Below are 144,179 nucleotides of genomic sequence, written 5' to 3'. Positions count from 1 at the left end.
GAGTGTGAGGGTGAATGTGAGAGAGAGTGTGTGAGAGTGTGAGGGTGAGTGTGAGGGTGAGTGTGTGAGAGTGTGAGGGTGAATGTGAGTGTGAGAGTGTGAGCGTGAGAGTGTGAGGGTGAGTGTGAGAGTGTGAGCGTGAGAGAGCGAGTGAGAGAGTGAGAGAGTGTGAGGGTGAATGTGAGAGAGAGTGTGTGAGAGTGTGAGTGTGAGAGAGAGTGTGAGAGAGTGTGAGGGTGAATGTGAGAGAGAGTGTGTGAGAGTGTGAGGGTGAGTGTGAGAGAGAGTGTGTGAGAGTGTGAGGGTGAATGTGAGTGTGAGAGTGTGAGCGTGAGAGTGTGAGGGTGAGTGTGAGAGAGAGTGTGTGAGAGTGTGAGGGTGAATGTGAGAGTGTGAGCGTGAGAGTGTGAGGGTGAGTGTGAGAGAGAGTGTGTGAGAGAGCGAGTGAGAGAATGTGAGAGAGTGTGAGGGTGAATGTGAGAGAGAGTGTGTGAGAGTGTGAGGGTGAGTGTGAGGGTGAGTGTGTGAGAGTGTGAGGGTGAATGTGAGTGTGAGAGTGTGAGCGTGAGAGTGTGAGGGTGAGTGTGAGAGTGTGTGAGAGAGTGTGAGAGTATGAGAGAGAGTGTGAGGGTGAATGTGAGTGTGAGAGTGTGAGCGTGAGAGTGTGAGGGTGAGTGTGAGAGTGTGAGCGTGAGAGAGCGAGTGATAGAGAGAGAGTGTGAGGGTGAGTGTGAGAGGGAGAGTGAGAGAGTAAGAGTGAGAGAGAGTGAGTGTGTACATTGCGTGGGCTCGGAATCTCCCTGCAAATGAACATCGCGGCTTTGGTCATCGCCCCCCCACCCCCATTCCCCCTCTTCGCCACGCGCCAACATGCAGCCGTTCCCCGATGACGTCACAAGGGAATCCACCCCCCAGCCCCAACCTCCATCCTCTCCCCATACTTCACCACCACCACCACCTGTGTGTTGGCACCACCACCACCACCACCGCCACCACCACCACCATCACCACCACCACCACCACCGCCACCACCGCCACCACCACCACCACCGCCACCACCATCACCACCACCACCACCGCCACCACCATCACCACCACCACCACCGCCACCACCATCACCACCACCACCTGTGTGTTGGCACCACCACCACCACCACCGCCACCACCATCACCACCACCACCACTACCTGTGTGTTGGCACCACCACCACCACCACCGCCACCACCACCACCTGTGTGTTGGCACCACCACCACCACCTGTGTGTTGGCACCACCACCACCACCTGTGTGTTGGCACCACCACCACCACCTGTGTGTTGGCACCACCGCCACCACCTGTGTGTTGGCACCACCACCACCACCACCGCCACCACCACCACCACCACCACCTGTGTGTTGGCGCACGGTCGGGGTGAGGAGTGGTTCAGGTGACAGGTGGGGTGAGGAGTGGTCCATGGTCAATGTTACCCCGTAAGATGTTAACTACCTCGCCTGGTGTACAGGAGGGTTTAATCCTGACCCTGATGCCTGCTGTATATTTGGACTTTGCGTGTTTCTCTCTCACCGCGGTTGCGTAGATTTTTCTCCGGGGTCGCCGGCTTTGCCCACCACATTTAGAATGGACTTCACGCGTTTTCGAGTATCTGACGACTGCAGTCAATGTCCACGTGATAAGCCACTTTGGTGAGCCATCATTTGCGTCCAGGTCGCTTTTGCAAAAGAGCTGCAAAGCTCAGAGGGCCTTAGCTTGGTAAAATTAAAAAATAAATACTCTTTGGTTCTTTCGGTAAAGTCACGTAGACAAATAATAATAGATCACGACGTTTCGATCGCCACACAAGCGATCGTCTTCAGGTGGGACAAAACACATTCCTCCTGCGGAGGGAGCTGGTAGGAACGTTGGGTTGCTCGGTCAATGGCCAGGGTCAACGGCCAGGGCGTGGTGTATTCCGCAAATATGCCCGACTGTGAGGGCGGTCACAAGCCGGCGTGAGTAGGTTAAACGTTGAGTTTTATAAGGGCACCACGGGGTGACCAGCCCCACCCCTCCCAGCCCCACCCGTCCCACCCCCGACCCAGCCCCACCCTCCCAGACCCTCCCCACCCTCCCCTCCCCACGCAGCCCCTCTTTCCCCACCCAGCCCCTCCCTGCACGACGGACGGACGGGACGGACACAATAATCCCCTGTGGGCTGGTGTAACCAGGAGGTTCCTACCAGTATAACGAAAAAGTAATGGATTCCTGCAGTCACGAAAGCTTGAAATGAAGATTTAAAAAAATAGTTGATAGTTTATCAGGAGCAGCATTTGTTTGAAGCAAAGCAACCTCTATGCCCGTTTCAACATTTCAGGATCTCATCAGAGATGAAGAATTTCGAAGCACGCTCCCGTACTGTGAAACGGAGGCCCCATCGCCGTGTTGTTAAACGAGCCCCACGGCCGGTGACAGCTGATGAAACCCGAGGGTTTTGATTTATTAAACAAACGTTGCTCGACAAATGGCTACAATTCTAGATTTGAAGCTTTCGTGACTGCAAGGATTCATATTCTTAGGTTTTTTCGGTAAAGTCACGTAGGTAAAAAATTAAAATTAATAAAAGTAAAATAAAACTAAATAAATAAATCACGACGTTTCGGAGGCAACACAAGCTTCCGTCTTCAGGTGGAACCGTCACAGCACGATAGCTGTATCTTACTTGATATCTTACTTGATACAGCTATCGTGCTGTGACGGTTCCACCTGAAGACGGAAGCTTGTGTTGCCTCCGAAACGTCGTGATTTTTTATTTTATTTTTATTTTATTTTGTATTTTACTTTTATTAATTTTAATTTAAAATTTTTACCTACGTGACTTTACCGAAAAAAACCTAAGAAAATGGCTACAACGTGGGCCGCGCGTCTGATAGGGAAAAGTTCGCGTGCCCGGAGCACGATTTCAGAAGAGCGACCTGGGGGGAATGACGTCATCCAGTCGGGGGGGCGATGACCACGGCTGCTAAAAAGTGTCCCGAAGTTCCCACCGAGAGGAATGTTGCGGTGTCGTTTCTGAATTTGGCACAACAAAAAAATTGGGACGCTGGCCCACACGACGGCCCACACGCTGATAAGGATAAGGATCCCCCGTATAGCCTTGACAGACTGTAGGGACAAGTGCTGTTAGCGAGCACCTATGAAGGCCAGAACGGTACACGAGGGGGTGGGTGGGCAAGCACCACGCCCGACCGCCTTTGTCTCCCCAGTGGCGATGTTTACACATCGCACTAAGTACTCATTTCAGGCTGAGTCGACCTAGGGGAGGCCCAGGACCGGTTCAGAAAATCGTCACTGGTGTTGGCCGTGAGCGGGAATCGAACCCGGGTCTCCAGGTTCATAGCGCAGCGTAGCGCGCTAACCGCTGCACTACCGCTCCCCACCACACTGATACACACGCTGGCACACACGACGGCCTCCTCTTGCGAATGACGTCGTGGGATCTTTACCGCCCACTACGAAGCGCGTAGCGTCACTGCGCTGTATACACACCCGCAGTATTAACCAGGGCGGCTGCTGGAATTCGAACCGCGAAACTCTGCAACGAGCGCGTAACGCGCGTTACTGCTGGGCCAGGTCGCCGCCCATGCATAGCACGCGGGGGGGGGGGGGGAGTCGTGGCGCAGTGGTGAGGGCTGTAGGTGGGGGTCGGCGGGGGAGGTTCAGGACCGCTTCGGAAATCACTCGCCACTGATGTTAACCGCAGCAGGGAATCAAACTGAGGTCGCCGGGCTCATAACGCAGTGAACTCGCCGCTGCGCCATCGCTCCCCTCTATACAGTCTATACATGCACACAAAGACAAAGACCCCCGTATATCCGTAACAGGCTTTTGGGGCAAGTGCTGTTAGCGAGCACCTATGAAGGGTAACGCGGGGCACGAGGTGGTGGGGTGGCCGACACTTTCGCTCGGCCGTCTTTGTCTCTCCGATGATGACGTTTACGCCCCGGCACCAGGTACTCGTTTGAGGCTGAGTCTACCTAGGGGAGGCCAAGGACCGGTTCAGAGGATCGTCACCGGCGTTGGCAGTGAGCGGCAATCGAGCACGGATCGCCGAGTTCGTACCGCCGCGCGCTAACCGCCACCCCGAACGCTCATCCACGTCAATGGAGAATTAAAGATACAAGACGCAGCAGCTGTATATGTGGGCCACGCAACCCAAGCTATGGACCAGTGCCGGAACACATTCCTGCGGAGGGAGCTGGTAGGAACGTTGGGTTGCTCGGTCAATGGCCAGGGTCAACGGTGGCGTGGTGTATTCCGCAAATATGGCCGACTGTGAGGGCGGGCACAAGCTGGCGTGAGTAGGTTAAACGTTGAGTTTTATGAGGGCACCACGGGGTGACCAGCCCCTCCCCACCCAGCCCCTTCCCACTCTCCCCACCCAGCCCCTCCCTGCACGACGGACGGACACAATAATCCCCTGTGGGCTGGTGTAACCAGGAGGTTCCTACCAGTATTATCCTAGTAGTAAAAGTAGCTACATATGTAGTAGCTACAAATTTAGTTGCTACGGGCCCCGCACTTTCAAGGACCCCGCGCTAAATGCTTTCAAGCGATCAATTCCGCTTCAGTGATTCTGCACTTGCTCTATCACTATAGTACTATACCGCCTTCGACTTTTATGAACGACTGAGTGTTTAAGGTTAGCGATTTGTCGTATTATCTGGCCGTATAGCGAGTGAAAAAATACAATTACTTGACTGTGCGAGTCAAAAATTGGTGCTTTAATATTCACGTGTTTTTATTTTATTTAAGGACCCTTTATAACAACAACAACATCATCTGCTACAGGCCCCGCACTCGCTTCGTCCGGCACTGCGATAGAGCGCGTAGAGAGCTCCACTGTGGTCTGCGCTCCTTCGAGGGTAGGAGAAGTAGCAGCAACAACCACACGAACTGTCTCTCTGCCTGCCTGCCTGCCGAAGCCCCTTGTCGTGACCGGCAGCAGGACCTCCACGTTGACCTCTAGCTCCTGGAACACGGTGATGATGATGATGCTGCCGCCGCTGCTATAGCACGGGACAGGTAAAGAGCGCCTCTGATATCAGGCGGAGCTGTTGAGAGGAGTGGTGGGGCGGGTGACGAGGACATCAACTCGCCACACAACCCACTATGTGAGTCCATGGGTCTCTTATGTGAGTCTATTGGCTTCTATGTGAGTCCATGGGTCTCTTATGTGAGTCTATCAGCTTCTACGTGAGTCTATGGGTCTCTAATGTGAGTCTATTGGCCTCCATGTGAGTCCATGGGTCTCGATATGAGTATATTGGCCTTTGTCTATGGGTCTCTATGCCAGTCTGTGGGTCTTTATATCAGTATATTGGCCTTTATGTGAGACTATGGGTCTCTATGCCAGTCTATGGGTCTCTATGTGAGTCTTTTGGTCTCTATGTGAGTCTATGGGTCTCGACTTGAATCTTTGGGTCTCTATGTGAGGCTATGGGTCTCTATGTGAGTCTATGGGTCTCTATGTGAGTCTATGGGTCTCTAGGTGGGGCTATGGGTCTCTATGTGAGTCTATGTGTCTCTATGTGAGTCTATGGGTCTCTATGTGAGTCTATGGGTCTCTATGTGAGTCTATGGGTCTCTGCTTGAGCCTTTGGGTCTCTATGTGAGTCTATGTGTCTCTATGTGAGTCTATGGGTCTCTATGTGAGTCTATGGGTCTCTATGTGAGTCTATGGGTCTCTGCTTGAGCCTTTGGGTCTCTATGTGAGTCTATGGGTCTCTATGTGAGTCTATGTGTCTCTATGTGAGTCTATGGGTCTCTATGTGAGTCTATGGGTCTCTACTTGAGTCTTTGGGTCTCTAGGTGGGGCTATGGGTCTCCGATGCGCGTCACATTCTCGGCATCTCGCGCAATGGAGCGAACCCAGCCGGCGAATGATTTCAGAGCGCTGTTGGATCTGCGGGAGCCCCTCGACCCTCGTTCACACGCGACTCCGACAGGCGAAGCGTGAGCCGAGACCAGGAGAGCCACAGACACCAGAGCAGGATCCGGGATCGAGTCGAGATTCCGGATACAATTAATGCGAGGGGGTCGGGGGGGTGGGGGGGGGTGGGGTTACCCGGCGAATTAAGCCGATAATTACGGAGCCCTCAAGAATCACCACTCCCGATCCCCCACTCACCCTGCCACCCCACTCACCCCACTCACCCCACTCACTCCACTCACCCCTCTAACCCTACCACCCCACTCACCTTGCCACCCCACTCCCCCACCACCCCACTCACCCAACTCCCCCACCACCCCTATCACCCCTCTCACCCTACCACCCCACTCACCCCGCTCACCCCACTCACTCAACCACCCAACTCACCCAACTCACCCCACTCACACCACTCACCCCACCACCCCACTCACCTCACTCACCCCACTCACCCTACCACCTCACTCACCCCACTCACCCTGCCACCCCACTCACCCCACTCACCCCACTCACCCCACTCACCCTACCACCTCACTCACCCCACTCACCCTACCACCCCACTCACCTTACCACCCCACTCACCCCACTCACACCACCACCTCACTCACCCCACTCACCCAACTCCCCCACCACCCCACTCACCCCTCTCACCCTACCACCCCACTCACCCCACTCACCTTACTACCCCACTCACCCCACTCACCCTACCACCCCACTCACCCCACTGACACCACCACCTCACTCACCCCACTCACCCAACTCCCCCACAACCCCACTCGCCCCACTCACCCTACCACCCCACTCACCCCACTCACCTTACCACCCCACTCACCCCACTCACCCTACCACCCCACTCACCCCACTCACCCCACTCACCCTAATCCACGTCCCCCACCAGGAGCTCACCCTACCCACCCACTACTTCTCCACTCACAAAGACAAAGACGCCCCCCTCCTATAGCCGCACAGGCCGATGGGAGCAAGTGGCCGTTCGCGAGCACCTACGAAGGCCGGGCACTACGCACTCGAGTCTGATGTGGCCGGTACCCCACGCTCGACCGCATTTGTCTTCCCCGGTCTGATCTCCACACATTGCACCGGGCACTCGGCTAAGTTGACCGTGGACCGGTTCAAGTATCGATGGCCCACCGATGTTGCCATTGGCCAAGACTCGGCTCGCCGCTCCAAAAGCAAAGACGAAAATGTCCCGTATAGCCTCGACAGGCTGTTGGGGGCAAGTGCTGCTCGCTACCACGGTCCACACGAACCAACCCGGTAGCGTAACTCGTTCAAAAGGGGGGCACGGAGAGGGCGGGAGGGTGTGTGTGACGTCAATGTTAAGCAATCTTCAAAATAATGTTAACGTTACAAATTTAGAAGTGGAGGTGGGGGGGATGGGTTAGGGGGGGGGTTCAGCCCCCCTCTACACCCCCAACATTGCACCAGGGCCTCAGCGTGCGTGTGGGGTGCGGTGCAGTCTCCAACCACGACTCTCCAGCCTCTACATCGCTCTGTCCTGCACAAGGGACCGTTGTCCGAAACGTCGCTTGATATGTATCGTGTTCCCTTGAGGCCACAGTGGTGGTGGTGGTGTTGCTGGTGGTGCTGGTGGTATTGAGGAACGAGTTGAGTTGCTGCTGTTGTTGGCTGTGCTTGTGCACCGCTGTCAACGCAGCAGCAGCAGCATCCAAACATGAGTTCAACTCCCATTGCGCTGACCACGTGGTCACGTCTGGCGCCACGCGCCTTCAATCACACAGCGCCAGGGAGTCCATCACATTGACAGTGGCCTCAAAGGGACGTGTGTTATGATTGATTACATATTGCTTCGGAACTCATCTACAAACTCTGTCGCACGATAATACAGCATTCAAGACTTTTATACATTTACACAACAGGCGACGTTTCGGGCACATAGGCCTTCTTTTTATAGCAGTAGGAACAGGGCCCTTTGCCCGAAACGTCCCCTGTTACATAAATATTTGATCGTGGCATAATAAATACATTTATACATCGTCTCCCCCCAGCACTCCAACCCACCCAATTGCTCTCCCATCAACTAACCGGGCCCCCACCCCCCTAACCCCCCAGCTGCCCCCGCCCCCCGTCCATGAATAATGAGCGTGGCCAATGCCCCACGACTCTCTCCGCTCCCTTTGCCCGATGCCGCTGCTGCTGCTGCTGCCGCGTGCCACGTGACGCGCTTCGGGACGGTAGCGGCGGCGTCGTCGGCAGAGGAGGCGCCTGAGAAACCACCACCACCTCCAGCACCACCACCACCTCGTGCGTGCGTGCGTGCGTCCGTCCCAAAAGGAGTCGCTTGTTCTTCGCGCCGCGCTCTCGACGCTGCTCGGCCAAGCTCTCGTTTCCCTTTATACGCCTCCTAAATTTAGCTGGCTTGCTGAGAGAGAGCGCGAAGTTTCCTGTTCTCCCCCGCCGCGCGCCAATTGGTCCTGGCCGAGACGGCCCCCGCGATTGCGAGCAACCCGCCGAGCCAATGGAGGGGGCGCGGGGCGCTTGTTATAAAGGAGGCAGCGGCGAGCGGGACACGGCTCACAACTCGCTCGGTCCGTCTCCCCCCCACCACCACCACCAGCCACCCACCCACCCACTCCCGCTCGGCTTGCAGCTCCACCGGCTGAGCGCGAGAGAGTCGGAGAGAGACGCACGCGCGCGCGCGCGCACGGTGGGGGTGCTGAGCTGAAGCTCAATTCGCTTTGTCAAAAGTCTTGAGTGGGGCTCGCTTACTTGGCTTGCCGGGCCGGAGTCGCCGGTCACTCAGCGGCTGAGTGGCTCACTCGCTCACTCGCTCGCCGTCTTAGCGGTGGAGTGGCTCACTCGCTGTTCTCGGCTCGGTGGATCTCTCGCTGGCTGGCTGGCTGACTGACTCACCGGCTGCGCGGAGAAGCTGGCAGCGGGAAAGGGGCGAGCGCCGAAGGAGGCAGACTGCGGGTCATGGCTCTAGTGGCCTCTGGACTGCCTTCCATCTCGAGTTTCGCGCTCTCGTGCGGACTACTGGACAGCAACTGCGCGGACATTATGAACGTGAGTGCTGCGCGCGGCTCGTGTGAGAGAGACGGAGAGTTTTCAGTTTCATTGATTGGGTATAACCCTGTGAGCCATGCGGCTCTTGACTCGGGTGAGAGGCGGACGATTAACACGTGTGGCCGCGTACGGTGCGAAAGAAGTTCAATATACCTGCGGGTTGAGAGGAGCGTGGATGGACGGAGAGGTGGAGAGACGGATGAGTGGATGAACGAATGGGTGAGTTGATGGGTGGGTAGACGCGCCGACTGATAGATGCACGGATGGGTTGATGGGTGGGTTGGGTAGTTCGGTCTAATAAGTAATCAATGGGTGGATGGAATAATGGAGCGCTATACGGATGTGTGTATGAATGCACGTTGGGATGTATGTGTGGGTGGATGAATGAATTAGTTGGGTGGATAAATGGAAGGAGAGACACGTGAATTAGTAAATGAATGAATAGATGGAAGGACACTTGTGTTGCGCCCGAAACGTCGTGATTTTATTTAGCTGTTTTCATTTATTTGATTTGATATTTTACCTACGTGACTTTACCGAAAAAAAAGAGTATGAATCCTTGCAGTCGCGAAAGCTTCAAATCTAGAATTGTAGATGGGTCGGTGGATCGATGAGTGGCTGAATGGAGAGATGTATGGATGGGTGGATTTGTGAGTGGACGGACGAATGGTGGATGCGAGGGTGGATGCGAGGGTGGATGGGTACGTGCAACTGTGCAGTCGCGCTCCCTTTCCTCTAAAATCATCTCCCCCCTCCTCCCCTTCTCTCTTTCTCTCTTCCCTCTCCCATCTAGACGACTTTCCTCTGTCTCTCGTTCTCTCTCTCTAAAACCCGTACAGGTGTACACACACACACACAGAGGTGCACACATGTACAAAGATCACCCGTATAGCCTTAACAAATGCGGTTAGCGAGCACCTATGAAGGCCGGCACGGCACACGAGGGGTTGGGTGGCCAGCACCACGCCCGGCCGCCTTTGTCTCCCTAGTGGCGATGTTTACACACCTCACCAGGTACTAATTTGAGGCTGAGTCGACCTAGAGGAGGCCCAGGACCGGTTAAGATAATCGTCGCTGATGTTGGTAGCGCAGCGCGTTAACCGCTACACTACCGCTCCCCACAGGTAGACACACACACAGGTAAACACCCACAGGTAGACACACACAGGGAGACACACACAGGTAGACACACACACAGGTACACACACAGGTAAACACACAGCTAGACATACACACAGGTAGACACACACAGGTAGACACACACAGGTAGACACACACACAGGTACACACACAGGTAAACACACAGCTAGACACACACACAGGTAGACACACACAGGTAGACACACACAGGCACACACACACACAGGTAGACACACACAGGTAGACACACACAGGCAGACACACACAGGTAGACACACACACAGGTAGACACACACAGGTAGACACACACAGGTAGACACACACACAGGTACACACACACAGGTAGACACACACAGGTAGACACACACAGGTAGACACACACACAGGTACACACACACAGGTAGACACACACACAGGTACACACACACAGGTAAACACACACAAGTGATCAGAGTTCAATCTCAGGCGCTAACTCGTGCGCGTGGAGTAATTGAGGAATTGGAATGGGCAATGACATCATCATCGGCAGCGCGTTCGCCGCCACACGAACGCAGACACACAGACACACAGACACACACAAGATAAAGATCCCTCGTATAGCCTTCAATAGGCTGTTGGGGCAAGTGCTGTTAGTAAGCGCCGAACTACATAGAGACAGAGTCTATGAGCCGGTGCGCAAACACGTGTCATACTTGGGTCACTTTAGTATGCATTTATCCGCCAGACAAAGATGATGATTCCATTGGAATACTCGTCACAGCGTATCATCGATTTTCAATCCAGCAGTAGAGGACGAGGGTGTAACGCGGATTTTCTCTGGTGCTCAACTCCTGCTCGCAGCACTAAACCAGAAGTGCAAATTCCACATTCCTATGGCGAGGGCCAGTTTATCCCGTAGAATTTTTGTTTACCGCCGTTGCCTTGCACGACAAAGTGGTGCACTGATTTGTATCGATGAACCCGGCTGCTCGAATTCGATTCGCGCTCACGTAAAGTCGAACCGGTCCTGGGCTAACCTTTCACGAGCAGCTGATTGCGGCGTTGTGAAGCATCAGCACTGGAGAGATAAAGGCGGCCGGGCGTGGTACCGTTCCACCCTTCATACACGGGGGAGGAGGGGGGGCACTTACACACCCCAACAGTCTGTTCGCGGCTGTGTAAGGGGGATCTTTGTTTCGATGTAAAACTTTCGTGACTGCAGGGATTCATCTTCTTGGTTCATTCGGTAAAGTCACGTAGAAGGGAAATAATAAAATAATAAAAATTAATCATAAAATAAAAGTATTATATTTTATTATTTTATTATATTGTTACATTATATTAATACATTTTATTATTTTATTATGTTTTTTTTTTTAATTTCCCTTCTACGTGACTTTACCGAAAGAACCAAGAAGGGGGGATCTTTGTCTTAAGTTTGTGTGCGCGCGCGGGGAGCGGTACCGTAGGGGTTAACTCGCTGCGCTTAGAAACCCGGCGACTCTGGTTCAGAATCCCCGCTCACGCGACGACATCGCTGACGATCATCTGAACCGACGTGGATCTCCCCCCCCCCCGGACCAACTCGGCCTCATCGAATGAGTGGGAGAATCGTGCGTGTAAACATCCGCCACTAGGGCAGACAAAGGTGGCCAAACTCTGGTCACCACACCCGCTCGTGCCGACCTTCAAAGGTGCTCGGCTAACAGCACTTGCCCTAAAAGTGTGTTCAGGCTTCAGGGGTGGGTGGTGGGGGGGGGGTGGGGGGGTCTTTGTTTTGCGTGTGTCCGCGCAAGTCTCGGCGCGTGTGTACAATTATCGCATTACGCGCCGCGCTTGTATGGTGTATGTGCTACATTGATAAGCAACAAAGACGCTTCATAGTCGCCAACAACTGTTTCCCATTTGGGTCTCGGGCAGAAATGCAAGCAGCACTTTGTGCTGGCCCTCATGAATTGACACGCAACACCGGTGAACGTGTTCTGTGCAGCCCGCCAGGACCGGCCTCCCCGACCAACAGACTGCCCATTGTGGGTTGACTCAGGGGCACGGGTCGCGCGTGCGTGTGTGTGTGTGTGTGCGCGTGCGTGCGTGTGTGCGCGTGCGTGTGTGTGTGTGTGCGCGTGCGTGCGTGTGTGCGCGTGCGTGTGTGTGTGTGTGTGTGCGCGTGTGTGTGTGCGCGTGTGTGTGTGCGCGTGCGTGTGTGCGCGTGCGTGCGTGTGTGTGCGTGTGTGCGCGTGTGTGTGTGTGTGCGCGTGTGTGTGTGCGTGCGCGCGTGCGTGTGCGTGTGTGTGTGCGCGTGCGTGCATGTGTGCGCGCGCGTGTGTGTGCGTGTGTGCGCGTGTGTGTGTGTGCGCGCGTGCGTGTGTGTGCGCGTGTGTGCGCGTGTGTGTGTGCGTGTGTGTGTGCGCGCATGTGTGCGCGCGCGTGTGTGCGCGCGCGTGTGTGTGCGTGTGTGTGTGTGTGCGCGTGTGTGTGTTTGTGTTCACAATATTCACGCAATCATCATCATCAGCAGGAGCCAGCAGCCGTGGTACAGTACACACAAAAGTAGCAAAGACAAAGATATACCGTATAGCTTTAACAGACTGTTGGGGCAAGTGCTGTTAGCGAGCACCTATTAAGGCCGGAACGGCACACGAGGGGTGGGTGGCCAACACCACCTCCGGCCGCCTTTGTCTCCCCAGTGAGAATGTTTTTAGGAACCGCACCAGGTACTCATTTGAGGCTGAGTCGACTTAGGGGAGGCATGGAAACGGTTCATATAATCGTCACTGGTGTCGGCCGTGAGCGGGAATCGAACCCGGTCGGCCAGGTTCGTAGCGAAGCGCTCTAACCGCTACACTACCGCTCCCCAATAGTAGCACACAAACACACACATTCACACACAATGCACACACACATTCACACACATACACACACAAACACACACATTCACACACAAACACACACATTCACACTCGCACACATTCACACACAATACACACACACATTCACACACAAACACACATTCACACACAATGCACACACACATTCACACACAAACACACATTCACACACAATGCACACATACATTCACACACAAACACACATTCACACACAAACACGCACACACATTCACACACAATACACACATTCACACACATACACACACAAACACACACACATTCACACACAAACACACACATTCACACACAAACACACTCTCACACACAATACACACACACTCTCACACATAAACACACATTCACACACAATACACACACACATCCACACACAAACACACACACATTCACACATAAACACACATTCACACTCTCACACACACTCTCACACACACATATACGCACACACGCGCAACGCAAAAACAAGCATGTTTTTTTGAACACTGAGCTTAACATCTTTAATTGTAATTAGTGTGCTTTGTTTAATTGATTGATCAATCCGTGTTGAACATACATTGTTATTCTTTTTGGGTTTACAACATCACCTGCACCGCCTTTTTTAACCTTTTTTTTTATTGCCACTGTTTGTCTTTCTCTGGGTTTTTTTTTGCGCGTGCGAATAACCCATACAGCCGACAAAGACACACACACATACACAAAACACAAAGACCACAACAAAGACAAAGGTCTCCCGTATAGCGGTGACAGGCGTTTGGGGCAAGTGCAGTTTGCGAGCGCCTATGAAAGGCGGCACATGCACAAACACATTGTCATACACCGCACACAAAGACAAATTTCCCCCGTATATTGTTAACAGACTGTTAGGGCAAGTGCTGTTAGCGAGCACCTATGAAGGCCGGCACGGCACACGATTGCGTGGGCCGCCTTTGTCTCCCCAGTGGCGATGCCTACACATCGTACCAGGTACTCGTTTGAGGCCGAGTAGACCTAGGAGAGGCCCAGAACCGGTACAGATAATCGTCACCTGGTGATGGCCGTGAGCGGGAATCGAACTCGGGTGGCCGGGTTCGTAGCGGATCGCGCTAACCGCTACACCACCGCTCCAAAGACAAAGATCCCCCGAATAGCCTGTGACAGACTGTTGGGGCAAGTGCTGTTAGCAAGCACCCATGAAGGCCGGCACGGCGCACGAGAGGGTGGGTGGCCAGCACCACGCTCGGTCGCTTTTGCCCCACCGCTCCCCACACACAGACAGACACAGTAATGCCCAAAACCACAGACACACACAGACGAACGGAGGCTCTCATCACGTACTCAATCATACGCGCGCGCGCACACACACACATCATATACTCTTACACAAACAAAGCAAACGTATAGCGTTGACATACATATACAAAGACAAAGATCCTCCGTATAGCCTTCAACAGACTTGGGGCAAGTGCTGCTAGCGAGCACCTTTTGGAGGCCGAGGGGGCAAACACCACGCCTCTCCACCTTTGTATCCCCTATGTTTACACACCGCACCAGCTACTCGATTGAGGTTCGAGTCGACCTAAGGGAGGCCCAGGACCTGTTAAGATATTCGCCACTGGCGTTGGTCACGTGTTGTAGCGCGATGCGCCAACCACTTGCGCCACCGCTCCTCATATATGATCATACACACATCACATCGTATACTCACCGGCACATTTTATACGCACACACTCGTAGCATACGCCTTGCACACACATGCGTACACCCATACACACAGAGACACACCCACATAAACAAAAGACAAAGATCCCCCGTGTAGCCTGGGCAGATTGTAGGAGCAAGTGCTGTTAACGAGTACATGAGAAGACCGGCAATGGCATACGAGGGGGTGAAGTTGTCAAAACCACACCCGGCCGCTTTTGTCTCCCCAGTGCTGAAGTTTTACATACCGCTGCAGGTATACATTTAAGGCTGAGTCGACCTCGGAGAGGTCCAGGACCTACTCAAATATTCGCCACTATCACGAGACATCGAACTCGTATCGCCAGGATTCGTAGCGCCGTGCGCTAACCACTACATTACCGCTCCCCACACACAAAGATCCCCGTATAGCCTTAACAGACTGTGGGGGCAAGTGCTGTTAGCGAGTAGCACCTATGAAGGCCGGAACGGTACACGAGGGAGTGGGTGACCAGCACCACACCGACCGCCTTTGTCTCCCTAGTGACGATGTTTACACACCACACCGGGTACTTATTTGAGGCTGAGTCGACCTATGGGGAGGCCCAGCACCGGTTCAGATAATCGTCACTACTGCTGTTGGCCGTGAGCGGGAATCGAACCCGGGTCGCCAGGTTCATAGCGCGGCGCGCTAACCGCTACGCTACCGCACGCAGACACACTGACACACACACTGACACACGAACCAACACACACGAACTGACACACACACACACAGACAACGCCCCAAAACCTCCCACGCCGACACCAAACTCAGCGTTCGTGCGCCGATGTCAACCCCCACCCACCCCACCCCACTCCTCCGCCCACAGACTTGGAGGGTGACTCCTCAACCCCGGAGGGACGACGAGGACCTGGGCAAGCTTCTGGACATCGACTTCATCCTCTCCAACAGCATGCAGCACGCCGACTGCTCGAGCCCCACGCCCGCCGCCTTCACCGCGGGGTCACCGCCCCGTGCCGCCGGCTTCTGCGCTGCCGCCGCTACCTCCTCGAGCGACGCGCCGCTCGGGTGCGCACCGATCCACAGCGCCGCCGCCGGCGCCTTGGGTGCCTCGATCACCTCCTCCGCCTCCTCCACGTCCGCCGCCGCCGCCGCTGCGTCCGCGTCCTCCTCCTCCTCCGCCAATTACACGCTGCCGGAGACGCCTGAGAGTTGTACCAACGGCGGTGCCGCTGGTGGTGGTGGTGGTGCTGGTGGGGTCACAGGATTTGAGAGTCGGGACTCTGTGTACGTGGCTGCGTGCGGGGTGGACGCGTTCCAGGCCAAGCCTTGCCCCAGCCTCGTGGAAGAGTTGCTCACCCCCGACCTCGACTTCTCTGGCAGTGGCTTTCTGGGCCACGGGGACGGCGCTCACTTCTCTCCCGACAAGACGCACGACTTGCAGCAGCAGCAGCAAGGGCAGCAGTTGCATCAGCAGCAGCAGCAGCATCATCATCAGCAGCAGCCGCCCGCTGCGAAGGGAGGACACATTTACGCGGGACCACACGTTGACCCGCATCTCTCACATCATCATCATCATCAGCTCCAGCATCAGCAGCATCAGCAACATCATCATCAGCATCATCATCAGCAGCAGCAGCAGCAGAGCCAAAGGCTCATCCCTCTCACTCACATTCAGCAGCTGGGGCAGAACATTAAGCGGGAGCACAATCCAGCTGGGCCTGGAGGTGCCGACTCGCACGCGTGCTTCATGGCCGACGAGTCGGCCGAGCCTAGTAAGGTTCAACATCGGCTGCATCAGCAGCAGCAGCATCATCAGCAGCAGCAGCAGCAACATCAGCAGCCCTCTAAGGGCGGACACATTTACCCATTGTCTCTTTCGGAGGAGCACCACTCTCACCTACAGCACCACGGACAGCAACAACAACAGCAGCAGCAACATCAGCAGCAGCAGCAGCACTTCCCGATGCACCACCGCTTCCCAGGGGCATTTGGACGCTTATACAGTCACCAGCAGCAAGCGCAGCATCATCATCATCAGCAGCAGCAGCAACTTCAGCAGCAGCAGCAGCATCCGCAGCAACAACAAGGGATGCACTTCCAAGGGCAATTCAACATCTTGTACCATCACGGACATCATCATCAGCAGCAGCATCATCATCAGCATCATCATCATCAGCAGCACCACCAGACGCTGGTCACGCCGCCCTCCTCCCCGTCCGTGCTGGACGCCGTGGCGATGTTCGTCCCCCCGGGGGGGGGGGCTCCGTGTTGCCCCCCCGCGCAGGCGGCCCCCCTGCCCCCCCAGACGGAGGGTAAAGCAGGGCCCGGCAAGAGGGGGCGCAGGTCGTGGGGCGCCCGGAAGCGCACGGCGACTCACACGTGCGAGTACCCCGGATGCGGGAAGACCTACACCAAGAGCTCGCACCTCAAGGCCCACCTGAGGACGCACACAGGTGAGGGGCCGGGTGGGTGGGTGTGGGTGTGTGGGTGGCTGGGTGGTTGTGTGTGTGGGTGTGTGGCTGGGTGGTTGTGTGTGTGTGGCTGGTTGGGTGGGTGGTTGTGTGTGTGTGGCTGGTTGGGTGGGTGGGTGTGTGTGTGGGTGGCTGGGTGGGTGGTTGTGTGTGTGTGGGTGGTTGTGTGTGTGACTGGTTGGGTGGGTGGATGTGGGTGTGTGTGTGGCTGGGTAGGTGGGTAGATGTGTGTGTGTGTGGCTGGGTGGATGTGTGTGTGTGTGTGTGGCTGGGTGGGTGGTTGTGTGTGTGGGTGGTTGTGTGTGTGGCTGGGTAGGTGGGTAGATGTGTGTGTGGGTGGCTTGGTGGTTGTGTGTGTGTGTGTGTGGCTGGGTGGATGTGTGTGTAACTGGGTGGTTGTGTGTGTGGCTGGGTGGGTGGATGTGTGGCTAGGTGGGTGGTTGTGTGTGTGTGTGGCTGGGTGGGTGGGTGGTTGTGTGTGTGGCTCGGTGGGTGATTGTGTGGATGTGTGACTGGGATGGTGGTTGTGTGTGTATGTGGATGTATGTGTGTGTGTGGCTGAGTGGTTGTGTGTGTGTGTAGCTGGGTGGGTGGTTGTGTGGCTGGGTGGTTGTGTGTGTGTGGGTGTGTGTGTAGCTGGGTGGGTGGGTGGTTATGTGAATGTGTGACTGGAATGGTGGTTGTGTGTGTGTGTGTGGGTGTTTGTATGTGTGTGGCTGAGTGGGTGGTTGTATGCGTGGCTGGGTGGGTGGTTGTGTGTGTGTGTGGCTGGGTGTGTGTGTGTGTATGTATGTGGCTGGGTGGGTGGTTGTGTGTGTGTAGCTGGGTGGGGGGTTGTGTGGTTGGGTGGGTCGTTGTGTGCGTGTGTGGCCGGGTGGGTGTTTGTGTGTGTGTGGCTGGGTGGTGGTTGTGTGTGTGTGTGTGGCTGGGTGTGTGTGTGTATGTATGTGGCTGGGTGGTTGTATGTGTGTGTGGCCGGGTGGGTGTTTGTGTGTGTGTGGCTGGGTGGTGGTTGTGTGTGTGTGTGTGGCTGGGTGTGTGTGTGTATGTATGTGGCTGGGTGGTTGTATGTGTGTGTGGCTGGGTGTGTGTGTGTATGTATGTGGCTGGGTGGTTGTATGTGTGTGTGGCTGGGTGGGGGGTTGTGTGTGTAGGTGTGGGGAGCGGTAGTGTATTCGTTAGCGCTACGCTGCGCTACGCAACTGGCGACCCGAGTTCGATTCCCGCTCGCGGCCAACACCAACAGTGACGATTATCTGAACCGGTCCTGGGCCTCAAATGAGTACCTGGTGCGATGTGTAAACATCGTCACTGGGGAGACAAAGGCGGTCGGGCGTGGTGCTGGCCTCGCTCAACAGCACTTGCCCCTACAGCCTATGAAGGCTATACGGGTGATCTTTGTCTTTGTTGTCTGTTCAGTTATCCGTTGTGTTGTCGCAGTTCTACTGCGTGTTGTCCGACGTTTCGCCTCGACGTGCTGGAAACCTCTTCAGGAAATGAAGTGTGCGCGTGTGTGTGGTGTATATATATATTCGCATGTGTAATATACGTGTTGTTATTATGCCTTTTGCTGTGTATGTGTGAGTGTATACGCGTCTGTGCCTATGCGTCGCGTCCGTGTTTGTCGGGGACCGGTAGTGTAGTGGTTAGCGTGCTGTGGTGCTACAGAACCCGGCGAGCCGAGTCCGATTCGCCCCACGACAACACCATTGACGATTGTCTGAACCCAGGACCGGTTCAGATAATCGAGTACCCGGTGCGCTGTGTAAAACATCGCTAACAGGGAGATAGAGGCGGCTGGGCGTGGTTCTAGCCACCAATCCCCTGCACGTGCCGTACCGGCCTTCACCTGTGCTCCTCGCGAACAGCACTTGCCCCCACATCATGTATGAAGGCTACCCGGGCGATCTTTGACTTGTGTATAGGCCGTGACATGAAAGTGTTTGCTGTGTGTCAATTGACACCCCCGGACGCCGATTTGTAAATCCATCCCTCTCGGGATCGCCCAAGCGAAAGAGTTTCACACTTACTAAACACAAACAAAGATCCCCCGTGTAGCCTTAACAGACTGTAGGGGCAAGTGCGGTTAGCGAGCACCTATGAAGGCCGGAACGGTACACGAGGGGGTGGGTGGCCAGCACCACGCACGACCGCCTTTGTCTCCCTAGCGGCGATGTTTACACACCGCACCAGGTACTCATTTGAGGCTGAGTCGACCTAGGGGAGGCCCAGGACCGGTTCAGATAATCGTCACTGGGTGTTTGCCGTGAGCGGGAATCGAAACCGGGTCGCCAGGTTCGTAGTGCAGCGCGCTGACCGCTACACCACCGCTCCCCATAAACACACGCACACACACGCACACGCACACACACACACGCACACACGCACACACGTGCACGCACACACGCACAAGCACACACGCACAGGCGCACACACACGCGCACGTGCGCGCACGCTCTCCGTGTCGATGTCTGCTCCGGGTGTCGTAGCCTCTGCGGGTGCCCTCTAACCCCCCTCCCCTCTCTCCCGCCGTGGCTGTCCGCAGGAGAGAAGCCCTACCAGTGCAACTGGGAGGGGTGCGGCTGGAAGTTCGCGCGCTCCGATGAACTGACACGGCACTTCCGCAAGCACACGGGCCACCGGCCCTTCCAGTGCCACCTATGCGAGAGGGCCTTCTCGCGCTCCGACCACCTGGCCCTCCACATGAAGAGGCACATGTGAGGCCCGGGCCTTCTCGTCGTCGTCGTCAGCATCGTCAGCATCTTTCCCTGTCACCCCCCCCCCCCCCTTCACTTCACTTCGTCCGACCCATTCTCATCCTGCTCCTCCTCGACTCTTGCAAGGCGTCCACCTCCACCGCCCGTCTCACTCCCTCTCCCGTCTCTCGCCCTCCTCCTCCTCCTCCCCCACCACCCACCTCTTCCCTTCAACCTCGAGCACGCTACCTTCAGAAAGTCTTACCTGGTCACCCATCCCTCGCCTCCTGTCCACACCTCTCCCCGCTTCGCCTCTCCACCCCGACGCCGTCCGAACCACTCCTCTATACCGCCTGGGTCTGCGACCTCTGGTCCATCCTCTGGTCGCAGGAGGAGGGAGGAGGTGGAGGATTTGAGGAAGGAGGAGGTGGTGATGGAGCCAGGAGGAGGGTGAAAGTGTGCAAGGAGTAACACTCAGCCCTTCTGTTCACCTCTTTCCAAACGCTCTCTCAATTGACTCTGCCAAGAAGGGTGGACACGAATCCAGTATAAGACACGCACTCACACACACATCATTACACAGCGTTACACCGAAGATGTTTGGACAGTGGAAGAGTAGGCCAAACACAGTACCCTTTACACCCCGTGGCTGCCTAGAGCTCCCGCTCGTGGCGTGAGCCAGCACTTGCAGGGGGCTGCTGTAGCTGTTTTTTTGTTTGTACACGCATCAATATATGAAGATTTATCGGCTGTATCTATACAAAGATTTATAGACTATCTATACGAAGACCGCAGGCTGTACGGGACTGCCCGTGATGGGAGCGGACCCGATGAAGAAGGGGTTTACATTTTCTCTCGTCGCCTTCCGATGGAGAGAAACCCCCCCAAAGTCGCACTACAAAAACTCACCAGGCTCAAAGCCAACGGCGCAAGTTTACAGAACAAAAGCTCCGAGAGTGCTGTTATAACACAAATGTACATATAACATGTTAAGAGTCGTGATGATGACGCATCGTCTGTAGATATTTATATATAAACAGCATTATATAGAGTATTATCACTCGTATTTTGTATTCTCGCTGTGTGCCTATTGTAAGAGCGAGGAGGAGGGGTGGGGTGTAGAGGCTCTGGCAGTCGCGAGTGTTGACCAGTTCACTTGACGATATTGCGGCCAGGAGATGCGCGCTTATCCGGGGCTGTGCTCCGGAAAAGTGCCAAGCCCCAACCGCCCCCCCCTCCTCTCTCCCTGCTGTCGTTGTTGTGAGGGGGGGGGGTGCTCTATAAGCTGTTCCATGAGACGTGAAGCCCTTGGATGAGAGAGGCGTCATCTCAAGCACAAGAAGGCAGCGAGCGAGCGAGCGATGGCGAGATATGGGCGGTGGTTGTTGGTGACGGTGGCGGTGGGGGGGGGCATCGATTCGTGACCTCTTGATCAGAATTAAAATCTTTTGTTTACGTGACCCGTAACGTAACCGCGTAAAAACCGGTTAATACCGGTTTGCCACACGTACAGAAACGTCTGCCAGTCATAGACATCACCCGTCTACCTCTTCACCTGAGCATTGGACTGTTGATCTGGATGTTTGCACGGGCAGCTGAATCCGCGGTGCCTCTGCCCGGCCCAGCAGGCTGTGGGGCGACCACGTGGTGTGTGGTGGGGGAGAGAGAGAAACGAATATCCGATTGTCAAACCGGTTACCCGTAACCGTTCGGCCAACCCCATAACGATTACATTGTCACGATTCGATCAATGTTATCATTACACTGGTCAACACATAATTTTTCAGGCATAAGGTGCTGATTCCAAATCTGGCATCAGTTTTTGCCTATCACATCAGGTTTTTGAGATATCAAACATTGCATTTTCAATAAAAACTGCAGAAGAAAAATATTAAATAAATGTGGATATCTACATAAAATGATATTATAAACACACTATCCTAAAAATACAGCACCATATTTTAACACTAAAGCAGTCACTGACTCGCAACAACTTGCAATCATAAGTGACAGAGTTAATTTCGGGTATAATCAATGAGAATGGGGTATGCCGATAGCATAAAAATGAGATGTGATAGAGCAAATCTGAGATCAGATTTGGAATCAGCACCCTGAAATTAGTCTAAAACAGCTGCAAAAGTCCAGGTCAGAAAAAAACGTTTTTTTTTGTTGACCAGTGGTATTATCGGTGTTTTGTGTCATCTGCGTGGGTGGCTGGCAGCGGTCTCTCTCGCGGCCGCAGAGTGGTGGCCTTCAATCCCATTCCACGAATGTGGAAGTCCGTGTCGCGTTTGTCTTTTGGAACTCGGCTTTCGATTCCTCGACCCCCCCGAGTGTCGCGTGGCCTCCAGCGAACCCGCACCGACCGGCGTGGTGATGTATGGTCAAGCCCCCCCCCCCCCCCAAACACCTCGCAACGGATGAGAGGGAGAGAACAAATATTTTTGGTATTTCAATAATCGGAGAAGTCTTCGCCAGGAGTGTCTCAAAAGATCGACTACCGTGCCATTATTACTGCTGCCGATGATGATGATGATGACAATGATGCTGCTGCTGATGATGATGATTATCATGATGATGATCATCAGCATCATCAGCTCCGCGCGATGCTGTATTCAAGCCGGGAGTCGTTATGACTTCGGCAATGACAATCGAGAGCCAGCTGCTGCCTTGGTCGTGCGTGAACGTGCACGGCGATCCATTTATAGATACCCCAAACCTCACGCGCGCCTCCCAGAGGCCTTCATCCAGCAGTGGATTGACCACGGCTGATGACAACGACTTGTTTTGACCGCCAGTAATCTCAACACGCCCCTCTGCTCGGCGGGAGACATCCGCCGTCAAGGGTGTCCACGCGGCCATTGAGAAGGAGGTCTTTCGAAATTCGGTGGGGTGTCTGTAAGTGGATCGCCCGTTGCCAGCAGCAAATGGATAACGTGCAAAACAATACACGGCGGTCCATTTACAGATACCCCACCGTGGATGAATACATTCCGAATCGAAGCGTTCCGTTACCAGTCTCTTCCCCCCCCCCCATCTCAATCAGTTCACGCATCTCATAAATGTTTAATAGACATCGGTAGGGTATCTATAAACGGATCGCCCTATATATGTTTTTTTGTAAAGGATCCAATTATGATCGTGATGATGGTGGTGGTGATTGCTATGATTGTGATGTTGTTGTTATTGTTGTTGCATGCCCTGGGCCGGTCCCAGCAAACACTGTGTATGGACACTGATAGTTTACACTTAACACGTTACGACATGTGGCCTTGCTATTATCATTATTATTATTATATCTTTGCTATACCTGGATATGAACAATAAACATCCTTGCTTAACGCCTGCGGTGTGAACGTGTCGTAGACACTCTGTGTGTGTTCGTATTTTGTGGGGAGCGGTGGCGCTGTGGTTAGCGCGCAGCACTACGAACTCGGCCACCCGAGATCGATTCTCGCTCACGGCCAACACCGGCGACGATTAGCTGAACCGGTTCCTGGGCCTCCCCCTAGGTCGACTCGGCCTTAAATGGGTACCTGACGCGGTGTGTAGTAAACATCGCCACTGGGGAGACAAAGGAGGTCGGGTGTGGTGCTGGCCACCCACCCCCACGTGTGACGTGTCGGCCTTCATAGGTGCTCGCTAACAGCACTTGCGCTAAAAGTATGTTAAGGCTACACGGGAGATCTTTGTCTTTGGTGTGTGTCTATGTATGTCTGTGTGTCTGTGTGTCTATGTGTGTCTATGTATGTATGTTTATGTATGTCTGTATGTCTATTTGTGTCCATGCGTGTCCATGTATGTCTATGCGTGTCTATGCGTGTCTATGTATGTCTGTGTATGTCTATGTGTGTCTATGTATGTCTGTGTATGTCTATGTGTGTCTATGTGTGTCTCTGTGTGTCTATGTGTGTCTATGTGTCTGAATAGTGAGAGGCGGTGGCGCAGAAGTTACCGTCCTATTCGAACGATTCCTGCAAACGGAGTTCAAACCCCGACCAAAATATGTTGCTCGCTAGCAACACTTTCTCCAACAGTCCACGCGTGTGCGTGTGTGTGTGTGCGTGTTAACAGCACGTGCCACAACGGGCTGTCAGGCGAAGCAAGCAGTGGGTCTTTGTTTGATACGTGTGTCGGTGTGCCTGCGTGTGCCATTGTGCTTCGATGTATAGGTGTGTTCGGGTAGGTGTGGTTAGGCGGGACTGGCCAATGTGTGTGGTGTGTGGCTGTGTATATGTGGTCGACTCAGCCTCAAATGAGTACCTGGTGCGGTGTGTAAACATCGCCACTGGGGAGACAAAGGCGGCCGGGCGTGGTCCTGGCCACTCACCCCCTCGTGTGCCGTTCCGGCCTTCATCGGTGCTCGCTAACAGCACTTGCCCCAACAGTCTGCTACAGGCTACACGGGTGATCTTTGTATTTGTCCTGACCAGACCCAGCCTCAAGCAGATCACGTGCCCGGTTCGCACTCGGATGGGCTGCGGCGAGATGTGATGGCAATACAGCAGCAGCAGCAGGGCGGGTGCTGGGGTTGTATTCTGTCTCTCTCCAGGTGTCCTTCCCAACCAAACAAAGCCAACAGCTCCCTTGGGTCGTGGACACTCGTGGCCTCGCCAGCGCACGTCTCTCTCTCTCTAAGGCGCGGCTCCGGCTGGAGCACGCCATGTACCACACACATGTCGGTGATGTGCACGTCTTCTTCGAACGCGAGGGAGCCGGAAAGGCCCTCTCTGCACCAGCGTGGACGGCACCCTCGTGTTCACCTTCTGAAGCGCTCGCTCGTCACCGTGGCGTGCGCGATGACACCACCACCACGTGACTTTTCTTTCGTGTTGTGCGCGGTGCTTTTAGCGCCACAGCGCGTGGATTTGTAACGTTTGTTTTCTTTTGTTTGCTGGTGACTTTGTGTATTTCATATTGAAATCGCCTCCAGTGCTTTTGCTGCTGGCGGCAATAAAAGTTGTTTAAAAGTCAAGTCTCTCTCTGGCCCTCTCAGCGGCGGAGTGTTGGAGGACCCCCTCGCCGGACCGGCTCGCCTGCGTGTCGCGATTATCGTGCACCACGCGGACCCCCCCCCACTCCGGTTAGAGCAGTCGAGCTCGGTTGTTCAACGGCTGTGGAACTCCCGAAGCCCCCGAGGGAGAGGCGCGGTCGTTTATTCCAAAACAAAAAAAAGTTAATAAAAAAAATCTATAAAAGAAAATATTCAATCTCTCATCTGAGTCTATAAAAAGGCGACTCGTGACAGCGGTACGGGTGTGTGAGTCGAGGCGCAGCCCTGCAATTTCCCGCCCCATGCCGCTGCTGGCAGAAGGGCCACCCCCCCATAGGTGTTTGGCCTACTCTTCTACGCTGGAGTACTAACGCTATAACCGCACGGACACGTGACTGTGGGCTGCCCAAGTAGGTATATATTCTGCTGGGTGGACAGAGGCGACGTGCGGGGGAGAAGGAGGTTTAAAAAAACGGGCAAAAGTGTGGACTCGATGCGTCTGTCCCTCTTCATCGGCGCGGCGTGATCGAGCGTTGCACCCTCTCTCGGGCACGCGTGGCTTTTTCTCTCGCGGTGCTCCCCCGTTTGACTCCCACGCGTGCGTTCTCAACACACAGCTCACACCGCCTCATTGTGTCGCGGATTGTGCGATACCACTGCATGCCATGGACAATGCAGCTTCGCGTACTATTCAGTCCCCCCCCTTAAGGACTGCACACAAAGACAAAGATCCCCTGTATAGCCTTAACAGACTGTAGGGGCAAGTGCTGTTAGCGAGCACCTATAAAGGCCAGCACGGCACACGAGGGAGTTGGGTGGTCAACACCACGCCCGGCCGCTTTTGTCTCCCTAGTAGCGATGTTTACACATCGCACCAGGTGCTCATTTGAGGCTGAGTCGACCGGTTCAGATGATTGTCACGGGTGTTTGCCGTGAGCGGGAATCGAACTTGGGTCGCCAGGTTCGTAGCGCAGCGCGCTAACCGCTACACTACCGCTCTCCCTTAAAGACTGCACACACGACCACCACCACCAACCACCAACCACCACCACCAACCACCAACCACCACCACCAACCACCACACATCTCGCCACGGCAGCATCTCTAACGCATCAGCCGCGCGTCTCTTTTCGTTGTATTTAATCTCCGACGAACGGAGGGAGGAATGATTCACACTAAACAAACAACGCCGCATTCCCTTGCAAGTCGGGCGATTACGAAACGATTCCACCTGTAATTGCGGTGAGTGTAGCGTTAATTACAGGGGACTAAGGGAATTACAGAGACACGAATTGGCGTGGGATGGGGGGGTGGGGGTGGGGGGAAGCGAGGGGGGGGGCAATGACCTCGCCCAAAGATTTCAGTCCCCCCCCCCCCACGAATGGCGGTTGTTTATTTATTTATTTATTATCCGAGAAATCCGAACCGGAACTTTGTCGGACACTCTTTCGAGAGGGGTCTCGTCCGCTTTAGGTTTATTAACTTATTTCGATATGTTTTTAACCGATCTGTGAGTTGTCCATTGTACGTAATCGGCTTGTGTATTCGTACTGGAGGAATCCGATGAGCTGTAAAGCTCTTTTTTTTCACGTATACAAGTGGCCGGCCACCGAAACACGCGGAGAAAAATCCACGCAAATTGCTCGCGAGGGGGAAACGCTCGAATATCCCCCGTACAGATGGAAACAGATGGCGATGAGTGCTCTCCTGCGAAACGAAGGCAGCTGTAATGGTCAGCACACTGGACTTGCAATGCAGGGGCTTTCCCCGGTTCGATTCCATCTCCCGGAGCGGCAAGTCTGCACAATCGTGCAACCTTCACTAAGTGCACTGATTTACCCACGAAACATAAATCCCACTGGAGCCTGTAACCGGAAATCATCACCGGGATTTTTTTTTCGATTTAAAGCTGCTTTCGTGACTGCAGGGATTCATCTTCTTGGTTCTTTCGGTAAAGTCACGTAGAAGGGAAATAATAAAATAATTAAAATAAAACATTATAAAATTATTCTCACGACTTTTCGGCCACAACGCAAAGACGCTTTCCGACAGAAATACTCTTCACCTGAGGACGGCTGCTTGCGTTGTGGCCGAAACGTCGTGAGAATTATTTTATAATGTTTTATTTTAATTATTTTATTATTTCCCTTTTACGTGACTTTACCGAAAGAACCAAGAAGAGGGATCTTTTTTTTTTACCTGTTCCTGGCTTTCCATTAATCGGTCAAATCGATTCTGAAAAGGGTTCCTGTTTACAACTCCACCAAGTGTCTCGTCGCGGCAACCCACGTGGGCGATTGGCGAGGACTTGCCGAGGCTCTAGTCCAGCAGTGGATTGATCATGGACTGGTGATGGTGATGATGATGATGACGGCGTGCGTGGCGATGATTTGTTGGCAGGCGATGCGCGCTCATACCGCCTTTCCCGCATTCGCGTCACCCTTCTTTATTTCACCAGGTGTCAGGCTCGTTTGCATAATTGATTCCACGATTTGCATAATCGCGTAATAACGTCCACGGGATTATTCCCGTCTCTTCTAATTACAAATCGGGGCCAGGTGGCTCAACGGTGGAGTTTAAATCGTGGTTGGCGGGCTGACTCAGCCCATCATCCTCCCAGTGTCGATTAAAATAAACGCATGAGTCCTGTACCACTTTGTGTGGAAGTCAACAGTGGCTTTGGTACTCGACAGCAATGTGGAATATCCACAGCTCGGCTGTGAGCAGGAGATTAGCATCGACGCATCGATGCTCGTTTGAGCAGCAGGAGATCACGTGGCGATAGTTTCCGGTGGGTTTTCTGGGAGGCCTTTCGTCCAGCAGTGGATAGAGCAGTGCTTTATGATGACGCAAAGCTCGCACGGGACCGCGGTGCGTGAGTCGCCGCGGGAGGATACGAGAACACGTGGGGCTATCACGCCACCTGCAGACGGAAACTAAAAACGCTGCCCCAAAGTTGAGTGTGTTTTGTTTACAATTAGAACCCATCGACTCACGTATAACCCATAGACTCACATAGGACCCACAGACTCATACAGAACCCATAGACTCACATAGAACCCATAGACTCACGTATAACCCATAGACGCACATAGGACCCATAGACTCACATAGGACCCATAGACTCACATAGAACCCATAGACTCACATATAACCCATAGACTCACATATAACCCATAAACTCACGTATAACCCATAGACTCACATAAAACCCATAGACTCACATAGAACCCATAGACTCACATAGAACCCATAGACTCACATAGGACCCGCAGACTCACATAGAATCCATAGACTCACATAGAACCCATAGACTCACATATAACCCATAACCTCACGTATAACCCATAGACTCACATAAAACCCATAGACTCACATAGAACCCATAGACTCACATAAAACCCATAGACTCACATAGGACCCACAGACTCACATTGAACCCATAGACTCACATAGAACCCATAGACTCACATTGAACCCATAGACTCACATAGAACCCATAGACTCACATAGAACCCATAGACTCACATAGGACCCACAGACTCACATAGAACCCATAGACTCACGTATAACCCATAGACTCACATAGGACCCATATAATAGTATACGACCCATAGACTCACATAAAACCCATAGACTTACATAGGACCCATAGACTCACATAGGACCCACAGACTCACATAGAACCCATAGACTCACGTATAACCCATAGACTCACATAGGACCCATATAATAGTATACGACCCATAGACTCACATAGGACCCACAGACTCACATAGAACCCATAGACTCACGTATAACCCATAGACTCACATATTACCCATATAATAGTATACGACCCATAGACTCACATAGAACCCATAGACTCACATAGGACCCACAGACTCACATATAATCCATAGACTCACATAGCATCCGTAGACTCACGGAGGAAACCATAGCCTCACATTGGACCTATATAATTATATAGGACCCATATAACATAGGATCCCATAGACTCACATATGACCTATAGCATTACAGAGGAGGCTATTGTTGTTTAAAAAAACCCACTACCGTGAACCACATTAAACCGGTTACCGGTTTGCAGCATACTGTTGATAAAAAATCTCGAGATCAATGACCACGAAAAACGGTGACCTTCTGAACTGAGAAACGAAGAAGCGGTCAGGGTAAGGGTCAAGCCCGCTGCAGCGTCTCACTCCGGCCTCTGTCCACCACAGCAGTGCGAACCACCCCACACTCGGCCGGGCAGGCAGCGTCCGCGTGGTGGGGTAAATTGTGGAGCTCTCCCGTCTCTTCCCACACGAACAATCCGCTGGAGTCGGTGAGCGGCAGAGGTCGCAACCGGGTACCCGATACCCGTACCCTACCCGATACCCGGCTACCCGTACCCGGCCGGGTACGGGTACCTGTTTGCGACCCTGGTGCGGCCGGGTACGGGTACGGGTACGGGTAGGCCGTGAGTCACTGGTGAGTCACCGTTTGTCACTCATTTCCCAACGTCTTGTCTCTTCTCACAATTCAAGTTCCTAGAATCAACCCACCCGCGCCTGCAACGTGGCTTCATCCCAGAGGTACGGGTAACCGGGTATCGGGTAGGGTACGGGTACCCGATTGCGACCCTGGTGCAGCCGGGTACGGGTACGGGTAAGGAATCAAAACCCTAGATTTGAAGCTTTCGTGACTGCAAGGATTCATATTCTTAGTTTTTTTCGGTAAAGTCACGTAGGTAAAAAAAATTACAATTAATAAAAGTAAAATAGAAATAAAATAAAAATCACGACGTTTCGGAAGCAACACAAGCCTCCGTCTTCAGGTGGAACAGTCACAGCACGATAGCTACCTACGTGACTTTACCGGAAAAACTAAGAATATGAATCAAAACTTCGTTTGCGACCTCTGGTGAGCGGTTCCTGACGTTGGCAATGGTCGAGGCCAGTGGCTTCTTATTCTTGTTGTTCTTGACGCTGGAGTGCACGCCACTCGCTGGGGGCACGAGATGCCCCTTTCTGGGGGGTGCGAGACGTGGGCAGATATTTTTTTTTATTTTAGCCGGTAAATCATCGAAGCGCAAATTAAACACGGCCACGTTCAGTACAAATTGCTTTGTTTCATCAAACCCCGTGTGTTTATTAACATTACACTTTTGTTTGTTACGATGGAGAGTCGAAGGGGTGGTAAGGCTTACAGCAAAGGTTTCAGAATCACAGGGCTCGGCGATTATGAAAACGGCCAAGCGGGATTTGTGCTTTAACAAACCCCAGAGGTTTCGATTTAAAGCTTTCGTGACTGCAGGGATTAATCTTCTTGCTTCTTTCGGTAAAGCCACGTAGAAGTGAAGTAATACAATAATAAAAATAAAACATAATAAAATAATTCTCACGACGTTTCGGCCACAACGCAAGCAGCCGTCCTCAGGTGAAGACAGCGTCAGACGCTGTCTCACCGACAGACCTGGTCTTCACCTGAGGACGGCTGCTTGCGTTGTGGCCGAAACGTCGTGAGAATTATTTTATTATGTTTTATTTTTATTATTTTATTACTTCCCTTCTACGTGACTTTACCGAAAGAACCAAGAAGATAAACCCCATGGAGTGTGGGACGTGTACGGCAGAGGCTCAGCCACCAGAGGACGCCACTCACCCAGCCACGCGCCCCCCGTTGCAACCTCTTGGCCCAACGCCAAACACAAGGAGCGGTGGCGCTGCGGTGAGCGCCCTGTCGCGATGACAACGCCTGAGCAGGCCACAGGACACTCCGCCAAGTCAACTCCGTCTTACATTAGCGCCCTGGTCCGGTGTGTAGAAAAATATCATTAAGGGGGGAGAGACAAAGGCGGCCGGGCGGGGCTCCGGTTCAAACGTCGTGCGGCGTGGTGCTGGCTCCGATTGCGTCATCGGTTGCGCAACCAGATCGCTGTCCACACGGTCGTCGCTGCTTTGTCCACGTCTGAGCGAGCCGTTGCGCGACACGGCCATCGAACTGTGACGTCATTCATGATTGTGACGAGCGCCAATCACAGCTCGCAAATGTGCACCCCTCCCCCCCGTCCCTCCCCCCGTCCCCTCTCGTGCGTGTTGGTCTCTCTCCGGGGTTTGGCCATGTTTGTTTGTTGTAGTACAGAGTTAGACTGATGGCCTTAATCTAAGTTGTCTTGTGGTTGTTGTTGTTGTTGTTTGACTTGCATCCCACTGGGATTTTTGCACACAGCGTTGGTGTACGGCGCTTTTTCTGGAAGATTTTGCTGTTTTTTTACTGGATGTTTTCTTGTTCATGTTTTTGTTTTTTGTTTGTTGCGGTTGCACCCGATTCAAGAGCCGAATGGCTCACAGGGCTATACCTAATAAATGAACTTGAACTTGAACCCCCTCATCGGTCTCTTGTCAAAACGGAAGCAAAAGTCTCGTTTATGGAATTGGGCACATCAATCAACGTGCAGGACCCTCCCTGAAAGCGGGCCCTGAGACTCACTGATGCCTCCCAAAGAAAAACGAGCAGTGCAAAAGTGTCTACATATGTAGTGATAGCTACTAGTAGCTACTAATACATATGTGCATATGTAGCTACTACACTTTCAAGGGCCCCGCGCTAAATGCTTTTAAGCTATCAATTCCGCTTCAGTGGTTCTGCACTTGCTCCATTACTATAGTACTATACCGCCTTCAACTTTTATGAACGACTGGGTGTTTAAGTTTGCGCGATTCATCCTATTATCTGGCTATCTAGAAAATGAAAAAAATACAATAACTTTACTGTGCGAGTAAGAAATTGTGTTTTAATATTTACGTTTTTTTAAATTTAGAGCCGATTTATAACATGTGCTACAAGTCAGTTTAACACGTGGCAGGCTTTCGCGACCAATATTATTCATAATCAACGTTTTTGGGTTAGATCGCGTTATTTATAAATGTGTCGTAACCCTCCACCACCCGACACGGCCAATCAGCAAAAAAAAGTGTCACGTTGACAAAAGACAAATTAGTTCACTGCTTTAGCCCACCGGTGTGTTGAAGCGTGAAACCACAACATTTACAATTTTTGAGTAGCACGACGTTTCGCTGGTAGTTGCATCCAGCCTCATCGTGCAATTCGCCAGAATGGTGAGGCTCTGCTCTGGCTCCCGGTCTTAAATAGAGCAGCAGCAGGGTGACGTCATCATTTAACCCATCGCTTAATCCGGCACTGGAAACATGTTATATTATATTATTTTGTTATTATTTTATATTATTATATTATAATATTATTATATTATTTTATTATATTATTTTATTATGTTTTATTTTTATTATTTTATTACTTCCCTTCTACGTGACTTTACCGAAAGAACCAAGAAGATGAATCCCTGCAGTCACGAAAGCTTTAAATCGAAATTTTAAAAAATTTTGTTGTTATTATTCTGCGAGCGCCTAACGCATCGATGCCAATATGCTGCACGTGTTACACATGGCAATGTATTTTTGGACTCAGGTATTTTCGCATCATCATCATGACTGCCACGTTGAGGCTCGTCAGCTTTCCCAATGTAGACCACACCCGCACACTTTTCTGAGTCAACACTCTGGGTCTTCACAGAGGTCGATCATTCAAGCCGCGCAGTAAAACGGCTAAGTGAAGTTGTTGAGAGTGTACAGTAACAAAAATAACCTGTTGCAACACAGGAACGTCGGTATCCAGATCTCGGTTACGAATCAATTCTTCCCACGCGAACAGAGGTGCCAGGTAAACCCGAGACATCCCCTGTACCTTCGTCTCCTTTGAGCAGGGCGTGAGACTTTGGAAGCGGGCAGCAGCAGCAACAGCAGGAGACACGTGGCATCAAGCGCCACGTGGAACGCCGCGAGTGACTCATCAGCAGGCGCGGCTGCGATGCAGTCAAAGACAAAGGTCCCCCACCCGTATAGCCTCAACAGACTGTTGGGGCAAGCGCTGTTAGCGAGACACCTAGGTATCGGCAAGGTAAGGTAAAAGGTAAAAAGCAACGAGCCTACCTTTACCCTACCTTTTACCTTACCACAATACAATCACTCTACCCTACCTTTTACCCTTTAGCAGGTAAGGTAAAAAGCAACGAGCCTACCTTTACCCTACCTTTTACCTTACCACAATACAATCACTCTACCCTACCTTTTACCCTTTAGCAGGTAAGGTAAAAGGTAAAAAGCAACGAGCCTACCTTTACCCTACCTTTTACCCTTACCCCATACAAATTACCCCATTACAGGGTAATTACTGGGAAACTACTACACATGAACAAGGTTTATAACTTTCGATTTAAAGCTTTCGTGACTGCAGGGATTCATCTTCTTGGTTCTTTCGGTAAAGTCACGTAGAAGGGAAGTAATAAAATAATAAAACAGGTGAGGACAGCTGCTTGCGTTGTGGCCGATACGTAGTGGGAATAATTTTATTATGTTTTATTTTTATTATTTTATTACTTCCCTTCTACGTGACTTTACCGAAAGAACCAAGAAGGTTTATAACGGTAAATGCTAGGTAGATCGCTTTATTCATATAGAATACTCTCGATGATTCCAATTTTACACGCTTTCTTTGAACTCACTCTGTCTGTTGTTGTTGTCGTTATTGTTGTTGTTGTTGTCATTGTTGCATCCTTAAATCTTGAAACTCAATTTTAACCCACTAACCAATGTGGTATCCACTGCAAACTTGATATACTTATGTCATACTGATAACAATACTATATTCTATCATTTAACAAAAAACACATATTTTTAAATATAATTTTTTATATGTTATGTTTTGGCTTGGGTCTAATTGTCCACGCTCAACTGACGTTGGCTGTAATTGCACACGGTCCTTTACGTTATGGCAAGCTTCGGGGCCACTTCCTGGAGTCGTGGAGTTCTGCCATTACTAGTACATTTCATAAAAGCGTGTTTTAATTTTTGTAAAATATTACTTATTAAATGGAGGCCATGGACTGCGCCACGGAGCTTTGAGCGGTAAACAAGGCACCGTATTTAACGGGTAATACTTCGCGCTACCTTTACCCTACCGGGTAATTCTTCCGAGCTACCTTTACCCTACCCTTTACCTTACCCCTTGGCATGTCGACACCTTTACCCTTTACCTTTACCCTTTTATCCGGTAAAAAGGGTCAATTACCTTACCTTGCCGAGGCCTAGAGACACCTATGAAGGCCGGAACGGTACACGAGGAGGTGGGTGGCCAGCACCACGCCCGACCGCCTTTGTCTCCACAATAGAGATGCTTACACACAAGGCCATGCCCGAGTGAGTGTGGCACAGTTTGTCGCCAGAGAGAACAATACAAACGAGACAGACAACACAAACGAGACAATGCAAACGAGACAGACAACACAAACGAGACAATACAAACGACCGAGAACAATACAAACGAGAGAGACAACACAAACGAGACAATACAAACGACCGAGAACAATACAAACGAGAGAGACAACACAAACGAGACAGACAATGCAAACGAGACGAGGCCGTCCGGAGATCGAGGAGCGGCCCCAACTCCCTGCGCCGCCTCTGTCGCCACCACCACCACCACCTGGGCAAACAATCTAAAAAAACAATCTAAAAAAACAATCTAGAGTGACCCATGGCGTTCAACAATCGAATTGACCCATGGCGTTAAACAATCGACGCGACCCATCGCGGCCACAGTGCAAACACACCGACACACAAAGACAGACCTACACACAGGGCGTCACCTTCCACGGCAAACACGATCGCACACTACCCTGAGCTTTCCATTGTTTGATCAACTTTACAATCGGCCGCGAACCGCATCGCCACTGCTCACCAAACGGTAGCAATCGCGATTCGCGCTTGTATCGAACTCGCTTATCCAGGAGGGCAATCTCGCTTGCGCGCGATGCTGGCTTTCCCGACCAACAATTACACTGGTCAACACACTTTTTCTGGCACAAGGTATTCCAACGATTTTTTGGGGTGCTGATTCCAAATCTGGCATCAGTTTCTGTCTGTCACATCAGGTTTTTGAGATATCAAATATTGCATTTTCAATAAAAACTGCAGAAGAAAAATATGAAATAAATGTGGATATCTACATAAAATTATATTATAAAACACACTATCCTAAAAATACAGCACCATATTTTAACACTAAAGCAGTCACTGACTCGCAACAACTTGCAATCATAAGTGACAGAGTTAATTTCGGGGTAAAATCAATGAAAATGGGGTATGCCGATAGCATAAAAATGAGATGTGATAGAGCAAATCTGAGATGAGATTTGGAATCAGCACCCTGAAATTAGTCTAAAACAGCTGCAAAAGTCCAGGCCAGAAAAAAATGTTTTTGTTTTGTTGACCAGTGTTATTGAGCAACAGCAGCTTCTTCTTGGTTCTTTCGGTAAAGTCACGTAGAAGGGAAATAATAAAATAATAAACATAAAACATAATAAAATAATTCTCACGACGTTTCGGCCACAACGCAAGCAGCCGTCCTCAGGTCTTCACATGTTTTATTATTTTATTATTTCCCTTCTACGTGACTTTACCGAAAGAACCAAGAAGATGAATCCCTGCAGTCACGAAAGCTTTAAATCGAAATTTAGCAGCAGCGTTCGTTCGAAAGAGGTGGAACGACGCTGATGAGATCCTGACGGCCCAAACCGGCCCCGACTCGCCTTAAACCAGTGGTGGTTTCTGAACCTTTACTGCAGCCTTGCACCCAGTGCCGAATTATCCCAGTAGCAAAAGTAGCTACACATGCTACGGGCCCCGCATTTGAAGGGCCCCGCGCTAAACGCTTTCGAGCTATCAATTCCGCTTCAGTGATTCTGCACTTGCTCTATTACTATAGTACTATACCGCCTTCAACTTTTATGAACGACTGGGTGTTCAAGGTTAGCGATTTGTCGTATTATCTGGCTGTATAGCAAATGAAAAAATACAATTACTTGACTATGCAAGTTAAAAATGTGTGTTTTAATATGTACGTGTTTTTATTTATTTAGGGCCCCTTTATAACATGCTGCAGGCCCCGCACTATCTTAATCCGGCACTGCTTCCACCCCCGTGGTTGTCAATTGTAAATCGTTTTTTTTAATGCTAATAAATACACAGGGTTTGATGAAACAAAGTAAGTTGTATGATAATTGGTTTTTTACCCTTTTATCTGGCAACAAAACTGACACCTTTTTTTACAAGGAGTCATGTTTGCATAGACCACAATACCTGCAGTCGTAATGCAAACAAAAACACAACTCTGATAATGTATGCACTGTCCTTGAAGTTGATTGGTCCACACCCGAGACAGCTTTCCTTAGAAGCCTAGTCTCACATGGTGTTGGACCAGATGACGCCAAAAGGCGCACAACTCAAAGGCAATGCACCATCAGAGTATGAGAGCTTGGGGTAAGCATTTACACCATTGGAACCTCATTTACCAGTAAAAAATATGATAATTGGTGTTTTACCCTTTTATCTGGCAACAAAACTGACACCTTTTTTACAAGGAGTCATGTTTGCATAGACCACAATACCTGCGGTCATAATGCAAACAAAAAACATAACTCTGATCATGTATGCACTGTCCTTGAAGTTGATTGATTAGAACCAAGAAGAATTTATGCATTGTCCTTTATACATCAATTATCAGAGTATTTCGATTTAAAGCTTTCGTGACTGCAGGGATTCATCTTCTTGGTTCTTTCGGTAAAGTCACGTAGAAGGGAAGTAATAAAATAATAAAAATAAAACATAATAAAATAATTCTCACGACGTTTCGGCCACAACGCAAGCAGCCGTCCTCAGCTAAATTGAGCTAAATTCCTCTTGATATGCAAATTATGTTGTCAAGGCGCTCTTCTTCCCACCTCCCCCCTCCAATCCAGCTTAAATATACGCTCCAAGCTTGGTGGTGTTTCATTATTCACCTGAGGACGGCTACTTGCGTTGTGGCCGAAACGTCGTGAGAATTATTTTATTATGTTTTATTTTTATTATTGTATTACTTCCCTTCTACGTGACTTTACCGAAATAACCAAGAAGATATCAGAGTATTGTTTTTTGTTTGCATTTGACTGCAAGTATTGTGGTTAATGTAAACATGTTTCCTTGCAAAAGGTGTCAGTGTTGTTGGCAGAAAAAAGTGGGAAAAACCCTATTAGTATATTTTGATACTGGCAAAGGAGGTCCCATGAAAAAAACTATCCTTATTTTCCAAGTCTCCACCGTCTCCGTGGGTTGTACCACTGCGTTCATCGGCTGTGCCGCTTGCGCGTTGTAATGCGTGTCGTTCAGGCACACTGTCCGACGATTCTCTCGACGCACGCTGGCGGCAGCTTGATCGGAACGCAGGAAGCTGCCGGACATGCCAAGAGCGTGCGGCGGGAACATCGTGCCGAGCGACGCGTGGCGGCACCGACCCCCGAAAACAACATCGGAGAGGGAAACGCGCGCGCGGCACGACCCCGTAACTCTCCGCGTGAGACGCGAGGTCCCACGTGGCCAGGGATGCGACTCGACCATGCTTGGCTGTTAATTCCGAGATGTGAAGTTTTCGTGAGCGCAAGGGTCCATACTCTTTGTTTTTTTTCGGTAAAGTCACGTAGGTGAAAAAGAAAATGAAAGTAAATTACATTTCGATGTAAAGCTTTCGTGACTGCAGGGATTCATCTTCTTGGTTCTTTCGGTAAAGTCACGTGACTTTACCGAAAGAACCAAGAAGAAGAAAAAGTAAATTAAATCACGACGTTTCGGAGGCAACACAAGCTTCCGTCTTCAGGTGGTACCGTCACAGCACGATAGCTGTATCAAGTGGAGAGAACTCTAAGAGACACGAGACTATATACTGTATCTCCACGTGATAGTCATTTTGCTGTGACGGTACCACCTGAAGACGGAAGCTTGTGTTGCCTCCGAAACGTCGTGATCTAATTTATTTTTATTTTATTTTTCGCCAACGTGACTTTACCCAAAAAACCAAAGAGCATGTTGGCCGTGCTTGCTGTAGGACCGCCTGCGGCTGACACGAACTTGGGAGACAATTCACGCAGAGTTAAAGTCTTCTTCGAGGAGGAGGCTCACGGAGCTGATTGATTTTTTAGGGCCTCGCTAATTAATTGTTTGGACGACGGCAAAAGAAAGCTGGATATGCGCTCACAGTCCCGCACTCGTCAGCACCGCCCTAAAGAGGAACACACGCAATGAGCCGACGCTTCAGGCGATGGTCTTTCTTGCAGATGCCTTCTCTGTTGTGGAGCGCCACTGCCCAAGATGTCGCCAATCACCGTACCGCAAGACGCTCCGAAAGAAAGATGCACCCCAGACTTGTGCCAAGTATCGCTAAAGCTACACTGACCTAGTCACTCACACTCACACACACTCACACACACTCACACACACACTCACACACACACTCACACACACACTCACACACACTCACACACACACACATGTACTCGTTGAAGACTGTTTCCCCGTTTAGCCTCAACAGATTTTTGGGGCAAGTGCTGTTAGCGAGCACCGACAAAGGCCGGCAAGGGACACGATGGGGGGTGTGGGTTGCCAGCACCACGCCCGAGCAGCTTTGGCATCCTAGTGGCGATGCTTACACACAGCTTCGTGTACTCATTCGAGGCTGAGTCGACGTAGAGGAGACCCAGGACCGGTTCAGACAATCATCACTGGTGTTGGTGGCCGTGAGCGGGAATGGAACTCGGAACGCTGGGTTCATAGTGCCCCTCCCACACAAACACACACAGATCCCCCCGTGAACACGTAACAGACTTGTTGGGCAAGTGCTGTTAGCGAGCACCTATAGAGGCCGGAACGTCACGCACCGCACACATGCGCCTACATGATTCCGAAGCAACACACCACAACTTTTGCTCTTTAACACAGATGGCAAAAGGTACACCCTTGTACCCAAGCACAGTAATACATGTAGTTATACTCTAGCATCCAGCAGCAATGTCCAGGTGCTGAAGGCTAATGTCGAGGTCTGACGGCACGAAACTGTTCCTCGAGGGTTTTGGCGTTCACGCTTGTGCACCAATGGCAACGCGGCAGCAGCAGCAGCGACGTCACAACGTTGGTGACGCGGCCGCCACGTGCTCACGCTGCACGCTGCGGCGGCAAAGGGGCCGTCCATAAATGACGTCACGAGATTTTGGACGATTTTTGACCCCCCCCTCGTCACACGGCGTCACAAAAAGTCAGACCCCCCCCCCTCAAATATGACGTCACAAAGCTCTGCCCCCCCCCCCCCAAAACCATATTTCCATTTTGAAAATAAAACATGCTTCAAGTCGCTTTAAACTATTGTCATTGACGTGCGTATTTAATGTGGCGCTGCACTCTGATTTTGTAGGAGTGTTCTTATAACAATTCTATATCGATTTAAAGTTGCGCATTTTGATGTGACGTCACATTTCTCAAACCCCCCCCCCCCCCGTCACAAATGTCTGAACCCCCCCCCGGTGCGTGACGTCATTTATGGACGACCCCAAAGGCACCAAGCTTGGCCTCTGCTCCCACAGCACCGTGGGCTCGCTCACATTCAACTTGTACCGCGTGAGCACGGGGCAAAGACTTGGCAAAGGGACTTGGTAAGAACCGACGAATTTAATGTCGCCTCCGACGATCGCTGGCATTTTGAAATCGGTGCGTTGTTTAAAAACCGAGACTTGTGCAAATACATATGCCCCGCCGTTCACATTGAGTACAGCAGGGCGTGAGTTTTCACGAGGCCCACCACCACCACCACCACGAAGAGGTCACAAACAAACCCTTGTTCCATCACTGTAGCAAGCAAGCACCCGCACAGCACTAATCGGACACTTGGAGGTGAATATATTTTCCTTGGCATCAACACTGTTTTCACTTGAGAGCGCACTTCCGTTAGTGCCACGGACTCCCTGAGCGGACCTACGGTTCGCTCTGTAAAACCGCGACACGTCCGTGACCGTGCGATTCAGTGGGTCTCTGGAAAGTCGTCGGGTTTCTGCGCGAGTCTATGGGCCGATGCGTACATCAATGCTTCTCTGCGCAAGTCGACAACTCCGTGATTTAACGGTTTTCTTAAAGTCTACGGGTCACTGTGTCATTTGCAAGCATCTGCATGTAAGTCTATGGGTCACCGTGTGAGTCGATGGGTCACACCGTGTAAAGCCCACGTGTCTCTGCACGTTGATGGCGCTCTTATATTGCCTGTGTGGAAGCAAGCGCATCCCCTTACCCCGCTGCACACAATGCGGAGATGCTTGCCGACTGGAACGCGATGATAGAAATCCGCATCGTCATTACAATCACCCTGTGCAACACCTCAAGATACGCATCCGCGGGGCAAGCGATAGTGACCGAAACCGACTTCTCTTCAGCTCAACAGCCGTAACGTGAAAAAAAAAAACACAACTCGGTACTCGCAACATCGCGCGCCTTCCCATACCCGACAACACCACCGATATTCCCTCCACCACTAAACATAAAAAATGCTATTTATTTACAAACACAGTAACCGTTATAAAATAACGTCATAGAAAGCCAACGCGCCATTTGCAAAAGGTGCAGATGGCACAAAGTAGTCGTGAAATGACGCCGCCGTACGCGCGAGTACAAGGGAGTGTAAGTGTTTGAGTCCGATGCCAAACTAAGCGAGTCCTGTAGCCGTCTCCACTGGCACATCCGATCCGAGCCATCGGTGCGCCTTGCTCCACGCGCCGACCTAACGAGACATCCGAATCTGACTCGGGCCCCAAGCAGGGGCAGGGATAATGGAGTGTCGTCGGTTGCGCGTGATCTCAGTCCGTAACACTGCGTGGACACAGCTTCACCGCGTCATCAGACTAGTTCGTTGTGCATTCCGTCAGCGGCACGGCTCGGCTCCTGCAGTGGAAAAACACGGGCGGACTGCCAAATCGCTGCGCGCCGGCCCCGGTACGGCCCGGATGTGGCAGTGGGGAGGGTAGAAAAAAGGTACTTGTGGGTACTTGTGATTCTGATGCGCGTCTCAACCTCCTCGCGAACCTCGTCACAAAGACGTCGACCTTCATCGACGGATCACCGTCATCTCCGCCGGGGGTCGGCGAAACCGCCCCCCGCTCCTTTTCCGCCGCGCCGTCTTGGGCGAGGACGCGGTCGCACTCGGAGGCTTCATAAAAAGGCATCGTTGTGGTCATAAATAAGAGAGTTAACGCCGCTTCGCGGGAGGCCGACGGCGGCGGTCGATACGCAGGAATGCGGAAGTTCCACCGGCAGCTTTGGGTTCGCTATCCGAGCAGCGGCCCCACGGAATCCACTGGCAGGTTTGAGACGGCTCGATCCGCACGAGAGCGCGTCCCCCGCGCGACGCGCCAGAGCGCCGCCGGGCTGCGCGTGCCGGAAATACGGAGGCGGTGAAATTGTTTCAAAGTTCTCCAACCGACACGTTTGCTGATGCAGGCCGGAGCGTCCATTTAGAGCTGGGATGACTATTCGACAAAGACGACTAAATCGGCTACTTTTCAATCGCCTGGAGCCGCCTTTAAAAACGGCGACCGCCGCCGAATTCTGCCCCGTGAAGGCAGGAAACCCCCCACAAAGCCACGCCCCCAGCGTGACGCGATTGACGGTATTGATGGCAACGCCGATGATGTCACCAAGTCCCCGTGCATCACCTCGCGACCAGCGGCACACACGGAGAGCAGAGGCGAGGACTTTCATTTCTTCCAACTACTTTTACGCTATCCGAGTGAGAGAGCCGACGATCGGTAGAGCAATCGATTACTCAAACGGACAGTCCAACACCGAGCGAGGTTGCCACCTGTAGCGGGTTTCCCAGTATGGTCATCAATTCGGTGGGAAACCCGTGAGTCTTCCCGTTATATTACAAGTCCCGTCCCGGTCTTTTGTCAGTTGCGTAATAACAACGTCGCGAAACAAACAGTCGCATTCGTGATACAACGCGGTTACGAGCACCTCTCTCCTCTTCCGACACCGAGATTTTCCCCTTCCCTCGCTATGTCCTCAAGTGCCGACCCACGGCTTTACGTCCGCCCGTCCGTCGCTCGTCCTCCGTGCGTTTGTCTCGTTGAACGCGGCTCGTCGCGCGAGCACCGCACGCGCTAGAAATCGGAAGAAACGTTTTTGTTGTTGTTGTTGTTGTTGTTGTCGAAGTTCGCTGCGTCCTGTTTGTCCGTCGGTTGCTGGAGGGGGGGGTTGTTGGGGGGGGTGGGGCGCGAGTCCTGGGGGGCGCTAGTTGGGGAGCCCGATGTCCACGTAGATCTCGGTGTAGAGCTTGTACATGGTGACGGAGATGAGCCGGTACTTGAGGCTATTGAGTCCGTCGCGGTCCATGTCCACACGCGTCCGGGCGTAGAGGTCGTAGCTGCGCAGAGACGTGGGGGGACGAGGAAGAGGAGGATGGGAAAGAAAGGGAGGCGACATCGGTAAAACATCTAAGGGGTTAAGCTGCGTTGAACGCACCAAACCGGGTGGTCGCAAGCGACACGTCGGGTATCCGACCGCGAAATGCGGCTGCGAGAGAGTTGTTCTTCAACTCCCCGCCACACGAGCCAAAACAATCGATCATCGCGTCCCAACGCCTGTGTGCGCGCGGACAATCTACTTATTTGGCTAAATCGTGTGGTGACCCAACGCAAACAAATCTACTATGAATGAAAAAAAGATCTTGTTTTTTTGGGATTATAACAAAGTAAAGAAACGAGCGATCACGTCGGAAAACTGAGCTTGAGAAAACATTTACATTTACACAAAGAGAAAGCATTGTGTGCACTGGGGGGAACAGGTGAGGTTGGGTAACGCGAGATGATACATCAGCTGCCACGCAGAGTTATCGTTCGAATATTGCTCAATGCATTTCAGGAGTGGAGTACAGCAAGCCTATGATTTAATTGGGGTTGCGGTGTGCTTGCACAAAACAAACAAGAAATTGAGGATGTACTTTACGGTATTATGGCGCGGGTCCAATGGACACACAGCGCACAGGCCAGCCACGGAAACGGAAGGCGCTGGTCCCTCGTGCGTCGAGGGACCAGCGAACTCGTGCCCACGTGAACACGAGCAATACAAACCAGATGACACATTCTCCACACGCCACCAGCCGCATTCTGATGCAGCTCACCGATCACTGCGCCGTCGTCTCCACGGCCGCAGGGACTCGCCCCTTATCCAGTTAGCACTGGGTTTTATCAGCGAGTCTTGGAAACAATTTGATCAGTGTGGCCACTTTGTCTCAGGCGAGTCGCAAATAGCAACTTTACTTAAAAGTTTTGTTCACATTGGATTATCGTGATCCCACACGACGCACACACACACACAGAGACAACCCTCTGAGCAACGTGGCCAGTTGTCAACATTGTGTGTCCTTCAAGGCACCACAACTGTGGACTCAAGTTTCGTTCGTATTGCTACAAGAGTTAACGTGACCTCACAATACATAGAGAGAGAGAGACACACGGACAGAGCTGATGCAATCGCGCTTTCAACGTCAGCCAGAAAGCTCCAACGACATTTGGCAAAACGGCCGGTGCAATTACCGTTGTGCCTATTATGTTATACGACGTATCGTAGCATCATCGTATCTCGTGGCAATCCCGGGGATTAAATTTCATTGAAAGTCCTCCGGCTGTCTCGGGGAGACCGGGGGAATGGGGGGACTGGGGGGATAGAGGTTGGGAGGATAGGGGGGCGAGGGGAGGCGGGATGGGGGGGACGAGAAACGTACTTTTTGGCGTTAACTTCGTTGCCCTTGTCTCGATCGTGCCGGATCATCTTGGTGCGCGCAATTTGCGGTGGCGGCCTCTCCACATTCAGGCCCTTGAATATCACCCTGCAGGATACGCACGGCCGCGGCACAAACGTTGGCATTCTCGCGTGCCTCGTCCTTCTCAAACGAACATCACCACGCCGCGTTTCATCCCGGTCGCGCGGTCGGCCTCGTGCCGCGAGAGGGCAGGCGGCGACCAATTAAATCTCCCACAGGCGCGATTTACCGCCAAGCGGGCCGACACCGCCGACTCGCCAAGTGTCGGAGAACGACCCGCTGAAGTGAATATCACAGAACTGCCTCCAGAAACCCTTCGAGTGGCCTCTGCTCTGCTCAGCAGGGGGCAGCACTCTCCGACCCGCGCTACCACATGAGAGCACGCCGGTCCCCTCTCGACAGTCGAACAACGATTTTTGACTTTGATAATCGAGATGAAATTTTAGCCAAATTAAGTGCAGAACCAAAGCTGAGTGCGATGGGTTATCCTTCGCGCAGCCGCTGGTGCCTGCGTCGACTGAAGCCCGAGCAATCCGGCCAGCTCTCCCAGGGCTCCCCACGTATAGATGTGGAGACAGAGGGAGCAGATCGGTATCTCGCTCGGCAATGCGGGTGCGGGTCCCATACATTGGTTCAGGGCTGTGTGATCATCGCGGGCGAGGGGGGACTGCCCCATTCCAGTTTGGACAGGACAAAATGTTTTCCCGACATCGTAAAATCTCAAGGGCGTTCAAAGAGATGTACGACTCCACGAGGCTTCGACGGATAAAAGAAGCGCGTGTATGGAAGGCGGTTTTGTCAAGCCACTGTTGAATGAGGGCCTCCCCGCGCGGGTCGTTGGTTCTATTTGACCATGCTTCACTACGCTGATGACAACGACGACGACGCGTTAGACGCGTAGACTTTAGTCCGAGTTGTCATATGGGCGGTAATGACAGGCAACGATTAGCTGCATTTTAAATCGTAAATGAAACATGAATCGCATAAGACGTTTACGTGTCTATCCTTCCCCGTGATGCGCAACTGCCCACGTGTGCAGACAGCACGGGCCTCCCTCTTGTGCGTGTGTCATGGGTCTCCCCCTTGTGCGTGCGCCGTGGGTCTCCCCGCCGTGCGTAGTGGGCCCTCGCTCACCGCTTGTAGAGGTCGTCGTCCTCCGTGCCCCAGCCCCAGTAGTTGTTGGAAAAGCCGTTGATGGCCTCAAAGTGCTTGATGCGCATGGAGACCACGCCGCCAAAGTACGTTTCGTACGGCAAGCTGCGGCACAACAGCAACATCGGCAGCGAAAGTTTTTTTTGTTCCTTTCATGGTTGCAGAGCACAGGCCTGATTGCCCAATACGCCGTGCGGCCAGCAACAAATGGCACTCGTGAAGGTTGCAGTGAAGTAGATAAGCATTTATGTAAACGGAGTAAGGTTATTGTAAGAACTTTAGAAGAGAGACGATAGCGAGACTTGCAATGTGGCGAATGAGTGAATAGGCAAGCGAGAGAGTGAGTGGGTGGTTGGTTGAGCGAGCGAGCGAGTCAGTGTGTTGTTGTGGCCCGTGGTTGATCAGAGTGTGGGGGTAGTGTGTGTGGGGGGGGGGGCGGCCCCTCACTGGAAGTTGAACTTGTCCATGGCGCTGGCGATGTGGCGCGGCTGCTCGCCGCAAGCGTAGGTGTTGCGGTCGTCCATGGGGACGATGTCGATGTCGCTGAACACGATGCAGTCCCACGGGTAGATGGCGAGCGCCTCCCGCGTGCCCACGTTGAGCAGCTTGGCGCGGTTGAAGGTGGCGTCTCCTGCCTGGCGGCAACGACGGGCAACGGTGGGCGGCAAGCGGACAGCGTCAACGACGGCCAAGTGGAGGGTCAATATAACGAATGTAATCGATTCCAGCCGTTGCTAACCCATCGACGGATCGAGGCCTCGCCACGCCGTGTCGCTCACGGGGATTCGAGCGCGGGTTGGCGAGGCGTGGGAAGGGGCCTGGTTTGATGTCAAGCGCCACGTTGGCCGTGACCGAGAGAAAAAACTCGAGCTTCTAGGTTCGTAGCGCAGCGCGCGAACCGCTACGCTACCGCTCAAGTACCAACAAAAACAAATATCCCTCGTACAGCCTTAACAGACTGTTGGGGCAAGTGCTGTTATAGCGAGCACCTATGAAGGCCTACCAGCACACACACACACACACGAGTGCGTCGAATGTGAGAAGACGCCACCCTCCACCACCACCACCGTCGCCGCCGCTGACCTGGTGCACGATGAACACCCCGTAGTCCATCTGCTGGCGCCGCAGGATGGGGTGCATGTAGTAGAGCCAGTAGAGCAGGTGCTCCGTGCGCTTGCGGTACGGAATGATGATGGCGACGCGCTGGCGGGGGGTGCAATCCTTGGGGTGGTAGCGGCCCCCCAGCGTCACCTCTTCGTTCTGCTCCGCCACCAACTCCATCGACACCGTGTCGGTGAACTCGATGCGCAGAGGCCCCACTGCTCGCGCGCAACGGACGACGGGGGGCGGCGGGAAATCATCGTCACGCGTCGGCGCCGCCGTCGTTGAAGCACCGCGAATTTATAAGACGGATTCAGCGTTCATGTTTGAGGCTAGGCAACGTAACGATCTGGGCAAAATGTTTGTGTCGTGTAACCCTCCACCACCCGACAGCCCGATAAAAATCAAACCGGCACGCGCGCGAGCGTCGAACGCGGCAATTTGTTATCGGTTCAACTGTGAATGCGACGCCGAAAGGCGATCTATTGGAAATAATTAAATTCTATCTTCATCCATGATAAACAAATCGGTTTAGCCATTTGAATTGGTCGCTGTAAGGTGCTCATTGACCGATCGTCGATCCCCCCCCGTTCGACCGGCGAGCACGGGAGTGGCTGGCGAATTCAACTGGGGTTTTTGAAGGGTCAACGGCCGAGAGAAGCTTCATCAAGAGAGGAGTCTTGGAGAGAATACAAGGGACGACGGGCGAGGAGAGCCCGAGGTCCGGCGAAGACCTCGCTCTAGGTGAAGGCTGGCGCCTGCGTGCCGTGAACAAACCGGACCTTCAGCAAGCACAGACAAACGTGCGTGCGTGCGTGCGCTGGACCGCTCGCCTTGCACGCGCACAGCATGCCGCCAGCGGACACGGTCAACGTAACGAGCACCACGGCAGCGTTCGTGCGGGCGGCACCTACCCAGGTCCCTTGACATCTCCGGGCACTCCTGGGGTCCTTCCGGAGCTTTGGTCACGACGACCTTCGTGACGTTCTTCTCTGCGTGCCGATCCTCTGCCTTGTGCAACGTGGTGTCGTTGTCCCAAAATTTCTTCAAATCCTCCTTTGCCTGCTCCGAGTTGTCTGCTCAGACAGGCAAAGACAAAGATTACCACCCCCCCTACTTAACACCGCTGGGGACGGTGTTGCTAGCGAGCACCTATGGTGAAGTCCAGCATGGCCTACACATGTGGGGGTGGTGTGGCGAGCCGGACTGATGTTCTGATGTTAGCCGCGGTCAAGGAAAAGAGCTCTGGTCGCCGGGTTTGTAGTGCAGCACACCGACCACGACGCCACAGCTCCCCCATATAATTATGCGCGCACACAGGCAAATTCATCCGTTAACATGACTCCCTGCACAAATCGGCAATCATGAGCACGCTTTAAGCCTCCAGCGTGTGAATTTTAAGCAAATTTCTGATCCATTTAATTGATTAATACAGCCGATAAAGGGTACACTAATCGAATACTTAACGTATAAAGAAATGCATTCTCAGGCAATAAAACGCCATTAGCCAACTCAAGCGTTGCAAAAGCACTCCATCCACGCATTTGCTCATGTCTCCGTTTATTCAATGTAGTCACATTAACCCCGGGCCACCTCCGCCAATGGCCTAGCCCACGTTAACACATTCCATCGTGCGTTTTACAAATGTGTATAATCCGTCGGCAATCCATTCGGGTTCAAGTGCGATTCGCGGCCTTTGAAAGTTTGCAGGCCCCGCACGTCGCGTGCTGTTTTGCCCCGGAGACTCGCCGTTGCGCTTGTGAACGCGTTGGCAGACGAGCGTTTGCGCAGAGTTAATGCCGTCCTCTCGGCGTGTGCGACGACTTCATGCAGCGTCAGTGCCGACCGACTTATTCACCAGCGCACGCGTTGAGTCTTTGTTGAAATATTCATCAACATTTATTTTTCATTCATATCGATGTATTTCTGCCTGCCCCGGCCAGGTGGCGGTTCAGCCGCAGGGCGAGTGGCTCCCAACGGGGAGGTTGCGAGTTCAGATCCTGGTCGTGTAGGGTGGTTGACTCGGCCCATCATCCCTGCTGGGTTGATAAAATAAACACCACTTTGGGGGCAAGTCAACAGTGGTTCTCCTATGGCTAGGCTCACCCACCGCCCCCACACCAGAAGAATGTGGCATGTCCACCAACGTGTGCTCTAGCCAAGAGCCGGTGCACACCAGTCTATCGACATCGCCGCGGCGTTAACGCAGAAAGGAAGTCAGGGCTCACGATACACGCCGGGGTTTTCCAGGAGCGGAGCGGCGGCACAGCGGTTGTGCGCATTGCGCAATTATCGCCGAGACCGCCAACTCACCACACGGCACCCGACAGCCGGCCGGAGGAGTCTCAGCGGCGCCCGCTCAAAGTCTCAGACCTCTGAGACACACGGACCACGTCCGGGTGATCTTTGGGCATCAAATCACCACTACCAGATTCCAACTCATCCCACCCCTCCTCCTCCCCCGAACCCCCCTCCACCTCATCGTACCCACACAGGAAGAAAAAGAGACCGGCAGAGTACTTTACCTGACTCCAGGCTGCGGTTTTCTCTCTCCCCAAGAAGGGCCCTCACTGAGACACACAAGGAAAACGCAATGAGTTAACGCAAGGCAAAGGCTCCCGCTTAGCATTATAATGCCCACGGCACGCACGAGCTGTTTGGGCCAAGTGCTTGTCAGCGAGCGCCAACGAAAGTGGGCACGGCGCACGAGGAGGTGGAGTGACCACGGCACCCTGCCCAGCTGCCTCGGTCTCACCAATGCTGATGTTTTATGGGTTTATTTGTCACTCTGTGGGCCTGTGCGTGAAACTAAGGTATCTTTGTAACCATGTAAGACTTGGGATCGCTGTGCGAGTCACTGTGATAGGCCAACCCGGTTGTACAAAGCCAGATATTTACACATATACTAGGAATACAATGACAACAATTTCAACTAAGGTGCCATCGTAGAGTATACTCTCGCTCTCGGAGAGAGAGAGAGCTACTCAGAGGCGTGATGTAGCAGCCAGGCGGTGCGCTGGCACCAACGCTTTCCCAAGCTCTGCAGTCCTCTACATGTTAAGAAGTTTTCCGGCCAATTATTGAGTTGTTTAAACTTGTGGGAGGAAACTAGAGCATGTGGAGAACACCCGCGTGTACGAGAGGAACAATGTTCTATTATGAAGGGACAGAAATTTGCCGTCATATTAAAACACTCTGTAGGAAACGGATTAACGAGCGAGTCACAGGACACATTTTTGTGACTTTTCAGGCGAGCAAAGGCACCGTCAAGATCCAGAGAGAGCGGATCCAGCACAAAGAGGAGAATGTGTGTGGATGTTTCACTCCGAACGTATTGCAAACGCTTTCAAACAAACGTCATATCTTCAAAAGCACACAAATCGGCTAGTTTACCATGCAGGGTTCTGATAAGCACCCACCATTCGTCTATGATTCTACGAAGGCCTCTTCACACACCGTGTTGCCCGCAAGCATACTTTTGACCGTACATCACCGCACTGGTCAACACGGCTTGGTGAAGATTAGTCGATTACTCGAGACGGAAACTCGTCGCTACGCAGGCACTTAACTTTCGATTTAAAGCTTTCGTGACTGCAGGGATTCATCTTCTTGGTTCTTTCGGTATAGTCACGTCGAAGAGAAAAAAAAAACATAATAAAATACGTCGTGAGAATTATTTTATTATGTTTGATTTTTATTCTTTTTTTATTTCCCTTTTACGTGACTTTACCGAAAGAACCAAGAAGAGGCACTTAACTGTTACTCCACTGCTGAACAAGGACCTCCCCTAGCCGTATCGCTTTATGGGGGTTGTTTGGCCATACTTCCCCATGCCAGTCAATGCGGGATGTTGACGTTAGCGAGGCGTGGAGGGGTTCCAAGAACTGGCTCTGATGTCACTCGACACGGATGTCAAGCGTTGGCATGACGACAATCTCTACTTTTGTACGGTTGATGTCGGGGCAGCGCAACAACTACAATTTTATTTCGATTTAAAGCTTCTTTCGTGACTGCAGGGATTCATCTACTTTGTTCTTTCGGTAAAGTCACGTAGAAGGAAAATAATAAAATAATAAAAATAAAACATAATAAAATTTCGATTTAAAGTTTTCGTGACTGCAGGGATTCATCTTCTTGGTTCTTTCGGTAAAGTCACGTAGAATGGAAATAATAACATAATTAAATAAAACATAATTAAAGAATTCTCACGACGTTTCGGTCGGGGAGACAGCGTCATTCAGACAGCGTCATTCAGACGCTGTCTCCCCGACAGACCTGGTCTTCACCTGAGGACGGCAGCTTGCGTTGTGGCCGAAACGTCGTGAGAATTATTTTATTATGTTGTATTTTATTATTTTATTATTTCCATTCTACGTGACTTTACCGAAAGAACCAAGAAAACTACAATTTTCACATTCAGTCCTCTTTTGAACTCCAGTCAGCTCTCCAAGCCTCACCCGAGATTAATTCGCAATGTTGAAGATCTAGCGCATGGGTCCAAAGGGCTTGGCGAGACTTTGAGCAATGACGAGGGACGTTAATGAGGTCCTGGCAAATGGGAAGGCGACCGTCTTCCTCGAATCGCAGGATGGGTGGGGGAGAGATGGGCAACAACCAGGGTGTAGTGGTCGACTTGAGGGCAGAGGTCGCAACCGGGTACCCGATACCCGTACCCGATACCCGGCTACCCGTACCCGGCCGGGTACGGGTACGGGTACCCGTTTGCGACCCTGATGCGGCCGGGTACGGGTAAGGAATCAAAACCCGTTTGCGACCTCTGCTTGAGGGCTCCAGTGATACGCCGCACTGCAGCGTTCAGTTGTACATCAACAGGTCGTGTGGTGACCACGTGTGGTCCATGCTGGTGCACAATGCTCGGCTACAAAGTACACAAAGCGCCATCGATGATGTCCGTAGCCCCGAAGGTGCTGATGATCCCCCAGCTTGTGCTCGCCAATTTCTGGTCCAAGTTGACCCCTTGTTTTGGCCTTGGCGGCTTTACCTTCTTCAGGCGGTCATACAATTTGGAGATATAAATAAGTAGATACTAAAAATGTATATTGTGGGGTTAAGGAGGCAGCTACTGGAGATACAAAGCTAGGAGGATCAATGGGGGGGATGACACTGGGCGGTGCGACACAGCAACTGACACGCCACTGGGCCCGCCGCACCTTAGGGGCTCATTATGAGCCGTCCAACCGTCGACCTGCATGACCAGAGACTGAAAGGACACAAAGCCTCACTGTGACTGCAGTCAAGTGTGACCCGTCACTCACACCGCATTCCATTGTGCACAATGGGTCATGCAGGTATGTGCGAGCGCGTGGGTGTCTGCGGGTGTCTGCGGGAGGCAAGGTACTGTTCCTGTAAAGGTCACCCCCCCCCACCCCGTTGATTCTTACACCAGTGTTTAGCGTTTGGTTAACCAAATTATGTTTTCGTCTCTCATTCACACCGTGTTCAACCGCCACACAGCAGGGCATGGCAACACACCCACGAACTCACCCACTCAGTCAGTCACCCACTCAGTCAGTCACCCACCGAATAACCCACTCAGTCACCCACTCAGTCAGTCACCCACTCAGTCAGTCACCCACTCAGTCAGTCACCCACTCAGTCAGTCACCCACTCAGTCAGTCACCCACTCAGTAACCCACCGAGTAACCCACTCAGTCACTCACTCAGTCACCCACTCAGTCACTCACTCAGTCACTCACTCAGTGAGTCACCCATTCAGTCAGTCACCCACTCACTCAGTCACCCACTGAGTAACCCACTCAGTCACTCACTCAGTCACTCACTCAGTCACCCACTCACTCAGTCACCCACTCACTCAGTCACCCACTGAGTAACCCACCACACTACAGGTCACAACTCTTCATTTGCTGCTTCTTCCCTCGCACTGCTCAACTTTGGAGTTCCCTACCATCGTCCGTCTCTTTTCCCCAGCTCGTACGAGAATAACCTAGCACCCACATGTAACAGAGAGGGGTCCCCTTTGCCAAGACGAGTCTGGCCAACATTGGTTGAAGCTAGCCTGACTCTACTGATAACACAATGGAAGCCGAAACTGTTTCAGAGATTTCCTTATGTTGAACCAATGCCGCTGAAAATACGCACTCCAAGAAATCCCATGTGACTGATGGGATGTTGTAAAACGTATTAAAAATGTTGTTACATTGATTGGCAGATGTGAGATGGAAGCTTATCGTCTGATTATTCATTGTGTCGATGATGATATTTGTAATTACTGGTGAAATGTCGTACGATGTTGTGGGCATTCTGTTTACGTGACAAACCTTACTAATTGGCCGTGTCGGGTGGTGGCGGGTTTAACGACACATTTATATTGACAAGATTTAACCCAAAAAACTTTGATTATGGATGCTCTAATAATAATATATGCATTGTCTCTGGTGTAGGCCAATCAGTTTCAAAGACAATTGATATACGATCAGAGCATGTTTGTTTTGCATGTTTTGCCACAAGCACAGTACGTGTGGAAATTTTATAGTTGATCTACTTGGTGTTTGAACATTTTAGCGCCTGTTTTACTGCTAGAAATTTAAAAGCCTATTCTTATTTTTCATCATTTTGGATACTGGCAAAAGTCCCCATAGATAGAAAGGCTCAGTGTTAAAACTAAATTATTCACATGTAATTCCGAGTCGAAGAGATGCAGACGACAGCAGTTTCGGAGTACTTTTGCCAAGCTGAGTTTGACAATGAAAGAGCAGCATTGCACTGTGCCCAAAGGGGGAAGCTTTAAACCTTGTATATTACCATGGGGGGGTGGGCAGCAATCAAACTCAGGTGACCGGGTTCAAAGGCCACTCCCTGTACAAGACGTATAAAGGAGCCTCACTCGAAAACAAGTGTGTGAGACTGCATGTTCCTTTAAAGGATAACTAGTGTTGTAATGATTAGGATCACAAGAGAAGTAACAATGGCAAAAGTCAGTGGCTTAGAACTGGAATTAATATGGTGAGACCGCTTATACCTTAACGTATTTGAGCCAGTGGTGGAAATTCCGCATTCATCTGGGCCGGAACTTTGAGCTATTATAAGCACAATGTTACGTTACGCAACACGCGAAAGCACTGTTGAATGAGGGCTTCCTCGCGCGAGGTGGAACGTGTTGAGCACCATATTTCAGAGGCGCTGTCACGGGGTCACTAAGGCGGTGCGCGCTCAAGAGTGCAAATGAGATGGCTAGCGACCTTCGGTCTAAGTTTCAAAGGCTGCGCGAAACACAAAAGTGTTGACAACAGTGGTTTTTTAAAATGTTTTTTCGAAACCTTCCGTTGAGACGGGATGGATTAAAAAAAAGTAATCGGGGCAGTGAGTGCTTTCCGATGGGGCTCTCTCTTTAAATGCTCAGTGCGATAATCACCCCAATTCCATCTTTTGACGTTTTACTGTCATTTCTTTCTACCGCGGGCGTTTTTTCTTGAAGAGCTTCGTCCGAGACAAAGTTTGTTCCTGGAAACCTTTTTTTTCTAACGTTTACGCTCGTGCGCTGTTTTCCCCGATTATCTAATCCACGCAGTTGCTTTGGCCACGACTTCTAATCGCTCCTCGTCTCTTTGTTACCTGCACGCACACTGCTTTTGTGACTGCGGAAATGGAGGTCACTCTTGACTCATGACACTCTCTCCACCCCTTCACCTTCGGGACTTCTCACCTGGCTAAACAATCGAGACGTGAAACGAAGTGAACGTTGCCTCTTGAGCTCTGTGGATGAGGTTGAGAGCGTCCGAGGAGATTCCATGGTAAAGCCCAGGGTTTTCACAATGATCAAATCACCCCGACCCTCCCACCATACGCATCATCCTGGCAGATCTCAGACGCTGATAGGGCCGTGAGTGCACTGTACGTGCGTGGTTAATGCACAACTATCCTTATCTCCACGGCCCTATAATCGCTTTGAACCCAAATCTGCCCGCCCACTCCACCACCTCACCCCAATGTCATCGCACGCATGGACAAGGTTCGAGCCAAAACCACAACTCTTGCCGCCACTAAAATCGGTCGTCATCGTCGGTCATTCTCACTCCGCAGCCGGATGAAAGCCCTCTCACGATCCTGCGATATAATAATAATCCATCCAGCACAAGCACGTGAATGTTGCTTAATTGCTCCATCTCCTGCCGTGGACGTGCTGTCGGGCACGTCCCGTTCCCTTGGCTGCCGACTGTGCTTGTTATTCTGGATCTCATCAGCCATCATTGTCCCTTCTGGCCTTGACGCATCATGCGCAAGCCCCACTCACTTTTCCTCCACAGGACTAACAGCTGTTGTGGTATAGTATATGGATGATATGATGATGATGGTGATGATGACGACGACGACGTAGTGATGGCAAGAACAATGCTGATGATCACCATTGGCGTCATCTGGTCCAACACCATGTGAGACTAGGCTCTAAGGAAAGCTGTCTCGGGTGTGGACCAATCAACTTCAAGGACAGTGCATATATTATCAGAGTTATGTTTTTTGTTTGCATTATGGCTGCAGGTATTGTGGTCTATGCAAACATGACTCCTCGTAAAAAAGGTGTCAGTTTTGTTGCCAGATAAAAGGGTAAAAAAAAACAATTATCAATGCTGATGATGATAATGTACATTTACACGAGTTCGCATGATGATGATGTAGGAAGTGATGAGGGCGCCACTCTGGCGAGATGTTTACTACCTTGCCTGGTGTACAGGAAGCCGTGGGTTCGATCCCGACCCCTGTATATTTGGGGTTTGCATGTTGTCCACGTGGTCACGTGGGTTTTTCTCTCTCCACATTTAGAATCAAGATGCGTTTTGAGTATTTGGCCGCTATAAAGTTCCACGTGAAAGCCATTTCGTTGAGCTCTCATTTGTGATGGCCTCAGTGGGACCTTACCCGGTAAAATAAATAAAACATCGGTTTTTATTTTATTTGTAACAGCTGTAGCGCAGAGGTCGCAAACGGGTTTTGATTCCTTACCCGTACCCGGCCGCAGCAGGGTCGCAAATGGGTACCCGTACCCGCCGTTCCCTACCCGTACCCTACCCGAAATGAGTGACAAACGGTTACTCACCAGTGACTCACGGCCTACCCGTACCCGGCTGCACCAGGGTCGCAAACGTCTACCCGTACCCGGCCGGGTAGCCGGGTATCGGGTAGGGTACGGGTATCGGGTACCCGGTTGCGACCTCTGCTGTAGCGTCAACCTCACACTTTCCCAAACTCTCCCAATCACCTTGCTTTAATTCCACCCCAGTGTGAGCTCTTTAACATCGATGGACACCTTCTCCACAACGCTATATGTCACGGGCCATTTGGCTTTTTTAAAATCCTTTATATTAAGTTCACTTGCTTGCTTGCGCGCTTACGACCGTGCAAATCTTTCGGTCGTTTTTTTACCCACTTCCCGTGATCCAATCGAGCTGACATTTTGCACACAGACTCGTTGTGCGGGACAATACATTTTCGTGAAAATTTTTTTCCAAAATGTTACACTTTTTAGGAAATGTTTTTTATATGTAATTACCAATTGCTTAATGGTGGCAAGCAATCATCTGACCCATAGGTGGCTGCCATCTCAAGCCAGAGGACGAGAGGACTCTAGCCGCCACGCATATAAAGGATTTATAGTGAAAAACTTTGTTTTTACGGGTTAATTTTTTTCTCCTGCCGTGGGTACCTGCGCTCAGCAAAGGGCCTTTAAAGACAACCAAACACCCACTGCTGGATTTATATGATCGTGTTTCAGCAAACAGTCCACCGCCGACTGCATTAAAGAATTAAGTCGCGCATCTTGGCCACTGATGTTGCCGAGCTGCGTGATAGCTGCAGTCAGGGGCACGGTGGCACACGAAGTGACACGTCTCCCACAGTCCCACTTCTCCCGGCAGGGCTTGTTGTCTGACAGCTGGAGACACTGAACTGTGGCTCATTTGAAGGACAATGGAGACAAATTATTATCGAGGCTTCACCCACCCACCCTGTTTCTTTGCGTACAATGTCAGTAGACCCCCCCATACGCAAGCGAACGCATTTGGCTTAACCCCACTCCCAACTCCATCCGTACGGAGTCAATGGATGTCCCCAAACTTGAGGAGTGGAGTAAGAATGAGCATCACTAGTGGTGATAGTGCAGTAGTAACTGTGTATGCAGTAACACAAGCAGCAGTAGAAGTGTTTGGTGGTGATTGTAGTCGTGTCCGAGCGTAGTAACATTGAGCAGCAGTAGTAGTGGTTGGTGACGGTGCAGCAAAAGCAATGAGTGTAGCAGTGACAGTGAGTAGTAGTACTGTGGTTTCAGCAGCAAAAATCATCAGTCGGGCACCACATCCACCACCACCACCACATCCACCACCACCACAGCCACCACCACAACACCCACCACATCCACCACAGCCACCACCACAGCCACCATCACAGCCACCACCACCACAACCACCGCCACCACAACCACCACCACCACCGCCACCACCACAACAACCACCCCCCCACCACCACCACATCCACCACCCCCCCACCACAACCACCACCACAGCCACCACAACCACCACCACCACAGTCAATGAACGCGCGCCGTGGTCGCGAGTTTGACTCCGGCCCTCACCGAATTCGCTCTCGATGTGTATCCGCGCCTGGCGGCCCAGCGGCGCGAACCTCCTGACGTCCACGTACTTGGAGAAGACGAACACGGACGAGACGACGACCACGCAGAGGCCGACCAGCAGGAAGAGACGCTCCCGGGGACGCATGGCGAACTGATGCTGCTGCTGATGATGCTGCTGATGCTGCTGCTGATGCTGATGATGATGCTGCTGCTGCTGATGATGCTGATGATGATGCTGCTGCTGCTGCCGCTGCTGATGCTGAATCTCACGCCGCCTCGTGCCCCCAGGGAGCCACTCGAGGGCAGTAGCAGCAGCAGTAGCAGCTCTCTCTCTCAACCCCCAGCACCCACCCACACACACACAGTCTCAACTACAATCTATCGTCTACACACTCCGACACTTCGACACTCAATCTACCCCCCACCCCCCTCCACGAGTTATAAAGTCTCGCCTCGAAACTCCACCTCTCAAATCGATTAGCGAAGCCAAACAGTTCGGCCTCCTAAACAACGAAGTTTGTATTTTGCGTATCGCTCACGGCCCTGACCCCCCCTCCACTCACTCCCTGCTCCTCCTGCTGCTGCTGATGCCCCTGGCTGCTGATGCCGTGGTCACACAGCGAGCTTGGCCTCTGCTGCTGCTCCTGCTGCCCCTGCTGCCCGTGGCTTCTGATGCAGCTGCCCCTGCTGCTGATGCCGTGGTCACACAGAGAGCTTGGCCTCTGCTGCTGCTCCTGCTGCTGCTCCTCCGCTCGCCGTAGCCGCCGACCCCTTCACGTCCAAGGTTGTCGCGCCGTTTCTCAACACTGAGCGCAGTTAACTTGGTCGTGGGCGGACAGACGCGTGACCGGCAGCAGCAGCAGCAACAGCAACACGCTGTGGGTGCCCCTACAGCTGCTGGGGGGATGTGGTGGTGGCGGAAATGGTGGAGGAGGTTGCCCATAGCGCCCCCCCTTCCCCCCAGCTGGGGTGGGTGGGGCTAATACTCTACGTCACCGAGAAGACCACGCCCACTCTGGACCTTGTCGTCCCGAGCGAGGGCGGGGCCAGTTCCGTTACGTCATCGCGTAGACCACGCCCACTCAGGCGCTTCTTACCCCCCAGCGAGGGCGGGGCCAGCTCGGCACGTCACCGCGTAGACCACGCCCACTCAGGCACTTCTCACCCCCAGCGGAGGGGAGAGGGGGTGGGGCCAACCCTACATACGTCACCGCAGAGACCACGCCCACTAAGGCCCTTCTCACCCCCAGCGGAGGGGAGAGGGGGTGTGGCTAACCCTACATACGTCACCGCGTAGACCACGCCCATGCATGCGGCTCGCCCCGCCCACTACTACAGTTGTTAGATTTCTATTTCTAGATTTGAAGCTTTCGTGACTGCAAGGATTCACATTCTTAGGTTTTTTCGATAAAGTCACGTAGGTAAAAAATTTAAATTAATAAAAGTAAAATAAAAATAAAATAAAAATCACGACGTTTCGTGACTTTACCGAAAAAACCTAAGAATATGTTAGATTTCTAGTTTAACACGTAAAAGAAGTCGGCTTTCGCGACCAATATTATCCATAATTGAGGTGTGGTGGTGGTGGGGGGTGTGTGTGGGTTAGATCGCGTAAATATAAATGTATCGTTTAATTTCAAGACGACAATCATCATCATCGTCGTCGTTATTATTTATCGTCGTTGCGTGGACAATACCGTCCGCATGCGCATGCGCAAGCGAGGCTCACCTCTTCTCACCCACACGAAGCAACGCACGAGCGCTTTTGCTCCACTGCCATTGGCCACGTCACCGCGCGGTGAATTCGAGACGCGCGGGGGGGGGGCAGGCGACCAATCCGCACGCGGAGTGGGACATTGGGAGGTGACGTCACCCCCCACGACGGCTGATCACGAGGAGCAGTTAAATAAAATAATAAAGTGAATCTTTTTACTGGTAGTACCCTCCTGGTTACTCCGTCCGTCGTGCATCCAAAAATGGGAGGGGTGGGGCTGGGTGGAGAGGGGAGGGTGGGGAGAGGCTGGGTGGGGAGGGTGGGGAGGGGCTGGGTGGAGAGGGGAGGGTGGGGAGGAGCTGGGTGGTGAGGGCGTGGGTGGGGGAGGGGAGGGTGGGGAGGGTGGGGGTGGGTGGAGAGGGGAGGGTGGGGAGGGGCTGGGTGGGGGAGGGAGGGGCTGGGTGGGGAAGGGAGAGTGGGGAGGGGCTGGGTGGTGAGGGCCTGGGTGGGGAGGGGTGGGGAGGGGAGGGTGGGGAGGGTGGGGGCTGGGTGGGGGGTGGGGGGTGGGAGGGGCGAGGCTGGTTGGGGAGGGGCTGGTCACCCCCGTGGTGCCCTTATAAAACTCAACGTTTAACCTACTCACGCCGGCTTGTGCCCGCCCTCACAGTCGGGCATATTTGCGGAATACACCACCCTGGCCATTGACCGAGCAACCCAACGTTCCTACCAGCTCCCTCCGCAGGAATGTGTTTTTCACCATCAGCCATGGTCTACCCACTGCTGGATGAAGGTCGCACTGTAGGCCACAGCAACACATTCACCCACCCACTCACCTACTCACCCACCCACCCACTCACCTACTCACCCACCCACTCACCTACTCACCCACCCACTCACCTACTCACCCACCCACTCACCCACCCACTCACCTACTCACCCACCCACTCACCTACTCACCTACTCACCCACCCACTCACCTACTCACCCACTCACCTACTCACACACTCACCTACTCACTCACCTACTCACACACCTACTCACCCACCCACTCACACAGTCACTCACCCACTCACACAGTCACCCACCCACTCACCTACTAACACACTCACAGTCATCCACCAGTTCACACACGTACCTACTCACCCACCCACTCGCCTACCCACCCACCCACTCATCTACTCACCCACCCACTCACACAGTCACTCATCCACTCAGTCACCCCCCCCCCCCCCCGCTCACACACTCAGCCACACACTCGCCCACTCACTCACACAGTCACCCACCAGCTCACACACTTACCTACTCACCCACTCACCTACTCACCCACCCACTCACCCACTCACTCACTCACCCACTCACACGGTCACCAATCCACTCAGTCACCCAACCACTCACCCACTCACCCACCCACTCACACAGTCACTAATCCACTCAGTCACCCACCCACTCACACAGTGACCCCCCACCCCGCTCACACACTCCCCCACCCACTCAGCCACACACTCCCCCACCCACTCACACACTCCCCCACCTACTCACACACTCGCCCACCCACTCAGCCACACACTCCCCCACCCACTCACACACTCCCCCACCTACTCACAAACTCGCCCACCCACTCACACACTCCCCCACCTACTCACACACTCGCCCACCCACTCACACACTCCTCCACCTACTCACACACTCGCCCACCCACTCACACACTCCCCCACCTACTCACACACTCGCCCACCCACTCACACACTCCCCCACCTACTCACACACTCGCCCACCCACTCACACACTCCCCCACCTACTCACACACTCGCCCACCCACTCACACACTCCCCCACCTACTCACACACTCGCCCACCCACTCACACACTCCTCCACCTACTCACACACTCGCCCACCCACTCACACACTCCCCCACCTACTCACACACTCGCCCACCCACTCACACACTCCCCCACCTAGTCACACACTCGCCCACCCACTCACACACTCCCCCACCTACTCACACACTCGCCCACCCACTCACACACTCCCCCACCTACTCACACACTCCCCCACCTACTCACACACTCGCCCACCCACTCACACACTCCCCCACCTACTCACACACTCGCCCACCCACTCACACACTCCCCCACCTACTCACACACTCGCCCACCCACTCACACACTCCCCCACCTACTCACACACTCGCCCACCCACTCACACACTCCCCCACCTACTCACACATTCGCCCACCCACTCACACACTCCCCCACCTACTCACACACTCCCCCACCTCATCACACACTCGCCCACCCACTCACACACTCCCCCACCTACTCACACACTCGCCCACCCACTGACACACTCCCCCACCTACTCACACACTCCCCCACCTACTCACACACTCGCCCACCCACTCAGCCACACACTCCCCCACCCACTCACACACCCCCCCACCCACTCACACACTCCCCCACCTACTCAAACACTCCCCCACCTACTCACACACTCCCCCACCCACTCACACACTCCCCCACCTACTCACACACCCCCCCCACCCACTCACACACTCCCCCACCTACTCACACACTCGCCCACCCACTCACACACTCCCCCACCTACTCACACACTCGCCCACCCACTCACACACTCCCCCACCTACTCACACACTCCCCCACCCACTCACACACTCCCCCACCTACTCACACACTCCCCCACCCACTCACACACTCCCCCACCTACTCACACACTCGCCCACCCACTCACACACTCCCCCACCTACTCACACACTCGCCCACCCACTCACACACTCCCCCACCTACTCACACACTCCCCCACCCACTCACACACTCCCCCACCTACTCACACACTTTTGCCCACCCACTCACACACTCCCCCACCTACTCACACACTCCCCCACCTACTCACACACTCCCCCACCTACTCACACACTCCCCCACCTACTCACACACTTGCCCACCCACTCACACACTCCCCCACCTACTCACACACTCGCCCACCCACTCACACACTCCCCCACCTACTCACACACTCGCCCACCTACTCACACACTCCCCCACCTACTCACACACTCGCCCACCCACTCACACACTCCCCCACCTACTCACACACTCGCCCACCCACTCACACACTCCCCCACCTACTCACACACTCGCCCACCCACTCACGCACTCCCCCACCTACTCACACACTCGCCCACCCACTCACACACTCCCCCACCCACTCACACACTCCCCCACCTACTCACACACTCCCCCACATACTCACACACTCCCCCACCTACTCACACACTCGCCCACCCACTCACACACTCCCCCACCTACTCACACACTCCCCCACCCACTCACACACTCCCCCACCCACTCACACACTCGCCCACCCACTCAGCCACACACTCCCCCACCCACTCACACACTCCCCCACCTACTCACACACTCGCCCACCCACTCACACACTCGCCCACCCACTCACACACTCGCCCACCCAGTCAGCCACACACTCCCCCACCTACTCACATACTCCCCCACCCACTCACACACTCCCCCACCCACTCACACACTCGCCCACCCAGTCAGCCACACACTCCCCCACCTACTCACACACTCCCCCACCTACTCACACACTCCCCCACCCACTCACACACTCGCCCACCCAGTCGCCACACTGCATTTCGCTTCTCTTTCTGCCCCCACACTCCACTCTGGAATCCCCTCCCTCCCGTCATCGCCGCCTCTCTTCCCAAGCTCCCGCAATGACATCGCTTTGGCTCAATTCAAGGAGAGGCGCGTTCACCCGTGTGAAACGTGCCTGTTTGTTACTGGCCGTTTGTACATTTTTTCACCCTTCGCTCCTGTCTTTCGCAACTGAGTCTTAAATAAAATCACGGTAACAATGACAACATTCCCCACGCTGCTTGCGTCACGTGCCGCCCTCGGCGGCGTGCGTCATGCCGACCACGTGCCCCTCGCGATTCGCATTGTCCCGGCTTCTCCTCTTCGTGTCGCACCGGGCGGGCGAGCGTCACCGATGAATCCCAAGTGTCACAGGCGAGGCGTGCAGGCGTCGCAGTGATAGTCGCGGGTGTTACAGGCGAGGAGCGGGGAGGGGGGAGGTGCATAGGTGATGCACGGGTGAGGCTCACTGGTGTCACAAGTTGTGAGATGTGCATAGCGGCTGTTACAGGTGGGTGGTTGTTTCTGGCCACTGGGCACTCGAGGGCCTGTGAGACGGTGAAGGCCAAACCAGATGGGTCACCTGTCACCACCACCCAAGGTCCGCATCACTCTTGTGGCTACAATTCCTCTATAGCAACGAATTATGCGATATCCACTGGAATCGAGTGGGATTGTCAATGTAATTCACTCGGCATTGAACGCGTTAATACATCGGAACCTACGACATCCTTGCCGCCTCGGTGTGACTGACATGCATACCTGTTCGGGCGCATGGGCTATTTGCTTAGCACGGTTGGATGGCTACGTGCGGTGCGAAAGAAGTTCTACATACATGTGGAATGACAGGGGAGTCAGCCTGCAGCGCGAATGGACTAGTGGCCACGGGAGGTAATGACAGGGGAGTCAGCCTGCAGTGTGAGTAGACTAGTGGCCACGGGAGGTAATGACAGGGGAGTCAGCCTGCAGTGCGAATGGACTAGTGGCCACGGGAGGTAATGACAGGGGGAGTCAGCCTCCAGCGCGAATGGACTAGTGGCCACGGGAGGTAATGACAGGGGAGTCAGCTTGCAGTACAAATGGACTGGTGGCTGCGGGAATGATCGAAAATAGGAGCGGAGCCAGGTGACGGAAGAGGACGGTGGAGTCTGCTGCTAGAGCGAGCGGTCTAGAACCAGCGAGAAGCTTCGGGAATGGGGGCGTGGCCTCGGACCGTATATAAGGGAGATGCGCGGGAAACTCGGGACTCTTGCAGTGGGTGTCTCCGTCTGTCCGAGTGTGAGCACGTGGCACCTTAATGAAATAAACCATCTCGAGACGAGTGCGTACAACACGGGCGATCAATGGTGATCTGAGACGGATGCAAGCCGGGTGTGGGTACTCCTGAGGCAACCTGCCAAGCCGGGCCAATGTCCCCGCATGCGCGAACAATCGAGGTCAGAATCAGAAGTTTATCTCGCGAGTAAAGTCCCCCCAACCGCCCGAGCTGAGAAGCTATTTCGTTATCTCTCTCTATCCCCGCTCTGCGTCCTCGCCGGCGGCAATCGGAATTGGCACCGCACGCGACGTTCACCGCAACCGCAAAAGCCCTCGGGGTGATATTAGGGGGAGGCCGATCAATGAATTGATCCCCAGAATTGAATCAACCTTTGATTCAACGTGTTTCTCAGTGTGTAGTGAGTTGATGGTCTCAGCCCGGCCACCAGTGATTCACACAAAAGACACATGGACCTCGAAACCCACAGAGACCCACAACCCTGTCGTGATCTTGATTTAAAGCTTTCGTGACCGCAGGAATTCATACTCTTTGATTCTTTCGGTAAAGTCACGTAGGTAGGTAGGAAAATAAATAATAGATCACAGTGATCTATTATTTAGATCACAGTGATCTATTATTTATTTTCCTACCTGCGTGGCTTTACCGAAAGAACCAAAGAGTATGAACCCTGTAGTGAGTTGGTGATCTCAGTCCCATCACCATCGTTAACTGACACGTCCCAATAGAATGACAGTACAACGGAGAGTCTGCGGGTCTCTACGAGTCTGATTGCTTCTGTGCTCTCTACGATGCTCTAGGCGAGTCTATTTTTCCCTGTGTACGTCTATGGGTGTTGCATGTGAATCCATTGGCCTCGATGTAATTGGTTCTCTACGTAAGCCCATGGATCACGATGCGCAGTCTCTGGGTCTGTACGCAATGTGTCCGCGTGCGTGCTCGAGTCTAGGAGCACGCATTCACATTCTACGATCGCCTCGCCTGCCGCCCAAGTGGCATCTACACAAAGTCCCGCAGTCGTCGGGGGGATCACTGACAAAGCCCCACTTTGAATGGACTCGGGCTGAATGTGCCAGAGTGACCTCGTGCTCGTGGCTGTGTGAGGTCACCTTTTACGAGCGAGCTCTCGTCATTATTGAGCACTACCAAGTGGGTCTCGTGACTATTTTTTTCCAGGAAGGGTATCGGCAGTTGAACACGTGGGCTTCCGCGACCAATAGTATTCATAAAACACATTCCTGCGGAGGGAGCTGGTAGGAACGTTGGGTTGCTCGGTCAATGGCCAGGGTCAACGGCGGCGTGGTGTATTCCGCAAATATGCCCGACTGTGAGGGCGGGCACAAGCCGGCGTGAGTAGGTGAAACGTTGAGTTTATAAGGGCACCACGGGGTAACCAGCTCCTCCTCACCCAGCCCCACCCCTCCCACCCCCCACCCAGCCCCACCCTCCCCACCCAGCCCCTCCCCACCCTCCCCTCTCCACCCCACCCCTCCCATTTTTGGATGCACGACGGACGGACAGACACAATACTCCCCTGTGGGCTGGTATAACCAGGAGGTTCCTACCAATATAAAGGTTTTTGGGTTAGATCGCATTCAGTATAAATGTGTCGTAACCCTCCACCACCCGACACAGCCAGCAAGGTTTGTCACGTACACAAAACGCGCCAGTGAGTTACTGCTTCAGCCCACCGATGTGTTGGAGAGTAAATCCACAACATTTACAATTTGTGAACATTTATAATCCGTGGATTTACTCTCCAACACACCGGTGGGCTGGAGTTCCTTACTAATTGGCACGTTTGGTTGACGTGACACACCTTACTGTGTCGGGTGGTGGAGGGTTACGACACATTTATACTTACACGATAGAACCCAAAAACCTTTTTTGTGAGGGTATTACCACATTGTGGCAGTAGGGTGGGGGGGTGGGAAAGAATTGCTACCGTGCGTATCCCGGTCGAGTAATCTGCGGTGTGATGTCACATCGGCATTATTTCGTTTTTACCGTGACGCCCGCATGCAGTGGCCGACTCTTGCGAACGACGTCGTGGGATCGTTAACGACCAGGCAGCTGGCGTGGACTCGATGGTCAATACACAACGCGGCATTGGCCAGGGCGGCTGCTGGATTCGAACCGTGAACCTCTGCGTCGAGCCGCGCTACACCGCTGGGCAAACGTCGCTGCCCCATCGCCTAGAGCCGGCATGCACCGCGGGACCCAATCTTCTTCTTCTTGTACGGCTGCTGATGTACACGCAGAGCAACAACTACAATGTCACATTCAGGCGTTCAAGCGTGGATAACGGCGTCAGGTACAGCGGAGTAGTGTATCATAGCTGTGACGTCTCCTTCGTATTTGCGGGTTGGGGCATTGCGTCGTTCCATGTGTGTAGGTCTGTTCTGGATGCCGGCAGTCGCACGCTGCTGGAGAGTTTTACATTTTCTATTTGTGCATCGTCAGGTATCCGCCTCCGCTGTGGTTTGTGCGGGTGCGGTTTAGGGTGGACCATGTGCTTCGGGGAAGATCTAAACAAAGGGGGCTTTCCGTGTCGAGCATTTCACAAGGTGTTTATTTGCAAATTATTTTGAACTCCATTCAGCTCTGCACGCTTCATTGAGGTTGAACTCACATCGCTGAAGGTTAAGCGCATGGGTTTGCGTGACTTCAAGCGATGACGAGGGACGTTATTGAGGTCCTGGTGAACGGGAAGGCGACTCTCTTCCTGGGTTTGCAGAACTTCTCGGAGGGTTGCAGCGAAGTGGCGGTGGGGTGGGAGAGAGATTTTTGACCCCACGGTCAGCCAGGGTGTTGGGGTCAACTTAAGGGTGTTGGGGTCAACTGGAGGGCTCCAGCGTTCAGTTGGACATCAACAGGTCGAGTGGTGACGACGTGTGGTCAACGCTGGTGCACAGTATTCGGCTACAGAGTACACAAAGGGCCATCGCGGGGGCGTTGGACCTGCCCTGCGATTGCGCGCTCACCTCGCCGCTGGCGGAAGGGGGCCTCCTCCGCTTGGGATGGAGGTGCCAGGGGGTATTTGGGCCCCTCTCATCCACACTGGCAAGACGCCCTTAGAAGAGGCGCGTGTACCCACCCACCCATCCATCGCACGCGACCTGCCAATCGACGAGCTGTGTTGATCTTCTTGGTTCTTTCGGTAAAGTCACGTAGAAGGGAAATAATAAAATAATAAAAATCAACCATAATAAACTAATATAATAAAATAATACAAATAATAAATCAAAAATAATATGCTAATCGATTTTTTTATTATGCTTTATTTTATTATAATAAAAATAAAACATAATAAAATAATATAATAATATATTCTTTTATTATGTTTTATTTTTATTATTTTATTATTTCCTTCTACGTGACTTTACCGAAAGAACCAAGAAGATGAATCCCTGCAGTCACGAAAGCTTTAAAAAGAGCTGTGTTGAGTCCAGTGTGATCCCAGCCATTGCACCGCTGTGGCGGCAGCATCGCCGGTGGCTTTATTTGTCACCTTTGATATTTTCCGGGGCGCTCGCTGGTAGAGACTCGTGCAGATGAAACGCGACTCGGAGCCACTGCCGTAGGGAGCAGAAATATAGAAACTACACGAGGTCGTCCATAAAACAGGTTTTTTATGGGGGGGTTTAGTGCGTAAATATATAAAAGTGTCGTTAAAACCGCCACCCGCCCGGCACAGCCAATGAGAAAGGTTCGTCACGTGAACGGAACGTGGCCAATTCGTCACGAGTACGGCACTAACCGGTGTGTTGGAGAGCGAAGCCACAACATTTACAATCTGGAGTTCTACCTTTCGCCAGTAATTACCACTAGCTTCATCATGCGAAAGCCAGATTTGTGGTGAAATCCTCGCCGTCTCTCTCTCTCCTCCTGCCGGAAATTCATCGTGGCCGGCAGACCTCGGCGTTGGAATGATCTCGCTCCTGAACCAGATTGCTGCTGCTGCTGTTACACGTGACATCAGAATGTCCGCCGTGCCCGGCAGAGTCCCACATGCCGGACGAGCAAACGCCTCCGTTTCCTGCCACGCGCCAAAGCCACAACTCTCGTCAACAGAATTCCCTGGGACCAAAAGGCAATCACAGCGGTGTGGGATGTGATTGGCATCGTCAGGGGGGGGAGGTGAGAGCGGTGGTAAGGGTAGGGGTCACCGAATGTGAGGCCCAAGCGAGGAGGTGGGGCCCACCCTCTAATCCACAACAGCTCCTGGGGGCCCCAATCAAACGCAACTCGGGCGTGACCACGCCGGCATATCTCGCAAACCTACCGAGAGAAAACCGGGGCTGAGAGGATTTCAAACCGAGCTTCCTCAATGTCTCGGCAGTGGTCTGGGCAGAATAACCACATTCCTACACTCCCACTGAACGCACTTCGTCACCTGTTTATATAGGTGTGCAATGCCCCCTTGGGACTGACTTCGCTGATGAGACACTGGATGGCGAAACCGTGCCAGAGTTTCGCTTGTGCTGGACCAATGGCTGAAGCAAGGACTGACTTCGCTGATGAGACACTGGATGGCGAAACCGGTCCAGAGTTTTGACTTGCATTGAGGCCGTGCGGCCGATGGGATGTCTACGTGTCCGTTCCGCGCTTCCGATGCTGTTCTGTGTCGATTGATGTCGCACTGATTGAGAGTCTCCACGGTGGCGGTGGTGACGAGTCAGTTGGCCACGTGTCCACAGCAATGCTGCCGCGTCATGGGGAGTACCCCTCCCCCCTCACTTCCCCCTCATTCCCCCTCTCCCTCCCCTTCTGCCTCTCCCCCCTCACTCCCCCCTCACTCTCCCTCCCCTTCTCCCTCCCCCTCCCTCTCCTTTCCCCCTCCCCCTCCCTCTCCTTTCCCCCTCCCTCCCCCCTCTCCCCCCCCTATCCCCCCCCCTCTCCCCTCCCCCTCCCTCTCCCCTCGTGCTGTACTAGTATACTACACATACACTACACTATACACTACACTATACACTACACTATACACTACACTACACACTACACTATACACTACACTACACACTAGTGCTGTACTAGTGACGAATTGGCCACGTTCTGTTCACGTGACAACCTTCGCTAGTTGGCTGTGTCGGGTGGTGGTGGGTTTAACGACACATTTATATATTTACGCGATCTAACCCATGCGAAAACCTCCATTATGGAAATCATCTTCTCTCATCTCGATGCACCACCACCACCACCACCGCCGCCGACTCTCTGGTCGACATCCACTTCTGCAAACCGCACAAGGTTGTTTACTCACAAGCAGAGGTCGCAACCGGGTACCCGATACCCGTACCCTACCCGATACCCGGCTACCCGTACCCGGCCGGGTACCCGTTTGCGACCCTGGTGCGGCCAGGTACGGGTACGGGTAGGCCGTGAGTCACTGGTGAGTAACCGTTTGTCACTCATTTCCCAACGTCTTGTCTCTTCTCACAATTCAAGTTCCTAGAATCAACCCACCCGCGCCTGCAACATGGCTTCATCCCAGAGGTCGCAATCAGGTACCCGATACCCGTACCCTACCCGTACCCGGCCGGATACGGGTAGGGTACGGGTACGGCCGGGTACGGGTACCCGTTTGCGACCCTGGTGCGGCCGGGTACGGGTACCCGTTTGCGACCCTGGTGCGGCCGGGTACGGGTAAGGAATCAAAACCCGTTTGCGACCTCTGCTCACAAGCCCTGCAGAGTTGTCCATCACGGCTGCCACCGTGAGCCCGAGGCTAAACTAAAACTACATGAACTTTTTTTTTTATTTGACCAGATAAGGCAGCTCTCGTTCAGAAGCGACCTTGGGCTCACCAACGATTACTCAACTTCGGGGCTTATCACCGCGTGGACATTTATGGCAGTAACCAAATGTTCTAAACGCGTGACGTTGATTCTAGATGTGGAGTGGGGACGGGGGGAGGGAGGGACCGGAGGGACCCGGAAAAAATCCACGTGACCACGGGGAGAGAGACACGCAAACTCCAAATATACAACAGGCGTCAGGGTCGATATGGAACCCACGACCTCCTGTGTACCAGGCGAGGTGGTTAACATCTCCTGGCCACCGTGATGATGAGAGAGAGACACGCAAACTCCAAATATGCAACAGGCATCAGGGTCGGGATGGAACCCACGACCTCCTGTATACCAGGCGAGGTAGTTAACATCTCCTGGCCACCGTGATGATGAGAGAGAGACACGCAAACTCCAAATATGCAACAGGCGTCAGGGTCGGGATGGAACCCACGACCTCCTGTATACCAGGCGAGGTAGTTAACATCTGCTGGCCAGCGTGACGATGATGATGATGAGAGACACGCAAACTCCAAATATGCAGCAGGCGTCAGAGTCGGGATAGAACCCACGACCTCCTGTATGCCAGGCGAGGTAGTTAACATCTCCTGGCCACCGTGGGCAGCACGGTTAAAATCAAACTCTGAAACAATGTGGGGGGGGGGGGGTAGGGGGGGGTAGGGGGGGTAGGGGGGGGGACATTTCTTGAATCAGTTTGATCCACGATTTGAAGTCCACTGGCTTTCTGACCCGGTAACTGATCGTGGAGACAGTTAACGGTTACCGGTTAGCAGTTACCGTTGAACCAGCCTCGCAGTTGACCCCCGGGGCTCCTGCGGCAGGGGCCGCGGTGTGGCGCGGTGCAGGCCGGACGGAAGAAAATCAAAACGGAGCCGGTCCACCGTGAAGAAGAAGCAGCGTGTTGTATTCTTCAAACGCAGCAGCGGCAGCAGCAGCAGCAACCACACGATGGACAGCGAGGGATCAGCGATACCGCGATGGGGGGGAGGGGGGGGGGGTGTGAGACGCCACGGCCGCGTGGGCAGAAACGCAACTGAAGAAGGTCCCGGGCACGCGCGCGGCGGAACGTCGGACATCGTGCCTGCGGAAAAACGCGGAGCGAGCGACGCGAACCCCCGGGGGGAGGGGGGGGGGGCACGAGTCCGCGGTGCGAGACATCGCGCCCGGGTAGCAGTGGCGGTGGCCACGTGGAGTCGACGGGCGGGGTAGAGGTGGCGGTGATGGGGGGGGGAGACGTTTAATTGTTTGTTTAATTGGTAAAGGGAAGGAAGAGAGGGGACAGACCCCCCCATCTCTCCCCCCCACCAGTTGGACCCCGTGACTGCTCCTCCATACCGACCCAGGTGGGGGGAGGGGGACACGGAGGAAGGCATCGCTCCAGGGCGAGGCCACGCACATTCCATGCAAAGCGAGCGCTGTGTGGCCCCCATCCACACGCAAAAGGTCCCCCACCCCCCACGTGTAGCCTGGGGGCAATTGCAACATCACCGAGTGGCGATGTTTATGCATCGCGCAAGGTATTCATGCCGAGTCGACCTAGGGGGGAGGCTGTCGCTGGTATCGGCTGTGAGCGGGAATAGAACTCGGGCCGCCGGCTTGCGAGCGCAGCGCGCTTACAACTGCGCCACCGCTCCCCAACACAAACAGACGAAGATACGCACACGCACGCACGCACACACACGCAGCAGCAGCAGCAGCAGCGCAGCACGTGCCCAGGATCTCACCGGCGCGGCGAGCGAATCACTCGCGAACCCAGAGGCGCCGGGGCCAGCGAGCGCGCAGGCGGTGCGACTGCGCCGGGGTTCACGGATCTCGAGCGGTGGCCCAGACGGCGGGGCTGCTCAGAGAGGGGTGGGGGGTGGTCGATTTGACAGGGGTCAGAGGTTGCGGGGGGGTGGCGCGGGACATCTCTTGGTGCGTCGTGGCGGACTGTGCCACGGTTGTCGCACGTTTTCCTCTCTCCCGCGTGTCCCTAAAGCCCCCCCCCCGTGCCGCCCCCCACCACACCCACACGAAGCGCTTCACTGCCGGAAAGCTACTGGAGGAGATGCCGCCTTTTCCCACCAGAGGCCAAAACGCGCGCGGATTCTCAGTCGGCGTTCGGGTCGGGTCACCGACAACACGGCGGGCGAGCGTTCCGCCGGAGAGCCCCGGCACAACACCGGCACAACACCGGAACAACACCGGCACGGGACCCCGGGACACAGCCGATCCCTCCCGGCCGGGCACAGAGGCCAATTCCGGGACGGGTGGCCGCAACGACTTGGTGAATTGAAGTCGCTGTTGTTGCCGTTGATGCTTTCCGTAGAATCCTCATCTAGAAAAAGATTACCTTTGGTTAGAGCTGATGATAACAAGGGTCTGATTCAGATACAAATGATGTCGGTCTTCCGAAGATTACAGACATCTTCAGAAGAAGAGCACGTATTTATCACGTCGATGATGACCGTCTTCGGCCGATCAGAACCATCTTCAGGCGCACCCCGGAGATGCTGAAGTTTGCCGGGCAGCCGTCGGCGCCGCCGCCGCCAGCGCCTGGCGGGACGCGGAGGGCGGTGGGGGGTGGGGGGGGGTCACCAGGAGCTCCAGCCGGCGTCGTCGCCGCGGCCGAAGACGAGGAAGAAGGCGAGGATGGTGGAGAAGATGACGACGTCCGCCGCCAGGACGAGGGCGCACGCGCCCCACGCGATCTGCGGAGAGGGTCACGGGGTCAGAGTTAGCAGACCGTGCGGGGGCGGGGTTGGGGAGGAGGGGAAATGTTTATTTTTATTACCGCCGGACACGTGCGGATTTGGAAAATGCGAAAAGGTCGCGGAGATTTGTGGGCATCGTTTAGCGGCAGGTGGACCGCTGCTGCTGCTGCCGCCGCCGTGCGCACGCGGTTACGGTGACCACGCGTGGAGCCGCTCGGCCGCTCGCCGGCTCGCGTGACCCACGTGACCCACGTGACCCGCGTGACCCGCGTGACCCACGTGACAACGCGCGACAACGCGTGATGCATGCGGCGAGGCTCTCCTGGGAAAATAAGAAGAGACGCCGCTGCTGCTCCTGCCGCTGCCTACTGCTGCCACTGCTGCTACTTCTGATACTGCTGGCACTGCTGCTGTTGCTACTTCTGATACTGCTGCTACTTCTGATACTGCTGGCACTGCTGCTGCTGCTACTTCTGATACTGCTGCTACTTCTGATACTGCTGCTACTTCTGATACTGCTGGCACTGCTGCTGCTGCTACTTCTGATACTGCTGTCGCTACTTTTGCTGCCGCTGCTGCTGCTACTTTTCCTACTGCTGGCACTGCTACTACTTCCGATACTGCCGCCACCGCTGCCCCTTCTGATGCCACTGCTACTGCTACTGCCGCTGCTTCTGATGCAGGTGCGGCGTGCGCCCAGTCACCGTGCCGACGTGCGCCAGCACCGCGGGGAGGCCGAACGCCGACACCACGACCCCCGTGGTGAAGAAGAGCCCCAGCTCGGCGCCGAAGCTGCTGCTGCTCGTGTCGGCGTCGCCAGACAAGCGGCGCGCGGCGCAGCACGGCACGGGCGCCAGCGCGTAGAAGAGCAGCACGAACAGCGGCCAGTAGGAGCTGCGTAGTGGGCACAGAGGGGGGGGGGGCAGAGGGGAAGGTGGGGAGGAGGGGGCGGTAAGAGCCCGCGTCGTCTGGAATTGCGACGTGCGGGTGGCGGAAATTCCACATTCGTGCGACGGGGTCCAGGGTTGGGGGGCGCGCGGCCAATGTGTGGAGGGTGTCGTGGGGGTCTGGGCACCCGCAGTGTGATTGGGCGAGGCTCGAGAAAAAAAAGAGTCAAGCTGGACTCTTTGGGTTTGGTCGGCGACTTTGATTTTATATTTTTGAACCGACGAAATATGATGATGGTGATGAAGGCAAATTATTGCACATGATGATAAGGCAGGTAACACTATCGCAATATTATCAAAGGTATATGATCGATGATGGCTGTAATGGTGCTGACGACGACGATGATGATGTTGTTATGACACCACCGTCAACAACGCACACACCACGTGGGTTCCCCAATCCCCCCCCACCCCCATGACTCTTGAGCTCCACCAAGCGCCAGGAACCCCCGCCCACCAGAGAAAACTGGGGGACGCCGAAGCCCGGTCCTTGCGTCCAACCAAATACTGCTGAACGTTCTCACGTGCAGGGACAGGGTTCTGACCTTCACAGTCTGACCCCATCATGGCCTCACTGCGCCACTCGGTGGTGACGGTTGGAACTTCTCTCACCGGGCCACTCGGTGGTGACGGTTGGAACTTCTCTCACCGGGCCACTCGGTGGTGACGGTTGGAACTTCTCTCACCGGGCCACTCGGTGGTGACGGTTGGAACTTCTCTCACCGGGCCACTCGGTGGTGACGGTTGGAACTTCTCTCACCGGGCCACTCGGTGGTGATGGTTGGAACTTCTCTCACTGGGCCACTCGGTGGTGACGGTTGGAACTTCTCTCACTGGGCCACTCGGTGGTGACGGTTAGAACTTCTTTCACCGCGTCACTCGGTGGTGACGGTTGGAACTTCTCTCACCGGGCCACTCGGTGGTGACGGTTGGAACTTCTCTCACCGGGCCACCCGGTGGTGACGGTTGGAACTTCTCTCACTGGGCCACTCGGTGGTGACGGTTGGAACTTCTCTCACCGGGCCACTCGGTGGTGACGGTTGGAACTTCTCTCACTGGGCCACTCGGTGGTGACGGTTGGAACTTCTCTCACCGCGTCACTCGGTGGTGACGGTTGGAACTTCTCTCACCGGGCCACTCGGTGGTGACGGTTGGAACTTCTCTTACCGGGCCACTCGGTGGTGACGGTTGGAACTTCTCTCACTGGGCCACTCGGTGGTGACGGTTGGAACTTCTCTCACCGGGCCACCCGGTGGTGACGGTTGGAACTTCTCTCACTGGGCCACTCGGTGGTGACGGTTGGAACGTCTCTCACCGCGCCACCCGGTGGTGACGGTTGGAACTTCTCTCACTGCGCCACTCAGTGGTGACGGTTGGAACTTCTCTCACCGGGCCACCCGGTGGTGACGATTGGAACTTCTCTCACCGGGCCACCCGGTGGTGACGGTTGGAACTTCTCTCACTGCGTCACTCGGTGGTGACGGTTGGAACTTCTCTCACCGGGCCACCCGGTGGTGACGGTTGGAACTTCTCTCACCGGGCCACCCGGTGGTGACGGTTGGAACTTCTCTCACCGGGCCACTCGGTGGTGACGGTTGGAACTTCTCTCACCGGGCCACCCGGTGGTGACGGTTGGAACTTCTCTCACCGGGCCACTCGGTGGTGACGGTTGGAACTTCTCTCACTGGGCCACCCGGTGGGGACGGTTGGAACTTCTCTCACCGCGTCACTCGGTGGTGACGGTTGGAACTTCTCTCACCGGGCCACCCGGTGGTGACGGTTGGAACTTCTCTCACTGGGCCACTCGGTGGTGACGGTTGGAACTTCTCTCACCGTGCCACCCGGTGGAACTTCTCTGCCGCCGTCACAACAACCGCCAAGTTAAATCTCTTTTGAGTTTCACCTGAAGCCAGCAACGTCCTTCGGACGCGACCGTTCCTCCGTCCCCATGTCTTTCCAACCAGCCAGCCAGCAAAACTTGGTGCGGACCAATCAGTTTCAAGGACAATATATATCGGCAGAGCATGTTTTTTTGTGTGCACGTTCGCCACAAGTACGCGTGGTTGATGCAGACAGGATTCCTTGAGCAAGGATTCTGTTTGGTGATTTAACATCTTAACACAACTGTTTTCTTGCCAGAAAGAGCAAAACTTATTGTTATATTTTGGCTACTGGCATGAAAGGTCACGTAATAATAATAAAAATATGATGGCGTATTTGCGCGGGACACAAGGCCGGGGTGGAGGGTGGGTTTGGGGGGGGTGTTACATCACAAAGAACGCCGCGGGATGTTGGGTGACATCCCCACGCTGGTGTGACATCGTCTGGACTTCGGCGTGGCTCGGGCCGGGACGCATCTCGGCTCGAAGGGACCCACGGCCGACGGTCGAGAGTCATCACAGAGCAGCAGCACAACGATTTGGGAACGCGTCCATCGCCGGAGATGGGAGGCAACGGAATCGGCTGGTGGTGCGGGAGGCGCTGCGAGGACTCCAAACGGCACGGGATTTTTATCCGGCCGTGGATAAGGTCATGGCTGCTGCTGATGATGATGATGTGGGGAGGATGAGGAGGCGAGCGCACTCACTTGTACTGGGGAAGTCCGCAGGCCAGCATGAGGAACATGAGTCCGACGGCTCCTCCGAGGGACAACCCCAGCAACGCTGGAGGGGAGACACGACCATCGGCACCCGCCTCGTCACCATGTGGCGCAACTCCGACCAGCCGCGGCCGGCTACGTACGGTGCAAAAGAAGTTTGACGCAGACGCAAAAAAAAACAAGGATCGATCCGCCGTATAGCCTGAACAGACTGTTGGGACAAGTGCTGTGAGCGAGCACCTGTGAAGGCCGGCACAACTGACGAGGGGGTGGGTGGCCAGAACCACGCCCGGCCGTCTTTGTCTCCCCAGTGGCGATGTTTACACACCGCCCCAGGTACTCATTTGAGTCGACCTAGGGGAGGCCAAGAACCGATTCAAATAATCGTCACTGGTGTTGGTCGTGAGCAGGAATGGAACTCGGGTCGCCGGGTTCGTGGTGCAGCGTAGCGCTAACCGCTGCACCGCCGCTCCCCTACATAGATGCACAGACAGGACAGCGCATCCCGTGCACGAGCCCCGAGCGAACTCGGCACCGCGAGGAGGCCGTGGCGCCCGGCACAGCCACGGACGGACCCCCACTACCCGATATGAATCCCACACAGCAGCAGTAGCGGCAGCAGCAACAGCATTCATTGCAACCCTGCGGTGAAAAGTTGGTCACGAGACCCAGCGAGGCTGTCCTGGCTAAACAACAACGACAATGACGACGATTTATCAACGTCGCGCTCGAGTGAGCATTGAGGCATTGCTGCTCCTCTCCTGTGTACGGCAACGCAGAGCCAGCGGTGGAAATTCCACATTACTCTGACGGGGGGGCGAGTAAAGTGGTAGGTATTTTATAGACACCCTCCCCCCCCCCCGAGGGATTGATGATGGGCCGAGTCAACCCCCCCCCCCCAAACCCCCCCCCAACGAGAATCTAAGTCAGCGGCTCGTGTTTACCGTCAATTTTTTTTTGATCACCGCGGTTTATTTATGGGAGGTGAAAGGCATCGTGTCACGGGGAGCGGGTCAACAAGAAGCTCGCGTCACCGTCTGTCAATGGCCTCGGGAGATTGCTAGGTGTGGCCCTCGGTGATTATTACAATTTTTTTATTGAACACAACAACGGCCCCAAGGCGACCGCCGTGGGGGTGAAAGTCCGCGGGGCCTCTGGGCCAGGAACGCACCGCGGGGAGAGCCACGCAGAGTCCCCATGGACCAATGTCAGGAAGGGGTCCTCCTGCTGCTCCTGCTGCTGCTGCTGCTCCTCCTGCTGCTGCTGCTGCTGCTGCTCCTGCTGCTGCTGCTGCTGCTGCTCCTGCTGCTGCTGCTGCTGCTCCTGCTGCTGCTACTGCTGCTGATGATGCTGCTGCTACTGCTGCTGCTCCTCCTGCTGCTACTGCTACTGCTGCTGATGCTGCTGCTGCTCCTGCTGCTACGCCTGCTGCTACTCCTGCTGCTACTGCTACTGCTGCTGCTGCTCCATGTGGGTGCCTGGGATCAGCTAGCGCGCAGGAGTGCGAAGCATGGCGACAGTGTGCGGAGGAGGCCTTCATCCAGCAGTGGATAGGCCGTGTCTCACGACGACGACGACGATGATTCTAAATTCTAGATTTGAAGCTTTCGTGTCTGCAAGAATTCATACTCTTGGGTTTTTTGGGTAAAGTCACGTAGGTAGAAAAAAAAATAAAAGATTACTAAAATAATAGAAATCCAATAAAATAATAAATCATTTTTTATTTTATTTTTATTTTATTTATATTATTACTTTCAGTAATTTTTCATTTTCTTTTTTTACTTACGTGACTTTACCGAAAAAACCTAAGAGTATGATTCTAAATCATTCGCTAAGGCTCGGGCGTGCCCCGTAGACGCGAACAGCTGCGGCACACCGGGTAGACGTGACGTGAGCCACTGACCAGAGTGGGGAAGTATGGTCAAAGACCCTCCCCGCCCCCACCCCACCCCCCCGGAACCTTTCAACCGACGCAGCTAAATCACGACCGCCCCCAGTCAGGCCCACCCAGAGGTTCGTGGAGGCCCAGTGGGGCCAGGTGCCACGTGGGCCCCCCCCCCCCCACCCCTTATTCAATGGCGAGACAAACCGGGCCTGTACAGGGACCCCCTTCTGTGCGGGGCCCGGGGCAAACCGCCGCTTCCGCCCCCCCCCCCCACCACCTCCCGTCCAGGCTGCCCTGGCTGAGTGAGCGGCCCTCTGTGTCCCCGCGAGAAGCCTCCCCGGGGAGTCGCGAGACTCGGTTTTCTTTTTCCGGTGGAATATTTTGAACACCAATTTAGATTTTTTTTGTTTGTTTATTTCACTAAATATTTGTAAAGAGGGAGCGCTTTCACCGCGATGGGTCGTGGAAATTTTTAGTTTTTCCGTCAAAGTCGCAGGGGAAAAAAAACGAATTCCGCGCTGCGTACCCGGCTCGTGCCAGCGGAGATCTCCGCGTTCACCAAGGCCAGACCCGGCTGAATGAGACTCCCTGTTCAGTCTAAACTTAGCACCCGCGCGGCAGAGCGCACGGACAGGCGACAAAGACTGCCAAAGCCAACGCAGTCCGTCACCGTCACCATCACCCCCCCCCCCCCCCTTAGCCGAGCTTCAACAACCCGGCACAGGGTGTGGTGAAGTATGGTCGGCGCAACGGACACCGCAGCAAACCATGCGCTGGTGAATGGAACTCAAAGCCAGGGTTTGTGCCAAGGTACAAACGCGATTAGCAGGAAGAAAAAAAACCCCCAAGCAAATATCCTGCTCAAAGAGCATTCAGAAGCAGTGTTCATCTCCTGAAAGTCCACATTCCTATGACGGGTTCGAGTCGTTCCACAGGACAGCCACTGTTGACTTCCCCCCAAAGCGGTAATCGTTTTATCGACGCCGTAGGGGCGATGATGGGCTGAGTCACGCCACAAATCGGGGATTGATCTCGGCAACATCGCGAGACTGCTCGCTCTACCGCTGAGACTCGCGGCCGCGCGTTCTGTGCAGGGGGCAGCAGCGTTTGTCGGTGTCCGGGTCGCGTACGGTGGGGTCGAGTGTGGGTCACTCCCACCTCGACTTGACCAGCGTGGAAGTCGGCCACAAAGACGGAAATCCCGACTACGTCTTGGCTGGGAATGGCTCAAACGACTTCGCGTCAACTAAATGCATCTTCTTCTTGGTTCTTTCGGTAAAGTCACGTAAAAGGGAGATAATAAAATAATAAAAATAAAACATAATAAAAGAATATATTTTAATATTTTTAATAAATAATACATTTTAATATTTTATTATGTTTTATTTTCATTATTTTATTATCTCCCTTCTACGTAACTTTACCGAAAGAACCAAGAAGATGCATTTAGTTGACGCAAAAAATAAAACATAATAAAATAATACATTTTAATATTTTATTATGTTTTATTTTTATTATTTTATTATCTCCCTTCTACGTGACTTTACCGAAAGAACCAAGAAGATGAATCCCTGCAGTCACGAAAGCTTTAAATCGGAAAAAAACTAAATGCATCTCGGCCTTCCGCAGCCTTGCGGGGGTGAATGTGACGACAAAAATAAGTTGGCAGCACGAGGAGAGGCACAGGCGGGCGGTGGTGGTGGTGGCGGTGGTGGCGGCGGTGGTGGTAGTGGTGGCGGTGGTGGTGGTGGCGGCGGTGGCGGTGGTGGCGGTGGTGGTGGTGGTGGCGGATCGCGGTGGTGATGGCGGTGGCGGTGGTGGCGGGTAGCGGTGGCGGCGGTGGTGATGGTGGTGGCGGTGGTGGTGGCGGTGGTGGCGGTGGTGGCGGTGGTGGCGGTGGTGGTGGCGGTGGTGGTGGTGGCGGCGGCGGTGGTGGTGGTGGCGGTGGCGGCGGCGGCGGTGGTGGCGGCGGTGGTGTTGGTGGTGGTGGCGGTGGTGGTGGTGGCGGTGGTGGCGGTGGCGGTGGTGGCGGTGGCGGCGGTGGTGTTGGCGGTGGTGGCGGGTGGCGGTGATGGTGGTGGCGGTGGCGGTGGTGGCGGTGGCGGCGGTGGTGGCGGTGGTGGTGACGGCGGTGGTGTTGGTGGTGGTGGTGGTGGCGGTGGCGGCGGTGGTGGCGGTGGTGGTGGCGGCGGTGGTGGTGGTGGTGGCGGTGGTGGCGGTGGTGGCGGTGGCGGTGTTGGTGGTGGTGGCGGTGGTGGTGGTGGCGGTGGTGGTGGTGGTGGTGGCGGTGGCGGCGGTGGTGGTGGTGGTGGTGGTGGTGGCGGTGGCGGCGGCGGTGGTGGTGGCGGTGGCGGTGGTGGCGGTGGCTACGCTGCACGTGGCCTGTGATCCATCGCCGCGAGGGTTGGTGGATCACCGCACAGATGTTGCGACACTCCCGCGCCGTGTGCGTCGTGGAGGAGCCGTACCCTGGCTCTCCGGGAAAAAAGCAACAACAAAAATGTGGACTCCGCCTGTTACATCTGCAAGGGATAGCGTGTTTCCCCCTCGCACCGCGTGTGTTTTCTCCGCGTGCTCCGGTTTCCTCCCCCGCGTGCAAACGCTCATGAATTGGCCGACAACGCACCGATGTCGGCAATTGTTGTTGCCGGATCATCGCGTGGCAGCTGCTGCTGCTGACTACCCGCTCCTCTGTTCCTTCCTCCCCGCGCCACTCATTCGCCCCCTCTCACCGAGAGTGAAGCGGACACCGACGATGTTACAAGTGGACACTGTAACATCGTCGTCGTCGTCAGCAGCCACCACCACAACCCTCAACGCATCTGTCAAGTGTTACCGCCAGATGCGTCGAGCCTTGCTACGCGCGCACACACACGTGTACACACACGCACGTGTTGTACACACACGCGTGTTGTACACACACACACGCATAGTGTACACACACACACACACGTGTTGTACACACACACGTGTTGTACACACACACACGTGTTGTACACACACACACACGTGTTGTACACACACGTGTTGTACACACACGCATGGTGTACACACACACACACGTGTTGTACACACACACACGTGTTGTACACACACACACGTGTTGTACACACACACACGTGTTGTACACACACACGTGTACACATACACACGTGTACTACACACACACGTGTTGTACACACACACACGTGTTGTACACACACACACACACACGTGTACTACACACACACACGTGTTGTACACACACACACGTGTACACATACACACGTGTACTACACACACACGTGTTGTACACACACACACACGTGTTGTACACACACACACGCGCATTCTTTGCACGCACGTGGCCTGCCCGCAATTGCAGAACCACCAATCGCTGATGACGTGTAAGGGGGGATTGTTGTGAGTTGTCGTAGGAATGGGGGGGGGGGAGTTGGTAGGGGGGGCGAGAGAAGGGGGTACAAAGGGGACCTTGTGAGGGGCACTCACCACCCAGGGTCACGTCACCCAAACGCCCAGACCGGGAACAAAGTACCCCCTTGTTTAACTTCGGGGGTTTCCCTCCTCCCCCCACTGCTCTGCCCCCCTCCCCCCCCAAGGGGGTCTTCAAGGCCGCCCATTGTGTTGCACGGGCTCAGGGTCCCCTTCTCGCTGCTCAATCAACTGGGGGTCTCTCATGGGAGAGGAGGGTGGGGTGGGTGGTGGTGGTGGTTGGGTGGGGGGGGGTCTCTAAGGGTCTCTAGGGGGTCTCCCACTGTGCACGGGGCGGGCGAGACGCGACGGGAGGGCCCCCCGGGAAGGACCCCCCCCCCCACCCCCAATGCGGGCGATTCTTCCCATCAAAGCCACCGCTGTGTGGCTGTGATGCAGGTAACGGGGGGGTGGAGATCGCGAGAATGTGACAATCGCTCCGCCCCCTTTCACCGCCCCGCCCCCCCTCCAAAGCCCCGCCTCTACCACCCCCCCCCCAACGCAGCCCCCCCCCTCCACCCCCCCGCCAATGCAGCCCCCAGTGGCCAGGCAGCGTTGTCCAGGGTGGGTTGCCGGTGGTGTCGACAAGCACGTGGGGGGGGGGGGCTCCAGCGTCACGTGGGGGGGGGGCTCTAGCGACACGTGGGGGGGGGGGGGCGGGGGCTCTAGCGTCACGTGGGGGGGGGCTCCAGAGACACGTGGGGGGGGGCTCTAGCGTCACGTGGGGGGGGGCTCCAGAGACACGTGGGGGGGGGGGCTCAATCGACACGTGGGGGGGGGGGCTCTAGCGACACGTGGGGGGGGGGGCTCTAGCGACACGTGGGGGGGGGGGCTCTAGCGACACGTGGGGGGGGGGGGGCTCTAGCGACACGTGGGGGGGGGGGCTCTAGCGACACGTGGGGGGGGGGGCTCTAGCGACACGTGGGGGGGGGGCTCAATCGACACGTGGGGGGGGGGCTCTAGCGACACGTGGGGGGGGGGCTCTATCGTCACGTGGGGGGGGGGCTCTAGCGACACGTGGGGGAGGGGGCTCTAGCGATACGTGGGGGGGGGCTCTAGCGATACGTGGGGGGGGGGGCTCTATCGTCACGTGGGGGGGGGGCTCTAGCGACACGTGGGGGAGGGGGCTCTAGCGATACGTGGGGGGGGGCTCTAGCGATACGTGGGTCTGTGCCATTGGACAATGCGCATCGAGGCCGCCTCTCTAGCCGAGCCGATTCCGCCGCTCCGTCTCCCCGCTAGACGTCCTCTCGCGGGGGGGGGGGGGTGCCTCTCCTGTCGTGGTTCGTGACCATCACGACGCCTCCTGCCCCTTCTACCCCTTAGACTGATGTTCTCTGCAAGGCCGTAGCCATGGAGTTAACATTGGGGGGGACCAAATCTTCCCCCACCCTCAGAAAAAAAAAAATCTAAATTTGAAAACGAATTTCCTGCCTAAAATATTTAAAAATGCACTAACACATAGGAGGGACCTTTTTTACAATAATGTCTAAGAGTGTATTGTATTACATTGCTCTGTTTTTTTTCTTTTTTACCTTTTCTTGTTTCATTGCTTGTAATGGCAGAGATTAGGGATTCATAAAGTACAACCATAACCACAATCATATCAACAGAAATCTATTTTATAGCAATATTATGGGGCGGGACATTTGGAGCATATTTGAATATGGGGGGGGGGATGTGTGTGTGTCCCAATATATATTATAATTACGGCCTTGGTTCCAGTGGCGGCTCCTGCAAAATCTCTCGGGGGGCAAATGTTTGGATGATTGATAAGGATAAAGTCCACCCATGCAAAGGATAAATTAACAGCTTAAGCATGTAAAGACAACTTTACTTCTTTAATATAAATGAAAAATAAAGTGACTCTTACAATACATCTTGTATGTTTCTATACTCACTATTAATACAATCCACTCAGTTTCTTTTATTAAAGATTCCACTAGGTGGCGACAAATAATATTGTTGGATGCAACGTGCTTACGTATGATGACGTAAGCACGTTAGTGCGAGCCCTCCCGGAAGCCATAGAGAATGCATTGCAGCGCCCGCCGTTCGAAAAAAAACATCTTTGAATGTAAGTCTATGGGGCCACTCTGGGCGATTCTCAGCCGGAGGGAAATCGCCCAAAAAGAGGCGGTACTCCACAGAACGTAACATGACGCTGATTGGACTATATCCAGAGGCTGACAGTGACGGCTAGCGTGACTCTGTGGTTGAATGACATTGGTGGTGCGTCGCCCAATCGCCCTAATGAAGAAACCGCCCCTGCTTGGTTCTCTGATATAAACACAAAATACGTTCTTATAACCTTACCTATGTTCTGTAATCCACGGAGAAAAATATATAAACACATTCCTGCGGAGGGAGCTGGTAGGAACGTTGGGTTGCTCAGTCAATAGCCAGGGTCAACGGCGGCGTGGTGTATTCCGCAAATATGCCCGACTGTGAGGGCGGGCACAAGCCGGCGTGAGTAGGTTAAACGTTGAGTTTTATAAGGGCACCACGGGGTGACCAGCCCCTCACTCCCCACCCACCCAGCCCCACCCTCCCCACCCTCCCCACCCAGCCCCTCCCCACCCTCACCACCCAGCCCCTCCCTCCCCACCCAGCCCCTCCCTGCACGACGGACACAATAATCCCCTGTGGGCTGGTGTAACCAGGAGGTTCCTACCAGTATTAGTTACTTAAAACACAATTCGCGCGCGTTTCCCGTTTCTTTGTTTCATCAACAAACGGTTTTGGCGAAATGACGACGGTGGCGATGACCGTGTCACGTGACTCTGGGGGGGCACGGGTTCGTGTTTCGCATTCTGTCCAAACGAATGCCGCAGCGATGGTCATCACGGGGCAATCGATGCGAATCGATCAACCTACGCTTCCCAATCCGCACGCAAGGCGACATCCCCACCCGTGTAGCCTTCACAGACCGTTGGGGCAAGTGCTGTTAGCGAGCACCGATGAAGGCCGGCACTGTGGCACGCGAGGGGGTGGGTGGCCAACACCACGCCCGGCGGCCTTTGTCTCCCTAGTGGCGATTTTTACACAGCGCACCGGTTTCCGATGATCGTCACTGGTGTTGGCCGTGAGCGGGAATCGAACTTGGGTGGCCGGGTTCGTAGCGCAGCGCGCGAACCGCTACACCGTAACTACAAAGACAAAGATCCCCCGTGTAGGCCTAATACATCGTTGGGGTAAGTGCTGTTTATCGAGCACATGGAGGCCGGCAGGGCACACAAGGGGGTGGGTGGGCCAGCACCATTCTCACCAACACACCCACTCACCCAATAACTCACCCACCCACCCACTCACCCATCCACTAACCCACCCACCCACTCACCCAATAACTCACCCACCCACTCACCCAATAACTCACCGACCCACTCACCCACCCATTCACCCACCCACTCACCCACCCACTCACCCAAGAACTCACCCACCCACTCACCCAATAACTCACCCACCCAATCACCCACTCACCCACTCACTCACCCAATAACTCACCCACCCACCCACTCACCCACTCACCAACCCACTCACCCACCCACTCACCACACCGCACGTCATCCCTCCTCCTCCCATCATCATCATCGTCGTCGTCTCATCGACCAAAGTTCTTCGAAGCACGCAACACAATTCACAACTTTGAACAGCGCTGTTAGTTGCTGGTCACTTGGCGCCATGGCCCTTTGTGCTGAGCAAACCGTGTCATACATATACGGGTGCTCCAAAATAAATGTTAACACTCATATGCAACTATCGTTTTTAATGTTAAAAGAACGGATAATACTACACGGTAACATGATAACGTAATCTTCTTGGTTCTTTCGGTAAAGTCACGTAGAAGGGAAATAATAAAATAATGAAAATATAACATCATAAAATACAATTATTTTATGTTTTATTTGGATTTATTTTTATTATTTTATTACTTCCCTTCTACGTGACTTTACCGAAAGAACCAAGAAGATGAATCCCTGCAGTCACGAAAGCTTTAAATCGAAAAACAAATGTAATGTTAATAGCTTCGAAAAGTTAAAGAGTCTCCACTCGTTCGCCATCGTTGTCAACGCATTGCCTGGAATCTTCTCCCGGTGGTCTCCAAAGCCCGGAGGAGGCAAATTTCTCGTGATATTGTTGCAAATTCTCAGAAGGGTAACATTGTTTTGGGAAGCACCCTGCATTACAGACGGCATTCACACAGGCGAACGTAGAGCGGCCAAAACTTTCGGAAGAAAAACAACAACCACCCCCCCTCCTCCACAAGCGATACAAAACAAAGGGGCAGAGCAGCGAGGCGATCAAAACCTCGCTCTGCTACTCCAAATCGCGGCGCTGACTCTGAACATCTTCCCGAAGCGCCACACCCCGAGAGAAGTGGGGGGGGGAAACGCCATCATCGTCATCAGCCATGGTCAATCCACTGCTGGACGAAGGCCTTCCCAAGCCACCGCCGCCGCCACTTACTACCCACACACTCACACAGAGAGTTCATCGCTCCATCTCCCACCGGTTGTCCCCTTCTCTCGCAGCGGACGAGAGAAAAAGAAAACCCCCGTTACGTGCGATCAGCTGTTCCGAGCTGTCAAAAGCCACGCCGACAGTGACCAAACCCCGCCCCCCCCCTTTGTCGACTTGCCACAGCGCGGTGGGTCGCTCCTGCGATCGTCGCGTGATCCGTCAACCCCACCCACAGCGATGGGTGGATAGCCCCCCCCCCCCCACACGCCCGCATCCCTCTCCTTCTGCAGCCCCCCAAAACATCGTCGTCTCTTCTCTCTGTGAGACACAAGCGCCCCCCACCCCACGCGCCCCCCCAAAACCCGCGCTCACCCCCCCCCCCCGCGCTCACCCCCCCCCCCCGCGCTCACCCCCCCTCCCGCGCTTAGCCCCCCCCCTCCCCGCGCCCCCCCCCCCAACACCGACAAATACCTTTGACTCCGGCCATGGTGGTGCTGGTGGTGGTGCTGCACCGCTCGAGTGGAGAGCGAGGAGCGCTCGCTGGGAGCGCCGTGACGCACGTCCGGGAGGAGACGGAGCGCTGGCGGTGAGAGACGGGGGGGGGGTAAGAGCAGTGCGCTGTTGCCACCTTCCACCACTACCACTACCATCACCATCTCCACCCGTCCCGTCGCAACAAAACGCGGACGAGTTATTTTTGGTTTGTTAAATCGGCCCGCGTGCGCTCAGCACCGTGCAGTTCGCTGAGCAACAACCACAACAAAGTTCAACGCAAGCGCCGCCGCGTTTCGGTGTTAGAAAAAACAACGGCGATTATATTCCTGTATGCCATCGTACGGGACTTGTCCCGGAAAAAGCCGGACGGGTGGCAACCCCAGGGTTGGCGAGTCGGACAGAAAACAATGGTTAGTCCTTAGTTCCGTCCTATACCCCCCCCTCCTCCTCCAGCCTCGCCTTCCTACCCACATCTTACCCCACCGCATGGAACACACCGCTTTAACAGCTGTCGTGTGTACCCACGTATACTGCGGAGGTGATATACACACACACAAATTGATAACTATAAAAACTATTGCCCCCCCATCATTAAAAAGTGCCGCGCTGGGAGATCGCACGTGTCACGGATACTTCTGCGGGAGAGGGAAAAAAATGCATCCACAGGAACAACATTAGGGGCCGTCCATAAATGACGTCACGCGATTTTGGACGATTTTAAACTATTGTCATTGTAGTACGTATTTTATGTGGCGTTGCACTCTGATGTTGTAGGAGAAAACATTTATTAAAAAGTCTATTTAATTAAGTGGAACGTGTCGTCTATATTTATTTAAAGTTGCGCATTTTGATGTGACGTCACATTTCTCAAACTCCCCCCCCCCTCGTCACACATCGTCACAAATGTCTGACCTCCCCCCCCCTAGGTGCGTGACGTCATTTATGGACGGCCCCTTCGTGGTGGGATACTGTTGGTAGTGGTGGGGTATGGTGACCCAAGTTCGATTCCCACTCACGGCCAACACCAATGACGATTATCTAAACCGGTTCTGGGCCTCCCCAAGGTCGACTCAGCCTCAAATGAGTAGCTGGTGCAGTGTGTAGACATCGCCACTGAGGAGACAAAGGCGGCCGGGCGTGGTGCTGGCCACCCACCCCCTCGTGTGCCGTACCGGCCTTATTCGGTGCTCGCTTACAGCACTTGCCCCGACAGTCTGTTCAGGCTATACGGGAGATCTTTGTCTTTGTAGTTATGGTGTAGCGGTTCGCGTGCTGCGCTACGAGCCCGGTCACCCAAGTTCGATTCCCGAATCAATGTTTTGTAAACCGGGAATGCAGCCTGGTAGTCCAGGCATGAATTTTGGCAACGTGCTGTAACAAACCGCGAACCAGAACCACCACCCCCTGCCTGCCCCATTGCCACGCAGTGTATGCACGTTGACCTTACATTCTTGGTTCTTTCGGTAAAGGCACGTAGATGGTTCAAAGAAAATAACAAAAACCCAAGACGTTTCGATCACAACACAAGCGATCGTCATCGGGAGGGAAAGAGGATGGCGATCGCTTTTATTGTTTCCCTTCTACGTGACTTTACCGAAAGAACCAAGAATATGAATCCCTGCAGTCACGAAAGCTTTAAATCACGTTGAACTTCTTTCACACCGCACGTTCGCCAATCGGAGGTGCGTGGTAAGGACATCGTGCGCTCTCCCGTTTTCTTAACATTTCTTTTCACGGTTGTGCTGTACAAAACTTGGACGTGTTTTTTTTTAAGTTGTGCACCACGTGTTTGCTCGCCGCGATGTTCAGCGTTCAGAAGTTAAATTTAGCTCCTGAAAGAATCTCCCCGCGCGTGGATTGAAATGCCAAGGCACGTGGTACAATACACAAACACCCCAACGTGTTACAAATCCCTAAGAGCCACGCAACGGCGATGGTCAGAGGGATCGACGTTCTGCCAAGCGCTCACGAAGTGGTGGTGTTATTTCACCACGGTCAAGCCAATGATTAGCCACATTCAACAATTTGGGGTTTGCCGATTTTCTCAGGAAAGAATCATAGCAATGGCTGCGCTACTCATCTGGCTAAGGAGGCATCGAAGAAGCGTGGCTTATTTCATTTATTTTTGAATGCCAAAGCCTTTCGTGAACTTCGGATCATTACCACTGCTGTACAAATGAACCTTATGGCGGGACCCCAAATAAACGGAAGTCAAATCGCAATTAATTTATTTTTGGCGACTCCGTCCCACCGCGCACATCAACGCCGCGACTCACCTGGCACGGATCATTCTGTTGTCGTGTCGTCCAAACGCGAGGAGGCCGAATGCGCAAAACAAAACTTTGATTAGCGCATCGTGTAGAGCTCGTCGAGAGAAATCGGTTGCCGTATCGTTCGCCTTCAAGACGTAAAATGACGTCGCAACGCAGTTTGTGCGAGAGCCGGGGGCATACGGGACCCTGCCATCAGGTTCAAATTGTTGCCCAAGTTTGAATCCTGTTCTCAAATCTAAAATAAAGGCACCCAGTTCGTACCCATCTCTGCACTTGACAGAATTCTATTTGAAGCAAAGTCGTGGGGAATGAGTTACCCATTCAGGGATTCGCTTCAGGTCACTTGCACACTTTCCTGTCAAGTTTTTGTACTTCGCAGTACATGGGGGCAGCGAGTCCAAAAAGTTAAATACATTTTGCTGTATATTGCATTAAAATGTAAATGCCAGCACTTGTTTAAAAATAAATGTCAATACTTTATAGATGTTTAAAATTTCATTGTAATGTTGCATCAATTCATGTGAATTTTTCGATCAAAATACGTACGAAGCATTGCCAAAAGTCTCAGACGACGGTGTCAGCAAAGCGGAATGAGCAATCTTAAAAAATTGCTACCAAGACGAAACACGACGACATCGCGTTAATGCAAAACACAAACGGTCAGAAGCTGCAAATCAAAAGGCATTTTATACACGTTTTTATTTCAAAATACGACAGGTTCGCTAAATACAAAAATATGCTTTTTGCGTCCGAAGTAAATGCAAAACTCCTCCACGGAGGCATGTTTTCGGCTCCTATACATCATAAACAAAATCACCAAGGTATCTTTTCGTGCTAACAATAGTGACGTCGCTTCCACCGCCACTCAACACTCTGTCAGCAAGAAGAGCAATCTTTGTAAATTGCCAATGGAAAAATTACCCATGTCATGCTTGCATGGCGCAAAGGTGCAGCTGCAAAAGTGGATTATCACTTGTGAAACTAGCATTTGCAGAATAAGTGGTGCTGCGTTTGGGATACTTATTTTACATATGATGGTTTGCTCTATGCAGATGTTTAAACAATCCCCCATGTGAACCTTATGGCGGTACCCCGGGGTACCAAATAATAAAAAATGGCCGAGGCAATTAAATATTTTATTTCTGGGACACTTTTTTTCCAGGGGTGTACTTAACTCCGCGACTGGGGTACCAATCGATCCGACATCGGTGCTACTCCGCAATGTCGAAACGCAGCGTGGACGATTGCGCCGAAACCCTGAACGCTCGTGTGCACCGTAGTGCATCGTGTACAGCTCGTTAAGATGAGTCGATTGCCACATCACCGACCATCAACAGACTAAAAATTACGGCATCACAGACATTATGCGAGAGCCGAGGTGCTATGGTACCCCGGGGTACCGCCATAAGGTTCATAGAGCCTTTACAGACTGTTGGGGAAAGTGTCTTAGCGAGCATCGATGAAGGCTGGCATGGCACACGTGGGGGCGGGTTCACCAACACCACACCCAGTCGCCTTTGTCTCCCCAGTGGCGACGTTTACACACCGCACCAGGCACTCATTTGAGGCTGAGTCGACAAAGGGGAGGCCTAGAAGCGGTTCAGATAATCGTCACCTGGTGTTGGCCGGGTCGCCGGGTTCGTAGCGCAGCGCGCGCTAACCGCTACACCACCGCTCCACACTCATTCTATGCAGCAACAAATGGAAAACAAATTCCATTTGCATTAAAAGAGAGGACCAGAAAAAATTACACACGTGCAATGTTCTCAAAGCCAAATTGACAGGCAAAGTTGTGATGCATGCACAAGTACATACACACGGCTAGCTTTATTTACAGCCTCGCTTAGTCGTTACAATTCAAAAAAGATTTCACATTTCCAAACGCTTATTAAATACTGTGTGCATCCAAATTGAAAAATGTGAAATATGCATTAAAAAATGTTGACATTCTCTGTGGCACACTTTTACACCTTGAGCTTTAAATCATGTCGAGTTAAAACTAAGCGCATTTTTTACTAGGTTTATTAAAATGTATCTTTATTGATAAGCACAAATAAACATCCTTTAAAAAGCAAAACACCTAACAATAAACAGAACACGGCACGGCGGTGTGAACGTTGGCATGTTTCAAACAGTTTCATCGTTGATGCTTTTGACTTGTGAAATTGACAATCGATCCTGATCGTAATTAATAACAAATTACTTTGATTAGTCAGTCTACTTGTGGGGAGACGCGTGGTGGTGACGGTGTTGTTGCCCCTTGCCGGGAGGTTGTGATGACACAGCCACGCCTTTCTGCTGACTTCCCTTGATTTGTGTGAAAAACAACGAGGCTTGGTCGTAACGTAGATTGCGAACGTTGTAGACGTTACCTGCGGGAGGGGGGGGGGGACCGGTAGCCACAAGAGGACAGCGCGGGCATTAGACACGGGGGCACAAACGTCACGAGTTTAAACGTACGTATTCCACGTTCGTACAGTGGGGAGTTTATCGGCAATATCTATGTTCACGTCGAGGTTGCTGAGCCGGTGGGGCGGCTACAGGTCTGGTTCATATCTGAAATGCTGCCAGCGAATGATGACAGTGGGTAGTGCTGCTAAATCAGGTGTGCGGGGCGGGAAGGAAGGACAACAAACTCAATACGTAAAGCAGTTTTGAAAGAAATTCGTTTTCAAAAACTCGGTGGTGTTCTGGACCATGGCTTCTGCACTCCTGCTGTAAAACTGTCGAATCTATTTGAGTGAAGTGACTCTTACCGGGCGGTACAACAAACATGTCTCCAGTCTGCAGGATGTAGTTGGAGTTGTGGATGGTAATGGCAACTTTTCCCTGTATGACGTTGAACAGCTGCAGAGGAAAACATTGCACGCAATTCATTTCCGTTAAGGTGCAAGAGTCGTTAATATCCTTTCTCGTGTTTGCATTGTGAGAAATGCATTTATACATCGCACAATGTAGAAATCCATTGTTTACATTTTCATAACTAAAACCCTTGCATAGTTACGCTGTAATAAACTTTTTTTTATTTTACCAGGTAAGGTCCACTGAGTGATGTAGCTCTTTTTCAGTAGGAACCTGGCCACAATTGATAGCTAAAAATGTAGTGGCTTATCATGTGGACATTTATAGCAACTAAATCCTTTAAACGCATGTTCATTCTAAATGTGGAGGGAAAAACAGGAGGACCCGGAAAAAGAAATCCACGTGACCACGGGGAGAACATGCGAACTTCAAATATACAACAGGCGTCAAGGGTTGGGGGATGGAACCCATGGCCTCCTGTATACCAGGCAAGGTTGTTAACACCACGGCACCATTTCAGGAGAGGTAGGAGAATGGCCCCTGGAGAGGAGAGGAGTGAGATGAGGGGACAGGCACATGGGAGGGGGAGCAGCAGAGCAAGACGACAGGGGGAGTCACCATGCCAATGCTCACCATGGTGTCCATGTTGACGTACTGCAGCCCCTTCTCTTGCTGTGGTCGCAGGATGAAGTAGCCGCAGGCGAACGTGGGTTGACTCAGTGCCTTCCACACGCCCAACGCGTCCGTGGGCTGCAGGGCCTGCCGGTGGGGCCCCAGGTACGCGCACATGTCCTGCGTACGCACGCAGTCTTCGCGCACAACGGACATCCCCCGAATGTGGTAAGAGATCAAAGGAACGTGCAGCCTGCCAGTAGGGGGCCGATGATTGCTACGTGCTACGTCATATTTCAGATTTGGCAAATTTAGACCACGATGCCCGGCACACGACGTTGTCGAATGTTATAAGGCGATCTTGAACGTCCACTCTGAATAATAATTAATGATTGACCTAGGAAGCCACATTCAGCGAAAGGAGTAATTTGTATGTTTTTATGTAAGGATGTTTTTTCACCCAGTGAATGAGTGTTTATACACGTGTGGGGGGAAGAAAAGAAACCGGAGCACCCAGAGGAGAAATCCCCCACAGACAGGACAGACGATTTTAGTCCACACTTGTTGCGTTGCCTTCTCCCGGCGAGCCAGGGCATGGGGGCATCTCGACACCCACGGGAAAGGAGTTTCACAACGTTCACGTAAGCCACCAACCCTCGGTCTCTACAGTGCTCGATTACAAGCACCCGTCACCACCGCCAGGCTAAGCGGACGCCACGTATTTTTATGGTCGATACACCCCCCCACAGTATTAACCAGGGCGGCATGCCAGAATGAAAGCTCATGTCACTGCTTGGGGAAAGGCTTTCACTTGAAGAAGCTATAGGGAGCCCCTCTACAATGAAGAATGGTGACCTCTTTCACAGTGGCCAGAGGCCTTGTAATAAGAAAGGGTGGGCGTACTCGCTTGACCCGACCACCACGTGACCCACCATTTCGACTGTGGTGTCGCTATTTATACTACCGGATGGACAGAGGTGGAATATTTAATAAACCTTCCCATTGTTTCAACTTCCACACCAGGAGATGGAAGTGCAACCGCCAGATAGCAATCCCAGGGTAGTAACCATGACACCATTCCACTGGTAATAACTTCTTCCCCCCCCCACCCCCCATAACATTTGCATTATCCTAATTTCTTATTCTTTAATAATAATATCCACATTCCAAGTAACGCACATTTATTTTTGGTACAGCAGGCCGCCCCATGCAGTTTGCCATTGGGGGTTTGTCAGTGTGGGTTGGAGTTGGGGGTCCCAAGCGAAATCCTTTTGACAGTGGTTTGGGTCTCCCAAGTTTTGGATTTTCTATAGGGGCAAGTCCCTAAAAGCAACAACAACTTTATGCTAAGGCAGTGGTTCTTAAGCTTTACTGCAGCCTCAATCGTTAAAAAGGCTATCATATTCTTAAAATAATATTTTATTGTTTCCCTTCTACGTGACTTTACCGAAAGAACCAAGAATATGAATCCCTGCAGTCACGAAAGCTTTTAATCAAAAGGCTATCATGTTAATGAATACTTAGGTTTGATGAAACAAAGTCATTGCACTTATGGACTTCATGTGTTTCGATGATTTACCTTCTAAAAAAATCTGGCATGTCTCGCACCCCCCCAGAAAGGGCATCTTGCACCCCAAGGGGGTGGCGTGCACCGCAGGTTAAGAACCACCGTGCTAAAGTTGAATTCATAATGGATCATCTTCATGACCGTTGTCGTGCCCCACCCCCCAAATTTCAAAGACAAACATATTGACAGAGCTATTGAATGCACTGACACCTTAGGTGGGAAAAACTCAAAACCACAATCAATCCACATTTCCCTCCCTGCAGCTCACTCCACTACCTTTTCCACTCATCTCTCTCCCCCTCCATGACTCTCCCTTCCCATCTCACACTACTCCCCTCCACTCACTATCCCCTCCATGAATTCTCCTGGCTCTCCCCTCCCCTCCAATCACTCTCCTGCCTCTCCCATCCAACTCTTCTCCGCCACAGTTACTGTCCGCCAAGGGCTGGACCACTCACCCATGACGAACTCTTCGTTCTCGTTGAGACCCTGCACAGGTGTGCCTTCATTAAAGTCCGCGAGGTCCATCTCCTCCGGTATGTCTTCCGTTTGGATCGACAGATTCACTGACCCAGGAGACGAGATATGCGGTTACTCAACAGAACCGACGTCACAGCGAACAGAAACTCGCCACCACCACCATCTGCAGCACCAACCACCACCATCGCCAGCACTCCCACCATCATTATCATCAGCACCGACACTAGTTGCACTACCCAAGCAAGAACACCAGCAGTATCACCTTCAGCAACAGCAGCAGACGGACCATTTCCACTACCAGCACAGTAGTTAGTGGCATTTTGGCTATTTTACACAGTACTCTGAAAAGCTCATCGGCAAAGATACCTGGTAGGTTGGCGTTGTGGTCGCTGGAAACGGAGAATGGTGTGACCCGTGGGTTCTTCGGTCTACGAATGTTGGTTTTCATATTCTTCTTTTGGGCCTGTTGGGGGTTCACCTGCTCTGGAGAGATGATTCCCGATACTAGAAATCCACCTGCGTCATACATTCGCACACAAAATCACCACACCAACTTGTTTCGCAAATAGCATTTTGACAACTTATACAAATGTTGGCGGTGGTCACCATTACATGGACGGCGACATTGCCTTGCGGTAGCTTGTTAACCGCTAGTTGCAGGCTCACTGGTTCGAATCCAGCAGCCGTCCCGGTTACTACTGCGAGTGCAGTAACCACACGCTGCCTGGCTTCAAAAGTGGGCGTTAAAGATTCTCCAAAGTCTTTCCCAACACTGGGCCTATTGCGCACCGCGTCAGAGTCCACATTTAAAATAAATAAATAAAATCACGCAAATTACTCAATTGGGTCTATAAATAGCAATCATCGCCCCCCTATTGGCAGCCTAAATTCCCCAGGTCACGTTTGCAAGACTAATCGTGGTGTCTTGCGTTGTCACCTGGTTAAGCAAGATAAACTTATAATTATATGCCACGCCGTCAGTAGCGAAATACGCAGAAACCACAGCATTGGTGAAGACCTGTACATGATACAATATATACTTTGGAATTTTCCTACAATGTTATTCCGACTGTGCCGTCTATGTCATGATATGTGAAATATAATTCATTTGGCTCACAGGGCTATACCAAATAAATGAAACTGAAATCATTGATTTGGCACTCACAATTGTATTGCAACCCGTTGTGTTAGAGAACAGACCTCGGAAGCAACTACCACAGAGCTACCTCCGAGATTCCTACAAGCAAACTCTGGTCCACTCGGTAAGGAGGCAGCACTTTTCAGTCCACTCGACTCCAGAAAGTATAGTTTGTCGCATGACAGTCACGACGATATTTTAATTCTCAAGGGCTGGAATTTCACCAAATTAAGCGTGGAACTAAAGTTAATGTACAGGGCTTCTTGCGCAGCCATTGGTGGCCAGGCTGAGAGCTTCAACTTACCAACCTTGAGGTTCCGGTTTAAATTACAAGTGGCTGAAATCTGGACCTCCGAGCCACCCGTTCCACTTTAGACCAGAGAATGAATGTAAAGACCTCAGCATTAAGACACACACCTGCCAATAATGACCTACAGTATGGATCGAGAGAGAAGCACACATACACACACCTGATCGCCGGAGCTTGTACTTGATGCGCTCTCCAGCCCAGAATTTCAGTGCGGGTACGCGTGTGCGCTCCGAGCGCCGCATGCCCGGAGTGTTTGTCGGCAACCCTGAAAGCGGACAAACGGCGAGTTCAGCAGCGGCAAGCTCGTGTGGTTATAAGGCAGCGGTCGGGAACCTATGGCTCGCGAGCCATATATGGCTCTTCCGGTGACGGCATATGGCTCCCAGACAATTTTGAGTTGAAAAAAATAATAATAATAAAATAAAAATAAAATCAGTTTGGAACTGATTTTAAAATACTTGTGATATTGCTTAATAATACTGTGTCATTTTAAAGTAAACAGAAATTAGTTTTGAAGATCAAATTTCTCGGGTCACGGGTCCCGTGACCAGAAGTCGCATTAAAAGTAGGACATATTTAATTTATTATACGTTAAAAATACTATATGGCTCTCAATGAAATATATTTAGAAATATTTGGCTTTTATGGCTCTCCCAGTCAAAAAGGTTCCCGACCCCTGTTATAAGGTAACGGGAAAAAGGTGCAGCCCTGACATTACTTTTCCACTCGCGCGCCACGGCTGCTGAAGGAAGGGCCCTCACGATAGAGCTCTACAAAGAACCCACACTCTAGAGCAGGGGTGTCCAAACTTTTTGCAAAGAGGGCCACATTTGATAAAGTGAAGATGCCCCGGGGGCCAATAGTTACTTTTGACATTTTTTTTACCACAAAAGTTACGTGGAAATACACTGTTATAAAACAATTTTCATTGTCACAATTACCTTTATTTTTCAAATGACAATGTAACCAAATATAAGCCACTCAGGCAAACGTGAACAACTCTAAAAACGCAATTCTGCCTTTCATTCAGTCAGATAACATTGAACAAACTGTATAGAATACCTTAAATTTCCATGAGTTTTATGATGTATTTATTCTGACAGAGCTGGCGAGCCATAAATAACACATTATAAGACCGAAGCTGCGTGCCGTATGAAATCTGCCCGCGGACTTTTGACATGCCTGCTCTAGAGTATAACTTGGCCTACGCTTTCAAGCGGCAAGAGCTGGGGAGAAACAACACTTTACCTCGCCACACGTGACCCCGTCAACACTGTCCGGGGTGAACAAGTTTCAAGTCTATTGCTTAACCAGGTGAAAGGAAGGGACAAGGATAGTCTCATTTACAAGAGTGGCCTGGGTCATCAAAATGACAAGAGAAATAACTAATACGGTGGACAAATATAAAATACACTTCGTGTAATAAACGTTGGCTAGGACATTACTGTTAACACCAGAGGAAAGTTAAGTTAAAGAAACATCTAAATAGATTCATAGTGGCGATTGTACATGAACGTAAACTGAACAGGGGAAGGGGGTCTCATATCTGTCCATTCTTTTGCCGGCTTCACTGGGAGATGGAATTGCCGACTCCCTGGATTGTAAAATTGGGGGAAAAAATACTAAATTGCCGTCACTCACTGATCTTCTTGTGGTGGTGCTGCTGCTTTTTCGGGCACTGGACTCCCTCCATAGAGTCATCCTGCATGCTCTCCTCAGAGTCTGTGAAAGCGCCGTGAGAAAATGGACAAACTGTAAGGTACGAGAGCTATTTGGCGTAGTCTCCCGGGGTGCAGGATACCTCCGACGTGCCGCGCAATGCAGCCGATGACGAAGTTACCAAGCATTCGCCCATCACCCCTCGCATTCAACGGCGCTACGTTTCTTCCTCGACCGTGTGTAATCCGATTTGTCAAGGAATCGAACCGACAATCAATTATTTAATTAATTGGATACCCAAGCTCTACTCTATAGTAACTTACAATGGGTGCCGTGATGCTTGGACGATGGCTTGTTGCCATAGACATTGTGATTCTCCAACGGTGTGCCATCCACTTCCGACCTGACACGCACGCAAAATGCACGCAGAAGAACTTGCCAGTAGATACTTCACTACGTTTTCAAGATTGATGTTTAGGTTCACTATGTATGCATCTAATCGTGCACACAGACATCGATTGTAGACAATTTATGTAAATTATAGGAGGCAAATGTTATGTTTAGGCTAATAGAAGGAGACAAATATTACAAGACAAGTGAATACAAAAATGTTTCTAGAAACAACTTATGAGCACCATTCTTCTGGGAAACAGAGGGCAAATTTGTATATGTTATTTGTCAAGTCTGTTTGTACGCTGAAGGTTAAAATGTAAGTTTGTATATTCTTTGGGCCTTTCGATAAAGTCACGGAGATGGTTCAATGAAAATAACAAAAAACTCCGGCGTTTCGATCACAACACAAGCGATCGCCATCCTCTTTCCTCCCGATGACCATCGCTTGTGTTGTGATCGAAACGTCTTGGTTTCTTGTTATTTTCTTTTAACCATCTACGTGACTTTACCCAAAGACCCAAAGAATAAGAATTCCTGCAGTCGCGAAAGCTTTAAGTCAAGTTGTAAGTTTGTACAAAAGAGTGCAAAAGACCCGACCCTATGAACTTGACTATTGCTAATTTACGGTAAAAGCTAATGGTCACAAAACACTCTGAATAATTATCGATCTTGAGGTGGTCAGGCAGTGCAGAAACAAGACAACCAAGCTGGAAACATTGAGGTCCTGGGTTCAAATCCAGACACCTGTGAGTTGTGTGTGCTGCCCCCTTCAATGTGTGGAACAGACTTCAATTGAAGGGATCTCCCAGGTTGTTACGGGATCCGTTTCTGTGGGCCGTTCTCTAAGAGAAAGGGTTGCAGTGCTGCGAGAGGTCCGAATGGATGCTCCGTTCTAGATTTGAAGCTTTCGTGACTGCAAGGGTTCATACTCTTAGGCTTTTTCGGTGAAGTCACGTAGGTAAAAATAAATTATAAAAGTAAAAATTATAGAAATTAAATTATAAATCGCACAAATATAGAACGCTTCACGAATTTGCGTGTCATCCAAATTCGTGAAGCGTTCTATATTTTTGTGATTTATAATTTTATTATTTATTATTTATTTTTACCTACGTGACTTTACCGAAAAAACCTAAGAGTATGGATGCTCCATCTCATGACATTGATAATGTAAATCAGGATAACAGTGGGGGGGGAAACGTAACATTGAAAAATAAGTGAATCCTCAATTTGATTGGGGAGGCAGAACATTTACTTTTTTTTAACAACACAAAAACATTGTAGACCACTTACGGCTCCTCTATTGATGTGTTCTCAGACAGTGTGGTTCCCACTGTGCTGTCGCTCATGACGGTGTTAGTCTCTTGATAATCGGGATCATCATGGTTATCAGCGCTATTGTCGTAGGATTCACTGTAGACCTCCGGGGAAGGCGATGGCCTTTGAGATTTCCTTCCCTTGCTGCCCTGTGTGGCCTCAGGCCTGTCCTTAAACAATACTCCGCTTGTCCGTTGTCGATGCAGTGCCTTTTTCACAGATTCCTGGACGGAACTCTGGGGTAGCTTGTTTTGGGAGAGGTGTACTTCAGCAGAATCATTTCTGCTAGATACAAAACACAACAAACAAAGTATTAAATCAGTGTCTTAATCCCACAATACGTCCGTTGAGATGTACACTTTATTTGCGGTTAACACAATATTTTTTACGACTCTTCAGTTTTGTATCTCTGCCTCCTTACATTTTGCTTTGTGTTTTTTTGTAGTTTTAAATAATTTGCACCGATTTCTCACATTTCCCCCACATTCGTAAAATGCACTAACCATTACTAAGGTATGTTAGTTAATTCATTTTTAAATGTTTCCGCTGGGCTACTTAAACGAGGAAGGACAAATTACAGAGACAATGAAAAAGAGAAAAAAACTATTTTGAGTGTAATCGCGAGTCAATTAAAAAAATCCATCAACTTGTGGAGGAAGGAGGGGATGGTGAGATTGCATAGTGACATGCCTAAAAGCAATTACTAAAACCTAACCTAAAGTCACCAAAGCAGAGGAATAAGGAGATCCTATCAAGGACAGGTCATGATCTCATCATCATCATCATCACGAAAATCATTACTAATAGTGTCAGCGTCACAAGTATCTCCTTAATCATCAATATCAACTTAAAATAAATATCTTAATATTAGGGAATAATGCTTATAACACAACTTGAATAGAAATGGGACACTTTTTTTTATTGCGACCATGCAACAACTAATTCCGTTTTCGGCTGGCCTCTTGATATTTTTAAAGGTTGGGCATTTGCTGAGCAACCTTGTAAAAAAAAGTTTACAAATGAAACACTACTATCCTATGTCTAGCCAGGCAGCTCAGAGGCAGGGCGAGCGACTGAGAGTTCAAATCCTGGCTGGAGGTCCGAGTTAGCCCATCAGCCCACCAGGGTCAATAAATTAGGGACCACTTTGTGGATAAGTGAATCAGTGATTGCCCCATTGAGAGACTGGCTCCCCCACCAATATTTGGTATTTCCACCCCTGGTTCTACAAGGCTGCAAAATAGGATATGCGTACTGACCGAATGCGCATTTGAGCAGGAAAATATACTTTTTAACCTCACCAATGAACATGAGCCGCCAATTCGGACGCAAGACTTAAGAGAGCCTCTTAATGAGCAGGTAGATGATCTGGCTCCGCACACCTTTGCTGCAGGGACGAATCCGTGTCCGTCACCATCGGCTCAGACTGTTGCTGCCACTTGCTGTGGCTTGCGGGCGTGTGCTGGAGAGGGCTCTTTTGGCGTGCCGAGCCCGGCACGCTCGCGGCGGAGGGAAGCTTGAGCCTGGAGCATGGCGTTAAGACCCTACCCACACGCAAAAGGAGATAAAACTCGTTAGGCAGATCGGTTAATTTATTACAGAACAAGTCCAACGTGGCGGCTACTCACAAAACATGTGTGCGAGTCCATGAAGATGTAAATCACACATTTTATTATTCAGCAGAACCTCTAACCTTTTCTACGAATTTACGCTGAAGTAGAGTTGTACGACTGCAGGTAGGTAATGCTCCACTGTTATATTGTTGATCCTTCCTTGGATTTAGTGACATGTACTGGCTATGTGATAAGTGTTGCTGATTGTCACTTATTCTCCCCCGACTCCCGTCCCCATCACTGCCCCCGTTGATGTTTTGCATATCTCTTATTGCACGTGTTGTTAATTCCTGTAACTTCGAGCTGCCATAAGCAAGCACAAATTATTACATTGTTTTTCTGTTCCTCAAATTGTTTTTATTTACAAACAATATTCCTTTTAAAAGAATGATATGGACTAAAATCTTACTTTTGCACAAATTAGACCCTTCTTTATTTGTTTTTGGGTTGTACCGCGTATTGTTCGGTATGATGTCTGACGTTTTGCTCCACGTTTGAAGCCGAGGCTTCCAGCCAAACAAGACATGGTACAACCCAAAACACATGAGCTATACTATAGAGCACACATAGACCCTTGTTTGTTATCTTATATCCTCCAACGTGACCATCCATGCTAAACCTCACCGGCTTTGCTGCTGCTGCTGCGAGCAGTCCTTCTTTGACGCCGAGTTTGGGGTATCCATGTAGACTTCACTGAAGGTGGAGAAGGCCGAGCGATGGCCTTTCTGGGCTAGCATGGGCAGCCTTGTGCCAAAGGTGGACTTGCGAGGGGGTGGCGTCGGCGACTGCGAGGTCAATGTGCTGCCCCCCTCATTGCCACCCATCTCCTGGTTTCCTTGCATGTGCTCGTCCCACTTCTTCTGGCTCGAGACAAAGTTCACCGTTTCCCGCTGTCTCTTTCGCACGTGATGGCTGCCCTGCTTGAGAATGGACTTTGGCGTGTAAACTGGGATCGGGGCCTCCTCTCGGCCACGGCTTTCCCTCTTCTGCTTCTTGGCCGAGTGATTCGGTTTCTCAGACTTGGCAACTTTTTCCGGAGGGGACGGTGATGCAGACCGTGATGATGGAGAGGGCGATGGCGGTGAATGCGGTGGGCAGGAGGACTTATACTTATTTTGCGAGTGGGACGGAGGCTGCTGGGGGGTGGAGACCGCCGCCTGCCTGCCACTGCGATCATAATTGGGAACAGTGGAGGGGTCGATATCCGTCACAATCCACCAATTGCCTGGTGGCTTGGATACGCGACGGCCGAGCGTCGTCTTGGATTGTTTCTGCTTTGGTTTTGATATAGCCTGTGTCGGTCTCATCGCTTCCTTCTGATACATTTTATTCTTTGAAGGCAATGCCTTGCCGGTGATGTCGCCCCCACGGCGATCTAAAGCAAACACATTACAAGTAATTGACCCAACAAGATTAATATATGTGGAAAATTTCAGGGTTTTTTGTTTGAGGTGCCAGGTAACAAACTGATTCTGTGTAAGGAAATGCTAATCCGACCAAATCCATATTGTCAGGAATGTATCCCATATCTCGGACACTCACAGACAATGCACGTTCTCCATAGACACATTTTTTTTTTTAAAGCGGCCTTTTCACCATGGCGTCACATAGCACTTTAACACACGGTAAGCAACTTCCATCAGATCTGATGTCAAACATTTGAAAAGGTACCCCCCTTGTAGCAGCTGTTCCCGTGAGTACAAGGTGATGCAGCACTGAACCAGCAAATAGACATGAGTCTACTCTTTGGTTCTTTCGGTAAAGTCACGTAGGTAAAGAAAATAAAATCAATTAAATCACGACGTTTCGGACACAACACAAGCGTCCATCATCAGGTGGAATAACCACAGCAAAAAGCAGTTGCTGAAATAGGCATAAGAGCTGCTGGTAACAAGGGATTATATAGATGAGGGGGGGGGGGCAAAGATAGGGAGGGTGGAGGAGAGCATTAACATCAACTGTGAAGCAGGCGGCACTTAATATTTTGCGATGAATACACCCGCAGTAAAAACCAGGGTGGTTGCCGGGCTGGAAACGCCCCAATCTCTGCAATAAGCAGCAAGCGCATTACTTCAGTGCCATGCCACCACCCCGGCAAACATACGGTTTTATAGTCTCATTTACACATGATTTTCTTCAGGCCGGATTATTGAGTTTACTGCACCCATTACCCAAAACACAAATCCACGTGCTCACCTTCCGCCTGAGAATCCGTGGATTCATCGTCTTCCACAAAACGTCGGCTGGCTTGGACTGGGCGACCGCCCTTTACCTCGGACAGTGACGATGACTCGGCACTGTCGTTCTCCTGCTCCTCTTCCTGCAACTCCTCCTCTTCGGACTTCTCATCGTCCTCAAAGTCTGCTCGCCTCTTGTTCGTGCTCTTCGGGTTGCTTTTATCCGCTACGTGGTAAGAGGCGCTGGTGCGCTGCACCTTTACGGAACTTGACGCACGTTCTGTGGTCTTATCAGCCACGCTCGCTATCTGTGGCGGCTGAAAAGTGCTCGGCCTCGATTTCACCAATCTGCTGCTCCCGAGGTGACGAGTAGACTCGGTTTCCTCCACTTCCACAGCCTGCGACTTGGATAACGATTTTGTCGTAACATTCGAGGCGGGAGCTACAGAGTCTTTCTTGTATGCCTTCTTACCTTCGCCGCTGGGTGTGGCAATCCTTGCATTCGCCTGCGAGCCTGTGGCGGTAACAGCAAGGGCCGATGGGCCAGTAGCAGCAGCACGCGTGTCCGCGTTCACACTTTTGTTTCTCATTACCTCTCGGTTTCGGACATTGTTTTGCTTGGCAGGCCAGATCTCCTTGGCATTATTCTTCCTCTTGGAGCGCGGCAGGGAGAGCCACCCTTCTGAGCTCATGTCATCATCCATGACCTCAAAGTCGTCGCAGAACTCATCGTCCGCCTCAAGAATGGCAAGGTACTTGCTCGTAGAGAGGTTTGGCCTTGGCGCCACGCTGCTCGCCCCGAGCAGACAATGGAAGGAGACGAACGTTAAGTCATTGTACATCAAATACATGCAATCCGATTGACACATTTGTTCATTGAAAGCTTGCCTTTTGCCAAGAGGGCAAAATCTTGTTTTTTTCTCTGCCTTCTTTGCCGACTTATCAGCATTGGGTTAATTCACAAATAGAATAAGCAACTGTTGAGAAACAATGCCGAGATCAACATGGGGATTCCTCGAATACATTTTTTCTAATGAATTAATCCAGCAAAGTCTTGCTGTATCTCACTTTTTCAGGAGGGTGCGACATTGAGATATATTGCCAATTCCATTACAAAGCACTGTTGTGTGTGTGGGAGAAAACTGAAATACTTAAAAGAAAACCCAAGCATGAGGGGATAACAAAAGGTCCACACAGATGGCATCATGCAGTACCTTGAGACTGTGGCCTTCAATGGTGTTGTTTTCGGAGGGTTTACACCATGAGGTGGAGCTGCCACAGAGAGTTTTTCCGAGCCTTCAACATCGTCGAACATCAACCTGGGGACAATACAATCCTGCAGTCATTCATACAGATCCATAAACTACAACTCCCATTTTCCACTGTGCAACCCGAGCCGTGCAGTGGCCATGCCAAGCCAACCTGGAGAGGCCTCAGGAGGCACCAGGTTGTCCTTTTTTTCCACTGCAGTAACAGAGCAGTGTCATTGACGTCATGCACAATAAACGAGTAGAAACGCATATAGGTGACGTGGCTAAAGCTGCGTCTCCTCAGGTGTAACTGACTGCAGTCACAATGAACGCATCAAATAGCATATTTACAGATTCAGGCTTAAAAGTTATGTGCTTTCCACAACAAAATATATATTTTAAAAGATGAAAGGAGTTGCTTGCCTCTTTTTGGAAACAACGCCCTTGAGCACGGAGCGGGGACTCGGCATTTCATGGACTCGCGACACCGAACCAGTGGGATTCTGTCCTCTGTCCAACTCGTTGGTGACACGGGGAGTGACCTTATTCAAAACCTTGGACAACAACTTGCAGGTGGAAACAATCTTGTCCGGAACAGCGCTGTGCCTGGTTGGAACTGCATCATGTTCTACGTCATAACCAAGATAAAACGCAAATCAGCACTGATTAAGAGCAGCATAACCTTCAATACAATTCACAAATGATTACCACAGAATGCGTAAAATAACATCTAAACAAAGGGTCCGTTTTCGTAGTTGTGATGTGTGTTCAGGTTGTGCCACGTGCAGAACTCTTTCTAAATAAGCTCCCAGCAGCGAAACATTGGACATCGTGTCAAACACACCGGTAAAAACCTGAAGACACAATGGAGAGCTGTACACAGCTCAATCACAAAAATCCTACGCAATTTTTAATTTCTTCCTTTGCACGTGACCGTCTGTCCCTTCCTCCAGCTAAACGCTTGTCTAATAATATGTAGTATGGCCGGGGTGGAGGGTGGGCATATTGTCAGCGCGACGCACAAACTCGGCTCATCGCTGTGGGTTCCACCCAGCCAGACAGGAATCCAGGCATGGAGCCAACAAGCAATTGAAAAAAATGAACCCGTAAAAACAAAGTTTTTCACTATAAATCCTTTATATGCGTGGCATCGGTTTTATTTTATTATTCATTTCAGTTTTTCTTGAGTAAGAGTTTCATTTTTATCACATTGGTATTTTAAATTAACATTTTTTTTTCCTAAAAAGTGGGAAAAAAATTCACGAAAATAAATTGTCACGCACAACGAGTCTGTGTGCAAAATGTCAGCTCGATTGGATCACGGGAAGTGGGTTAAAAAACGACCGAAAGATTTGCACGGTCGTAAGCGCGCAAGCAAGCAAGCAAGCGAACTTAATATAAAGGATTGAAAAATAATAATGTACGATTATTTTGATATCCATCAATCAAAGGGCCTTTTGGATCAACGTCTCTTGCTTAACTCATCAACTTATTAACTATTTCCATTTTTTCATGCGCTAGGATTGTATGACGTGTTTAAACTCATATGTCATTTATTGGCAAAATCCCTCCATAAATACTGTGGAACATTCAGTACAATACACATCATGCAATCCTAGCACATGAAAAGATGGAAATAGTTCAGCAATTGATGAGCTAAGCAAATTACGTTCACCCAAAAGGCCCTTTGATTGATGGATATCATATCATCATACAATATTATATATTTTTTTAAATTGCTAGCTGGCTTCATGCCTGAATTTCTGGCTGGCATCGCTTTAAGTACCCACAAACATGGTTATCAAAACGAATGTTCTCCAGTCAGACAACCCGAAACACTCCTTGAGCTTACCTTCATCCAAAGTCTCTATTTCATCCAATTTCAGCCGGTCCACAAAAGCCTGCTCCTTCAAATGTTCCTCCCTCTGCTGTAAAGAAGCAACGCTGTTATCGAACTACGGCAGTACGCTTCAAAAGCTTGAATCGTAACAAACGGGAAATTGAAATATAGAACAAAGCATTACCTGCTTCAGTGACTGGCCAAAGGATTCCTCTCTTTGAACAAAGGTCCTATGAACATTGTTCGTTGACGGCCTTTTCACAGAGTCAGCCAGTCCCAGACTTCTGCGTGCGTTAGCTAGCATCTGACTTTCACAAGCATCAGGCGGCGCTTGGCTTCTGTGCACGTCAACCGCCACGTGGCTTCTTCGTGGGTCATATCGGTGTAGGCTTTTGCGCAAGTCGGCATGCGGGGCTGGGCTTTTGTGAACATTGCTCCTGTTTTCGGACCCGATTTCTGGGATGAAGGAAATCTCGTCACCGCTGTCCTCAGCTGCAAAGGCAACAAGAGGTTGTGAGCACAAACGTGGCAGCATCAGAAATGCACCCCTGTAGCCGGCATCTCCGATTACCGCGGCTTGCTATGTACGGTGCGACAGAAGTTCAACATACATATAATACACGCAAGCTTTACTTACGTCAGACCAGGCAAACGGCGTATGTTCATTGTTCTTTACACAGAATAACAAGATGTTACAAATATTGTAGAAGCCACTGAACAAAAACAACAATAACACAAACAAGCTTATTACAAAGTCAGGCTAGTAATGCTTAAAAATTTATAACAATTATTAGTAAACTTTGACTCACGTAAATCAGCAAAGTAGTCGTTGATGTTTGCAGCACCATCCCAAACATTTATATTAAGTTGTCTCCCTGTCCGCCTGTGGAAATTTTTTAGAAGGGACACAAGGTGTTAAAAATGTGATGAGACACAAGGGGGTTAAATACCACACTGAGATTCTGGCCTCAAATCTGAGTTGCAGTTGCCCAAAATTAAACCAGGTTCATGTGGATGGGGTCAGCTCGTTATGCACAAAAAAACATCACATTGTCTTCATTTCACTTCATTTGGATACATTCCAATGCTAACATTTAAAAAAACATAATAAAAGATTGTTTTTCCGAAATTCAACAAATGAAAGTACATTTGAGCCGTGCCTCTCTTAAGTTTTGTAACGTAATTTTCTGCTCTTCTCACTGTAAATTGGAAGTAAAAATCATCCGTATCATGAACTGATACTGACAGCACAATTGGAATACAAGTGGGAGACAAACACAATTTTGAATGTGAATAGAGCTACAACAACAACAATTCAGACAGGATGTCCGGGCAGGTTGGGGAGGTTGAATCAACCCATCATCCCTCTGGGGTCGATATTATACTCATTGGTTTGTGGCCAATTCAAAAGTGGTTACCCTATGGATGGATTAATCTGGACTTTGCACTGGCTCGATAGGGCTGTAAACTGGAGGTACGCACACAACCTCAATGTTCATTCGAGCCGAAAATCCCTTCCACTCCATGTCCACTCACCTTCCAAAACGAATGTCCGGGCATAGGCTCCTCTGCATACTTTGTGGACGACTCTGGAAATGAATGTCAAATGCACAAGCGACTAAAATAAGAACAGAAGTCCGACTGCTCTGGTAATCCGCGGTGGATTTAAAACGCTCATGACCTGGAAACCGTAGATGTGGGGCTAACGCAGCGCTGCAGTGAAACGCGGAGGTAACATTTCATTTTACTTTGCAGGCATTGACGGTGCGCTTTTGCCATTGATATGTATTACATCTTCACCCTCGCTCCATCTGGGATGTGGGCACCAATTTCCATGCTTCTGCGGCAGCTCCAATTGACTCCTCTTCTCAGGGAGAAGTGCGGAAATTTGCGTCCGATTATGTGGACAGCCTCATTCATTGCGCGGGTATCCACCTCCGTGGAATTAGTCTCGTGTCACGCTCTGTAATCCGTATATTTCCCTGTATTTTTTTTTATTTTCGGCTATTAATGCACATCTTTCGCCGTTTTATTCTATCCAACCCCTAGCGGTGCGTCGTGGATTACAGGATCCGATCCACGATATGCTCCCACCCACATCAACGTGGATTAATTGGAGTTCTACTATAATCGTTGTACACGTGACATTACACACATTTACATTCGTCGCGTACGTAATTTACGACCAAACAGAAATGGTAAATGATACATTGCAAAACAATGCCTATCTGCTATTTTAGTGTTTATGTCATTTACCTCTCTAATAATCAGTAACCATGGCCTATTCACTGCTGGATAACAATATCCCTTCCCCTACGGTTCCTGAATGACGAAGTCCACCTGTGGAGCATATTTTTAATCTTGCATTCAATGGTGTGACCGGTGTTAGCCCTCTTCAAAATCCCAAGCCAGACGCGTGGGACAGGACAATCATAATACGGAACCAGATTGTCTCCATTGAACCAAAACAGAGGACATTATAATGCAGCATACATTGCCACCATCTCTTATATTACACATGTGTGTGTTTTGGGTTAGATCGCGTCAATATGTGTCGTTAAACCTCCCACCACCCGACACGGCCAATTAGTAAGGTTTGTTACGTAAACAGAACATGCCAATGCGTTACTGGTACAGCACACCGGTGTGCTGGAGAGCAAACTCATATTTGCAATCTTATATCTTTATATTTGCACTTGTTTACCCAGGAAAGGTTCACTGAGGCTCGTGACTCTTTAGTTAGAGGGTCCTGCCAAGTTTTTGAAGCGGGGACCGATGTCTGTTGTGTACAATATACAGGTAGTCCTCGTCTTACGATGGAGATGCGTTACGACGACCCCATCGTAAGTCGAAAATAGCCTACCCTCCAGGAGTCTTAAAGAATGGTGATAATTTAGCAAAACAGAGCAATTTACAGTACCGTACTGTATAAACTATATACTATGTGTATTTATTAATTACAATACTGTATTGCACCATAAAATGTAAAGTAAAAAAAACCAAGGTAAATTCTTAGCCTACCTAAATGAACTGCAATTTAATAGAAAGTGTTTTCAGGAAACAATCCTATCTGCTATAAAAAAAACTTTTAACATGCATTGAACGTATCGTATCGTGGTAACCTTAAAATGAAATCGCTAAAGCTACGTATCATACATGCAGTGAACGTATCCTAACGTATATTGTACTGTGCTCACCAAGATTATGTCCGTCGTCTGCGAACTTGAACGATGTTGTTGATGGCAATTTTGTCGTATAGCTATCGCCATCGTAAGATCGAAATAGCGTAAGTCGGACCGTCGTAACTCGGGGACTCTATACAGGTTACCGCTACTACGATCCCCTTTTGAAACGTAGCTAATTTGGTCCAATCCCCGAAGCAGCGGCGGTCATTCCACATTGCTATGACAGGGTCACGGCCACGGCCTCTATTACCATTATAATCATCACCCCGTGCTCAATCCACTGCTGGATTAGTGAAGGCGGGGAGAGCGAGAACCCCACCGATGTTGGCTGTGGAACCAGCACGACAACAACTCGCCACTAAGTGGCGGTGACGCCACCACGACGCTCGTGCCAGGCTAGGTGCACCTTGAGGTTGACTGTGATAAGTGGCTGATGCACCCCCCGGTACACGCAGAATCGTGAGACAAATGCCTTCTTCGTGCAACAGCGGTAAGCTCCAAAAGGTTGATAGTGTTATCGAGTGTGCACAGTCTGCGTTAGCGAGTCGCACACGAAAGTATTTTTGTAGAATGTGTTAAGACTTTTAAACAACGAACACGGATTAAGCTCGCGGTAGAGACATCGCAAACTCACCGCCCCCCGACTCGCTCACTCACTTACCATAGTCGTCTAGTCAAAGCCGGCACAAGAACGACGTTCCGGCGAGGCTCCTTTTCCTTCATAAAATCTGAGAACCGAAGTTTAAGCGATTAATTTTGTAAATTTTGCTAAACTTTGTCGGGGCCCTCGTGAGGAGAACGCCGACCGAGCTAAAAAATGGCGCCAACGGCAACGGGCGTTGGAAAGGCGCAGCTCCCATTGGTCAGTTTAAAATCCGTAGCGGCCAATGGGGGGCCGGCTTACTGGTTTGATCACGTGACCCCGGGTGGGGGGAGGAGCTATGTTCATAATAACAAGAATAAATTTCGAAAATAATAAAAATATAAACCGATAAAATAAATTTCGATTTAAAGCTTTCGTGACTGCAGGGATTCATATTCTTGGTTCTTTCGGTAAAGTTATTACGTAGAAGGGAAATAATAAAATAATAAAAATACAAATATTAAATTCTCACGACGTTTCGATTGTAATCTGATGATGATTGCTTGTGTTGCAATCGAAACGTGAGAATTTTCTTGTTTTATTTTTATTATTTTATTATTTCCCTTCTACTTGACTTTACCGCAAGAACCAATTAATAACACATTCCTGCGGAGGGAGCTGGTAGGAACGTTGGGTTGCTCGGTCAATGGCCAGGGTCAACGGCGGCGTGGTGTATTCCGCAAATATGCCCGACTGTGAGGGCGGGCACAAGCCGGCGTGAGTAGGTTAAACGTTGAGTTTTATAAGGGCACCACGGGGTGACCAGCCCCTCCCCACCCAGCCCCACCCCTCCCACCCCCCACCCAGCCCCTCCCCTCTCCACCCAGCCCGACCCCTCCCATTTTTTGATGCACGACGGACGGACACAATAATCCCCTGTGGGCTGGTGGAACCAGGTGGTTCCTACCAGTATGAATCCCTGCAGTCACGAAAGCTTTAAATCGAAATTTAAAGCCCACTTAGGTATGATCTTATTGTTGTTCAAAGGCGACCTGGCCACAAATGATAGCTCAACAAAGTGGCTTCTCTTAACAGTATATAGTACTGTAGTTGATATATACCGTACATTTTACGTTTTTAAATTACTGTATTATAAATCACTTGTTATTCATACTATACGAATATTGCTCATTTTAATGATGCTTTTCTATTGCATTATTGCTTTTATTATTGGCAAAATACGATAGAACAACCATTGCAATAACAAACGATTACGCGAGAATACTGATGTGGACTCGAGTCATGTGACTTGGACTCGAGTCAGACTCGAGTCATGAATTTGATGACTTGCGACTCGACTTGGACTTGCATAACAATGACTTTGTCCCACCTCTGGAGAATAGTATTCATTGCTTAAACTATCAACACATTTCAATGAATATCTCGAGTGCACAGATATCTCTGCTGTCGATATCCACAGTATCCCCCAATTCATTCTTTGCCTTAGGTTTCAGGGGCGATGCGTCGACAAGGCAGCGGAGTGCAGCCGTGCCACGGGGTGTACCTCTTCTGCCCACAACATTCCGGTCATGCGGAGGCCTCTCATCCAGCAGTGGATCTGCACCAAGGGCTGTGCACGTGGCAGGTTGTGGTGGTGGTGGGTGTTGTGCACGTGGCAGGTTGTGGTGGTGGTGGGTGTTGTGTACGTGGCAGGTTGTGGTGGTGGGTGTGGTCACGTGGCAGGTTGTGGTGGTGGTGGTGGGTGTGGTCACGTGGCAGGTTGTGGTGGTAGTGGTGGGTGTTGTGCACTTGGCAGGTTGTGGTGGGTGTTGTGTACGTGGCAGGTTGTGGTGGTGGGTGTGGTCACGTGGCAGGTTGTGGTGGTGGTGGGTGTGGTCACGTGGCAGGTTGTGGTGGTGCTGGGTGTGGTTACGTGGCAGGTTGTGGTGGTGGTGGGTGTTGTGTGCGTGGCAGGTTGTGGTGGTGGTGGGTGTGGTCACGTGGCAGGTTGTGGTGGTGGTGGTGGGTGTTGTGCACGTGGCAGGTTGTGGTGGTGGGTGTTGTGCACGTGGCAGGTTGTGGTGGTGCTGGGTGTGGTTACGTGGCAGGTTGTGGTGGTGGTGGGTGTTGTGTGCGTGGCAGGTTGTGGTGGTGGTGGGTGTGGTCACGTGGCAGGTTGTGGTGGTGGTGGTGGGTGTTGTGCACGTGGCAAGTTGTCGTGGTGGCTGCACCGGCGCTGATGTTCTGTAGAGGGAGCCCGCACCCCATTGGCGCGTGCCACAAATACACGCTTCTGCATTGTCGTCTGCAGAATCAGAGTCATTTATTTAGACTGGAGGAATCAGTTGTCCAGTAGGGCTGATGTTGTGATGTTGGCGACTTCATATAGCTCCTGTGTGAGTCTATGGGTCTCAGTGCGAGTGTACGGGTTCTTCTTCTTGGTTCTTTCGGTAAAGTCACGTAGAAGGGAAGTAATAAAATAATACAAATAAAACATAATAATTATGTTTTATTTTTATTATGTTTTATTTTTATTATTTTATTACTTCCCTTCTACGTGACTTTACCGAAAGAACCAAGAAGATTAATCCCTGCAGTCACGAAAGCTTTAAATCGAAAAATGTACGGGTTCTGTATGATAATCTATAGATGTGTGTGAGTCTATGGGTCTCAGTGCGAGTGTACGGGTCTGTATGATAATCGATAGATGTGTGTGAGTCTATGGGTCTCAGTGTACGGTTCTGTATGATAATCTATAGATGTGTGTGAGTCTATGGGTCTCAGTGCCAGTGTACGGTTCTGTATGATAATCTATAAATGTGTGTGAGTCTATGGGTCTCAGTGTACGGTTCTGTATGATAATCTATAGATGTGTGTGAGTCTATGGATCTCGGTGTGAGTGTATTAATTCTGCATGGTCATCTATAGATGTGTGTGAGTCTCGGTGTGAGTGTAAGTCTGGACAAAACAACCCCCTACCTCCTCGTTGGTGTCGGACAGCAACGCTGTGGTGGGCAGTGCCGTGGGGGATGAGCCAGTTTAGATTGGCGTCATGGCGTTTGTAGCCACCACAGCGGCCAAATGGGGGCTCTGGACCCGTGCGAGGGGCTGGGTAACCCCTCCACCTTCAATTAATTACCACCAAACCACGTTTAATTTTTTTTATTAATAAGCTTGTGCCAGAGGCCCTGGGGGGGACAAGCGTCTATGACGTCTCCTGGCCAAACCCAATTTGGCGGAGCCAGGAGACTGAATCCTTACCCTCGGGGCTCCTCCAGAAACAACAAAAAACCACTACGGGTGCCCACGAACGCTCACTGCGGAGGAGAGGCTGCCACTCCTCTGTCGGGAGCTGGACCGGTACCACATGGATCTCTGTGGTATTCAGGAGGTCCAGTGGACCGGCTCTGGCTCCTGCCACCATGAGGGGTGGACAATCCTCTACTCGGGGCAGGAGACTGCCAAACAACAGGGAGTGGTTTTTCCTCTGAACAAAAGAATGAAGGGGGTGTGGGAGTGTGGCGGTGAGGTGTGGGAAGCTGTAAGTCCCAGGCTGCTTTGGGCTCACCTTCCCATCAACCAGAGACGAGGAGTGGTGGTCGTGGTTACTTATGCCCCCACCGAAGACGAACATCCATGGAGGGATGCAGGTAAGGCCGATGAGTTAGATGCCTTCTATGACCTCCTGTCACAAGTGCTAGCTAAAGTGGCCCCTCGAGATAGAGTCACCTTGTTGGGTGACTTCAATGCCCAAGTTGGTCATGATGCTAGCACCTGGTCTGGAGTGATTAGAAGGCATGGGCCAGGTCAGCTCAATAACAACGGTAGGAGGCTGCTAGATTTTTGTGCACCCCATGGGCTTGTAATTACCAACATTCTGTTCCGGCATCGGCACATCCACACAACATCATGGATGCATGCTGGGTCCAAGCAAGAACATCTGCTGGACTACATAGTGACGGAACAGCGGATGCTGGCACATGTACTTGACACCAGGACCTACCGTAGAGCTGATCTGCCCTCTGACCATCGACTAGTCATCTGTAAGATGCGCCTGCCATTCTTACCCTTCGATGGTGAGTGTACATCCAGGACCCCATTCAAACCTATAGTGGCATGGTCTCAGCTAGCTGATGAAAGTTGCAAGTGAGAATTTCATCATCGCTTGCGGCTGGGGTTGGTGTTGTCCCCCACTCCTGATGTCGAGGGGTAATGGGTGAGGTTTAGGACTGTGGCTCATGCAGCTGCAATGGCTGCTTTGGGTACATGGTCCAGACCTCCCCAGAGACCCTGGCTGACAGAGGAGGTGTTCAGGCTGGCTGAAAAAAAGCGACAGGCCCACTCTCATTGGCTACAGCATCCCACGTCAGAGAAAGAGGAGGATTACAGCAGCCTTCGGTCGGAGGTTCGGATAGCCGTGAGCCACTCCAAGGATGGGTGATGGTCGCGGGTTACTGAGGAGATGGAGTCTGCCTCAATGGCCCGCGATCACAAATCGCTCTTTAACTCCATCAAAAAAGTAACCTGCAGCGCCACACCTATTACCATCATTAGGGGAAAGAACGGTGATCCAATCTCCGACCCCCAGGAATAGGTTTGCAGATTTGCTGAGCATTTTTGTGAGGTCCTGGGGGAGGGGAAATCCCTCAGCCTGGAAAACAACATGGTACAAAGTGGGGATGACCCTGCTTAGGCTGCGGTGCCTCAAATATGGGAAGAAGAAGTCACCCCCTGTGAGTGGCTGGTTGAGGTGCCATCTGTTGAGGAAGTAGTGAAGGCGATCCGGAGTCTGAGACCAGGAAAGGCACCGGGCAGAGATGATCTCTCAAGCGAAATGCTGAGGGAGGGTAGCGTTTGTGGACAGACTGCCCTACATGACATCATAACAACAGTCTGGACCATTGTACGGGTTCCGCAGGATTGGAAGGATTCCCTGGTGGCCCCCCTCTTTAGAAGGGGGACCGCACAGACTTTAACAACTACAGGGGCATCCCACTCCTCAGTGTGCTGGGAAAGGTCCTGGCAAAGGATTATTCAACATCGCCTTGCCAGGCACGCTGAGGAGAGGCTTGCGGAGCCCCAATGTGGTTTCAGAAAAGGGCAGTCTTGCACAGATGCCATATTTTCTGTTCGTCTGCTACAGCAGAGGTGTAGGGAATTCCAACAAGACCTACATCTCTGCTTTATTGACCTGGTCAAGGCCTATGATACCATCAGTAGGCATGGGCTCTGGGTTGTTCATTGTGCTTTCGGAGTCCCTGACCCTCTGCTCATGATCATTAAGGACCTTCATGATGGTGAGAGTTCCCGGGTAAAACTACGTGGCCGGGAGTCGGAGCCATTCCCTGTACACCTTGGGGTGCGACAGGGATGTCCTCTGGCTCCCACATTATTTAACATCCATTTCGACCACGTAGTTTGCGAAGCCTTCAATAACTGTACTGGAGTATTTTCCATCTGGTACGGATACAATGGGAGGCTGATCGATGCCCGGGTGCGGTCAAGGGATGGCTCCCTAGTTGTCAACCATGTTATGTATGCCGATGATCTGGTAATAGCTCCTCACTCAGAGGAGGAGTTGGAGGCGCTGCTGCTGAACTTGGAGCTTGCCACTAAGAGGTGGGACCTTACCATCAGCCCCACCAAAACTAAGCACCTGCCTGGGTATTTTGTACCATTGGACACTCCACCCCCACAACTCCCAATTGGTGATAGGGTAGTTGCGGACAGAGTGGAGAGTTTCCCATACCTGCGCAGTGTGCTCATGACCGGCTCCGGTTTAACAGCAGAGGTCTCACTCTGAATCAGTCGAGTGACAATATCTTTTCATCGGTTGCGTAATGCTGTGTGGAAGCTACCTGGTCTGTCAGTCCGCACAAAGCTTTAGGTCTTCTCAGCCACGGTCATTCCCTCCCTTCTCTACGCTTGGGGGCTATCCATTTAGTATGTATACATGGAGGGGGGAGGGAGGTTAACCCAAATGCGTACGTTTGCGTATGGGGGGTCTACTGACATTGTACGCATAGGAAACGGAGGGGGGGGGGTGAAGCCTCGATAATAATTTGTCTACATTGGCCTTCAAATGAGCCACAGTTCAGTGTCTCCAGCTGCCAGACAACAAGCCCTGCCGGGAGAAGTGGGACTGTGGGAGAGGTGTCATTTGTGTGCCACCGTGCCGCTGACTGCAGCTATCACGCAACTCAGCAGTGAGTCTGGCATAGTGTGGCGGCCTGCCCCGTGGATTACACATCTTTCAATTTGGCCTCACTGCAGACTGCCGCTGGCTCAAGAGTAAAACGACACCAGCGCATTGACACTACTGAGTCAACTGACAGTGAGAATTATCAAATGCTGGATGATGATGATCACGTCAGCGATGCTGTGGATATTGAAGAGGTGGCCCAGCAGACTGCAACTGACGTTGGTGTGCTGCAGCCTGACACTGCGCGTGTTGACGAAATTCCTAGAATACGTAACCTGTTCGACTGGGTTCAGTCATATATTATCAGAGGATGTTTTTTGTTTGCATTCTGACCACAAGTATTGTGGTTAATGCAGACATCATTGCTTGTCAAAAGGTTTCCGTTTTGTTTGCTAGAAAAGGGGAAAAACCTATTCTTACACGTTAATATTATTAATCCTTGATCGTTTCTGTGTGGATTAAATATCATCCGTTCTTTAGGATTCGGGGGCGGGGTGCGTCAAGCGTGCGCACGTACGCAGGTGGGTGGGGGTGTAAAAAGTACGCTGTGTGTACAGGGAGGGGGGGAGGGGTCAAGTTTTGACAGATTTTTGCGTACCTACTAAATGGATGGCCCCTTGCGAAACGTGGACCCCCCCCCTCCCTAATGAAACATCTTCGCCGGTTATAAACATTTAGGCTGGCCTGCCTACGATCCATCCTGGGTTTAACCAGGCTGTATTGTGTGAGGAGCTCACAAATCCATGAAAGATCTGGACAAAGTCCCATCGGTGAGCTCCTCCGGCAGGCAAGGCTGCGTTGGCTGGGTCATGTAGCCCGCATGCCCAGCCACCGCATGCCTAAACAGCTTTTGTTTAGCCGGATCAAAGGAGCTAAACGGGCGCGGCACGGGCTAGAGAAAAGATGGAGTGATGTGGTACAGGAGGATGTGGAGCTGAGTGGACTTGCCGATGACCGGTACCAGCGGTGTCAAGATCGGCCTCTGTGGAGGAGTCTCGTGAAGGATGCTGCTGGGCAGTTGGAGGCAGTCGCCCTCCAACAACGGAGGGCGGAGGAGCGACGCTCACAACAACGAGCGGAGCGCCGGGTGGCTAAATCATAGCATGTTGGCACAGTAGGGGGCACAGGTGGTGCATCAGCCAGTCATATCAGTCAGTCGGCCCATGGCACCTGGGTCTGCCCAGTGACGTGCTTTGAGGTCAATGACTGGGGAGGCACTGGCTAGTGTCAGAGCCAGATTCACACACTGAGGGGGGCGTGTCCTCACTGAGGGGGGCGTGTTAGACACGTCCTCCTCAGTGAGGCAGATGTGATAGCTGCCTCCCCTGGTGCTTTTTAATTGCAGTTTCATGACGAGACCAGCGAGCCTAAATATCTTTATACACATACGTGAAATAAGTTACCTGGAGTATGGAAGGCGAGGACATGAAATGAAGGGGTCTACAAACATTACATTGGTGACATACTGAGATAGTAACAGGCACGCGCTTATTGCCCGTGCTCCATCCAGTTACAGAGGGGTTGCGCAATCAGAGGGGAGGCTGAGCTCGTCGCTGCCTCACCTCTCGTCTCTTCCTGTATTTGCAGCGGAGCTCCGCAAATTTGGCGATTTTGACGATAAAAATGATTGGAATCGTACAGAAATGACATCTAGCTTGAAAACTTTATATTTATTTGATTTGATTATTCTTTGTTTTTTTACTTTTCGTAACAGCTATTTTCATTGGAGTACGACAGGTGAGGCTCTGTCTCCCCCGCCAGTGGTGTCAAGATCTGCCCCGTAACCTCCGGCCAGCGGGCGTTCGACACTTCACGTGGCCTCAACGTGCACCTAGCCTGGCCCAAGCGTCGTGGTGACATCACCGCCACTTAGTGGCGAATGGCTGTTGTTGTTGTTGTTGTGCGAGCCTTGACGGGGAATCGAACTGGGGTCGCCGGGTTCGCATCGCGATGATCACTGCACAAGACGAGCCCAAAATAATCGACAAATGCAATTCCGAGTGAACTCCGACAGAACCCAATTTGTAAGCCTCTTTGCTGCCTGTTGAGAGATAAGTTGTGTAAATTGCCAAGCGAGCCATCCATTGATATAACTGGCCATAAGCTGTTGGTTTAATGTCTCAATGATGCAGTATTCAAAGAAGAAATGTTTGAGCTTTGGATTGGCACATCTTGCGCAAGTTATTTGCCGTTCTAAAACCATTACAGCTTAACATTGCCACGATGGTTAGCGCATTGTAAAATGAACCCATAAACCTTGGCTAACATCAACAGCGAGTGCTGTGTGACCCGACCTCAGGTCAGCAAAACACACACACCGGCCAGTGTGGTGAAGTATGGTCAAACAATCTCCATAACCAATGAGGTGTGGGAGGCATACGCCCCATCCCGCAAACGGTTACCATTGATCCGAGTTGGTTTTATGTACACGAAATGAATGCGTGAATAAATGTTATTCTTTGCTTCTTTTCGGTTAAGTCACGTCTAAAAATAAAATAATAAATCAAAATAAAACAACACATTACGACGTTTCGATTGCAACACAAGCAATCATCATCAGGCATAAAAGAAATAGCAACAAAAATCTAACTAGAAAACTATAGACCGACATACAAGCAGACAGACATCACAACGGCACACATAGAGAGGAGTATACAGGCACACGAAAATTAAATGACCTAGTAAAATATTGAAATGTGATGTAATACAACACAGAGAGTCGGTTAACACACAATTAACGCATGGCCTGGTTGACTACGTGTTTCAAAATTTGCTAAGTTAGAATTTTAAGTGTGAGCAACAAATATCTAACTAGAAAACTATAGACAGACATACAAGCAGACAGACATCACAACGGCACACAGAGAGAGGACACAAATCGGCTGTGTGAGCAACAAAAATCTAACTAGAAAACTATAGACAGACATACAAGCAGACAGACATCACAACGGCACACAGAGAGAGGACACAAATCGGCTGTGTGAGCAACAAACATCTAACTAGAAAACTATAGACAGACATACAAGCAGACAGACATCACAACGGCACACAGAGAGAAGACACAAATCGGTACAAAGAGATGGTCGTTTCTGTGACGGTCCCTTAAATATAGAGAGGGGGGGGGAGGGGACGGGGGGAGGGAGAGGGCGGGGAGATCAATGGGTGCACGCCAACGTACTCCTATTGTAAGTGAGATGATAGACGCGGCACGGGAGGCAAACCTGAAAATTAGGACAAACGCGGCACGGGAGGCAAGCCTGAAAATTAGGAGACAAGCACACGAAAATTAAATGACCTAGTAAAATATTGAAATGTGATGTAATACAACACAGAGAGTCGGTTAACACACAATTAACGCATAGCCTGGTTGACTACGTGTTTCAAAATTTGCTAAGTTAGAATTTTAAGTGTGAGCAACAAATATCTAACTAGAAAACTATAGACAGACATACAAGAATAATTTCTGCAGTCACGAAAGCTCCCAAATTAAGATTGAACCACTTCTACGGGGAAGTTTTAAACTTATCCTTTTTTCATTTTGGCTATTTGTTCTCTCTGCCTGTGTCCTCTCCTTGAAATTTCACACTTAAAATTCTAACTTAGCAAATTTTGAAACATGTAATAAACCAGGCTATGCGTTAATTGTGTTAACCGACTTTCTGTGTTGTATTACATCACATTTCGATAATTTACTAGGTTATTTAATTTTCGTGTGCTTGTCTCCTAATTTTCAGGTTTGCCTCCCGTGCCGCGTCTATCATCTCACTTACAATAGGAGTACGTTGGCGTGCACCCATTGATCTCCCCGCCCTCTCCCTCCCCCCCCTCTCTATATTTAAGGGACCGTCACAGAAACGACCATCTCTTTGTGCCGATTTGTGTCCTCTCTCTGTGTGCCGTTGTGATGTCTGTCTGCTTGTATGTCTGTCTATAGTTTTCTAGTTAGATTTTTGTTGCTCACACAGCCGATTTGTGTCCTCTCTCTGTGTGCCGTTGTGATGTCTGTCTGCTTGTATGTCTGTCTATAGTTTTCTAGTTAGATATTTGTTGCTCACACTTAAAATTCTAACTTAGCAAATTTTGAAACACGTAGTCAACCAGGCCATGCGTTAATTGTGTGTTAACCGACTCTCTGTGTTGTATTACATCACATTTCAATATTTTACTAGGTTATTTAATTTTCGTGTGCCTGTATACTCCTCTCTATGTGTGCCGTTGTGATGTCTGTCTGCTTGTATGTCGGTCTATAGTTTTCTAGTTAGATTTTTGTTGCTATTTCTTTTATGCCTGATGATGATTGCTTGTGTTGCAATCGAAACGTCGTAATGTGTTGTTTTATTTTGATTTATTATTTTATTTTTAGACGTGACTTAACCGAAAAGAACCAAAGAATAATTTCTGCAGTCACGAAAGCTCCCAAATTAATAAATGTTATAATTTATCCCGTGAGTTTGGTAACCGAGGACCAGTCAATGGTTATGCAAATTCCTGCTCTTTGCACAAGCCATTAAATATGAATACACAAGTATAACCCGTAAAAACAAAGTTTTTCACTATAAATCCTTTATATGCGTGGCAGCTAGAGTCCTCTCGTCCTCTGGCTTGAGATGGCTGCCACCTATGGGTCAGATGATTGCATTGCACCATTAAGCAATTGGTAATTAAATATAATATTTTGTCCTAAAAAGTGTAACATTTTGGGAAAAAAATTGCACGAACATTAATTGTCACGCACAACGAGTCTGTGTGGAAAATGTCAGCTCGATTGGATCACGGGAAGTGGGTTAAAAAACGACCGAAAGATTTGCACGGTCGTAAGCAAGCAAGCAAACTTAATATAAAGGATTTAATAATAACAATAAGAACGATTCCAGAATCGAGATGTTATCGCCAAAATACCTTTTTATTTTTGTCAAAATGTGTAAAGAGCGAATCATCGCTGAACACAAACTCCATCCAAGCATCGATTTCACCACGTAAATTCTTAAAAACAAGAGTGTCCTTTATGACGCAATAAATCACTCTTACCCTTGTGCCCCTTTGCACGCGCACCACATTAATCATGTAACTGAACAAATAGCCCTCTCCTACATTTAGACCTTATTATAAAAGCAAACACACTGTCCATACGTGTCGAGCGGTATTTATCTCTGATCCAACAATCCTGCTCACGCACAAAGTTGTGAACTCGGAGGAACCCGTGTGCTCCAACCTGACGAGTTGCCGTCTGGCTAAACAGAATGAATCTGAAGCACAATCACACGTGGCGTGGACAAACTGGGGCCGGCACGGCTTACGCCAGAGGTCGCAACCGGGTACCCGATACCCGTACCCTACCCGATACCCGGCTACCCGTACCCGGCCGGGTAGCCGTTTGCGACCCTGGTGCGGCCGGGTACGGGTAGGCCGTGAGTCACTGGTGAGAAACCGTTTGTCACTCATTTCGGGTAGGGTACGGGTAGGGAACGGCTACCCGTACCCGGCCGGGTACGGGTACGGGTAGCCGTTCCCTACCCGGCCGGGTACGGGTACCCATTTGCGACCGTGGTGCGGCCGGGTACGGGTACGGGTAAGGAATCAAAACCCGTTTGCGACCTCTGGCTTACGCTCGCCGACGCGCTTCCACGTCGTGCGCTTCGCCCTGCAAGCCGTGCGCTTCGCCCTGCAAGCCGGGCCCCGCCGCTTATTCTGGGACGGAGCTGGAGAAGTTACCCGGGCGAAACGTCGGACATCGCGGCCCGAAATCAGCGGCGCCCATCGCCGCAACCGTGCGCAGTTGGTACGCGCGGGGGGCACGACGATCTACTCTCGCTCCAACCCGCGACCAGATGTCAAATCTGAAGAGCAGAAATCCCGGGCTATAAAGATTTACACGCACACACACACATTGCACGTACTGCGGTGTTGGGGGGAGGGGGCGGCAGTGATGGCACAGCGGTTTGCGCGTTGCGTTATAACCCAGCAACCCGCACCGAGCGACGAGGTGAGCGAGGCGTGGTCAAACAAATCCCACGACCCGCAAGTTGCGAAGAGGCGCATATCCAAGCAGTGGATTTAGAAGAAGAAAAAAAATCGGGCTAAAATTTTCATGAAATGCTACATCATATGCAGCAAATGCATTTCATGGCAATAACAGTGGTTCGATATGCAAACTTTAAAGTGGCTCCCTGTTCAAATTAGCATTCGGGGGGGGGGGGGGGGGGCTCATCTCCTGTTTACAGTCCTGTATCGCCGGTTGGTGGGAATTCCACATTCCTATGGCGGGGGAAAGTAGATCCAGAGAACAAAACACATTTGACTTCCCCACAAAATGCTGTGCTCGTTGTAACCACACCGAGGAGGGACGATGGGCCGAAGTCAACCCCCAACCAGGATGTGAGAAGTCGGAAGCTTTCGATCGGACACCACTCGCTCTACCTGCGGAGGCCACTTGGAGCTCGCCGCTCAAGAATTGCTGCACCCGGCGGGACTGCACAGGAACGACAGTGGCAGTCGGTAATAATAGCAAGCTAACGTTTAAGCTATAAAACTTACTCTTTTTATTCTACTCACCGAGCTGCACATGTCTTTTCCATAAGCGACCTGGCCAACAAATTACAGCTCAACTTAGTGGCTTATCACGTGGAAATTTACAGCAGCCAAATGACTCTAAACGCGTGTTTCTAAATGTGGAGGGACAACCGGGACTCGGAAAATGATTCACGCGAGCACGGGGAAAACACGCAGACTCCAAATATACAGCAGCAGGCGTCAGGGGGTATCGGGATCGAACCCACGACCTCCTGCATACCAGGCGAGGCAGTTCACATCTCGCCACCGTGGCACTCAATGCGCGAGTTCCACTGTGCATTCTGATAACCCAACTGCAGCAGCAGCAGCAGCAGCACTGACTAGAGCCGATAACAACCACGACAATATTGTGGGTGGAGGCAATTCCCCATACCGAGAGGTCGCCGATAATCGACCTAATAAATAAGAAATAAATAAAATCACATGTTTGGGTTTTTTGGCAGGTGTTTTACGGATGAAGGGCGATCCATTCATAGATACCCCACCAACACCGTACTTGTGTAAATTGACCGAGATTTGGTTGCGGACGCGGGAGACACGCGGAAAGCTTTCAATCAGAATCTGATCTAAGTCTAGAATTTCTTCCCCAATAATTATAGTGGGGTATCTGTAAATAGATAAACTCTGTATTTTTGCACGCGATCCATTCGCTGCTGGTAAAAGGGGTATTTTAGTTTGCGTCTCATAACAGGGCGATCCATTTACAGTCACCCCACCGATTTTCGAATGTCACTCCGAAACCTCCTTCTCAACGGCCGCGTGGATACCGTGACAGCGGATGGCTGCCCCGTCTCACAGAGCAGAGGGTTTTAGAGATGTCACGAGCGTGTTGAGATGTAGCGGGGCTTTCTAAACACTACTGTTGTTTTTCCTACTCCCCACCGTTTTCTTTCGGTGGGCTTCACGTATTAGCAAAATGGCAATGAAATCGGCACACGCGACGGTGCCGGGTGGATTAATGCCACGTCGCCAGACCGTGAAAGGCGGTTGCGGTTTGGGGGGAGACTTTCATCCAGCAGTGGAGTGACCATGACCGAGGGTCATTGCGACGGGGCCCGGCCTGGTGCCCGTCGAGCGTTGGCCGCTCGTTCGATTCCAGCGGGTCGCCCCGGTTACTACTGTGGGAACTCGCAAGATTAGGCCAGTGTGTGCCCGGGCATCAAGGTCCACGTTTGAAAAGATTACCTGGAGATTTCAGCGCTCGACTGGGATTGACACACACACACACGGCAAAACCATTGCAGACGACGCGGGGTGAAACACGTTTGTCCTTGTTAGCCTTGCGCTTGAAGAATGGCACAAATATCCAATGCACTAAATATTGTACCAGGAAGACGACGCGATCTGTAAATGGAACACCCACCATACAAATATGGAATAAATAAATCCGCGTTACAGCACAAACCAAATCAAGGTGCAACGATTTAAAATGGTCTCCCTGCGTTCTTAATGTGCACATCGAATATTTATTAATTATCCAAATTGTGGCCAGGCTGCGGTAAGTCCTTGCCAGAGGTCGCAACCGGGTACCCGATACCCGTACCCTACCCGATACCAGGCTACCCGTACCCGGCCGGGTACGGGTATGGGTGCCCGTTTGCGACCCTGGTGCGGCCGGGTATGGGTAAGGAATCAAAACCCGTTTGCGACCTCTGGTCCTTGCTTAACGCGTGGCGGCGCTCACACAACTCGTTGTCGCGATAACACGGCTCTCCTGCGTTTGGGAATACTTTTCGCATAATTCGGAACGCGCATCCCCAGTACAACGCGGTTTCCCGAACGGTCGACTATCAACTACTTTTTTGAGCTGCTCGGCTGAGCGGAGTGATGCAGCGGGGTGTAGTACCAAAGTTGTGTGTGTAGGAGTAACACCGTATCTCGCCAAACCGAATATATTCATGGGGAAATAGTTTTTGCTTACAAATGCTTTTTCCGCTCAACGCGACGCTTTTCACGAACGCATCTACCGCGCGTTAAACGGGGACTCGCTGTGCACGCTTCACGGTGAATTGCACAAAGCGGCGAGAACAACCAAAGGCGATTGAGATGCGCCGGCGATGGAGAAACGAGACGGCCAGAGCGCGCGAGCGAGCGAGAGAGAAATTCTCGAATTGATTGAACCCAATCCCGAATCGGTAACATTCGTCCGCTACTCGTCCCACGCCTGCACCTCTCTCGCCCATCGAAGCGTCGCCCACTCCTGTCCCGAGATCGAGCAGCTTTTGCTGTATGCAACGAAACCCGACGACACGCGACGAGCATTCGCCAACGGCCCACGAATGTAAACAAATAAATACGAATCCACAACCTCGCGAACGTCACGGACGATCGCAGATTGGAGCGCTGTCCGCGCGATGACCGACCTGCATCTCACCTCAAGGACATCTGAATGGGGGGCCGCCCCCCCCCCCGCCACCACAGAGGCAGCAGCTGTTCCCGTGTGCAGAACGACATCATTCAACACCTGGCCTGCAGGCGGGCACAAGGCCGCTAGTGGGGCGGCGGGGGGGGGGGGCGATCGCGGCCGTGTGCCTGATCTCATGCGAGCGTTGTTCTATCCGGGTCGTCCCTGCCGATCGTGCCTCCGCACCGTCGCGAGTCGACCGTTTTCACATTCCTGATCCCTTCGGGCCGTGGCGTAAGTTGTGCGTGCGGTGAATAAAATTAAAATCTACTGAACGAAGAAAGACAAAAAAACAACCGACCCACGTAAAACGAGTCATATTGCCATCATTGGGATTTCAACCCCGGGGTCAAAACACTCCATGGCCACAATTCGACGAGGTCGCAAAAACACCGAGCAGCAGCGTGGGCAGCGCCGCCAGCGGCTTTCACTTCTGCTTGTCCACGACCACGGCGGCTTCGACGGGCCCCGGGATGGGGACGGGCGGCCGGCCGCACCGCAGCCACGGCCGCTTGAGGGCCCCCCACATGAGCTGCACTTCGAAGGGCTCGAGGCTGTGGACGAGCAGCACCTCGCGGTAGTAGCACGGGTGGAAGGACGAGAGGCCGTCGTCGCCCGCGCCGGCCTTGGGGTTGTGAATGCCGGCCGTGCGGAACTCGGCGTTGCGCCGAGGCCCCAGGCCCAACAGCTCCAGGCACTGAGCAACCACGGCAGGAGGGGTGGGGGGTGGGAGGGAGGGAGACATTGAGACGTTGAGACATTGGCGACGCGTCCGACTTCCCATCGTCCGCGTCAGGGTGGGGTTGGTGGTGCAGATGAGGAGGGCGATGCGGCGTCGCGAGGCACGGCGGGGAGATGTTAACTACCTCGTCTGGTATGCAGGAGGTCGGGGGTTCAATCCCGACCCTGACGCCTGCTGCTGTATATTTGGAGTTTGCGTGTTCTCTCCATGGTCGTGTGGAAATAAGAATCCATGCGACCACAGGGAGAACAAGCAGTCGAATGAACGCGTGTCGATTCTAAATGTGGAGGGGGCGCAAAAGCGGAAGGGAATCCGGTGAAAAATTCCACGTGGCCACCACAGGGAGGTGTCGTCACGGTCCGGATGGAAGCCAGGACCACATCAAGCTGCGTCGCCGTGGCGAGATGTTAACTACCTCGCCTGGTACGCAGGAGGTCGTGGGTTCGATCCCGACCCCGACGCCTGTTGTATATTTGGAGTTTGCGTGGTTTCCCTGTGGTCACGTGGATTTTTTTCTCCGGGTCCTCCGGTTTTTCCCACCACATTTAGAAACGTGCGTTGAGACTATTTCGATGATCTTGCTGCTATGAATGTCCACATGATTGGGCCGCTTAGTTGAGCTATCATTTGCGGCCAGGTCGTTTTTGAACAATAAGTGAATACCTCAGTGGACTTCGTCTGGTAGGATGGGGATGTTTTGATTTAAAGCTTTCGTGACTGCAGGGATTCATATTCTTGGTTCTTTCGGTAAAGTCACGGACAGTGCATATCATTATCATCATCAGAGTTGTTTCTTTTTGTTTGCATTTTTGACTGCTTGTGTTGTGGTTATTGCAAACATGATGCATTGTATAAAGGTGTCAGTTTTTGTACCAGTTGAAAGGGTTAAAACCTATTACTATATTTTGCCACTGGTAAAGGAGGTCTCATAGTGATTGGTCACGAATTGGCCGAAAACGTCCCGAGACAAATAGAAACCCAACGTAGCTGCAGCACCCCTCCTGAGAAAAGATTCCTACCACAACCGTGCGGCTTTCCTGAATAAATAACCGACTTATTATAATTCTTACGAGGATCATCCTCACAGGAACGATGGTGCCCAGTCACCGACGGACGCACGCGCTCACCTGGCCGAAGAAGACGTCATCGATGGGGAGCAAGGGGACGGAGGGGGCGGCCTTGCGGATCTGCAGGGCCGTGTGGCCGCTCATGACGATCCCTCCGCCGCCCACGTACGGAGGGTAGCGCTCGCTCTGCTGCACCTGCACGGGCACGTAGTACCTGGGGGCGGGGAGGGCCACACGGATGGCGCACGGTGAGATGGAGGAGCCCCCGAGCTCCTGGGCTCCAATCCGGGTTAAGGCCGCATCGGGTTGACGGTCCTAGGCAGGTCGGCGATGACTTACGCGGTGAACCCCGCACAGGCTCGCATCGATTCTCAGAATGGGAGAATGGCCAAACCGGATTTTGGAGTGTGGCAAGTTGATGGTCACACGAAGGCCGCACGAAGAAAAAAAAAACAACTTAGAAAGTTTGGCTATACTCCAGCTCGGAGAATAAAATAGATCGGTTCGACTGCCGCCGTGGGAGAGTCTCGCGCGCGGTGCCCGGGCCCTATGGGCGAGCAGCAGGGTGCAGCAAGGTGCAGCAGCAGGGTGCAGCAGCGTGGAGCAGGGTGGGACAGGGTGGGACAGGGTGCAGCAGCGTGCAGCATCGTGCAGCAGGGAGCAGCAGGGAGCAGCAGGGAGCAGCATCGTGCAGCAGGGTGCAGCAGTGTGCAGCAGTGTGCAGCAGCGTGCAGCAGGGAGCAGCAGGGTGGAGCAGGGTGGAGCAGGGTGGAGCAGGGTGGAGCAGGGTGGACGCAGAGGCAGCGTTCCGTGCAGCACTGTGACAGTTGCGTCTCTCGCTGCTGCTTATTTAGCGAATGCTTTTTCACGCGTGGCCTCCACACAGAGCACCAGATACACAAGGACAAATATCCACGTGTCAGTGTTCTGTCGGCGGATGGTCGGCCCACGTACTAAATTAACTCAACTGTTTTTATGTTACCAGGTAAGGTACACCGAGCTATTGCGGACGAGAGCCGACGTAGCAACGCATTCAAGCTCGGCCGCGACGCGCCGAATTATCCACACGGGAGGAAACCGGAGCTCCCGGAGAAAGGCCATGCCTCGCGCAAGGGTGCAACGCTCGATCCCCGTACAGATGGAAACAGGCGGCGATTGGTCCACCTGATGGACCGAGCCACGGTACGGAACCTCCTCAATGGCCACGGGGAGAGGAGTTTTCAGCGATCTGTGATCCTCCAACCCTGGATTACCCCAACGCCACGTTAAGAACCCCGACACCACGCTAAGAACCCCAACACCACGCTAAGAACCCTGACACCACGCTAAGAACCCTGACACCACGCTAAGAACCCCGACACCACGCTAAGAACCCCGACACCACGCTAAGAACCCAGGCTACGCAGTGGCACTCACTTGCTCCAGGTGTGTCGGATGGGCCCCACGTTGGCGATGACGTAGCCCTCGAACATATGGTGTCCCGGCGTCTCGTTCGACGACGACGACGGGGGGTCCCAGCTGGCCGCGCTCGTCGTCACGTACTCCACCATGTTGTCGCTGTTGACGAAGATGTCGTCGTCGCCGTCGAAGATGAAGCGCGTGAGCGGGCAGCGCTCGGCCATCCAGTCGAGGAAGAGCAGCTGCTTGAGCGTCAGGTTGTAGAAGGTGTCCAAGAAGTTCCACTGCACCACGTCGTTGTAGAGGCGCGACTCCTCCTGCAGCAGCGCGTTGAGGCGCAGGCGGCGATCGCCCGGCACGTCGGGCACCACGCCGAAGAGGAAGACGCGCCGCACGATCGAGCCCTGCGCAAGGGGGGGGGGGGGGCGGTGGTGGGTGGGGGGGGGTGGTGACGGATAATTCTTGAGAAAAATGGAAACTTCCCACGGGCTGCTGGGAGGCAGCGTGGTGCCGAGCGATCGCGAAATGTCGAGAATTTTAAAAATGTAGTGATAACCCGGCATGGTCGTAGTTTTGTCCTTTCAAGTAACCCCCGAGATGAAACAAAACGCGACGTGGAAGCTGGAGCGACGTCGCCACATGACGTCACGCCGGAGGAATCCGATGAGCTACGAAGCTTTTTTTTTCTTCCACAGATGTCCAGGGCAGGGCGCGTCAACGGCGCCGCTCCCTTGACCCCCAAAATCATCCCCCACTTTGTGCCATCGGCGGCGGTGGCGCGAGACGAAAAAACGCAGCTCCGTCGGAGGCAGCGGCACCCTTCGTGTGAAAAGACGTGAAAGCGGAAAACGCAGAGCTACCTCCGATATCCCTTCTTCGTCAAGTGACATCTACACCGTAGGGCGAGGGGGGGGCAGCACTCTCCCACCTCTCCCCCCCACGTGAGCGCAATTGTTCGTCGCGCGACAGAACATTATTTCTCATTCCCAGAGCAGAAATTCAGCCGGAGTGCAGAAACGAAACCGAATTCGTGCGGTCGTTGGGGAACCAGGCTGAGACCACAGACGACGGAGCCAACCAAATGGAGTTGTCACGACGTGGGCAAACGTGCCAGCCGATTTGGTTGATCAGCAAACCCGGAGGAGGAGGAATGTTGGACCATTGGAACGTTGGAAGTATTTGTCAATATTTTGCTCGGGCTTTTCAATATTCCTCATCCTCCTCTCCTCCGTTGACGCTGGGCGGATTTCAATTGTCACGTTCGCTCACGCCGCGACGAGCCGATCCACCCGTTGCCGTCGCCAGCGGCGATGCGGTTCAAGGAGCCGAGCACAAGTGCCGACGTTTGCCGCCGGCCTGGATGCACTGCCCCTCTCGGTGTGTGCGTCGCGTTAGAGATGAACGCCGCGCTTTGTTCACCGTCAACGGATGACGGAACCCGACTCCGTTCGGCGTCTCCGAACTAAACTATATATTTGTTTTATTTTAAGAGGTAGAGGCACACTGCCCCCCCCAACCCAACCGCCGCACTGAGCGACGTACAGCTCTTATTCAGAAGCGACTTGGCCATCACAAACGATAGCTCGACGTGGAAATGTAGAGCAGCGAATACTCTGAATGCGAATGACAATTGGGTTTTTTTAACCCTCTTATCTGGCAACAAAACTGACACCTTTGTTTTTTACAAGGAGTCATGTTTGCATTGACCACAATACCTGCGGTCGGAATGCAAACAAAAAACACAACTCTGACAATGTATGCACTGTCCTTGAAATTGATTGGTCCACACCCGAGACAGCTTGACTCTTTGTAAAAAAAGGCGTCAGTTTTGTTGCCAGATAAAAGGGTAAAACATCAATTATCATATTTTGCTACTGGCAAAGGAGGTTCCAAGACTCTGAATGCGCGACGTCGATTTCTCAAATGTGGCGGGGGAAGCCGGAGGACCCGGAAAAAAATCCACACGACCACAGGGGTAGAGAGACACGCAAACTCCAAATATACAGTTTAACACGGAGGCTTTCGCGACCAATAGAGGTTTTTTGGGTTAGATAGCGTAAATATATAAATGTGTCGTTAAAACCCGCCACCACACGACACAGCCAACTAGTAAGGGTTGTCATGTAAACAGAACGTGGCCAATTCGTCACTAGTACAGCACTAGTGTGTAGTTTAGTAGTGTAGTGTATAGTGTAGTATTGTAGTGTATAGTGTAGTGTATAGTATACTAGTACAGCACTCGTGTATACTGTAGTAGTGTAGTGTATAGCGTACTAGTACAGCACACCGGTGTGTTGGAGAGCCAAGCCACAACATTTACAATCTGAGTACGACGTTTCGCCAGTGATTGCAACTAGCTTCATCAGGCGACAGCCAGATTTGTGTTCCTTAAATAGAGGCGGTCAGGGTCGGGATCAAACCCACGACCTGCTGCATACCAGGCGAGTTATTCACATCTCGCCACCGTGACGTTCAAGATGGGGGTGGCCCGATCAATTTCGTTCTCAATTCCAAACATTCGAGCTCAACACGGGTCACAGCCACGGTGCCTAAACTCTGGAATGCATTTGTTTGTTCGCCAATCTGAACATTCCACGACCCTGCTACCGGTGTGACGGTGAGCACCAGGGGTTTTCCTCCCTAGTCATCTCACCACTGTTGGATGAACGCCTCCTCCTCGTCACCACCCCCACCCCCCCAACGTCGTCACCGTCTCTCGCGACGCTGCCGACGGAACGGCTTGCCCGCCGGGCCGCCCGGAACGCGAGCCGATCTCGGTCGGCTCCGTCTCCGCCAGCGGAAGGGGGTTCCTCTCCTCCCTCTCGTGCGCGCTCCGTTTCTTCGGGGTACCGCCCGTGTCTTAAGTCTCAACCGCCGCGTCGTCGTGGGCCTGCGTGGGCCACCCTCCCTGCCACCCCCTGCCCCCCTCACTTCTCTCAACAGCCACTCTCGCTTCCTTTCGCGTCTCTCGGGGCGACTCCACGGCACGCGTCGTCTTCGCACACTTTTTCGGTTTCCGTCCCGCCGTTCGTTCGGCTTGTCTGCAGTTGCCACGTGCGTCACCCGGACGTTTTTTTTTTTACACGAACCGAACAAACGGCGAAAATTAAGGGCCGCCGTAAAACACGCGGACAGAAAGGCTTTGTTTGCCGCGCGATCAGGGCACTCCGGGGCGAGGACATTTTATCGCTCGCAAAACACGCACAAAATGCACATGCGGTTTAACAAATCTATTTTACGAGGTAAGCCCCCCCCCCCCACTGAGCCATACAGTTCCTTTTTAGAAGCGACCTGGCCACAAATAACAAAATGGTTTGGCTCGTCCCTCCGACCGCGCGTTCTTGCCGTGCCTCGTGGCAGTACGGTGTCCGAAGTTTCGCTCGGCTTACCGGTGCGGAACCTTCGACAGGAACCGACGAATTGACGCTTTCGGCAGCGGGATGGCGTGGAGACGCGGCATCACGGACCGAAGCGTGCGGCGGGAGAGCCGCTACCAGCGCGGTGCCATCGTGGGCACGGAACTCTCGCGTGGGACTCGGATGTTTGTTTAATGGAGACAAAGATTCGCACGCTTTGCAGTTGTGTAGCGCATGAAGCCGTTTGCCCTCCTGCACCAGCGCAGTGTTTGAACGGTCGTTGTCAGGGCTCCTCAACCCTCTCCCCCCCATGCCACACCGCACCGTGCAAGCCTGTGACGGACTGTTGGAGCAAGTGCTGTTTGCGAGCAGCACCTATGAACGGCGGACGGCACACGGGTGGGTGGGTGGCCGGCACAACGCCCGGCCGCCTTTGTCTCCCCGGTGGCGATGTTCAGACACCGCACCAGCTACTCATTTGAGGCCGAGTTGAACTAGGGGATGCCCAGATCACGGTTCAGATAATCGTCACCGGTTTTGCGCGTGAACAGGAATCGAACTCGGGTGGCCGGGTTCGATTCCACCACGCCGCACGTGCGTGCGAGCCGACGCCATCTGGCTTGTGGGGAACAAGATAATCTCGGACACGAATCTCGGAGTGTTTCCGTGTCTCTTTGTCTGCGAGTAGAGTCGTGTCTGCATGTGTGTCTGTGAATCTGCTCGACTGTTGCGGTGTATAAACGTCGCCACTGGGGAGACAAAGGCGGCCGGGCGTGGTGTTGGCCAGCCACCCCCCTCGTGTGCCGTGCCGGCCTTAATAGGTTCTCGCTAACAGCACTTGCCCCAACAGTCTGTTAAGGCTACACGGGGGATCTTTGTCTTTGTCTGTGCGTGTGTGTCTGTCTGTGCGTGTGTCTGTCTGTCCAAAGGAGAGGAGAGGGGTTGGAGGTGGCGGGGCTTTGATGAGCCACGGAACCGCACGGAGAAGAACCGCGCGCCCCTCTGAAGCAACACAAACTAGACAGCACAAACAACACAAACTAGACAGCACAAACAACACAAACTAGACAGCACAAACAACACAAACTAGACAGCACAAACAACACAAACTAGACAGCACAAACAACACAAACTAGACAGCACAAACAACACAAACTAGACAGCACAAACTAGACAGACGACACAAACTAGACGACACAAACTACAAACTAGACGACAAACTAAACAACACAAACAACACAAACTACACAAACTAGACAAACTAAACAACACAAACAACACAAACTACACAAACTAGACGACAAACTAGACAACACAAACAACACAAACTAGACAGGCGACACAAACCAGACGATACAAACTAGACAGACAACACAAACTAGACAACACAAACAACACAGACAACACAAACTAGACAACACAGACAACACAAACTAGACAACACAGACAACACAAACTAGACAACACAGACAACACAAACTAGACAACACAAACTAGACAGATGACACAAACTAGACAACACAGACAACACAAACTAGACAACACAAACAACACAAACTAGACAACACAAACTAGACAGACGACACAAACTAGACACAAATCAGACGACACAAACTACTAGACGTATGTGTTGTAAACTTTTTAGACAGTATATAAAGGGGTTATTTTTTGAGTAACCTTTTAGATCGTACATAAAATGGGTCACTTTACTAACTTTATTAGAGAGGAAGTACAAGGGGGTAACCTTGTTAACTAGTTATAAATAGCATATAAAAGGAGTAACCTTTTAGTAGAGGTGTGGACTCGAGTCATGTGACTTGGACTCGAGTCAGACTCGAGTCATGAATTTGATGACTTGCGACTCGACTTGCATAACAATGACTTTGTCCCACCTCTGCCTTTTAGATAGTTATACATAGTATATAAATTGGGTAACTCGACTTTTTGTTCGAAACTATTGACAACGATGAGTGGGGGGGGGGTACTGGTCCAGATGAAGCAACACCCGTCCCGAACATTTCCTTGTCAAAATAACCTTGAGGGGGGGGGGTAACCTTGGGAGCCCCCCCCCACACCCCGTGGTGGAAATTACACATTCGTGCGGCGAGGTGGAGTCCATCCACGGGTACGATAATAACACCGTATGCGAACTAACAACTGACTGTTATCCGCGCACGAAGGCAAGCGTAGTGCTCGATTTTTATTGCTTTTTAAAATAAGACGCCGACCCATTTCGTTGAGTAAATGGAACAATGAGGACACACGCGTGTGTGTGTCTGAACCGGTCCTGGGCCTCCCCTAGGTCGACTCAGCCTCAAATGCGTACCTGGTGAGGTGTGTTAAACATCGCCACGAGAGGGACAAAGGCGGTCGGCCGTGAAGGCCACCCCCGTTCCCCACCTCGTGTGCAGTTGCCGGCCTTCATATGTGCTGCTCGCTAACTGCACTTGCCCCAACAGTCTGGTAAGGCTACACAGGGGATCTTTGTCTTTGTTTAGAAGTGGGGAGCGGTGGTGCAGCGTTTCTCGCTACGAACCCGGCCCTGCCCCGAGTTCGATTCCCGCTCACGGCCAACACCGGTGACGATTATCAGAGCCGGTCCTGGGCCTCCCCTAGGTCGACTCAGCCTCACATTCGTACCTTGGTGAGGTGTGTTAAACATCGACACGAGGGAGACAAAGGCGGTCGGGCGTGGTGCTGGCCACCCGTTGGCCACCTCGTGTGCCGGAGACGACCTTCAGAGGTGCTGCTCGATAACGTCGCAACAGTCTGCGAAAGGATTTCGTGACCGCAGGAATTCGTATTCTTGGTTCTTTCGGTAGTAAAGTCGCGTAGATAGAAAATATAAAAATAAAACAATGTATTTCCGCCTGATGAAAACTCGCTTGTGTTGCGATCGATACGTCGTGGGTTTTTATGATTATTTTCAATGTATGGTTTGTAATAATATTTTATTATTTATTTTTTTACATTTTCTATCTACCTGAGTTTACCGAAAGAACGAAGAATAGTCTGTTAAAGGCTATAACACGGGGAGGGGTGGGGTCTGTTTAGAAGTTTGTAGCGCGATGCAAGCCGCTTAGGGATTATCGTCTCCATAAGAGTTTTTTTTTGATTATATTAGTCGCAAAAGTCTACCACGTGTTACACGACGAATATTCTCTCCCCCGTTGAAGGGGGGAGCATGTTCACAATGGTTCACTGCTACGTTCCAGTGTTTATGGACGCCTTAAAGGCAATTGGCAATTTGACTCCAGGCAAGGGGCGGATTTTAAGCAAACAAAAGAACCCACTAAGCGACAGATTAACCACGGAATCGGCTTTCGCGACCGATATTTTTGGGGAAGGGAAGACCGCGTTTTCTCTGCATCGTTTTCCTTTTGAGGAACAAGAGCCAAAGGGCATTTGCTCGATTCGGAAGTTTTTTTTATCGGCTCGTAGAAAGGTAACCTCCTCCCCCAGACAAGGTTTGGTGGTCAGCGTATTAACAAACAAGTCGCAGGAGGTAGGGACGTACTAAAACTGGCAATAGTGGAAGCTACAGCCTCGCACCACGAGAGGTCCTCGAAATACGAAAACGATTAGCACATAATTCGAAGTTTCAAGTTAGTCGGATGAAAACAATAAAGAAGGATTGGGGGGGGGATGTACAATCATCTAAAACAGATAATTTAATTCCGATAAGACGAGAAATATCTAAGATCCATCGATGGGCCACAGCGTTGCCATACTCCGGCCCCGAGTCGACAGGCACAGAGAGAGAGGGGGCATGGGACCCCTACGGTCGGACGAGGGGATGGGACCCCTACGCACGAGGGGATGGGACCCCTACGCACGAGGGGATGGGACCCCTACGCACGAGGGGATGGGACCCCTACGCACGCGGGGATGGGACCCCTACGCACGCGGGGACACCGCCACGACGCTTCAGGCGAGAAGGCTCGAGGAGGAGGAATGCGACTTTGTCGAAGGTCGAGCGAACAGCGAGGCGCACGAGGAAGTCGCAGCAACCCACGAATTAATACATTCGCCCGTGGAGTCGTCTCGGGGCGAAAAGCTTACAAAGTTGGATTTGTTTAAAAAAAAATAAACCGTAAACCTTTGTCCTCAAAAGTTCAACAAACCGATCGATCGAGACGCTGCGTGGGCAGCGTTGTACGAGGCCACACATTTGTGTGGCCCGAACAGGAAATATAATCGGCGACGTTTCGAGCAATGCCCCCCCCCCGGCCCCCTGGCACAACACATTCGTCACTAACACGGTGGCCTTCAATGATAAACAAAACAAACAAAACCCCATAATGGGATACGCTTAGGGCAATGTCCCTTAATCGTAGCAGGAAGTAACACAAATACATCTCCACACAGTAGCGCGCTGCATGCGATTTCCCCACACGCACTTTGCGCAGGGATGGATAAGAGACGGCGACTATGGCCCGTGAAGGGGGGGGGGTCGAGACTCAATGCGCAGAGGGGGCCGCTGCATCTCCGGAGAGACGGGACGAGGGGTTCCACCACCCTGGAGATGGATCCGTGAGATCGTCTCGAGGAAGCCGAGGCGAATTGTCGCATCGCATGAGCGCGAGATGGCGGCGGCTGGAGGCGTCAGGAGGGTTTTCATCCAGCAGTGGATTGACCATGCTCGACATTTATTTGCTAACGCGCGGTGCGATGGCAGCAATAAGCTGGGAAGTTAAAGGATACGAGCGGGAGGGGCTTACGGAGATCATTGGCGTCGTCCGAGGAAGAAACGCAGGCTACAATGGAGTTAAATTTCGATTTAAAGCTTTCGTGACTGCAGGGATTCATCTTCTTGGTTCTTTCGGTAATGTCACGTAGAAGGGAAATAATAAAATAATAAAAATAAAACATAATAAAATAATACAATGGAGTTGTTCGTGTGTTCCACGGTATGAGTTTAATTGCCACAATCGCACTGCGGCAATCCATTCGATTCATCTTCACGGATGTCTCTCCGTGGGTCTCTACGAGGAGTCCGAAAATGAGCGCGGACCGCGGTGAAGAAGTCCCGAATCCAGAGACGAGACCGAGGGGTCGCGAATTCGAATCACGCCCGAATGATAGCGGTGGTGGGTGGGTGGTGGCGATGATGAAGCCGGTTGTCGTCTCACCTTGATGGTTCGCTCTTGTCCCCACGTCCTGCGGATCACATCCCTGCGTGCAAGGTTCCTGGCGTCGCTCTTGATGGCGATGAGGAGGGTCACGGGTCCCGGGTCGCACTTGGATCGCCGCGGCTCCAGCACAAGCTCGAAGCGGCGGCAGTGGCGGTGCGTCAGGAAGTTTTGGATCATCCCCGGCAAGCTCGAAAAGCCCTCCACTGCGGCAGCCACGCTCGCGTTCGAGACGCAGAGGTCCGAGTGGCCGTCCCAGCTGGGCGCCGAGCCGGCTGAGCGCTCCTCCCAGAAGTTAGGAAAGAGGTCCTTCTCGCGATCGAAGTCGCCCCCTCCTCCACCTCCTCCACCTCCACCTCCTCCACCACCACCGCCACCGTCGCTACCACCGTCACCGCCGCCGCAGTCTCGAGCGCCGTCGCAATTCTCGGCGGCGACGCGATGAGAGTCGTCGCGTTCGGAGCGCTCGGTGGGGAACTTGACGAAGGTGATGCTCAACCCCACCTGGCTGTAGATCGCGCCCGAGGCCACGATCAGGAGGAAGAGGCACGCGGGCAGCCACGTGGGGAGACTGCGGGGAGCCGTCATTGTTGTCTACAGCGGCAGCAGCAGCAGCAGCGGGGAGAGGTGGACGCGTGTGGGACTCGAGCGATGGCGAAACGGAGTCACCAGGTCCGAGGGAGGCGCAGCAGAAGTGGCGGTGGTGGTGGTGACGAGAGGGCGGGATCACTCGTGGGATCACTCGTGGCGTCATATCGGAGCCCCCACCCCTACCACCTTCCCCCCACCCCCCCTACCACCTTCCCCCCACCCCCCCTACCACCTTCCCCCCACCCCCCCTACCACCTTCCCCCCACCCCCCCTACCACCTTCCCCCCACCCCCCCTACCACCCCCCCTACCACCTCCCCCCCCCCACCACCTCCCCCCCCCCCACCACCTTCCCCCCCCCACCTCCCCCCCCCACCACCTTACCCCCCACCACCCCCCCCCCACCACCTCCCCCCCCCCACCACCTCCCCCCCCCCACCACCTCCCCCCCCCACCACCTTCCCCCACCCACCTCCCCCCCCACCACCTTCCCCCCCCCACCACCTTCCCCACCCCCCCCACCACCTTCCCCACCCCCCCCACCACCTTCCCCCCACCACCTTCCCCCCACCACCTCCCCCCTCCCCACCACCTTCCCCACCCCCACCACCTCCCCCCCACCACCTCCCCCAACCCCTACTCTATTGACGCGTTGCGACATGAATAATAAAAACACATCATGGAGATTGTATACTAGAGATTACATCTAATTAACATATAATAGCTTATGCGCTAAACATATACAAATTATCTTACCTGTAATAGTCATTCTCTGTCTGAGTGTGGACGAAACTTGTGACGAATTTAACACGCGAACCGTGGTGGTGAGCCTGCAGCACTTTAAAAAGTCGTTAAAAATTGACAATGCATTCCCTTTTATTATTATTATATTAGCGGGAAGTACCCGGCGTTGCCCGGGGCGGGGAAATATATTTCAAAACTTCTCTTAAAAACATAACAAATACACACACACAATAAGCTATTGTGAAATCCCGGCGTGCCGTTTGTCTGTCCATTTGTCCATCAACAAAATTATAAGATTCACCTGAAGACGGAAGCTTGTGTTGCCTTGTGTTGCCTCCGAAAAGTCGTGATTTTTATTGTTTTATTTTTATAATTTTTTTTACCTACGTGACTTTACCGAAAGAACTAAGAGTATAAAAATTATAAGATGCTTGAAGAAGTCCTGAATCCAAAAGTAATAGAAAGTGGCGGGTAAATAGTCGATCTAAAAGGATTCCTATAATTCCCGACCCCCCCCCCCCTCCCTTATATATATATTTTACGACTATAGTCAGTAGATACTACTGTAGAGTCAGTAGATACTACTACAGAGTCAGTATATACTACTGTAGAGTCAGTAGATACTACTGTAGAGTCAGTAGATACTACTGTAGAGTCAGTAGATACTACTGTAGTGTCAGTAGATACTACTATAGTCAGTAGATACTACTGTAGTGTCAGTAGATACTACTATAGTCAGTAGATACTACTGTAGTGTCAGTAGATACTACTGTAGAGTCAGTAGATAATACTGTAGAGTCAGTAGATACTACTATAGTCAGTAGATACTACTGTAGTGTCAGTAGATACTACTGTAGAGTCAGTAGATACTACTGTAGTGTCAGTAGATACTACTGTATAGTCAGTAGATACTACTGTAGAGTCAGTAGATAATACTGTAGAGTCAGTAGATACTACTATAGTCAGTAGATACTACTGTAGAGTCAGTAGATAATACTGTAGAGTCAGTAGATACTACTGTAGTGTCAGTAGATACTACTATAGTCAGTAGATACTACTGTAGAGTCAGTAGATACTACTGTAGTGTCAGTAGATACTACTATAGAGTCAGTAGATACTACTATAGTCAGTAGATACTACTGTAGTGTCAGTAGATACTACTGTAGTCAGTAGATAATACTGTAGAGTCAGTAGATACTACTGTAGAGTCAGTAGATACTACTGTAGAGTCAGTAGATACTACTATAGTCAGTAGATACTACTGTAGAGTCAGTAGATACTACTGTAGTGTCAGTAGATACTACTACAGAGTCAGTAGATACTACTGTAGAGTCAGTAGATACTACTATAGTCAGTAGATACTACTGTAGAGTCAGTAGATACTACTATAGTCAGTAGATACTACTGTAGAGTCAGTAGATACTACTGTAGAGTCAGTAGATTCTACTGTAGAGTCAGTATATACTACTGTAGAGTCAGTAGATACTACTGTAGAGTCAGTAGATACTACTATAGAGTCAGTAGATACTACTGTAGAGTCAGTATATACTACTGTAGAGTCAGTAGATACTACTGTAGAGTCAGTAGATACTACTGTAGTGTCAGTAGATACTACTGTAGAGTCAGTAGATTCTACTGTAGAGTCAGTAGATACTACTATAGAGTCAGTAGATACTACTGTAGAGTCAGTATATACTACTGTAGAGTCAGTAGATACTACTGTAGAGTCAGTAGATACTACTGTAGTGTCAGTAGATACTACTATAGAGTCAGTAGATACTACTGTAGAGTAAGTAGATACTACTGTAGAGTAAGTAGATACTACTGTAGAGTCAGTAGATACTACTGTAGTGTCAGTAGATACTACTATAGAGTCAGTAGATACTACTACAGAGTCAGTAGATACTACTATAGAGTCAGTAGATACTACTATAGAGTCAGTAGATACTACTGTAGAGTCGGTAGATACTACTGTAGAGTCAGTAGATACTACTGTAGAGTCAGTAGATACTACTGTAGAGTCAGTAGATTCTACTGTAGAGTCAGTAGATACTACTGTAGTGTCAGTAGATACTACTGTAGAGTCAGTAGATACTACTGTAGAGTCATAGCAGGTGCCACCACAGTCAGTATGCACTGCTGTAATCATAGCAGGCACCACCACAGTCAGTATGCACTGCTGTAATCATAGCAGGTACCACCACAGCAGTATGCACTGCTGTAATCATAGCAGGTGCCACCACAATATGCACAGCTGTAATCATAGCAGGTACCACCACAGCAGTATGCACTGCTGTAATCATAGCAGGCACCACCACAGTGTGTATGCACTGCTGTAATCATAGCAGGTACCACCACAGCAGTATGCACTGCTGTAATCATAGCAGGTGCCACCACAATATGCACAGCTGTAATCATAGCAGGTACCACCACAGCAGTATGCACTGCTGTAATCATAGCAGGTACCACCACAGTCAGTATGCACTGCTGTAATTATAGCAGGTACCACCACAGCAGTATGCACTGCTGTAATCATAGCAGGTGCCACCACAATATGCACAGCTGTAATCATAGCAGGTACCACCACAGCAGTATGCACTGCTGTAATCATAGCAGGTACCACCACAGTCAGTATGCACTGCTGTAATTATAGCAGGTACCACCACAATATGTACTGCTGTAATCATAGCAGGTACCACCAGTCAGTACGCACTGCTGTTACATTTTTAAGAGTAGTTTTGAAATATTTTTAAGACCCGGGCAACGTCGCGTACTTCCTGCTAGTATCTTACATATATGTGTAACATCATGAAGACAGATTCCCATGCAATGCGCTCCGGTGCCAATGTTTTGGGGTGGGGGTGTGATTTATAAACGCGTCGAATTATAAACTCGTGAGAGTCGTATCGGTCAATAATCACGTGTATAATCTGCCAATGTAAAAAATTAACCCGTAAAAACAAAGTTTTTCACTATAAATCCTTTATATGCGTGGCGGCTAGAGTCCTCTCGTCCTCTGGCTTGAGATGGCTGCCACCTATGGGTCAGATGATTGCCTGCCACCATTAAGCAATTGGTAATTAAATATAATTTATTTTTCCTAAAAAGTGTAAAATTTTGGAATTTCACGAAAATAAATTGTCACGCACAACGAGTCTGTGTGCAAAATGTCAGCACGATTGGATCACGGGAAGTGGGTTAAAAAACGACCGAACGATTTGCAAGGTCGTAAGCACGCAAGCAAGTGAACTTAATATAAAGGATTTAAAAACTAGAATTTAAACTATTGTTTTTATTTGACCAAGTAAGACCCCGCTGAGCTGTGTAGCTATTTTTCTTCTTCCAGACGCGACCTGGCTATCACAAATGGAAGCCCAACGAAGTGGCTTATCACGTGGACATTTAGAGCAGCCAAATCTAACAATGTGTAGAGTAAAATGGGGACGTGACGTCAGGTGTGCCGTTCAGTGCGGTGACGTCACGTCTCCTAGGGTACTTAAGGGATACCCCGTGACGTAAGCGGGGTCACTGTGGGAACGGGTAGATTAAGTAGGGTGAAGAGGGAGCCAGGGGTAGAGAGAGGGGTCGAGTGGTGAGTCTGGGGAGAAGCCGGTGGTAGCCGTAGAGGTGCTTCTCTCTCCGCTCGGTGGAGTCGGCAGAGTCCACGATCCGACACGAGAGAGAGAGAGACCGGAGCTAGCCGGCAGGGACCCGGACTCAAGAGTAGGACCCCTAGCCCTTGGGAGTTGTGTACCCTGCTGTGTATTATTGATAAGCTTTAATAAACCCTGGCGAAAGCCCTTGACTTACCTCCGTCTCAGAGTGCGTCCGTTGGAACTTCTCTACAAATGCAACACTCAACAGATCCACGCAGAGCCACTTTGCTCTGTTGTCATCTCGCACACCAGCCGAGCACTCCAGGGTCTTCACGGTATTGTATTACTTGTCTTTATTGTTTATTTAGGATCCGGAATACTTAGGACAAACGTACCCACCACACACACACACGTAGACTCTATCGTATATATACACAGGAATGTCAAAATTGTACAAAAAATCAAAGAAGTTGCGTGTAAAGCTGTTTTGGGTGTGAACCAGAGGTCGCAACCGGGTACCCGATACCCGTACCCTACCCGATACCCGGCTACCCGTACCTGGCCGGATACGGGTACCCGTTTGCGACCTTGGTGCGGCCGGGTACGGGTAGGCCGTGAGTCACTGGTGAGTAACCGTTTGTCACTCATTTCCCAACGTCTTGTCTCTTCTCACAATTCAAGTTCCTAGAATCAACCCACCCGCGCCTGCAACATGGCTTCATCCCAGAGGTCGCAATCAGGTACCCGATACCCGTACCCTACCCGTACCCGGCCGGGTACGGGTACCCGTTTGCGACCCTGGTGTGGCCGGGTACGAGTAAGGAATCAAAACCCGTTTGCGACCTCTGGTGTGAACAGAGAGAGAGAGAGAGTAGTGGGGGCAAAACAGTCCGACTGCGAGATTGCTCAGTGGGAATTAATCAATTGATGCTCAATAATCAGTGATGATGAAGCTCTCCCTCTGGTCGCGTGCCATCACATCATCACAAGCGAGCATCGGATCAAAAGCGAAATAACACCAGGTCTGGACTTCGGGTAGTAGGGACAAGCTATTAGGTGAGGGTTGACTCAACCCAATCAATCCCCCCCCGAGGTCGATAAAATAAGCACCACTTTGTGAAGAAGTTAACAGTAGGTGTCATATGTATTCAGAACGTATTTCGCACCGTACGTAGCCAATCGTGCTTATCGGATGTGTGGATACGGTGCCCCTCCGGAATGCGGACTTTCCGCCACTGAGAACGCACTTGGCAGGGCTGTAAACGGGAGTTGGGCACGGATGCCTCAATAGATGGGCACCGATGGCTCAAGATAAATCAATGCTTGATCGAGCAAGGAATTCGCCCTGCCGACTTCACAGTCCCCCACCCCCACCCTCCTTAACCGCTTCGGTCCATCGCAGTGAAGATACCCCCCCCCCCCCCCATAGAGCGTCACGATCCTGGTAACAACAACAAAAATGTGATTGTATTGATTGGATGACTCGATTATGACCTTCTCTCTCCTTTGTATTGTTTTCACATTTTATTGTTGTTGTATGGATTTGTAGTTTTTCACCCCGCATGAGGAGCACAATATATATCCAGAGACGTCTAACGGGTCGCTGCAGGGGCTCACGGCAAATTCCAACTGTGGGCCCCACAGACGCCTTCAAAATAAACTGGAAGTATAAACATCGGACACCGTGAAGTCAAAGCACGCCCTCCCCATCGCCAAAGCGCGGGGCCCGGGGCAGTCGCCCAGATAGGGGCCATCCATTGAGTAGGTACGCAAAAATCTGTCAAAACTCGACCACCCCCCCTCCCTCCCTGGACGCACGCGGACTTTTTAGACCCCCACCACCACCTGCGTACGTACGCACGCCTGACGCACCCCCCCACCCCCCCCGAATCCTATAGAACGGCCGATATTAAATCCACGCAGCAACGATCAAGCATTAATAATATTAACGTGTTTAAGCAAATAGATAGTCCACCGCCGGACTATCTAACTCATTTGAAGGCCAATGTAGACAAATTATTATCGAGGCTTCACCCCCCCCACCCCGTCTCCGATGTGTACATTGTCAGTAGACCCCCCTCCCATACGCAAGCGAACGCATTTGGGTTAACCCCCCCTCCCCCCTCCATGCGCACGTACTCAATGGATGGCCCCAGACGCCGTGCCCCACCTCGGGAGGGCTCTGGGACATACCCTTCGCACAAAAGGGACAATCGCCATGGTCACCGGATTATAAGACGCACTCCTCACCGCCTTTGCTTTGAAATGCATGGGGCTTGGGGTGGGATGCGCCTCGCGGCGTGGAAAACACGGCAAGAGCTCGTAGGCGGTCATCGATTAATCGTTACACGCATCGACTAACCACCACCACCCCCCTCCGCCCGGAAGGACAATTAGCGCTAACCATGAGGTCAGCTTCTGGTCCCCCCCGTTTGAACCGCTCTTCCGCTGGTCGCTTGTGTGAAGTTGAACACGTAGTCGGTTGGGTTGGATCGCGTAAATATATAAATGTGTCGATAAACCCGTCACCACCCGACACAGCCAGTTAGTAAGGAGAGGAAATCCACATTTACAGAGTACGATAGCCAGATCACGAATCTTGCTGTCGCCTGATGAAGCTAGTTGTAGTTACTAGCGAAACGTCATACTCAGATTGTAAATGTTGTGCCTTTGCCCTCCACACACACCGGTGTTGCTGTACCAGTAACGAATTGGCCACGTTCTGTTTACGTGACAAACCTCACTAATTGGCCGTGTCGGGTGGTGGCGGTTTTAACGACACATTTATATTTACGCGTTCTAACCCCGACAAAAACCTGCCTTGCGCTTGTGGAAGGTCGACGGCCACTTTGGCACTCGGTAGCGATCGCACCGAGCAATGGACCGTGTCACACCGGCGCAATTAGGTCACGTCCACACGCACGCCGGCCGGCTCAGTGTATCAAGACATCCGGCGACCCGGATAAAAGGGATTTTCCACAGCTTTGCACACCGCGTCCACGGCAGCTTTGACTTTTGTGGAAGTGGTTCCAACTCACATGCGCTGCCACCTCCTGCACCCCCCCCCCCCCCCACAGTCTACCAGCACCCCAGATAAAATATCACACCGCATCTTGGATACCTTTCACTATGATGGATTGTGACTTCGAATATTCAATATTTTTTGTTCCGTTCGAGTCTGCCAGGTTTGGCGGATGGGGGGGGGGCGGGGCGTCTCACACCTGGCATCCCGGCACCCATGCGGGCACTTGGCACGCTCAACGCGATCTGGTCACGGGAACATTTTTGGCCGGAGAAGCATCGCCGAGTCTCAAGGGCTTTTTACCCAAGAGCTGTCCCCCTGCTTTTGGGACGTTGGGCCAAGTCCGTTAAATATGAGGAGTGTTTCGCGTGCGATAAGATGAGGGAGGGGGGGCGGAGGGAAACTCCCACCATGACCGCGATTCGATTATTGAACTCGCGACTTTGAATTATGTTATCACAACGATCGATTCATGATGCGTCTACCACTCGGTGTGCACTTTCTGCCCTTGCGACATTGGTGGCACGCCCGCAGCCTGGCACACCTTCCACAAGAAGGGCAAAGACAGGTCGCCCTGATAAAAAAAAAAAAGGGATGGGTCCAAAAAAATGTATGGGTCACCTTGAGGGGGCTGCTAATTTTTGGCCAAAAATAAAGAACATATCGAGTCGGTCAGCCTTTGAGCCTCCTG

General features: G+C 51.7%; 5 protein-coding genes across 7 annotated transcripts; 1 reads left to right on the top strand and 4 right to left on the bottom strand.

Moving 5' to 3' along the window:
- Positions 1-8,570: 8,570 nt before the first annotated feature.
- On the top strand, positions 8,571-23,193 carry LOC144947666 (uncharacterized). The gene is made up of 3 exons (XM_078876924.1): positions 8,571-9,008; positions 15,562-17,149; positions 19,713-23,193. Exons 1-3 carry the CDS (start codon positions 8,919-8,921, stop codon positions 19,886-19,888), a joined length of 1,854 nt encoding a protein of 617 aa, XP_078733050.1. The 5' UTR covers positions 8,571-8,918; the 3' UTR covers positions 19,889-23,193.
- A 17,108-nt stretch (positions 23,194-40,301) lies between these two features.
- On the bottom strand, positions 40,302-57,361 carry LOC144947665 (beta-1,4-galactosyltransferase 1-like). The gene is made up of 8 exons (XM_078876923.1): positions 56,442-57,361; positions 48,364-48,408; positions 46,753-46,914; positions 45,821-46,056; positions 45,185-45,372; positions 44,720-44,842; positions 43,547-43,651; positions 40,302-42,187 (listed from the first exon to the last, which is right to left on the bottom strand). Exons 1-8 carry the CDS (start codon positions 56,584-56,586, stop codon positions 42,055-42,057), a joined length of 1,137 nt encoding a protein of 378 aa, XP_078733049.1. The 5' UTR covers positions 56,587-57,361; the 3' UTR covers positions 40,302-42,054.
- A 12,432-nt stretch (positions 57,362-69,793) lies between these two features.
- On the bottom strand, positions 69,794-85,523 carry LOC144947594 (leptin receptor overlapping transcript-like 1). Its single transcript, XM_078876805.1, has 4 exons — positions 85,443-85,523; positions 75,143-75,218; positions 72,313-72,502; positions 69,794-71,605 (listed from the first exon to the last, which is right to left on the bottom strand). Exons 1-4 carry the CDS (start codon positions 85,456-85,458, stop codon positions 71,489-71,491), a joined length of 399 nt encoding a protein of 132 aa, XP_078732931.1. The 5' UTR covers positions 85,459-85,523; the 3' UTR covers positions 69,794-71,488.
- A 2,905-nt stretch (positions 85,524-88,428) lies between these two features.
- Positions 88,429-108,900, bottom strand: CENPC (centromere protein C). 3 transcript variants are annotated; one of them, XM_078876920.1, is made up of 19 exons: positions 108,744-108,900; positions 106,434-106,486; positions 105,707-105,780; positions 105,082-105,389; positions 104,910-104,985; positions 103,481-103,685; positions 103,022-103,126; positions 101,827-102,596; positions 100,255-101,005; positions 99,400-99,561; positions 97,994-98,302; positions 96,631-96,710; positions 96,290-96,370; positions 94,809-94,913; positions 93,567-93,716; positions 93,179-93,286; positions 91,175-91,350; positions 90,496-90,586; positions 88,429-90,111 (listed from the first exon to the last, which is right to left on the bottom strand). In XM_078876920.1, exons 1-19 carry the CDS (start codon positions 108,744-108,746, stop codon positions 89,957-89,959), a joined length of 3,762 nt encoding a protein of 1,253 aa, XP_078733046.1. In that variant the 5' UTR covers positions 108,747-108,900; the 3' UTR covers positions 88,429-89,956. The 3 variants fall into 3 exon arrangements, with proteins under 3 accessions (XP_078733046.1, XP_078733048.1, XP_078733047.1); XM_078876922.1 differs by having other exon boundaries at positions 97,994-98,299; XM_078876921.1 differs by having other exon boundaries at positions 104,910-104,982.
- A 12,163-nt stretch (positions 108,901-121,063) lies between these two features.
- Positions 121,064-136,315, bottom strand: LOC144947662 (N-acetyllactosaminide beta-1,3-N-acetylglucosaminyltransferase 3-like). The gene is made up of 5 exons (XM_078876919.1): positions 135,932-136,315; positions 135,537-135,886; positions 127,067-127,452; positions 125,711-125,864; positions 121,064-124,538 (listed from the first exon to the last, which is right to left on the bottom strand). The coding sequence occupies exons 1-5, from the start codon at positions 136,122-136,124 to the stop codon at positions 124,269-124,271; spliced, it is 1,353 nt and encodes a 450-aa protein (XP_078733045.1). The 5' UTR covers positions 136,125-136,315; the 3' UTR covers positions 121,064-124,268.
- Between the last annotated feature and the right edge of the window lie 7,864 nt (positions 136,316-144,179).

Source organism: Lampetra fluviatilis, chromosome 46 (genome assembly GCF_964198595.1).
Source record: "Lampetra fluviatilis chromosome 46, kcLamFluv1.1, whole genome shotgun sequence".
In the NCBI taxonomy this organism is placed as follows: domain Eukaryota; kingdom Metazoa; phylum Chordata; class Hyperoartia; order Petromyzontiformes; family Petromyzontidae; genus Lampetra; species Lampetra fluviatilis.
This window is presented reverse-complemented; position numbering and strand designations above follow the sequence as displayed.

What these genes read in the sequence shown, in the direction of transcription:
- LOC144947666 (XM_078876924.1), top strand. Translation starts at nt 8,919, where the DNA reads ATGGCTCTAGTGGCCTCTGGACTGCCTTCCATCTCGAGTTTCGCGCTC. An exon ending in ACTGCGCGGACATTATGAAC is followed by an intron (nt 9,009 to 15,561) that starts GTGAGTGCTGCG and finishes CTCCGCCCACAG; the next exon opens with ACTTGGAGGGTGACTCCTCA. An exon ending in CCACCTGAGGACGCACACAG is followed by an intron (nt 17,150 to 19,712) that starts GTGAGGGGCCGG and finishes GGCTGTCCGCAG; the next exon opens with GAGAGAAGCCCTACCAGTGC.
- LOC144947665 (XM_078876923.1), bottom strand. Translation starts at nt 56,586, where the DNA reads ATGCGTCCCCGGGAGCGTCTCTTCCTGCTGGTCGGCCTCTGCGTGGTC. An exon ending in ATGGACAAGTTCAACTTCCA is followed by an intron (nt 44,843 to 45,184) that starts GTGAGGGGCCGC and finishes GTTGTGCCGCAG; the next exon opens with CTTGCCGTACGAAACGTACT. An exon ending in GACGACGACCTCTACAAGCG is followed by an intron (nt 43,652 to 44,719) that starts GTGAGCGAGGGC and finishes CGTATCCTGCAG; the next exon opens with GGTGATATTCAAGGGCCTGA.
- LOC144947594 (XM_078876805.1), bottom strand. An exon ending in TGCGGACTTCCCCAGTACAA is followed by an intron (nt 72,503 to 75,142) that starts GTGAGTGCGCTC and finishes CCCACTACGCAG; the next exon opens with CTCCTACTGGCCGCTGTTCG. An exon ending in TGCTGGCGCACGTCGGCACG is followed by an intron (nt 71,606 to 72,312) that starts GTGACTGGGCGC and finishes CCCTCTCCGCAG; the next exon opens with ATCGCGTGGGGCGCGTGCGC.
- CENPC (XM_078876920.1), bottom strand. An exon ending in CCGGACATTCGTTTTGGAAG is followed by an intron (nt 105,781 to 106,433) that starts GTGAGTGGACAT and finishes AAATTTCCACAG; the next exon opens with GCGGACAGGGAGACAACTTA. An exon ending in CACGGATTCTCAGGCGGAAG is followed by an intron (nt 101,006 to 101,826) that starts GTGAGCACGTGG and finishes TGTTTGCTTTAG; the next exon opens with ATCGCCGTGGGGGCGACATC.
- LOC144947662 (XM_078876919.1), bottom strand. Translation starts at nt 136,124, where the DNA reads ATGACGGCTCCCCGCAGTCTCCCCACGTGGCTGCCCGCGTGCCTCTTC. An exon ending in ATCCGACACACCTGGAGCAA is followed by an intron (nt 125,865 to 127,066) that starts GTGAGTGCCACT and finishes CCCCGCCCCCAG; the next exon opens with GTACTACGTGCCCGTGCAGG. An exon ending in ATGACGTCTTCTTCGGCCAG is followed by an intron (nt 124,539 to 125,710) that starts GTGAGCGCGTGC and finishes GTGGTTGCTCAG; the next exon opens with TGCCTGGAGCTGTTGGGCCT.